The sequence below is a fragment of the Bos grunniens genome, chromosome 2, assembly GCF_055505025.1.
Source record: "Bos grunniens cultivar Pamir isolate PY7600 chromosome 2, Bosgru_T2T1.0, whole genome shotgun sequence".
Classification (NCBI taxonomy): Eukaryota; Metazoa; Chordata; class Mammalia; order Artiodactyla; family Bovidae; genus Bos; species Bos grunniens.
In genome coordinates this window covers 82,428,280-82,572,458 of record NC_141166.1, presented here as the reverse complement: position 1 = coordinate 82,572,458, position 144,179 = coordinate 82,428,280, and the positions used below count along the sequence as shown (strand labels likewise).

At 36.4% G+C, this 144,179-nt stretch overlaps 2 long non-coding RNA genes across 3 annotated transcripts; both read left to right on the top strand.

The window, feature by feature from the left end:
• Nucleotides 1-24,112: 24,112 nt before the first annotated feature.
• Nucleotides 24,113-89,767, top strand: LOC147378278 (uncharacterized). 2 transcript variants are annotated; one of them, XR_015149773.1, is made up of 3 exons: nt 24,113-24,227; nt 61,584-61,670; nt 89,364-89,767. It is a non-coding gene; the product is annotated as an uncharacterized LOC147378278 (long non-coding RNA). The 2 variants fall into 2 exon arrangements; XR_015149772.1 differs by lacking the exon at nt 24,113-24,227 and adding an exon at nt 37,260-37,368.
• Nucleotides 89,768-139,167: 49,400 nt separating this feature from the next.
• Nucleotides 139,168-143,427, top strand: LOC147378277 (uncharacterized). Its single transcript, XR_015149771.1, has 2 exons — nt 139,168-139,272; nt 143,081-143,427. It is a non-coding gene; the product is annotated as an uncharacterized LOC147378277 (long non-coding RNA).
• The last annotated feature ends 752 nt before the right edge of the window (nt 143,428-144,179 follow it).

Here is a 144,179-nt window from a genome sequence, read left to right as displayed (position 1 = left end):
GGGCTTTGCAAGAAAGGATTTTGTAGCAGGCTCACCCTTACAAACAACAGAGAAGACTTGCTGCTTGGGTCATATAATACAGCAGAATCAAACTATGGCCATTAGGCCAAACCATGCCAGCTCTCTGTTTTTGTAAATAAAGTATTACTGGAACATATCAGTGCCTGTATGTTTACATATTTTCTACAGCTGCTTTTACCCTGCCCTGGCAGGGTTGAGTACTGGCCATCCTTGCTTTCTATGGTTCTGATGTGCACAGATTTTAACTAAACCAGTTTAGTTAGATAACTCCGATCTTCCAAGAGCATAGTTCAATCTTTAATTACCATGGTACATTAACTTTAATTACATAAATCATAACTTTGCTGGTAGCTTTTTGTGAATCAATATGTAAATAAAAAATGCATACCACAGTTGTCAACCAACCAGCATCAACTCTCAGTCCACACATAGACAGAAAATAGTATGCTGTGTTGCCTGCCTGTTTCCTAAGGATAAATTCAAGTGATAGTTTACAAAATGGATGTTTGAAAGGGAGGCTTGTTGCATGTATGGCTAACTCTTGGAGATATTTTATGACTTTGAAAGAGCAGGGATGAATTGTTGGAAGCTGATACAAACTGACAAAAGCTCAGTTTTCATTCCAATACCCAAAAAAGGCAATGCCAAAGAATGCTCAAACTACCGCACAATTGCACTCATCTCACACGCTAGTAAAGTAATGCTCAAAATTCTCTAAGCCAGGCTTCATCAATATGTGAACTGTGAACTTCCAGATGTTCAAGCTGGTTTTAGGAAAGGCAAAGGAATCAGAGATCAAATTACCAACATCTGTTGGATCATCAATAAAGCAAGAGAGTTCCAGAAAAACATTTATTTCTGCTTATTGACTATGCCAAAGCCTTTGACTGTGTGGATCACAATAAACTGTGGAAAATTCTGAAAGAGATGGGAATACCAGACCACCTGACCTGCCTTTTGAGAAATTTGTATGCAGGTCAGGAAGCAACAGTTAGAACTGGACATAGAACAACAGACTGGTTCCAAACAGGAAAAGGAGTACATCAAGACTGTATATTGTCACCCTGCTTATTTAACTTATATGCAGAGTACATCATGAGAAATGCTGGGCTGGAGGAAGCACAAGCTGGAATCAAGATTGCTGGGAGAAATATTAACCTCAGATATGCAGATGACACTACCCTTATGGCAGAAAGTGAAGAAGAACTAAAGAGCCTCTTGATAAAAGATAAAGAGGAGAGTGAAAAGGTTGGCTTAAAGCTCAACAGAAAACAAAGATCATGGCATCCAGTCCCATCACTTCATGGCAAATAGTTGGGGAAACAGTGGCTGACTTTATTTTTTGGGGCTTCAAGATCACTGTGGATGGTGATTGCAGCCATGAAATTAAAAGATGCTTACTCCTTGGAAGGAAAGCTATGACCAGCCTAGATAGCATATTTAAAAGCAGAGACATTACTTTGTCCACAAAGGTCCATCTAGTCAAGGCTATGGTTTTTCCAGTGGTTATGTATGGATGTGAGAGTTGGACTAGAAAGAAGGCTGAGCACAAAGAATTGATGCTTTTGAACTGTGGTGTTAGAGAAGACTCTTGAGAGTCCCTTGGACTGCAAGGAGATCCAACCAGTCCATCCTAAAGGAGATCAGTCTTGGGTGTTCATTGGAAGGACTGATGTTGAAGCTGCAACTCCAATACTTTGTCCACCTGATGCAAAGAGCTGACTCATTTGAAAAGACCCTGATGCTGGGAAAGATTGAGGGCAGGAGGAAAAGGGGACGACATAGGATGAGATCATTGGATGGCATCACTGACCTAATGGGCATGAGTTTGGGTGGGCTCCGGCAGTTGGTGATGGACAGGGAGGCCTGACATGCTGGGGTTCATGGCATCACAAAGAGTCAGACACGACTGAATGACTCAACTGATACAAACTTAGAAGCATACCTGTGGTGGATTCATGTTGATATATGGCAAAACCAATACAATATTGTAAAGTTAAAAAATAAAATAAAATAAATAAATAAAAAAGAAAGAAGCATGGCAGTTCACCATGGCACAGAAAAGCTGTCTACTCTTTACAGTTAGTTATACAGAAACAAGAAGAAAGCAAGCATTGCTCAAACTACTCCCCAAAATTTAAATCAATCTTTAATTTTCAAATAACTATAAATGCAGAGAGATCCCAGGCGCCCTTTCCCCAAAGGTAACATCTTCTTAAACTACAATACACTATCATGATCAAGGTGCTTTTTTGAAAGAAGAAATAGAGCATTTTACAAGATCCACTGGAGGAGGGCATGGCAACCCACTTCAGTATTCTTTCTTGGAGAATCCCATGGACAGAGGATCCTGGCAGACTACAGTCCATAAAATCCCAAAGAGTTAGACACGACTGAAGCAACTTAGCAGTAACAGCAGAACATTTTAATTCTCAATGATTTCAATGCTTGAAATCACAGGGTACTAAAATAAATATTAGTTTCACTATTTTTTCATTTTTCTATACACTTAAATTTTACTATTTATTGTTTTGACAAAAAAAAAAAAAAAAAACTTTAGAGGCTACAAAACAATCACAATTTTACCCATTAATTACTAAGATTTCTTTGCATCATTTCAGCTTGCATGGTCACTTTTTCTGGTCTTTTTCTACCTATTGTGCCAAATGAGGACTCCCTGTAGTCGTGACAGACTGTATGTCCCACAAAGCTTTAAGGATTTACTATTTGGTTCTGCAGAGGAACAAAATCTTTAATGCTAGTCTACAATATTAGTTGGTTCTTTATATACTATTAAAGAGTTACATGTAGCAGGTATATTGTGTTATAGAATCTTAACTATTTTTATTTTTATTTATTTTTTAATTTTTTTTTCTAATTTTATTTTATTTTTAAACTTTACATAATTGTATTAGTTTTGCCAAATATCAAAATGAATCCGCCACAGGTATACATGTGTTCCCCATCCCAAACCCTCCTCCCTCCTCCCTCCCCATACCATCCCTCTGGGCCGTCCCAGTGCACCAGCCCCAAGCATCCAGCATTGTGCATCAAACCTGGACTGGCAACTCGTTTCCTACATGATATTTTACATGTTTCATTGCCATTCTCCCAAATCTTCCCACCCTCTCCCTCTCCCACAGAGTCCATAAGACTGTTCTATACATCAGTGTCTCTTTTGCTGTCTTAACTATTTTTAATAGGACAACTTAACAGAATTGTTGAGAAAGTCACATCTTGAATATAGATAAGCAACTATTTGAAGTTAAAGGTATTTCAAGATGTAAAACTTCCCACCTTAGAGAATATTATAGCACTCATTAAATTAGGGTGGATTATATTAATATTAAGTGGTTGAATGAGTTTCATATCTCCCCATCTTACACATCTCAGTCAGAATATGTCTGGAATGATTTTGCTGTTGCTCTTCCCTTCATGTATTTATAAAAAAGAAAGTAAGTGATAAGAAGCACTGCACGGTTCTGAGATTTCAGGACAGCTCTTTTAAACTTACCTTTTTATGAATCTGTCTAGTTTAATAAAAGCAACTACATTTTACTTATACAAATGTTCTGAGATGAAGAGCTTTATGTTTTCTCTTTTTTGCTTACACATTTTGAACAAAGAAGTTCATTTCATGTGCTTAAATTAAGACATAGTGAGCAAATTTAAAATAAAAGAAAATTCGCAGAGCAGAATTTTTTGTTATTGATTTTCTGTATTTCAGGATAATTAGCTATATATGGATTTATAGTATTGGTTTGGAATTTTAAAGAATATCAGAAGTGACAATATTAAGTAGTTTTACTAATTTTAAAAATGAAAGCTATAGAGTTGTGGAAGGACAGAGAGAGTTGTGTTCTGTCTGTGTCACCACCTGTGTGTTCCTTTCTGTCCGTGATAACGTATTGTCATGAGAAGAATCTTGGTGTTGAGAAAAGCATGGGATAAAAAGTAATCACCCTAAAAAAGTGTTTTTCAGGCAATTATTCTTGAACAATATGAATACTGAAAATGATGAAGACAAAGGGGAGAGATTCTACCAATATACATTTCATACCCATAAAAGCCCTGCTGAGACTTTTTACTTTCATTTATTTTCACCTTGCTGTGTGACTTTGGGCAATGTACTTAACATCTTTAATCAGCAGTTTCTCATCTGTAAAATGGAGGTAATAATGGTATTTACCTCAAATGTTATCTCGAGAATTTAAAGAAATATTGCTTGTGAAATGCGTAATATGAGGCTTGGCAAAAAATGTGCCCTGATATTTATTATAGTCTACGAATGAGCTCTGAGTTCAGCCAGCAGTCACTTAAAAGAGAAAAGAAAGACTAAATATAATATGATGCTATAAGTATTGAAGAAGCCATTTGATGTACTAAGCAGGAAGAAATCACTCTACCTATTGACCATAATCTGCTTTCTGAGGCAGCCAGGTGAATAACTCTTAACTTGTTCTTTTTTGTCAGATTGGTGCCTGCATATCCTGATAATGCAAAAATATCAGAGGCAGAGTAATAGCAGAAAATTGTAAATTGGGAAGCCAGCAAGAAGAAGCGCAAACACAGATGCAAGCCAAGGGCTATACAGCAGCTTTTGAAGCACGGAGTCTAGCAAAGGAGAACGTGAAGGAAAAAAGTTCTTCTTTCCATGATCATCAGTCCTTGGAAATAGGAGATTTTTCTTCATTCTCACAGTTGCATTGTTAGACCAGGAATGTGCGATTAGCAGTTGCTTCCCTCAATGTGCTCTTCAGCTTAAACACTAAATGTAGAAGGTTGAAAAGTAAACAGTAAAAATTAGCCACTCAAGCTCTGAGAATAATTAATTAGCCTAAAATGAGAGAAAATGTAGATAGTGTTAAAAAAGATTCTGCTATATATTTTGCCTCAATCTAGAAGTATATTATTTTGAATAATATTTTGTTAAAAAGTTTAAAAAGTAGGAATTGTCTATTTTTTAAATATTTTGGATTAAGTCTCTATATTATCAAATAAGAGATGAAAGATGAGATGATGATATAATTGAACATAGAGTAAAATCTGATAGAGGAAATGTGAGCTGGATGAAATAAAGTTATTTAAAGAAAAAAAAATCACAGAGAAGAATTACTATTTACAATATAGTTAGGAAGGAAGAAATCAAAACTCTAAATATAAGATAATGTGAAGAAAAAATTTGCCATGCTCCTCCTCCATAAAGTTAAGTACCAGGATAAAGACATTTCAATGATCAGAAAGTAAAAGGACTTCTATAAATCAATATGAAAAATACAGACATCACAGAATTTATATAGGAAAAATAATTGAACATGCAATTTACCAAAAAGATACACATATGACAAGGTACTCAATATCATCTTTCATCTTTTCTTAATTGTAGTGTAATTGTAGTGTAATTGTAGCAAAATTTGAAATTCCGTATGTGAATTGCATTATAATTCTAAAGAACTACATTTGATGAAAATATTTAATGTGATTATGGATATGGTTTGTTTTAGTCTACTATTCTCTTCCTCCTCCCATTATCTGCATTTTCGATATCTGTTTCATATACATTGTAAACACTATAATACTTTGCTATTATTTTTTTAATAGATTTTCTACTTGTGTCTTTTTTTAAAATCACTCATCCCTCTTACCAGGTTTGTGTTTTCCCTTCTTTTCTCATTATCATATAACACAAATTATCTTTCTGGATCTCTGTTTGAGCAATAAAATTTTAATTAGAACTTACAACTTAAAAAATTACTTCACCCATGTAATTTTGAATCTGTTTGTATTGATCAAATTTTACCCTAGTTATGGGTCACATTTCCCCATTTCCTTTTCCTGTGTGTGTGCTCAGTCACTTCATTCCTATCCAGCTCTTTGAGACCCCATGGACTATAGCCTGACAGGCTCCTCTGTCCGTGGGATTGTCCAGCCAAGAATACTAGAGTGGGTTGCTATACCCTCCCCAAAGGAATCTTTCTGACCCAGGAGTGAACCCTTGTCTCCTGTACCTCCTGGATTGCAGGTGGATTCTTTACCCATTGAGCTACCTGGAAAGCCCCTTCCTTTTCTTAATATGAGTGGAAATTTTGATACTGGACAGTAAGACTCATTTTGGATTCTTGGTAGTAGATTATATTTATTTAAATTGCATTTGACGTTGTTTTGCAATATAGTTAAGCTACTTGCCTGAGAAGGCAATGGCACCCCACTCCAGCACTCTTGCCTGGAAAATCCCATGGATGGAGGAGCCTGGTAGGCTGCAGTCCATGGGCTCGCTAAGAGTCGAATACGACTGAGTGACTTCAGTTTCACTTTTCACTTTCATGCATTGGAGAAGGAAATGGCAACCCACTCCAGTGTTCTTGCCTGGAGAATCCCAGGGTCGGGGGACCCTGGTGGGCTGCCGTCTGTGGGGTTGCACAGAGTCGGACACAACTGAAGTGACTTAGCATAAGCTACTTGTACTTTGTTTAATACTTTTGGGGTTTGTGTTTAAGCTTTGTTAGGTCAGTGCAGAGTAGTCTTTAATCTAGGGCTAATTGAGCTCTATTACTGAGATAATATTTTTGGAGAGCTCTATTAGATACCTTATTTTTGAAGATTTTTCCATTTTGACTAGTGGTAATATGAATTAATAATCCCAGCCATGTTCAATTTTGAACTTGTTCAGTTTTCTCTTTTCTGGTAGATCTTTCCCAAACATTGTGTGTTTTTCTTTAACAAATACTTTCGTTAGTACTCAGCTTGAGAATTGAAGGAGTCCTCTTCAAATCTCATTACATTTTCCTGTTCAACAACCTGTCTCCATTATTGTGCGAAAGATTATAGCCACTTGTGGCCTCCATAACCTTTGATCTGTCTTCATGTTAGTGACCACCATATTCTTTGTAGGTTTTCTCTTCCTACACTACAGTCCTGAAATTGCCTCTAGGAACAAAGCCAGGGCAGCCAGAGGGTCACTTCCTCTATTTCTCTTCACTGAAGTACCACTATCCTGCACCATCAGTTGTTTGCTGTCTGAACAATATTTCTAATATCTTATCCACATTTTCTGTTGTTTGAGCCAGGGATATAAATTAGTATATTTCACTCAGACCTTAAATGAAAATTAATAATTAATGTTTGATTGACTTGTTTCTATATTCAGCAGACTGATAGTAGAGTAATACTAATAGTATTCCGATACTGTTTGTAAGAGGTTCAGAAATTCTTATTGACACAGACAATGTAGAAAAATTGTGCCCCAGAAAACTTTGTAGACATTAAGTAGAGACCATGAAAAAAAAAGCTGAACAATAGGTTGTTAAATATTTAAATATTTGCATGGATAATTTATCAGCTTATTGCTTGGGAAAATTTTGGATTTGATATTAAGAAGTACTTTTGGATAGTAGAGTTTAAGAAATAACTCAAGTTACTGAAGTTAGTTATTCTAATATATATATATATATATGTGCATATATATATATATTTATTTACCTCAGAAATCATTAAACTAAGGAAGAAACTTACTTCTATAAATGCTTTAAATAAAGTTTCCTAAAATAACAGGACTGAATAGGATAGCTGAATTTTTTGCAGTTCTGTATTTTTGTAATGTGCTTCTCTCTCACTCATCAAAGAATGTTTAATCAGCTATTTTCTTTTTTCATTGATGAGCCCTCACTGTACCTGGCTCACTAAATAATCCATATACACTTTAAGGATGACCAGTCATGCTTCTTCTCCAGGATTCCCTGTTCATCATGATTTTCTTAATGAAAAATCTATATTTATCAAGGTATACAATGTGATATAAAATTGTAGTGGAAATGAATTTATTGCTTTATTGAAACTTGCTTTTCTCTTTACCCACATTCAATAATGGGTCAACAGAAAAGCAAGTTTCAATAATGTTAATAAGTACTGTTTTGCATCTTTTTCACCTTTTTAAACAGTATACTATTTGATATTTATATCAGAGTTACCCATTTTTGGATGTTTGTATACATTCTCACAAGCAGTATATAGGGTTCTTGATTCCATTCCAGATGGCTCAGATGGCAGAAATTTGATTTCTGAAGGAATGTCAAATTGCTGTCTAGGTGAATGCCTATGAACTATATGCAATGTTATTTTTTTTGTCAGGGGAACTAAGGATGATATTAGACGTTATATTCATTAGTTCATGTGCTCAAAAATATTTATTGAGTTCTTACTATGCTTCAGAGACTATACATCTGAGTACATAATGATAAATATAAATGTCAGTTACAAATATTGTGGCATGGTTAACACTGACACCCTTTTTTCTTGCATTTCATTTTCTGTAATGAGTCCACTACATTATGTGTCATCTACACTTGGACATCACCAGATGGTCAATACTAAAATCAGATTAATTATATTCTTTGCAGCCAAAAATGGAGAAGCTCTATACAGTAAGCAAAAAAAGACCGGGAGCTGACTGTGGCTCAGATCATGAATCCATTGCCAAATTCAGACTTCAGTTGAAGAAAGTAGGGAAAACCACTAGACCACTCAAGTATGACCTAAATCAAATCCCTTACAATTATGCAATGGAAGTGACAAATAGATTCAAGGGATTAAATCTGATGGACAGAGTGCCTGAAGAACTTTGGGTGGAGGTCTGTGACATTGTATAGGAGGCAGGGATCAAGATCATCCCCAAGAAAAAGAAATGCAAAAAGGCAAAATGATTGTCTGAGGAGGCCTCACAAATAGCTGAGCAAAGAAGAGAAGCAAAAAGCAAAGGAGAAAAGGAAAGATATACCCATATGAATGAAGAGTTCCAAAGAATAGCAAGGAGAGATAAGAAAGCCTTCCTAAGAGATCAATGCAAAGAAATAGAGGAAAACAATAGAATGGAGAAGACTAGAGATCTCTGATGTTGAAGTTGAAGCTCCAATATTTTGGCCACCTGATACTAAGAACTTACTCATTGGAAAAGACCCTGATGATGGGAAAGATTGAAGGCAGGAGGAGAAGTGGAAGACAGAGGATGGAGGGCATCACTGACTTAATGGACATGAGTCTGAGCAAGCTCTGGGAGTTGGTGATGGACAGGGAAGCCTGGTGTGCTGCAATCCATGGAGTCACAAAGAGTCATACATGACTGAGCAACTGAACTGAACTGACATTATGTTTAATAGGTAGTAGTCAAATTGAAAGTTTAATCAGGAACTCTTTATCACTCTGATTTAACCCTATTTACTCCCCTAATTCCAAGCATAAATCACCAAACTGCTTGAAGTGCAGTCTTGGATAGTTGTGAAAAATAAATTTAAATAGTAATAGATTGTAGTTTTCTCAGTATGGTTTTAAAAAATTAGCAAGATTTACCTGACTGCAGCAGAAATGAAGCCCCACTTTAATTTTCATAAATTTCTAGCTTGACATTGGCTCTTTGGATAGTATTCAAATCCTCACATCACTACAAGAGTAATATTAATGAATGACAGTGTCTTTTATACCTGGAGTAAAGGGAAAGAATTGGGAGAAGCTTCCTTCAGCAAACCCCCTTCTACAGATGTGATCTGGTTTATGGTGGCAACTTCGCACTGAACGTTTTTATCATCAAGCCCAGAAAAAAAAAAAAAAACTTGATAGAGCATTTCTGCAAGTACTTTCAGAGGATTATTTATGGCTCTGCAAGGATGCCAGATTGTCTCATTTTAAGACAATTAAAACAGGAATTTAGGCAGCCGTTATTTGCATCTTTAGGAGAAAACCCATTAGCACAAGGCCAGGGGATCACTGGGGCCCAGAGAAGCTACCTTGAATAATAATCTTGGACCCCAGTAAACCCAAGCTAGCTGAGCCAGTGACGCCTGTTAGAGCAGTCTGCATGTAGATGGGCACAGAAACAGAAGCTGAGAGTATTTTAGGATGATAAGTAATATATTTTTTATGAGGCAGACTGAAATGAGACTCCAGAGAGAATGACAGAAAAGACTGATCAGAGAGTAAAACTGGTGAAAGAAGATTGGAGAGCAGGATTCATTGCAGGACATATAAATCATGTGGTAGCTTGTGCATGGAGGCAGGCTAAACTCCAGAAATCCACATTTTGCTAGAGGTCAGATTAATGAATTATCAATGTGAATACTTAAATTCTTTAATATTTTACCACATATAGGAGAAGGCCAGTTGTTGACTAGAAAGAAAGTATCATCTGTGTCAGGAGGTTCAGCATTACAGTAAGAAATATCTGCACACTGATTTTGGTATAAAACAGAAAGATTTTTTCAAAAATGCATTTTAAAAAAATTAGCAACTGGCAATTAACATACGCAGTGACTCACTGTCATGGTTACTGTTGACACTGATATTCTTGCTTATTGAAATAAATATTTAGCTAACGTTAGATGAAATAGGACAAATGTATTTTAATAGTCAAGGGCGAGGAGTTCTATTAGGAATAAATACGGTAAAGGAAGGAAGGTGAATAGACCATTTTTCTTCTTAAAAAAAAAATATGTCTCCTGTTCTTGGCCTAGTTTTCTTCTATGAAGTTCCTCAAATGAACAATTCCAAAGTCTATTATATTCAGGTACTGTGGTGCTGGAAGTACAGACATATTAAAAAGTTGATCTTTTCCTCAAAAAGCTCATAAATGAGGAAACAGAAAAACAGTGTGAGTTGTGCATTATAAGCTCATGTATGTCTTAGGTTTTTCTGCCAGTAATGGAGATGTGAACAATGAGGTGATAACATCTCATTTCCTTCTCAATGAGTTAGAATACTTCTCTGAATAATCAGAGTGCTAGAAAATTTTATTCATTCAATCCCTCTAACCTGAATATAAATGCAGTAAAATGAAGCCTAACATACTAATGCTGCTTATTTCTAAGAACATTGGGGTAAAAGTGATAACTAACTAAGCTACTTATTTTAAAGACTGTAAATACTTTTAATTAGGTCAGTTTTCATTCTAGGTCCAAAGGACGATGACAAAGATGTTCAAACTGCTGTACAATTGCACTTATTTTACATGCTAGCAAGGTAATGCTCAAAATCCTTTAGTACTTGAACTGAGAACTTTCAGTTGTACAGCTAGATTTAGAAAAGGTAGAGAAACCAGAGACCAAATTGCCAAGATCTGTTGTATCATAGAAAAAGCAAGAGAATTCCAGAAAAACATCTACTTCTGTTTCATTGGCTGCTACGCTAAAGCCTTTGACTCTGGATCACAACAAACCGGGAAAAGTCTTAAAGAGATTGTATTACCAGACTACCTTACCTACCTCCTGAGAAACCTATATGCAGGTCAATAAACAATTGTTAGAACTGAATATGGAAAAATGGACTGGTTCAAAATTGAGAAAGTAGTATGTCAAGACTGTATATTGTCCCCCTGCTCGTTAAACTTATATCCAGAGTACATCACATGAAGTGTCATGCTGAATGACTCACAAGCTGGAATCAAGATTGCCAGGAGAAATATCAACAAACTCAGATATGCAGATGATACCACCCTAATGGCAGATAGTGAAGAGGAGGTGAAGAACCTCTTGATGAAGGTGAAAGAGGAGAGTAAAAAAGCTGGCTTAAAACTCAGCATCCAGAAAACTATCCTGGCATCTGTTCCCATCACTTCATGGCAAATCAGTTCAGTTCAGTCACTCAGTCGGGTCTGACTCTTTGTGACCCCATGAACCACAGCACGCCAGGCCTCCCTGTCCATTACCAATTCCCAGAGTTTACCCAAACTCATGTCCATTGAGTCAATGATGCCATCCAACCATCTTATCCTGTGTCGTCCCCTTCTCCTCCTGCTTTCAATCTATCCCAGCATCAGGGTCTTTTCAAATAAGTCAGCTCTTTGCATCAGGTGGCCAAAGTACTGGAGTTTCAGATGGGGAAAAAATGGAAACAGTGACAGTCTTTATTTTCTTGGGCTCCAAAGTCACTGTGGATGGTGACTGTAGCCACAAAACTAAAAGACACTCCTTGAAAGAAAACTATGACAAATCTAGGATGTATGAAAGCCACTCAGTCGTGTCTGACTCTTTCAGATCAGATCAGATCAGTTGCTCAGTCGTGTCTCACTTTTTGCGACCCCATGAATCGCAGCACGCCAGGCCTCCCTGTCCATCACCAACTCTCGGAGTTCACTCAGATTCACATCCATCGAGTCAGTGATGCCATCCAGCCATCTCATTCTCTGTCGTCCCCTTCTCCTCTTGCCCCCAATCCCTCCCAGCATCAGAGTCTTTTCCAATGAGTCAGCTCTTCTCATGAGGTGGCCAAAGTATGCAGTTTCAGCTTCAGCATCATTCCTTCCAAAGAAATCCCAGGGCTGATCTCCTTCAGAATGGACTGGTTGGATCTCCTTGCAGTCCAAGGGACTCTCAAGAGTCTTCTCCAACACCACAGTTCAAAAGCATCAATTCTTCGGCACTCAGCCTTCTTCACAGTCCAACTCTCACATCCATATATGACCACAGGAAAAACCATAGCCTTGACTAAGCTAACCTTTGTTGGCAAAGTAATGTCTCTGCTTTTGAATATGCTATCTAGGTTGGTCATAACTTTCCTTCCAAGGAGTAAGCGTCTTTTAATTTCATGGCTGCAGTCACCATCTGCAGTGATTTTGGAGCCCAGAAAAATAAAGTCTGACACTGTTTCCACTGTTTCCCCATCTATTTCCCATGAAGTGATGGGACTGGATGCCATGATCTTCGTTTTCTGAATGTTGAGCTTTAAGCCAACTTTTTCACTCTCCACTTTCACTTTCATCAAGAGGATTTTTAGTTCCTCTTCACTTTCTGCCATAAGGGTGGTGTCATCTGCATATCTGTATTCTCCAGGCCTGAATACTGGAGTGCATAGCTTTTCCCTTCTCCAGGGGATCTTCCCAACCCAGGGATCGAACCCAGGTCTCCAGCATTGCAAGCATATTCTTTACTATCTGAACCACAAGGGAAGCCTTGACAAACCTAGACAGCATATTAAAAAGCAGAGACACTACTTTGCCAACAAAGGTCCATATAGACAAAGTTATGGCTTTTCTAGTAGTCACATGGATGTGAGAGTTGGAACATAGAGAAGGCTGAGCACCAAAGAATTGACACTTTTGAACTGTGATGTTGGAGCTGACTCTTGACAGTGCTTGGACAGCAGGGAGATCAAGCCAGTCAAGCCTAAAGGAAATCGATCCTAAATATTCATCGGAAGGACTTATGCTTCAGCTGAAGCTCCAATATTTAGGCCACCTAAGAGAAGAGCCAACTCACTGGAAAAGACCTGGATGCTGGAAAAGATTGAAGGCAGGAGGAGAAGGAGAAGACAGAGTATAAGATTTTTGGATGATGGCATCATTGACTAAATGGACATGAATGTGAACAAACTTCAGGAAATGGTAGACAGGGAAATCTGGCATGCTACAGTCCATGGGGTCACAAAGAGTCAGATAAACTTACTGACTGTACAACAACAACTAAATCTCATCTGCTGTAACAGGTTCTGTTCATGCTGTTCAAACTTTTTTTTTTTTTTTTTTGCTTAAGGCAAAACCACCTACCCAACAAAAACAGAATACTTAATTGGAGTTGTAACTTTGACTCAGACAGGATTCTCTGAACAGTTTTTATGGTTTTATAAAGTAGTGACTGAATGTATATAATAGTGATTTTTTGCATTTTGAGACAATGTAATACAAGCTATGTTTATATATATATATATATATATATATATATATATATATACACACATTTGTATGCGCAATATATATACATACTATTTGTAAATATGTATGCTTTTTTTTATTCTTTCTCCTCATTCATCAAAATATAAAGGAGGAAGAGGGCTCCTCAAGGAAATGGTAGAAAATTGAAGAAAGAAAAGATGGAAAGATCGGAGATAACTGAATTATTATGTAGAAACCTACCAGTAAATATCAGTTAGATTGTAACTTGGATGAAATATAAAAATTTGTTGCATGATACCTAGCCTAACAAATACAATCTTCTCATATCTTGATCAATATAAGTGGTTTTCCCTTCTAATGTTCTGCATCACTAATTATATTAAGCTCATTAAGATTCTTAAAAAAAGATTTCCATATTAATGTCCCTTTAATAATTTTTTCTAATATTTATATTTTTACTGCTATTCTGTGCTTAGTCTCTCAGTTATGTCTGACTCTGCAACCCCATGTACTACAGCCCTCCAGGCTCTTCTGTCCATGGGGATTCTCCCGGCAGGAATACTGGAGTAGGTTGCCATGCCCTCCTCCAGGGGATCTTCCCGACCCAGAAACCAAATCCACATCTCCTGCATTGCTAGTGGATTTTTTTACCATCTGAGGCACTAGGGAAGCCCAAGAATACTGGAGTTGGTAACCTAACCCTTCTTCAAGGGAACTTCAAACCACAGGAATCACACCAGGGTCTCTTGCATACCAGGTGAATTCTTTACCAACTGAGCTACCAGGGAAGGCTGTCTTTATTGCTAGTAGTTCTGTAATTTTTAGTTATTCTTCTTAAAAACAAATTTTTCTGAGCCTGTGAGGCTTTGTCTTTTCCATATGAATTCAGACCTATTTTCATTAATAAACTGTTTGCAATTATTTCTGCTATATGTATTGTTTTTTAATGTTTTAAGTTTTCTCATTATTCTCTCCATTTCTGCCTTTGTTTCTAATTTTTCAGTTTCATTCTTGGTCTCATAATGGTTTGTAAGATATATATTGATATCTTTTAATTATTAGCTTTAAATTTTTTAATCTACATAATAAAGCTAAAATGAACAAAATGAAAACAATCTTCTTTTTCCACTCTTCTCTTCCCTCTCCCAAAGCATCATCTTCTATTTAATAAATTACTCTGGTATTTGAATTATAAGATTGTATATATTTTTAAGCAGATCAACCTTACTCATATCTCATGCATTTTGTCTGTTTCTTTGAGTTACATTGTTTGTTTTTTATTTTCTCTTTTGAGTATGTTCTCTTATAATTTCTACAGATTAGGTACTTTAAAAGAACAAAATATGAGCTCTTACATGTCCTCTCCCTTAAATGATCATTTAAGATTTTATGTTCAAAAACAGTAGTTCCTCAGAATTCTGAAGAAATATATTTACAGTCTTGCAGGAAATACTGCCAAAAAGAAGTCTGTTTTCAATATCATTTAATTCTTATAGTGTGTCTACATCTTAAAGTGTTTCTTTGTTTGTTTAATTTTAGAAGCTTGGAAATGTTACCACAATGATGATGTATCTAGTGTTACATAACTGTATATCTGTATGTTTAAAATTCCTGCCACTCAATACATGGCAAACCTTTTCAATTTAATAATCCAATTATTCTTCAGTTCTCGGTAATTTTTAATTCTTCATTAAAAAAATGAAAATTCCTTTTATCTTCAGATCTGTAACATATTTTAAAAACAAATCTTAGGACTGTTAATTTCCCCTTGTTGTTTTATTTATTCATTTATAATTATGTGTGGGGATCTTTCTCCATTCATAAGTTTAGCTCACTACTATAGTCAATTATGATATTAAGCACAGATTTTCAGAGTTTTTTGTTGTTGTTGTTGTTGATAGAAGTTTAAATTTGTATATTCACTGCTTCTGATACAGCTTTGGCAGTTATCACAGTATAAGATATTACTCTTTTTGTCCTGTTAGAGTGAATCTATTTCCTCAAATGTTAGTTTTTCCATTATTTTTCAATTCTTTTCTGTTTGTTTTATATTGTTTTTCCTGAAAGAGTTCAGAAGTCTTGGTGGTGTGATTTGGTTGTGTTTGTGGTATCCATAAACAAGTGATTGTAAAATATGGGACTTTTCCATCTCACAGAATTATTATATGAAAGAAAAGAGTAAACATTTTTAAGTGGTGCAATTGAAATAAACACAAGGCATAATGGTAAGGAGAAATACACTACTATCTTTAGCTTTTGTGATATTTTGTGCTAACAACTGCACATTAAATGACCTTCCTATTTGAGCATTCTTTGGCATTGCCTTTCTTTGGGATTGGAATAAAAACTGACCTCTTCCAGTCCTGTGGCCACTGCTGAGTTTTCCAAATTTGCTGGCATATTGAGTGCAGCACTTTCACAGCATCATCTTTCAGAATCTGAAATAGCTCAACTGGAATTCCATCACCTTCACTAGCTTTGTTCGTAGTGATGCTTTCTAAGGCCCACTTGACTCCACATTCCAGGATGTCTGGCTCTAGGTCAGTGATCACACCATCGTGATTATCTGGGTCGTGAAGATCTTTTTTGTACATTTCTTCTGTGTATTCTTGCCACCTTTTCTTGATATCTTCTGCTTCTCTTAGGTCCATTTATGTCCTTTATCGAGCCCATCTTTGCATGAAATGTCCCCTTGGTATCTCTAATTTTCTTGAAGAGATCTCTAGTCTTTCCCATTCTGTTGTTTTCCTCTATTTCTTTGCGTTGATTGCTGAAGAAGGCTTTCTTATCTCTTCTTGCTATTCTTTGGAACTCTGCACTCAGATGCTTATATCTTTCCTTTTCTCCTTTGCTTTTTGCTTCTCTTCTTTTCACAGCTATTTGAAAGGCATCCCCAGACTGGAAAAGGTCAGTTTTCATTCTGATCCCAAAGAAAGGGAATGCCAAAGAATGCTCAAACTACTGCACAATTGCACTAATCGGAGAAGGCAATGGCACCCCACTCCAGTACTCTTGCCTGGAAAATCCCATGGATGGAGGAGCCTGGTAGGCTGCAGTCTATGGGGTCCCTAGGAGTCGGACACAACTGAGCGACTTCACTTTCACTTTTCATGCATTGGAGAAGGAAATGGCAACCCACTCCAGTGTTCTTGCCTGGAGAATCCCACAGACAGAGGAGCCTTGTGGGCTGCCGTCTATGGGGTCACACAGAGTCAGACATGACTGAAGCGACTTAGCAGCAGCAGCAGCACATGCTACTAAAGTAATGCTCAAAATTCTCCAAGCCAGGCTTCAGCAATACGTGAACTGTGAACTTCCTGATGTTCAAGCTGGTTTTAGAAAAGCAGAGGAACCAGAGATCAAATTGCCAACATCCACTGGATCATCGAAAAATCACGAGAGTTCCAGAAAAACATCTATTTCTGCTTTATTGACTGTGCCAAAGCCTTTGACTGTGTGGATCACAATAAACAGTGGAAAATTCTGAAAGAGATGGGAATACCAGACCACCTGACCTGCATCTTGAGAAATCTGTATGCAGGTCAGGAAGAAACACTTAGAACTGGACATGGAACAACAGACTGGTTCCAAATAGGAAAAGGAGTATGTCAAGGCTGTTTATTGTCTCTCTGCTTATTTAACTTATATGCAGAGTACATCATGAGAAATGCTGGACTGGAAGAAACACAAGCTGGAATCAAGATTGTCAGGAGAAATATCAATAACCTCAGATATGCAGATGACACCACCCTTATGGCAGAAAGTGAAGAGGAACTCAAAAGCTTCTTGATGAAAGTGAAAGAGGAGAGTGAAAAAGTTGGCTTAAAGCTCAACATTCAGAAAACAAAGATCATGGCATCTGGTCCCATCACTTCATGGGAAATAGATGGGGAAACAGTGGAAACAGTGTCAGACTTTATTTTTCTGGGCTCCAAAATCACTGTAGATGGTGACTGCAGCCTTGAAATTAAAAAACTCTTACTCCTTAGAAGGAAAGTTATGTCCAACCTAGATAGCATATTCAAAAGCAGAGATATTACTTTGCCAACAAAAGTTCGTCTAGTCAAGGCTATGGTTTTTCCTGTGGTCATGTATGGATGTGAGAGTTGGACTGTGAAGAAGGCTGAGTGCCGAAGAATTGATGCTTTTGAACTGTGGTGTTGGAGAAGACTCTTGAGAGTCCCTTGGACTGCAAGGAGATCCAACCAGTCCATTCTGAAGGAAATCAGCCCTGGGATTTCTTTGGAAGGAGTGATGCTGAAGCTGAAACTCCAGTACTTTGGCCACCTCATGCGAAGAGCTGACTCATTGGAAAAGACTCTGATACTGGGAGGGATTGGGGGAAGGAGGAGAAGGGGATGACAGAGGATGAGATGGCTGGATGGCATCACTGACTCGATGGACGTGAGTCTGAGTGAACTCTGGGAGTTGGTGATGGACAGGGAGGCCTGGCGTGCTGTAATTCACGGGGTCGCAAAGAGTCGGACACGACTGAGAGACTGAACTAAACTGAACTGATGTTATTTTGAATTCCATTTCTCAAATGTCAGGTAATTCCTTGAATGTTCATTTTTTTTTTAATATCTATAATGCTTAAGTTGTGACTGAAAACTCAGTAGTATTAAAAAAAGGAAAAAAATTGTATTCCTGAAAATGACTTTTATCTACACAAATATAGAATCCAAGCAGTCTGAACAAGAAATCCAGCTTATTGTTCCATTTTTTTCTCTGATGTTTTTATCATTAAGTCTATTTACTTTAGAAGTGGATTTTCATCTTTAAACTATGCTGAGATAAATATCATATGTTTCTAATACTTTTGAGGAGTCAAAACAAAGTTTCATATTTGAGGAGAAAACCACCATTATGATCTTACAGTCACTGTTCAATAGCTATTTTAAACAAAAAACAGGCATACATTTACCCAAAAAGATCTATTTAGCATTGCCTTGATCAATAATTACAAGAATGTCACACTTGACTGTCTCAATGTGCATGCAGGCATGGGAACCGTGAACTTCCATATATTCAAGCTGGATTTGGAAAAGGCAGAGGAATCAGAGATCAAATTGACAACATCTGTTCGATCATTGAAAAAGCAAGACACTTCCAGAAAAATATCTACTTCTGCTTTATTGACTAGCCAAAGCCTTTGATTGTTCAGTTCAGCTCAGTTCAGTGGCTCAGTCATGTCCGACTCTTTGCGACCCCATGATTCACAGCACGCCAGGCCTCCCTGTCCATCACCAACTCCCGGAATTCACCCAGACTCACGTGCATCGAGTCAGTGATGCCATCCAGCCATCTCATCCTCTGTCATCCCCTTCTCCTCCTGCTGTCAATACCTCCCAGCATCAGAGTCTTTTCCAATGAGTCAGCTCTTCGCATGAGGTGGCCAAAGTACTGGAGTTTCAGCTTCAGCATCATTCCCTCCAAAGAAATCCCAGGGCTGATTTCCTTCAGAATGGACTGGTTGGATCTCCTTGCAGTCCAAGGGACTCTCAAGAGTCTTCTCCAACACCACAGTTCAAAAGCATCAATTCTTCGGCACTCAGCCTTCTTCACAGTCCAACTCTCACATCCATACATGACCACAGGAAAAACCATAGCCTTGACTAGACGAACTTTTGTTGGCAAAGTAATATCTCTGCTTTTGAATATGCTATCTAGGTTGGACATAACTTTCCTTCTAAGGAGTAAGAGTTTTTTAATTTCAAGGCTGCAATCACCATCTCCAGTGATTTTGGAGACCAAAAATATAAAGTCTGACACTGTTTCCACTGTTTCCCCATCTATTTCCCATGAAGTGATGGGACCAGATGCCATGATCTTCATTTTCTGAATGTTGAGCTTTAAGTCAACTTTTTCACTCTCCACTTTCATTTTCATCAAGAGGCTTTTGAGTTCCTCTTCACTTTCTGCCATAAGGGAGGTGTCATCTGCATATCTGAGGTTATTGATATTTCTACTGGCAATCTTGATTCCAGCTTGTGTTTCTTCCAGTCCAGCATTTCTCATGATGTACAGGGTGACAATATACAGCCTTGACATACTCCTTTTCCTATTTGGAACCAGTCTATTGTTCCATGTCCAGTTCTAAGTGTTTCTTCCTAACCTGCATTCACATTTCTCAAGAGGCAGATCAGGTGGTCTGGTATTCCCATCTCTTTCAGAACTTTCCACAGTTTATTGTGATCCACACAGTCAAGGGCTTTGGCATAGTCAATAAAGCAGAAATAGATGTTTTTCTGGAACTCTCTTGCTTTTTCCATGATCCAGCGGATATTGGCAATTTGATCTCTGGTTCCTCTGCTTTTTTTAAAGCCAACTTGAACATCAGGAAGTTCATGGTTCACATATTGCTGAAGCCTGGCTTGGAGAATTTTGAGCATTACTTTACTAGCATGTGAGATGAGTGCAATTGTGCAGTAGTTTGAGCATTCTTTGGCATTGCCTTTCTTTGGGATTGGAATGAAAACTGACCTTTTCCAGTCCTGTGGCCACTGCTGAGTTTTCCAAATTTGCTGGCATATTGAGTGCAGCACTTTCACAGCATCATCTTTTAGGATTTGAAATAGCTCAACTGGAATTCCATCACTTCCACTAGCTTTGTTCGCAGTGATGCTTTCTAAGGCCCACTTGACTTCACAGTCCAGGATGTCTGGCTCTAGGTCAGTGATTATCATGATTATCTGGGTTGTGAAGATCTTTTTTGTACAGTTCTTCTGTGTATTCTTGCCATCTCTTCTTAATATCTTCTGCTCTGTTAGGTCCATACCATTTCTGTCCTTTATCGAGCCCATCTTTGCATGAAATGTTCCCTTGGTATCTAATTTTCTTGAGGAGATCTCTTGACTTTCCCAGTCTGTTGTTTTCCTCTATTTCTTTGTGTTCATTGCTGAAGAAGGCTTTCTTATCTCTTCTTAACTGTGGATCACAACAAATGGTAGAAACTTCTTAAAGAGATTGGAATACCAGGCCACCTACCTGCCTCCTGAGACATCTGTATGCAGGTCAGGAAGCAACAGTTAGAAATGGACATGGAACAACAGACTGATTCCAAATTGGGAAAGGGGTATGTCAAGGCTGTATATTGTTACCTTGTTTATTTCAACTATATGCAGAGTACATCGTGTGAAATGCTGGGTTGGATAAAGCACAAGCTGGAATCAAGATTGCCAGTAGAAATATTCATAATCTCAGATATGCAGTTGATACCACCCTTATGGCAGAAATTGAAGAGAAGGTATAGAACCTCTTGATGAAGATGAAAGAGGAGAGTGTAAAAGCTGGCATACAACTCAGGATTCTGAAAACTATGATGATGTCTGTTCCCATCACTTCATGGCAAATAGATGGGGAAACAATGAAAACAATTAGAGACTTTATTTTCTTGGGCTCCAAACTCACTGCAGATAGTGACTATAGCCATGAATTTAAAAGAAGCTTGCTCCTTGGAAGAAAAGCTATGATCAACATAGACAGCATATTAAAAATCAGAGACAAACTTTGCCAACAAAGGTCCATCTAATCAAAGCTATGGTTTTTCTAGTAGTCATGTATGGATGTGAGAATTGGACTATAAAGAAAGCAGAGTGCTGAAGAACTGATGCTTTTGAACTGTGGTGTTGGAGAATACTCTTGAGAGTTGCTTGGACTGCAAGGAGATCCAACCTGTCCATCCTAAAGGAAGTCAGTCCTGAATATTCATTGGAAGAACTGATGCTGAAGTTGAACCTCCAATACTTTGGCCACCTGATGTGAAGAACTGACTCATTTGAAAAAACTCTGATGCTGGGAAAGACTGAAGGCAGGAGGAGAAGGGTATGCAGAGGATGAGATGGTTGGATGGCATCACTGACTCAATGGACATGAGTTTGAGCAAGCTTTGGGAGTTCGTGATGGACAGGGAAGCCTGGTGTGCTGCAATCCATGGGGCCACAAAGAATTGGACATGACTGACCAACTGAACTGAAACTGAAACACAACATTCATACATAGCATTTAACTTCACAAGTGAAAAGTTACAAACCAAAGTTTAGAATATATTATATCACCTAAAATGGAAACTAAATGCGACCATATTGGCTGTTACCATACTATTGTAAATGTATTTTGTCCCAAGAACACATTTATTAATTAAAATATACACCATTTTTCCTGATATACACAGTTTAAAAGGAAGATTTGTTAATATGTTAACTATATGATAACTCCTTTATGATGTAAATATATCATGGAAACATTTGGGAGGAAAAGCAGTCAAAACTGGGAAGGTCACATTAAGCTTTGGAGGGAAACAAAATTTGAATTTATTTTTAGACTATCAGTATGAGATATACATAAAATGAGATGGCATAAGAGAAACTGATTTTTTAAAAATCCCTATGGGTCACTTAACCTATGTTTCACAATTACCCATGTCTTCCTCAGTTCAGTTTAGTTGCTCAGTCGTGTCTGACTCTTTGCAACCCCATGAATCACAGCAGAGCAGGCCTCCCTGTCCATCACCAACTCCCAGAGTTCACTCAGGCTCACGTCCATCGAGTCAGTGATGCCATCCAGCCATTTCATCCTCTGTTGTCCCCTTCTCTTCCTGCCCCCAATCCATCCCAGCATCAGAGTCTTTTCCAATGAGTCAATTCTTCGCATGCGATGGCCAAAGTATTGAGTTTCAGCCTCAGCATTAGTCCTTCCATGAACACCCAGGACTTATCTCCTTTAGGATGGACTGGTTGTATCTCCTAGCAGTCCAAGGGACTCTCAGGAGTCTTTTCCAACACCATAGTTCAAAAGTATCAATTCTTCGGCACTCAGCATTCTTCAAAGTCCAACTCTCACATCAATACATGACCACAGGAAAAACCATAGCCTTGACTAGGTGGACCTTTATTGGCAAAGTAATATCTCTGCTTTTCAATATGCTCTTTAGGTTTGTCATAACTTTCCTTCCAAGCAGTAAGCGTCTTTTAATTTCGTGGCTGCAATCACCATCTGCAGTGATTTTGGAGCCCCCTAAAATAAAGTCTGACACTGTTTCCACTGTTTCCCCGGCTATCTGCCATGAAGTGATGGGACCAGATGCCATGATCTTCGTTTTCTGAATGTTGAGCTTTAAGCCAACTTTTTCACTCTCCTCTTTCACTTTCATCAAGAGGCTTTTGAGTTCCTCTTCACTTTCTGCCATAAGGGTGGTGTCATCTGCATATCTGAGGTTATTGATATTTCTCCCGGCAATCTTGATTCCAGTTTGTGCTTCTTCCACCCAGTGTTTCTCAGTCTGTACTCTGCATATACATTCAATAAGCAGGGTGACAGTATACAGCCTTGACGTACTCCTTCTCCTATTTGGAACCAGTTTGTTGTTCCATGTCCATTTTTAACTGTTGCTTCATGACCTGCATACAGGTTTCTCAAGAGGCAGGTCAGGTGGTCTGGTATTCCCATCTCTTTCAGAATTTCCCACAGTTTATTGTGATCCACACAATCAAAGGCTTTGTCATTGTCAATAAAGCAGGAATAGATGTTTTTCTGAAACTCTCTTGCTTTTTTGATGGTCCAGGGGATGCTGGCAATTTGATCTCTGGTTCCTCTGCCTTTCCTAAAACCAGCTTGAACATCTGGAAGTTCACGGTTCATGTATTGCTGAATACTGTCTTGGAGAATTTTGTGCATTACTTTAGTAGCGTATGAGATGAGTGCAACTGTGTGGCAGTTTGAGCATTCTTTGGCATTGCCTTTCTTTTGGATTGGAATGAAAACTTACCTTTTCCAGTCCTGTGGTCACTGCTGAGTTTTCCAAATTTGCTGGCGTATTGAATGCAGCACTTTCACAGCATAATCTACGTTTTGACTTGTTTCATAATCAGGCTGTGTCTGAGTAGCGAGGCCTGTGTGCTTATGACTCAAGAGAACTCTAAGAGGTTTTATAGTTGCCATTGATGTCACATAAAATAGAAAAGATTAGAGTCTGGGTTCTAATAGTGACATTTATCATTTATTATTTGTGTAAATTTAGAAAACTTTTAAGCATAGGGGCTTACTTTCTTCAACTGTAATGTCATCAGATTGTTATGACAATCAAGTGGAATATTGAAAGTGATATATGTAATCTTTCCCTTTTGTTCTTAAAAATAATATATGGAATGAGGACTAGGTTTTTCAGGAGGTTCCCCCTCCAGCCAGTAGCTGCTTATTTATAGACGTGTTAGCAAAATGCAAAGTGTTGCATCAGAGAAGCAGAGGATGTAATGGGTACATAGAATCTGGTTACAAAGAAATAGTATCTGGGCTGGATTGCTACATCATCCAGTAAGGTAATTCCTCCTTAATTGATTCCAGACTTCTGTGGGTCTCACACTCCTGACTGAGGGATAAGAAAGTGCTTTAGAGCCAGGAGAGCCACTCAGTATAAATAAAGAACACCTGCCTCATTCCCCCACTCCACCTCCCCACTCCTCCCACTCCAAATTGTTTTCATGACTGATGATGCCTCTGTGGTTTTTGATCCTCTTCATTTAAAAAATTCTCAACGTTTTATCCCTCCTTGTTGCAGGTAGGAAAAGATAAATTTTTGTTTAAATATCATCTTAAGTAAATTAGTGTGTATAGGCATGATTTGTGTAATTACAGCAGTTAGTAATTAGTATAAATGGAGATCATATCACCACTAGCAAACATAATTAAAGCTCATAATAAGTCTAAAAAAAACTATATATTTTGAAACAAAAAGTTAATTAGATGAATTTCAGAATCATACTTTGGAACAAACTTACACCAACCATATTGTACTTTACATTTAGGTAAAAGTTGTTATAGCATAAGAATTTTTCTTAGGAACTTTTTGTTCATTTTAAATAATATTTTTAAATCAAGGAAAATAAAATGCCAAAAACATGAACTTTGCTTATTTTCCTCCTATTTCCATATATCACTTAAACATTGTCTTTTTAAGGGAAGTTTTGTTTATAGTTTCACCGTTTTAATGCCCTAATAGAAATGGCTTTTTTATGTGTTTATCATATATTATCTTATATTGCTATTAAAAATATGAATGCCAAATTGTTCCACCTATTACAAGTTTTTCTAAGTATAGGAGCCTTACACATTTTTATATTCTTCAGGCTCACAGCCCCAAATATGATAACTTTCAAATATCTATTAGTTATGTTACTAAAAACAGTTCTGTGTGAGGCCAAACAATACTGAAACATTGGAGTCTGGAGTAGAGAAAGTTTTATTGTAGGCCCAAGGATGGAGAGGGTTCACTCATGGGCTTAAAAACCCTTAACTTGAAGACTTTCAGCAAAGCCCTTTTATAGGAAAGATTAGGGGAAGGGGGTGGGGGAAGTTAGTTCTTTCAAACTTCTTAGTGACAGATCCTTTGTTCTTGCAGCTGTCGCTATAGGTTAGGTCAGAGGTCATGGTGTTCTAGTAAACCTCCATCAAAACAAATGTTATTCTTATTATGCAACTTTTTTTTTTTAATCTAAAGATCCAATATTCTTAAATGTCATAGATTGAGAGTTAAATACAGCAAGGGAAGGGGAGACATTAAATTCTGTCTCCATGGGTCTTTGTGGCTTTTAACACTTAAATCCTGTAGCTAAGTGATATTGCTTCTCATTTTACTTGTTCAAGTTCCAGGGGTTGATTTTCAACCCTGTAAGCTTAGGCCCTGGCTGAGAGAGGGTTCCTGTGCAGGATGGTCGCCTTGCCTGGGAACACTCATTCAACAGCCAGTCTGGGTCCTCTGGCCAGTGCTCAGGCCCTGCTGAAGAGGCAGATTTCAGCTGGCCACACCCTCTGGGTCAGGGCCCTAGGCCACTGTGCCCAACCGTTGTCACTGAAGAAGCAAAGTGCCCAGGACTCAGCCGGCCCTCAAGATCCTCAGCCCCCTCCCCCATACCCCAACAGGGGCCAGGTCCCACTGAAAGCAACCCAGGGTGATTGCCTCAGTGAACTCGGTGGTGCTGAGCCTTGGTGGCGGGGGAGCACTGACGCCTGCGCACTGACTCCTGCTCGCTGAAACAGCTGCAGGCCTCTTCTGCCCCATTCCAGTTGCTGAGTCATTAATTTAAAGGTCAGTAAAATGTTTATGCTAGTAATAATTAAGTTTAATTTGTCTCAGTAGAGACAATTGACATAATCAAAGAATAATAACATTTAGCATTTTAGAGTTTAGAAAAATATTTTCCTTTACATTAGCTCTTTGGGTCTTATATCAATCTACTGAGGTAATTATTTATAGTTGAGAGCAAAATAAAAAAAGTAAGAGACGGTGCAAAGTCATAGCCTGTCAGTTGGAATGAGACCAGTAGATGCCTAAATTAAACCCGGAAACTTTGGCTGTTAAATATCTAAAAAACTGGAACCCATTTTATTGCAGATTAGCTGTATTATCTGAAAATAAATAAAACTGTTATTTTTAAGAAAGTAAGTCTAACTAGTGTTCGGGTAACAGATGCATCTTTGAAATAGCTTATCTAAAACAAACATACATATTTGATTCTCTGTATCCACTATGTTCTATAAAGTTGCTCCAAACACTGAATCATTGCTCCTAGAAAAACACAGGGTTAGATTCCTGCAAGCCTTGACCATATTTTTGCACATCTGACAGAATGTGGTCCACTGGAGAAGGGAATGGCAAACCACTTTAGTATTTTTGCCTTGAGAACCCCATGCACAGTATGAAAAGGCAAAATGATAGGATACTGAAAGAGGAACTCCCTAGGTCAGTAGGTGCCCAATATGCTACTTGAGATTACTGGAGAAATAACTCCAGAAAGAATGAAGGGATGGAGCCAAAGCAAAAAGAATACCCAGCTGTGGATGTGACTGGTGATAGAAGCAAGGTCTGAGGCTGTAAAGAGGAATATTGCATAGGAACCTGGAATGTCAGGTCCATGAATCAAGGCAAATTGGAAGTGGTCAAACAAGAGATGGCAAGAGTGAATGTCGACATTCTAGGAATCAGCGAACTGAAATGGACTGGAATGAGTGAATTTAACTCAGATGACCATTATATCTACTACTGTGGGCAGGAATCCCTCAGAAGAAATGGAGTGGCCATCATGGTCAACAAAAGAGTCCAAAATGCAGTACTTGGATGCAATCTCAAAAATGACAGAATGATCTCTGTTCGTTTCCAAGGCAAACCATTCAATATCACAGTAATCCAAGTCTATACCCCAACCAGTAATGCTGAAGAAGCTGAAGTTGAACGGTTCTATGAAGACCTACAAGACCTTTTAGAACTAACACCCCAAAAAGATGTCCTTTTCATGATAGGGGATTGGAATGCAAAAGTAGGAAGTCAAGAAACACCTGGAGTAACAGGCAAATTTGGCCTTGGAATACAGAATGAAGCAGGGCAAAGACTAATAGAGTTTTGCCAAGAAAATGCACTGGTCATAACAAACACCCTCTTCCAACAACACAAGAGAAGACTCTATACATGGACATCACCACATGGTCAACACTGAAATCAGATTGATTATATTATTTGCAGCCAAAGATGGAGAAGCTGTATACAGTCAGCAAAAAAAAGACCAGGAGCTGACTGTGGCTCAGACCATGAACTCCTTATTGCCAAATTCAGACTTAAATTGAAGAAAGTAGGGAAAACCACTAGACCATTCAGGTATGACCTAAATCAAATCCCTTATGATTATTTAGTGGAAGTGAGAAATAGATTTAAGGGCCTAGATCTGATAGACAGAGTGCCTGATGAACTATGGAATGAGGTTTGTGACACTGTACAGGAGACAGGGATCAAGACCATTCCCATGGAAAAGAAATGCAAAAAAGCAAAATGGCTGTCTGGGGAGGCCTTACAAATAGCTGTGAAAAGAAGAGAAGTGAAAAGCAAAGGAGAAAAGGAAAGATATAAACATCTGAATGCAGAGTTCCAAAGAATAGCAAGAAGAGATAAGAAAGCCTTCTTCAGCAATTAATGCAAAGAAATAGAGGAAAACAAGAGAATGGGAAAGACTAGGGATCTCTTCAAGAAAATCAGAGATACCAAAGGAATATTTCATGCAAAGATGGACTTGATAAAGGACAGAAATGGTATGGACCTAATAGAAGCACAAGATGTTAAGAAGAGATGGCAAGAATACACAGAAGCACTGTACAAAAAAGATCTTCACGACCCAGATAATCATGATGGTGTGATCACTGACCCAGAGCCAGACATCCAGGAATGTGAAGTCAAGTGGGCCTTAGAAAGCATCACTACCAGCAAAGCTAGTGGAGGTGATGGAATTCCAGTGGAGCTATTCCAGATCCTGAAAGATGATGCTGTGAAACTGCTGCACTCAATATGCCAGCAAATTTGGAAAACTCAGCAGTGGCCACAGGACTGGAAAAGGTCAGTTTTCATCCCAATCCCAAAGAAAGGCAATGCCAAAGAATGCTCAAACTACTGCACAATTGCACTCATCTCACACGCTAGTAAAGTAATGCTCAAAATTCTCCAAGCCAGGCTTCAGCAATATGTGAACTGTGAACTTCCTGATGTTCAAGCTGGTTTTAGAAAAGGCAGAGGAACCGGAGATCAAATTGCCAACATCCGCTGGATCATGGAAAAAGCAAGAGAGTTTCAGAAAAACATCTACCTCTGCTTTATTGACTATGCCAAAGCCTTTGACTGTGTGGATCACAATAAACTGTGGAAAATTCTGAAAGAGATGGGAATACCAGACCACCGGATCTGCCTCTTGAGAAATTTGTCCACAGGTCAGGAAGCAACAGTTACAACTGGACATGGAACAACAGACTGGTTCCAAATAGGAAAAGGAGTATGTCAAGGCTGTATATTGTCACCCTGTTTACTTAACTTATACGCAGAGTACATCATGAGAAACGCTGAACTGGAAGAAACAGAAGCTGGAATCAAGATTGCCAGGAGAAATATCAATAACCTCAGATATGCAGATGACATCACCCTTATGGCAGAAAGTGAAGAGGAACTAAAAAGCCTCTTGATGAAAGTGAAAGTGGAGAGTGAAAAAGTTGGCTTAAAGCTCAACATTCAGAAAACGAAGATCATGGCATCTGGTTCCATCACTTCATGGGAAATAGATGGGGAAACAGTGGAAACAGTGTCAGACACTATTTTTCTGGGCTCCAAAATCACTACAGATGGTGACTGCAGCCATGAAATTAGAAGACACTTACTCCTTGGAAGGAAAGTTATGACCAACCTAGATAGCATATTCAAAAGCAGAGACATTACTTTGCCAACAAAAGTTCGTCTAGTCAAGGCTATGGTTTTTCCTGTGGTCATGTATGGATGTGAGAGTTGGACTGTGAAGAAGGCTGAGTGCCGAAGAATTGATGCTTTTGAACTGTGGTGTTGGAGAAGACTCTTGAGAGTCCCTTGGACTGCAAGGAGATCCAAACAGTCCATTCTGAAGGAGATCAGCCCTGGGATTTCTTTGGAAGGAATGATACTAAAGCTGAAACTCCAGTACTTTGGCCACCTCATGAGGAGCGTTGATTCATTGGAAAAGACTCTGATGCTGGGCGGGATTGGGGGCAAGAGGAGAAGGGGACGCCAGAGGATGAGATGGATGGATGGCATCACTGACTCGATGGATGTAAGTCTGAGTGAACTCCCGGAGTTGGTGATGGACAGGGAGGCCTGGCATGCTGCGATTCATGGGATTGCAAAGAGTCGGACACAACTGAGCGACTGATCTGATCTTATCTGATCTGAACCTTGTTTTATGAATTTTGTTTATGGATAACTTATATAGATATAAAATAAGTAGTTCATAAACAATTTATTCATTGACATTAAACTCGCTGTCAACTTCACTATAATACATTCCAGAACTAAGTTTCTCTAAAACATGTACTGTCTCAGTAAAGCACATCTTTGGTAATTGAGAACACATACAACACATAAACACTGCTTGGGTGCCATTTTAAACAACAACATCACCAACCGAAATATAAAAAATATGAAAAACATGACATTAAATAGCCCACAAAACATATGCTTGCTTATGTATAAGAGCCAAAACAACCTTCTCCCTGTTCTACCTATGATGGGAAACAATTATTTCACAATGCTTTTTTTTTTTTTTTAATATGGCACACCTATTTTCTTCCAGGATCTGTTTTGGTTTTTGTTTTCTGAGTAACTCATATTTCTTACCTCTTTGTACAGTTGAATGCTTTTAAATTGTTGCAAAAGTAGAATGGGTATTGATTTTGAGGTTATAAATGCATTTTAATCAGTAGGCAAATTTGCAAATACAGAATTCATCAATGAGAAGCAACTGTATCAAATTCCCAAACAATAAATATTGTGCTATATATTAAAGATATGAAGATGAGTAACAATTATTACTGACTTTGAAAGCTTTGACATCTGCCTGGCAAGAGGGGATATCAACAGATAATCATACTTTATTGTCATTATGGCCTTATTACTAGAAAATCAGGAAGGAGGAAACAACTCACTTTTTAGTTAGCATGTAATTATGTGTTTTAATCCTATCTTTCAGTATTATACATCAGGAACAATATGGTCATTTCCTACCACAGCTTTTTTTTTTTTTACCATTTTCCATTTATGAACTGTTTCCTCCTTGTTGATATGGAAAATGTCTCAAAAAGCATTGCCTCTGCATTCCTCTATCTTTTTAGGAGTCAGCGAGGCAAATTAAGGCTTCATGGAAATTTGAACTTAGAAAAGTGAAACATTCCTTACATCTCTGTATTACTTACCACCACTATTACTGTTTCCCACTGAATTATTTCTATAAAATTTATTAGAAAAAAATCACCAATGCATTCGTTCTCCATGGAAGGCAGTCATACATGACCAGGATACTATTATTTCTCATTTCTTCCTGGTCTTATCAAATTAAGGTCTATCTGTTTCCTAAAACTCCTCATCTAACTTAACTTTGAATTCTATTTCTTAGAGTAACATAGTGCCATTTTTTAAAGTATATTTTGATTTGAGATCTAGCCCATTTAAGTATCAATACATTTTCTACTTGTATACTGAGGAATTTGTAATCCTGATTTTATCTTCCAGTTCTCTGGTCTAAGGTTGCACCCTGAAAAATAAAGTGCAGCTATTTTGCAATGCTACTGTTTTTTTTTTTGGTATGGCACATCTATTTTCCTCCAGTCTCTATTTTGGGTTTTGTTTGTTCTTTTTTGTTTCTTTCTCTGAGAATTGTTTTTCCCTTCAACTCATCCTTTATCTTCTCTACTACATCTACAACAAAAATAACACCCAAAGCCCTCATAACAATTTAAGACTCTATTGTTTATATAAATCAGACACCTTCCCAATAATCTTCAACATAACTCAGCCTTTTATTGGGAATCTCTCATTTAATCAATCTTGTCCTTAACATCAGTGTTTTAGATCGTAAACCATCTTTAAACTCATGAGTGTGATGGGGAATTCACTTTTAAGTTCCTGCATGTTGGTTTGCTGTCTCAAAGTGCCATTGCTTCCTGTTAATTAAGTTAAAACTTCACAGTAAACCAGTGACCACTTTTTATCTGTCCCAATTTTAAATTGCCTCTCATATTATTATTGTGTAGATTTCTGTCTTATAAAAATATACCCATTTTTCTATATCAGCATTGAAATTAGCTCTTTATTTCCACTGCTCTAACATAAAACCTCTGAGTTTACATTCTCTGAATTTGACTTTCAACAATTATTCAAAAAACTACTTCAGTGAACTTCAAATATATATTTACTTTCCATTCTCAAATGGTCACACCATCTTCAAAAGAACCTGCTCTATTACTTTTAAAGACTGTCATGTACCTAGAGAACTTAGATGTTCTACCTAAGAGCATGGTCATTTGATCATGTTTACATGTTGAAATGGGATCTATTCTGGTCTTATAATTGATATTTACTTAAATTTTCCATTTATTTTGATCTCTTATGATCAACCCATTGCATAGAAAGAGATAATACACTTTGGTGAGTTCTGTTTTATTAAACCTTGCAGATTATTTGCCAGACCTCACTGGTAATTTAGAAAATTGTAAACTGTTCTATGGTATGTAGGCAGCAAAAATATATTAATATTTTAAAGCTTCATGTTATTAGCATGAATAGAAGCTTTTGAAATATTATCTTGTTAATCAGTTGATCTTTCAATAACTAGATCTTTCAACTCTAAATTTACTGGAAATGCTATTTTTAAGGTACTATAAAGTAAAATTCACTAAATAAGAAAAATATCATTTGAAAACAGTAGATTTTTTTCTTATATTGAATTCATTTCTCTTACTATTCTTGGTAACTAATTTATTGCTGCTATCATTTAAAACTTTGATCTTCTAATTTTTAATGATTTAGAATTGAGATAATTAGAAAGTGCATTATAATGACTAATTAGAATATGAACAGCACTATGCCTCAAACACAAATAATGAGTGGGAAATCTGTTGAACTGTTTTTAATGTTTTAAATTATATTGCCATTTGAGAAATGTAATTATCATTTTCAATAGCAGTTTTGTTCCTACAAAGAAGTTTTAAAACAAGATTGCAGCTTGAGACCTCCAAATTTGTTCAAATATGTTAAAATCTCACTTATGTCCTTTTAATTTTGATATATATAAAGTGTGAATTTGAAACTGAGATTTTTGCCTATTTATAAAAAAGAACATGTGGAGGTTACATTAAAATATGTATCACATCTCCTTTTTGAAATGTATTAGACAGCAAGCTAATTTATTATGTTTGGTTGGCATTGGTAGGGCTACTCAGTGAATATTCTGAAAGATACTTAAGTAAATCAAAGTTCTGATTCTTTACTTACCTTCTTACTGAATGACTTTAGACTAAGGTATTTATGGCAGTCATAATATATATTTAAATACTAAGAAATTTAGAAAGATTTTTGGATGAATCATTGGTTGTTAATAAGGATGGTTTGGGTATTGCAGGCTTGTTGTGATCATTTTGCCACTAATTCCATCTTAAAGTTTTTTAATTAGTCATTTTTTTCTATTAGTTTTTGTGGGCAAGAACAAACTCCTTGGAAGAGCTAATTCTATAAATTGTTCAAGTACCTCAGTTATTTCTAATTTAGGATTGTTCAACCATCCAACTTTCTCATTTATTATCTTTAGCTTTCTAATTTCAGTCAAAGTCATAAAATAGAACCCAAATTATCTGTTCTAGAAAAAAGAGAGACTCCAAACTCCAGATAGTTTGATCTACATTGGAAAAAAAAAATACACTGTTTATAAAATCCCTATAGCACATTGCAACTAATCCATGAGAACATTTACTAAAGCACATGTTTAAAAAAAAGGTATGTGTAAAGATAATTTTCAAATAAGCTTTAATTATACAGAATGAAGTGACTTTAGTTTGTCCAATAGGAATTTCAGCATTGAGATTATTTCCTGAATTGACCAGATAACTCGATTTTTATATCCCACTTCACTTGGTAGTGGCCACATCCTGAGTTATGTGAACATGAGGAATGTTCCTCAATCTAAAAACAGTGAATAACAGAATATATATTCTAGGGAAAACTGAGGAAGAAATGATGGCATCAGTACCTGCTTCAGTATTTTACCAAATAATAGCTGAAGGAATGTTTTAAAAGATACCAAATCAGAGATTTTCTATGCTAAGATGGTAGATCAATGAGATTTTCTATGACATAAACATATTAAAGAGCTGTAACAAGGCTCATTGGAGGTTACTATATCTTCATGGAAACCATTTTCTTGGATTTGCCCTCTGAGTTATGAGGAATTCAATGTATGCATACTTAATGTGAAAGTCTGAAGTCATGGCATGTCAGAGAGAATCTGTGTTTCATAGGTTATCTATCTATGCAGGCTCATTGTTGTAATGCACACAAGAAATCAGGTTGGTAAAGCTGGCACATAGATTATCTCACATCCAACACCATCCCTGGAAAGTATAGATCTAAAAAGTAGTAAAAGGTCAGAGCAGTGCTGGAAAACATGGAGGGATCCACAGAGGAAATATAAATATCTAAAGAATTCCTAAATAAAGTTAATATTACTATTTATTACAAAAATAAAAACTATATAAATTGATAAGAAAAAAAAAATCTGTGTAGCATAATAACCATAGAAAAAATTGAAAATATATATTAGTCCCTAAAGGTTATGTGGCTGAGTATTCCAAATCTTGAAGAAATAGAAAATTCCCCTTGTTATATAATCTCTTCCAGAAAAATAAGGGAAGTCGCTTTATTATAGGGCATGTACAACTTCAGATTTATAAGTCAAAGCCCAGTCACTATCACTCTCTATATATTTTCACCATCAATAAATATGAATTCTAATTTCATACTTACTCAACAACATTTGGTGTTATTATTCTTATTTGTTTTTTAGAGATGAAAATGTCATATCCTATTACTTTAATTTATATTTTCTTAATCACCAGATTATCTGTTAAAATGTTTATTAGTAATTACTTTTATAAACAGGGATCATCTTAAATACAACAATATATACAATATAATTAGTGGAACATACATTATGTTTGTTGAGTAGGTACTAATACATGTATAGAAATGATTCTCAATAAATTCTGCATCATGACTATCTCCTGGGAGGGCTCAAGCTAGAGTGAATTTTTCCTAGAATTGAGTAGATTAGATTTCTGTTCACAAATATTTAATCCCTTCTCCCCTTGACATCCATAAAAAGAGTACACTTAGCTATTCTATTGATTTTGGGCTGGGCAGTGTGATTTGTTTAGGGCACTAGAATATGGATGGAAGTTAAAGTATACTAACCCTTAAAGAAACCCCATATTTCCACTCACCTCTCTGGTGAAAGCTTCTATTTCTTCATGAAAAGTAATTATTTTAAGTAACTGCTGGTGGAATAGGGCTAAACTCAACAGGAGCCTTAGTAGAGCCAAGTCTTAGATACATGAGCAAGAAATCCATTTTTATGTAATAGTACTACAAATCAATAGGAAAAAAATGACAAAAGATATGAACAAATATATCACAGAAGACAACAAATAAATGAACACCATAAGAAAGATGCTCAACTTTACCAGGAAAATGCAGAAAAGAATCAGAGAAAGTATCATTAACATGTCAAGCAAACCAGCATTTTTCTCTTACCAGGTTGGTAGAATTGATAGTTTGATCAGATATAGTGTTAATGTGGATATGTAAGTTGAGTATAATATGTCTTTGCTGAAAATAATTAACTTTAGCTTTTTTGGAACACAACTTGACAGTATCTTTTAACAGAAAAAAATGCAAATACCTAAAGCCCCAGAATTCCCACTAGGGAAATTAGAGATCTCTCTTAGAGAAACCTTGTTCACATATATAGAGTCATGCAAAAACTATATTTACTGTAGCAGTATTGGTGAGAACCTAAAAACACTTTTCCTGTTCCATTACTGGATAATACTGAAAATAGGCAACTTGGGTACTTTTTCTGGGAAGATAAAATTAAGAACAAACTATAATAGATTATTTATCAATAATAACAAAGTTCTTATCAAAACTAGCTTCCAGACCCTCATCTCTCAATCAAAAGGTATATAATACATAGTGGTAAATTCTGTTAACTCCAACTCAGTTTCTTACTGTGTAAGACTTCCTTTAAAAATCACTCTGACCAGGACTTAAAATCCAAATTCTCCTTTCTGGGAGATTCCAAAATTCTATCAACTGGATATTCTCTCTTACCATAGTCAATCTAATCAACTTATCATTGCTTGGTTAAAGATTTTCCAGGAGATCTTTAGAGAGTTGAGATTCAAGATTAGAAATAGCAGTATCTATATCTATATAATGGAGAAGAGCCAGATTTCCTGGTTGAACTGATACAGCGAATTCTTGTTAAAAGTAAATGAGTAAATTTATTTAAACCAGTTTGGATAAGGACACAGATTTTAAGGTTTCAAGAAGTGTTAGACCTAAACAGTAATAAGTAAGTAAATGTCCTAAATCTCTATCAACAGAAGAATAATTAAAAAGACCTACAATTCATTTGTATTGTGTACAGTTAAATAGAAAGTTAATAGAAGAAAAGTGAATTATGATATGAAATGTACCACGTTCAGTTTAGTTCAGTTCAGCTGTTCAGTCGTGTCCAACTCTTTGCGACCCCATGAACCGTAGCACGCCAGGCCTCCCTGTCCATCACCAACTCCCAGAGTCTACCCAAACCCATGTCCATTGTGTCGGTGATGCCATCCAACCATCTCATCCTCTGTCGTCCCCTTTTCTTCCTTCCTTCAATCTTTCCCAGCATCAGGGTCTTTTCCAAAGAGTCAGCTCTTCACATCAGGTGGCCAAAGTATTGAAGTTTCAGCTTCAACATCAGTTCTTCCAATGAACACTTAGGACTGATCTCCTTTAGGATGGACTGGTTGGATCTCCTTGCTGTCCAAGGGACTCTCAAGAGTCTTCTTCAACACACAGTTCAAAAGCATCAATTCTTCTGCGCTCAGCTTTCTTTATAGTCCAACTCTCACATCCATACATAACAACTGGAAAAACCATAGCCTTGAACTTGTATTTAAGTAAAAATAAACTATAGGTATGTAATGTATGCTCAAGTAATACATGAAAATTTTCTGTAAGTATCACATCAAACCCAGAACAGTGTTCATTTCTGAGGGAAAGGAATGGATGAGATTGAATTTTACTGAAAGGAGGTGTATTTTTTTTTGAAAGAACATATTTATGCATTAGTTGATTTTTCTTACAAAGGACATATTTTCATTGTTTTTATTTCACATGGTAGTGTTGAAAAACAGTTCATATAGTATGTGGAACTCTAAAATGTTCATAAAATGCATGCCTTTTTCATCTAAAACTTCCAAATAATTTACAAGTGAACATACAGAGTACTTTCAAGTACTTCTTTATTTATGATTTTCAAATAGTCACTTCAGGAAAGAGACTCAACAGCTGTTTTACTGAAGCATTAAGAAAATCTAAGTCATGAAGTGAGCAGTAATTCCTTAACCAATGAAAATGTCAGGAGGCATTTAGATAGGCAAAATATCATTCTTCCTGGATGGTTAGATTGTGTGTTGCTTCATTTAATTTTTGGCAAATTGATCCATTTTGCTTTCATGAATACATTTCTAGAAATCATAGGATGTTTTACATTGGTTCAGAAGGAAATATTTTCCTCAATAAAATCAAGCAGCATAATTTTTCTGGTCTTTAATCAGGACAAGGAGGAAAGAAATTTCAGTCGTTAAGCTTTAAGGTTTGAAATAGAATTCTCCCTTAATACAATGTTTATCAGTATCAATCAAATATAGTCTAACAAGATGTTATGTATAACAGTATCCTCAAAGGCAGTTAATGTATTTCAGTGCACTTTTTTTTTTTTTAAAGAATAATCTGTTACTTTAGACTTTATAGATCTCATTCAGATCTTTGATGTGTACCATTGAAACACATTTAAAAAGACAAATGAGTTTAAGGGAAAAATACTGATCCGGAAACACAAAGTACAAAATTAAAGTGTGTTAATCACTAGCTCTAATATATGATTTATATTTTTTCCTGCTTTACTGCTGCTGCTGCTGCTAAATCGCTTCAGTCGTGTCTGACTCTGTGTGACCCCATAGATGGCAGCCCACCAGGCTCCCCCGTCCCTGGGATTCTCCAGGCAAGAACACTGGAGTGGGTTGCCATTTCCTGCCTTACTAAGGTATAAACGACACAAATTTATATTAGTTTAAGGTGTACAACATGATGATCTAGTATGTGTATATATTGTGAAATAAAGTGCAATAAGTTCAGTTAACATTTTATCACGTCATTAGGAACTTTTTTTTTTTTTTGGTGATGAAAATTCTTAAGATCCACTTTCAAATATGCAACACAGTATTGGTAGCAATAGTCCGCATGCTGTACATTACATTTCCAAGACTTATCTTATGGCTAGAAATTTGTACATTTTGACTGCCTTCATCCATTTCTTTCCTCCCACCACTCCCAACTCTGACAATAACAAGTACGTTTTCTACGAGTTCAGATTCTCCATATAAGGGTGATCATACAGTATTTATCTCTTTCTAAGTAAGTATTGCTTACTTCACGTATCGTAATGCCCTAGAGGTTCATCTATATTATTAAAAATGGCAAGATTTCCTTATTTTTATAAATTAATACAATTCAATTATATATGTATAGTTATAGATACAGATATATCATATTTTTAATCCAGCTATCTATTGACTGATACATAGGTTGTTTGCCTATCTTGGCTATTGTAAATTTAATGCTGTAGTGAAGATGTGGGTGTTCATGTATCTCTTCAAGATTATGATTTTTTTCCTTAGATATATACTCAGAAATGGGCTTCCTGAATTGCATGGTAGCTCTATTTTTAATTTTTTTAGGAAACTCCATACTTTTTTACTGAGTGGCTGTACCAATTTACATTTCCATTAACAGTGCACAAGAGTTTTCTTTTCTTCACATTCTTACTCACACTTGCCATCTCTTATCTTTTAGATAATAGCCATTATAACAGGTGTGAGGTGATAGCTCATTGTGATTTTAATTTTCATTTCCCTTTTGATTAATAATATCAATCTCTTTTTCATGTATATGCTGTTTCTCATTTGTATGTCTTCTTTGGAAAATGTTTATCCAGATTTTCTACCTATATTTAAATTGGATTTTGTTGTTATTGATTTGTGTACACTTTTTATGTGTTTTGGATGTTAGTCCCATATAAGATAAATGATTTGCAAATGTTTTTTCCTAGTCTATGTTTCCTTATCAAATTGTTGATGGATTTCTGTGCTTTAGTTTGATAATAGTCCCACTTGTTTATTTTTGCCTTTGCTTATGGTATCAAATCTATCATTGAAAAGCCTATGCCATGGAGTTCTTTTTTTTTAATGTTTTATTGTTTCTAGGCATTTTATGCTTTAGGTCTTATTTTCAAGTATTTAATTTATTTTGAGTGGATTTTTGTGCATGGTGTAAGATAGTGGTCTAATTTCATTGGTTTCATGTCGGTGTGCAAATTGCCATACACCATTTATTAAAGAGACTGACATCCCTCATATATTCCTGGGTTATTTGAGATAAATTATCTGACCATACATGCATGGGTTTATTTTTGGGCTCTCTATTCTGTTTCATTGGGATATATGTCTATGTTTATGCCAATGGCATACTGTTTTGATTATTGTAGCATCGTAGTATTGTTTGAAATCAGAAAGTTTGATGCTTTCAGTTTTGTTCTTCCTTCTCAAGATTACTTTGACTATTTGAGATTTTTTTGTGGCTCTATACAAATTTTAGAATTGTTTATACAATTTCATTGAAATTTGATAGGGATTGTATTGAAAGTGCAGTTTGCTCTGGATATTATGGAGATTTTAATGATATTATTTTTGCCAGTTTATGAACAAAGAATATGTTTTGATTTATTTGTGTTTTCAGTTTTTATGTCAATTGACATGAAAATGTGACAATTTTAATGTCATATATCTTTAGTGTACAGATCTTTAACATCCTTGGTTAAATTTTTTCCAAGATATTTTTATCTTTTTGATGCATTTATAAATGGGATTTATAAATGCATTTCTTAAATTGTTCTTTCTGCTATTTCATTATTAATGTATAAAAATGAGATTTTTTTAATGTTGATTTTGTATTATGCAATTTTACAGTATTAATTTATTAGTTCTAACAGTTTTGAGAGGAGTTTTAAGGCCTTATCTTTGTAGTGTAATGTCACCTCCAAATAGAAATAGTTTTATTTGTTCCTTTCCAATTCAAATGCCTTTATTTCCTTTCCTTACTTAGTTGTCCTGAGTAGGATTTCCAGTGGTATATTGAATACAATTGGCAAGAGTGGGCATTTTTGTCTTGTTATTGATCTTAGAGGTAAAGCTTTCTGCTTTTCACTGTTGAATATAAAGTTAGCTGTGGATATGTTATATATAACCCTGATCATATTGAGGTAATTTCTCTTTTTGACCAGGTTGTTGAAACTTTTTATCACAAGTAGATGATGAATTTTGTCAAGAACTTTTCCTCCATCATATGATTTTTATCCTTTATTTTGTTAATGTGGTATAGTTCATTGATTTGTACTGTTAAACCGTCTCTGAATCCCTGTAACAAATCTCACTTGATGTGCTGTATGATCCTTTTAATCTATAGTTGAATTCAGTTTGTTCATACTTACGTGAGACTTTTGCATCTGTGTTCATCAGAGATTGTTGTTGTTCAGTCACTAAGTCATGTCTGACTCTTTGCGACCCCATGGACTGCAGCACACCAGGCTTCCCTGTCCTTCACCATCTCCCGGAGTTTGCTCAAATTCATGTCCATTGAATCAGTGATGCCATCCAACCATCACATCCTCTGTTCTCCCCTTCTCTGCCTGCATTCAGTCTTTCCAAGCATCAAGGTACATGGTACAGATACCTTCTTTATGGTCCAACTCTCACATCCATAGATGACTACTGGAAAAACCATAGCTTTGACTATGTAGACCTTTGTAGAGAAAGTAATATCTCTGCTTTTTAATACACTGTATAGGTTTATCATAGCTTTTCTTCCAAGGAGCAAGCATCTTTTAATTTCATGGCTGCAGTTACCATCTGCAGTGATTTTAGAGCACAAGAAAATAAAATCTGTCACTGTTTCCATTTTTTACCCATTCATTTGCCATGACGTGATGGGACCGGATACTATGATCTTAGTTTTTTGAATGTTGAGATTTAATGTTGAATATCATCAGGGATATTGGCTTGTACTTTTCTTTTTACTATATTTTTTCTTATCAGGTTTTGGTCTCAGGATAATGTAGTCTTGTAAAGTGAGTTTAATGTTCCTTCCTTTTTATTTATTGTTTTTTGGAGGAGTTTGAGATGATCTCATATTAATTTTTGTAAAATTTTTACTCAGCCATTTATTTTTAAAATTTTTATTGAAATATAGATGATTTACAAGTTTTTTTGAGGTTCAGGTGTACTGTAAATTGAATCAGTTTTTTATATATATATATATATAATACTCTTTTTTTAGATTCTTTTTTCATATAGGCCATTACATAGTATTAAGCATAGTTCCCTGTGTGATATATTATTAGTTATATTATAATATATAGTATGTTATATATATTATATAGTATTATATTATAACTAACTATTATTATTTATTTATTTTCTATACAGCAGTGTCAATCCCAGTTCATCCCTTATCCCTCTTCCCCTTTGGTAACCATGTTTGTCTTCTACTTCCATGACTATTTTTATTTTGTTAATAAGTTTATTTGTCCCATTTTTATAGACTTTTCAAAAAAGGTGTCATATGATATTTTTTCTTTCTCTGGCTTACATTACTCACTTTGACAGTCTCTAGGTCCATCCAAGTTGCTGCAAATGGCATTATTTCATTTTTTCTTGCAAAGTAATATTCCATCGTATTTATGTACCACATTTTATTTTTCCATCTCTATGTTGGTGGACATTTAATTTGCTTTCCTATCTTTGCTATTGCACATAGTGCTTCTGTGAACATCTTGGCTATTTGTATTTTACTGAATTGATTTTCTCCAGATATATGCCCAGGAGTGGAATTTGTGGGTCATACGTTAGGTTGCTAAGAGTCGGACATGACTGAGTGACTTCACTTTCACTTTTTACTTTCATGCATTGGAGAAGGAAATGGCAACCCACTCCAGTGTTCTTGCCTGGAGAATCACTGGAGGAGAATTCCACCAGGGGAAGCCTGGTAGGCTTCAGTCTAAGGGGTCACATAGAGTCAGATGTGACTGAAGCTATTTAGCAGCAGCAGCAGCACGTTATGTCTATATTTAATTTTTTCAGGAACCTTCATACTGTTATGCATAATGGTTGCATCAGTTTGTATCCCCACCATCCGTGTATGAGGGTTCCCTTTTCTCCATACCCTCTTCAATATTTATTGCTTGTATATTTTTTGATGATGGCCATTTTGACTGGTGTTAGGTGATACCTTGTACTTTTGATGTGTACTTCTGTAATAATTAGTGATGGTAAACGTCTTTTTTTTTTTTTGACCATCTGTATGTCTTATTTGGAGAAATGTCTGTTTAGATCTTCTGCCTATTTTTTAATTGGGTTGTTTGTTCTCTTGATATTGAGCTGAATGAGCATTTTGTACATTTTTGGAGATTAGTCCCTTCTCAGTCACTTTGTTTGCAAATACTTGCTCCCATTCTGTAGGTTGTCTTTTTATTTTGTTTACAGTTTCCTTTGCTGTGCAAACATTTTTAAGCTTAATTTGGTCCTGTGTTTATATTTTTTTTCATTACTCTAAGAAATGGATCCGACAATATCTTGCTGCAGTTTATATCACAGAGTATTCTGTCTATGTTTTTCTCTAAGAGTTTTAGAGTATTCAGACATATATTTAACTTGAATCCATTTTGAGTTTATTTTGTGTAATATGTTAGAGGATGTTGTAATTTCATCCTTTTACATGCAGCTGTCCAATTTTCACAGCACCACTTATTGAAAAGTCATTTTTATATTCTTGCCATTTATATTCTGTTCATATATATTCATGCCTGCTTTGTTAGAAAACAGTTGATCATAGGTGCATGAATTTATCTCTGGACTTCTATCATGTACTGTTGATGCATATTTCTGTTTTTGTACCACTACCAAACTATTTTGGTTACTTGTAGCTTTGTAGTATAGTCTGAAGTCAGGGAACCTGATTCCTCAAGCTGTTTTTCAGATGTTTGATAGAATTTATAAGCAATGTTATCTAGTCCTGGTCTCCTCTTTGTTGGAGTTATTTTATTACTGATTCAGTTTCCTTAGTAGTAACTAATCTGTTCAGAATTTATATTTCTTTCTGATTCATACTTGATAGATTGTATGTTTCTATGAGTTTGCCTGGTTCTTCCCATTTGTCCAATTTGTTGGCATATAGTTGTTTATATTTGCATTTTATGGTCCTTTTATTTATGTGCTATCAGTTCTGATGACTCCTCTTTCCTTTCTAGTTTTGTTTGAATATGCTTTCTTTTTTTCTTAGTAAGCCTAGGTAATGTTTTTTGTTAATTTTGTTAATGTTATATAAACATATCTGTTTCATTAATCATTCTTTTTTTTTTCTTTCTATTTAATTTCCTCTCATGTTTTGTATTTATAGGTATGGTTTTATTGATGCCATTTTGTTCATTATTTTATGGATGTTTTTTAATTATGATTTTTATTTCTCTTTTTCTCTCTTCCTTTGTGATTTGATACTTTCCTGTAGTGGTGTGCTTGAACTTCTTTCTGGGGATATTTTTGTGTGTATTTGCTCTATATTTTCACTGTTTGATTATCATGAAGTTTACACAAAATGTATTTATGATAGTTTATTTTCAGTTGATAACTTCAAATGCCTAATGAATCCCTATATTTTTTTTCTCACATTTTTTTTTGTTTATGATGTCACATTTTACCTTGTCTATCTACTAACAAAATTTTTAGGGATATTATTTTTTAAATTATTTGTAACTTTTTTCTTAACCTTCATATTTTTAGAAATGTGACAATTTTATCCACCATCATTACATTAGAGTATTCTATACTTATCTGTATATTTGCCTTTACCAGTGATATTGATACTTTCACATATTTCTCTCACATATTTTTCTGTTACTAATTAGAATCCTTTTGTTGCAGCTTGAGGAAATCCAGTTAACCTATTTTGTAAGGCAAGTCTAGTGGTGATGAACTCATTCAGCTTTTTCTTGAATGGAAAACTCTATCTCTCCTTCAATTCTGAATGATAATTTTGCTGAGTCCAGTATTCTTAGATGTCAGGACTTTTTCTTTCTTTCTTTCTTTTTTTTTTTTTACTTTCAGATTTTTAAATATGTTATGTCATTTCTTTCAGGCCTTCAAAATTTCTGCTTGAAAATCTGTCAATAGCTATATGCATACTAAGTTGCTTCAGTCATGTCTGACTCTGTACAATGCTATGGACTGTAGCCCGTCAGGCTCCTATCTGTGGGATTTCCCAGGCAAGAATACTGGAGTGAGTTGCTATTTCCTCCTCCAGGGGATCTTTCCAATCCAAGGATTGAACCGGTGTCTCCTAAGTCTACTGCACTGGCAGGTGGGTTCTTTACCTAGCCCCACCTTGGAAGCCCTACTGATAGTAATAGATGTTCCTTTTTGTGTAACTTTTCTCTCTTAATTTGCTGGGGTCTCACTGTGACTTAGCAGCAGCAGCAGCACTGAGTTCTTACTTTGAATTCTCTGAACTTCCAGATCTACATAGCTGTTTTTTGTTTGTTTTTCCAATGTTAGGATTGGAATGCTAACATTATTTATGCAATGCTCAGCCATTATTTATTAAAACAAACTTTTCATACCTTTCTTTTTATTTGTCCTTCTTCTAGGAATGCAATAGTGCAATTTTCATTTTTCAATTCTGTCTTATAAATCTGTTAAGCTGTTTTCTGTTTTCACTCTTTTTTATTGTTTTAGTCATTCTTAATGGATGGGTTTCACTACCTTGTTTTCAATTTGCTGATTTTTTTCTTCTGCCAAAGTTATGTCTACTGAATACCTCTGTTGCATGGGTTTGTTTGTTTTTTTATTAAATTTTTATTAAATTATTAAATTAAATTAAATTTTATTAAATTAAATTTTTTATTAAATTATTATATTTTTCAACTTTGTGATTTTTGCTTTGTGGTGTTCTCATTTAGTCTGACTCTTTGTGACCCATGGACTGTGGCAAGCTGTGCTACTCTGTCCTCCACTGTCTCCTAGAATTTGCTCAGATTCATGGCCATTGCATCAGTGATGCTATCTAACCAACGAATCCTCTGCTTGCCCCCTTTTAATTTTCTCTTCAGCATTTCCCAGCATCAGAGTCTTTTAATATGAGTTGGTTTTTCATATCAAAGGGACAAAGTATTGGAGTTTCAGATTAAGCATCAGTCTTTTCAATGAATATTCAGGGTTGATTGCCTTTAGGATTTTTTTTTCTTTTTGATCTCCTTGTAAGGGACTCTTATGACGGACTCTCAAGAATTTTCTCCAGCAACACAATTTGAAAGCATCAATACTTTGGTGCTCAGCCTTCTTTTATGGCCCACATCTCACACCCACACATGACTACTGGAAAAACCATGGTTTTGACCATAAGGACCATTGTCAGAAAAGTGATGTTTTTTGCTTTTTATAAACTGTGTCATAGTTTTCATTCCAAGGAGCAGGCATCTTTTAATTTCATGACTGCAGTCCCTGTCCCCAGTAAGTTTGGAGCTCAGAAAATAAAATCTGTCACTTCTTCCAATTTTTCCCCTTCTATTTTCCATGAAGTAATGGGTCTGGATGCCATAATCTTAGTTTTTTGAATGTTTAGTTTCAAGCCAGCTCTTTCAGTCTACACGTTCACTCTCATCAAGAGGCTCTTTAACTCCTCTTTACTTTATGCCATTAGAGTGATATCAACTGCATAACTGAGCTTGTTGATATTTCTCCCAGCAGTCTTGAATTCAGCTTGTAATATATTCAGCTGGCATTTCGTGTGATATATGCTGCATATAAGTTAAATAAGCAGATTGATGATATACAACACTGACATACTCCTCTCCCAATTTTGAACCAATTGTTCCATGTTTGGTTCTAACTGTTGCTTCTTGAACCACACCCAGGTTTCTTAGGAGACAAGTAAGGGGATCTGGTACTCCCATCTCTTTAAGAATTTTACACAGTTTGTTGTGATCCGCACAGTCAAAAAGCATAGTTAATGAAACAGAAGTAGATGTTTTTCTGGAATTCTGGTGCTTTCTTCATGATCCCATGAATGTTGGCAATTTGATCTCTGGTTCTTCTGTCTTTTCTAAACCTGGCTTGTACATTTGGAAGTTCTCAGTTCATGTACTACTAAAGCCTAGCCTGAAGGATTTTGTGTATAACCTTAATAGCATGGAAAATGAGCGAAATTGTATGGTAGTATGAACATTATTTGACATTGGCCTTCTTTGGGATTGGAATGAAAACTGAAATTTTCCAGTCCTGTGGTCACTGCTGAGTTTTCCAGATTTGCTGGCTTTTTGAATGAAGCGCATTAATAGCATCATATTTTCAGATTTTATAAAGCTCAGCTTGTATTCCTTCACCTTTGCTAGCTTTGTTCATAGTGAAAGTGAAAGTGAAGTCGCTCAGTCATGTCCGACTCTTTGCGACCCCATGGGCTGTAGCCTACCAGGCTCCTCTGTCCATGGGATTTTCCAGGCAATAGTACTGGAGTGGATTGCCATTTCCTTCTCCAGGTGATCTTCCCAACCCAGGGATTGAACCTGGGTCTCCCACATTGTAGACAGACGCTTTACTGTCTGAGCCACCAGGGAAGTCCTAGTAGTAGTGCTTTCTAAGGTCCACTTGACTTCACACTCCAGCTACACATAAGTGACCACACCATCATGGTTATCTGGGTCATTAGACCTTTTTTGTATAGTTCTTCTGTGTATTTTTGTCACCTCTTCTTAATATCTTCTGCTTCTGTTAGGTCCTTACTGTTTCTGTCCTTTATGGTGCCCATCCTTATATGAAATATTTCCTTAATCTCTCCAATATCCTTGAATAGATCTCTAGTTTTTCCAATCCTATTGTTTTCCTCTGTTTCTTTACATTGTTCACTTAAAGAAGGCCTTCTATCTCTCCTTGATATTTTCTAAACTTCTGCATTCTGTTGGGAACATCTTTAATCCCTTTCTCCCTTGCATTTTGCCTTTCTTCTTTCTCCAGCTATTTGTAAAGATTCCTCAGACAACTACCTTGCCCTCTTGTATTTCTTTTTCTTCAGGATGGTTTAAATCTTTGTTTCTTGTACCATGTTATGAACCTCCAGCCATAGTTCATCATGCATTCTGTCTGACAGATCTAATCCCTTGAATCTATTAATCACTTCCACTGTGTAATCATATTTGATTTAGGTCATACCTACATGGTCTAGAGCTTTTCCATACTTTCTTCAATTTAAGCATGAATTTTGAAATAACAGTCTCTTAATCTGAGCCACAGTCAGCTTCAGGTCTTGTTTTTGCTGACTGTATAGAGCTTCTCTGTCTTTGGCTGCTAAGAACATTATCAGTCTTGACAATTGACCATATGGTGATGTCCATTTGTAAAGTCATAACTGGGATTGATGGAAAAGGATATGTGCTATGACCAATGATTTCTCTTGAGAAAACTCTGTTAGCCTTGGCCCTGCTTCATTTTGTATTCCAAGGCCAAGTTGCCTGTTATTCCAGGGATTACTTGACTTCTTACTATTGAATTCTAATACACCCATCTGAATGCAGAGATCCAAAGAATAGCAAGAAGAGATAAGAAAGCCTTCCTCAGTAATCCATGCAAAGTAATAGTGGAAAAACATGTAATGGAAAGACTAGAGATAGGTTCAAGAAAATTAAATATACAAAGGGAACATCATGCAAAGATGTTCCCTTTGTATAATAAAAGACAGATAATAATGGACCTAACAAAAGCAGAAGATATTAAGAAGAGGTAGCAAGAATACATAGAACTATACAGGAAAAATCTTAATCTAGGTAGCCATAATGGTGTGATCACTCACCTAGAGTCATACATCCTGGAATGCGAAGTCAAGTGGGCCTTAGGAAGCATCACTACGAACAAAGCTAGTAGAGGTGATAGAATTCTAGTTGAGCTATTACAAATCCCTAAAAGATGATGCTATGAAAGTGCTGCACTCATTATGCCAGAAAATTTGGAAAACTCAGCAGTGGCCACAGGACTGAAAAGATCAGTTTACATTCCAATCCTAACACATGTATACCTGTGGCGGATTCATTTTGATATTTGGCAAAACTAATACAATTATGTAAAGTTTAAAAATAAAATAAAATCGGAGAAAAAACCAAAAAAAAAAAAAAAGAAAGCAATGCCAAAGAATGTTGAAACTACTGCACATTTGCACTCATCTCAGATGCTAGCAAAGTAATGCTCAAAATTCTCCAAGCCAGGCTTCAACAATACATGAACCAAGAACTTCCAGATATTCAAGCTGGATTTAGAAAAGGCAGAGGAACCAGAGATCAAATTGCCAAAATCTGTTGGATCATAGAAAAAGCAAGAGAGTTCCAGAAAAACATGTACTGCTTTATTGGCTACACCAAGGCCTTTCACTGCGTGGAACAGAAAAAAATGGAAAATTCTGAAAGAGATGGGAATACCAGACCACCTTACCTACCTCCTGAGAAATCTGTATGCAGGTCAAGAAGCAGCAGTTAGAACTGCACATGAAACAATAGACTGGTTCCAAATTGGGAAAGGAGTATATCAAGGCTGTATATTGTCACCCAGCTTATTTAGCTTATATGCAGAGTACATCATGTGAAATGCAGGGCTCGATGAAGCATAAGCTTGAAGCAAGATTGCCAGGAGAAATATCAGTAACCTCATATATGCAAATGACACCACCCTTATTGCAGAAAGCAAAGAGGAACTGAGGAGCCTCTTGAAGAAAGTGAAAGAGGAAAGTGAAAGAGCTGGCTTAAAACGCGACATTCAAAAGATGAGGATCATGGTATCCAGTACCATCACGAATGGCAAATAGATGGGGAAACAATGGAAACAGTGAGAGACTTTATTTTCTTGGTCTCCAAAATCACTGCAGATGGTGACTGCAGCCATTAAATTAAAAGATTGCTCCTTGGGAGAAAAGCTATGACCAACCTATACAGCATATAAAAAAGCAGAGACAGTACTTTGCCAACAAAGTTCTGTCTAGTCAAAACTATGATTTTCCCTATAATAATTGTGTATGTGAGAGTTGGACCATAAAGAAGCTGAGCTGTCAAGAATGGATGCTTTTGAACTGTGGTGTTGGAGAAGACTCTTGAGAGTCCCTTGGACAGCAAGGAGATGAAAGCAGTCAATCCTAAAGGAAATCAGTCCTGAATATTTTTTGGAAGGACTGATGCTGAAGCTGAAGCTCCAATACTTAGGCAACCTGATGTGAAGAACCGACTCATTGGTAAAGACCCTTATACTGAAAAAGACTGAAGGTAGGAAGAGAAGGGGACAACAGAGGATGAGACAGTTACATGACATCACTGACTTGGTGGACATGAGTCTGAATATGTTCTGGGAGCTGATGATGGACAAGAAAGCCTGGCATACTGCAGTCCATGAGGTCACAAGGAGTCAGATACGACTCAGCAACTGAACTGAACTGACTGATGATTAAAATGACATTTTTTATGTTGATGTTAGTTCTAGAAGTTGTTGTTGATTTTCACAGAGCCAGTCAACTTCAGCTTCTTTGGCATCAGTGGTTGGGTCATAGAGATGAATTATTGTGATGTTGAATTATTTTCCTTGGAAATGAACTCATATCATTCTGTCACTTTTCAGGTTCCACTCAGGTAGGATATTGGACACCTTCTGACCTTGGGAATTCACCCTTGGTGTCATATATTTTTGCATTTTCACATGGGGTTCTCCTGGCAAAAATACTACAGTGGGTTATAATTTCTTCCTCCAGTGGACCAGGTTTTGTCAAAACTCTTCACTATGACCCATCTATCTTGCATGTTCCTTCACAGCATGGCTTATATCTTCATGGAGTTATGAAACCCCTTCATCATAACAAGGCTATAATCCATGAAGGGATAAATAGTTTTAGGAAGCACTTACACTTTTTAAAACAAATTTCAATAAATCTTATATTGTAAAACCAAGTAGAAATGACAAAAACAGAGTTGTAACAAATGTATGAGATAGAGAAATAAAGTAAAACATGTGAAATATGCAATCAGTACTGTAGGATACAATCTTGAGTAGTTTTCCCAACAGTCAGAAGAGGTCAAGATGTTAAGAAAAGGAAAAGATGAACATTTTGTAAAAAGTACACATATTAATTTGTAATGTATAAGTAATATACTTAAAATTTGTGTGTGTTTGTGTGTGTGTCTATATATATATAACATAATATGACAATGGGATAGAAATAATATATATATAATTATGTATGTATGTATATACACGTTTTTAATATGTGTGTATATGTATGATCATCAGTTCAGTTCATTCCCTGAGTCATGTCCAACTCATTGTGACCCCATGAACCACAGCATGCCAGGCCTCCCTATCCATCACCAACTCCCAAGTCCACCCAAACCCATGTCCACTGAGTCAGTGATGCCATCCAACCTCTCATCTTCTGTCATCCACTTCTTCTCCTGCCATCAATCTTTCCCAGCATCAGGGTCTTTTCAAATGAGTCAGCTCTCTGCATCAGGTGGCCAAAGTATTGGACTTTCAGCTTCAACATCAGTCCCTCCAATGAACACCCAGGACTGATCTTCTTTAGGATGGGTTTGACCTCCTTGCTCTCCGAGGGACTCGCAAGAGTCTTCTCCAACACCACAGTTCAAAAGCATCAATTTTTCGGCACTCAGCTTTCTTCACAGTCCAACTCTCACATCCATACATGACCACTAGAAAAACCATAGCCTCGACTAGACGGACCTTTATTGGCAAAGTAATGTCTCTGCTTTTTAATATGCTGTCTATGTGGGTTATAACTTTCCTTCCAAGGAGTAAGCGTCTTTTAATTTCATGGCTGCAGTCACCATCTGCAGTGATTTTGGAGCCCAGAAAAATAGTCAGCCACTGTTTCCACTGTTTCCCTATTTGCCCTGAAGTGATGGGACCAGATGCCATGATTTTAGTTTTCTGAATGTTGAGCTTTAAGCCAACTTTTTCACTCTCCTCTTTCACTTTCATCAAGAGGCTTTTTAGTTCCTCTTCACTTTCTGCCATAAGGGTGGTGTCATCTGCATATCTGATGTTGTTGATATTTTCCCTGCAATCTGGATTCCAGCTTGCGCTTCCTCCAGCCCAGCATTTCTCATGATGTACTCTGCATATATGTTAAATAAGCAGGGTGACAATAAACAGCCTTGATATACTCCTTTTCCTATTTGGAACCAGTCTGTTGTTCCACACCAGTATAACTGTTGTTTCCTGACCTGCATACAGGTTTCTCAAGAGGCAGGTCAGGTGGTGTGGAATTCCCATCTCTTTCAGAATTTTCCACAGTTCATTGTGAATCACACAGTCAAAGGCTTTGGCATAGTCAATAAAGCAGAAATAGGTGCTTTTTTGGAACTCTCTTGCTTTTTCCATGATCCAGCGGATGTTGGCAATTTGATCTCTGGTTCCTCTGACTTTTCTAAATCCAGCTTGAACATCTGGAAGTTCACAGTTCACGTACTGCTGAAGCCTGGCTTGGAGAATTTTGAGTATTACTTTACTAGCGTGTGAGATGAGTGCAATTGTGCAGTAGTTTGAGCATTCTTTCCATTGCCTTTCTTTGGGATTGGAATGAAAACTGACCTTTTCCAGTCCTGTGGCCACTGCTGAGTTTTCCAAATTTGCTGGCTTATTGAGTGCAGCACTTTCACAGCATCATCTTTCAGGGTTTGAAATAGCCCAACTGGAATTCCATCACCTCCACTAGCTTTCTTCATAGTGATGCTTCCTAAGGCCCACTTGACTTCACATTCCAGGATGTCTGTCTCTAGGTGAGTCATCACACCATCGTGATTATCTGGGTCATGAAGATCTTTTTTGTACAGTTCTTCTTTGTATTCTTGACATCCCTTCTTAATATCTTCTGCTTCTGTTAGGTCCATATCATTTCTGTCCTTTATCAAGCCCATCTTTGCATGAAATGTTCCCTTGGTATTTCTAATTTTCTTGAAGTGATCTCTAGTCTTTCCCATTCTGTTGTTTTCCTCTATTTCTTTGCATTGATTGATGAGGAAGGCTTTTTTTATCTCTCCTTGCTACTCTTTGGAACTCTGCTCCAAATGGGTATATCTTTCCTTTTCTCCTTTGCTTTTCACTTCTCTTCTTTTCACAGCTATTGGTAAGGCCTCCTCAAACAGCCCTTTTTTTTTTTTTTTTTTTTTGCATTTCTTTTTCTTGGGGATGGTCTTGATTCCTGTCTCCTGTATGATGTCATGAACTTCCATCCATAGTTCATCAGGTACTCTGTCTATCAGATCTAGGCCCTTAAATCTATTTCTCACTTCCACTGTTTAGTCATCAGGGAGTTGACTTATGTCATACTTTAATGGTTTAGTGGTTTTCCCGACTTTCTTCAATTTAAGTCTGAATTTGGCAGTAAGGATCTCATTATCTGAGCCACAGTCTACTCCCGGTCTTACGTTTGCTGACTTAGATATTCTCCATCTTTGGCTGCAAAGAATATTATCAATCTGATTTTGGTGTTGACTTCTGGTGATGTCCATGTGTAAAGTCTTCATGTATGACCATAGGCTTGAGGTAATAATTGAGTTGGGATAGGACACCTTTTTGGTATTGTTTAGTCACTAAGTCATGTCATTTGACCCTTTGTAACCCCATATTCTGTAGCCCAATAGACTTCTCTGTCCATGGGATTTTCCAGACAAGAATACTGGACTGGGTTGCCATTTCCTTCTCCTGGGGTCTTGCTGACCCAGGATCAAATCAGTGTCTTCTGCATTGGCAGATGTATTCTTTACCTGTGACCCACCTGTGAAGCCAACAGGACAACTTACCTCAGCTGAAAAATAAATTGAATCCATAGCTTTCTTAGGTAAGCTGCGAGAATACCTAGAAAACCTGGTGAAACTTAAATACATGGATTAAGATACATTCAGGCAGGAAAAATAAAGTTTACATACAAAGGAATAATGCCGGCCTGATCTCAAGTTCTTTCTTTTCATTTCAAAAGACATTGATATCAGAAGAGTTTTGAGAGGAAATATTACCACCCACAACTCTATAACTCTGTTATTTTGAAGGAAAAAAAAGAAAAGAAAATTCTCAAATACACATGGCTCAACAGTATAATTTTTACAAACTTACAAGGGGGAAAAAAACTTCATAGACATAGTCTTATTTGAAATATGAAGCTGTTGTTTGAAAGCAACATCAAAGTGAAGATATTAATATTTTAGTCATGATAAGAAAAGTTATAATCAGCGTGAAATCAGTTAAACATTGACTTAAGATAATTAATGTTTAAACAGACTGAACACAAATGTCAATAATTTTTGGACAAAGTGATACACAGTTTAAAAGTAAAGTAACTGAAATAAAAATATGACATTGTAATAAAAATGGAAAATAATTATAGGTGAAAGGTAAATAAATGTGTGAAAAGGGTCAACATATAATTATCAGTTTAACAGAGACACCAAGAGAAATGTAGGCTCAACTTTGATATTTCAAAATGTTAATCTCCAGTAGAATTGCAGAGGATTTTTTCTTTCTTTCTGCTACAGCTATCAAATAAGTAAAGAAAGAACACACAATAAATCATATCCTACTATCTAAAGAGAAAAAATAATAAACACTTAAAATTTTAAACAATATTATAAGATTTAAAATAAAATATTATATTATATATATATAATATATATAAATTTAAGAATGAAAATATACTGAGTTTCCATAATGAAAAACAAAAAAGTGATTCTCTTTTTTGTCAGCAAATAAAATTCAGTCTCATTGTGATACATGTTCCTGGGATTTGGGGTTATTTGCATTTAGTAAAATTAAGGAAATTTTACTATATATACAAAGTAGAAGATTTAACAAGAAGCTCACAAATCAGTGGGCTTCCCTTGTGGCTCAGCTGGTAAAGAATGTGCCTGCAATGTGGGAGACCTGGGTTTGATCCCTGAATTAGGAAGATCCCCTGGAGAAGGGAAAGGGTACCCACCCCAGTGTTCTGGCCTGGAGAATTCCATGGACTGTATAGTCAATGGAGTCACAAAGAGTTGGACACGACTGAGTGACTTTCACTTTACTTCACAACCTAGTAATCAAATGTCTTTTGTCACCAACTAGATATGTACAATAGGCAAGTTAAAATACTTCTCGTGTTATTGTTTGTTTGTAATATGAAAATAATAATAAGATCTACTTCATAAGATGTTCCAAGGAGCTCAGAGCACAATTTGTTTTTTAGGAAGTGCTCCATTAATACTGTTATGTAAAGACATTCAGGAGGAGAAAAACTTGTAAGTGGGTAGTACTCTCAGATGTAAAAACCTCACAACTATACTTGAGCTGGCGCTGGCTGTGTGTACAATGTTTGATGGCAGGTAAAGACACTTTGTCCTAGGTGTTATAGGTCCAGATGCCCACTTGAGAGACATTGAAGTCTCTAATATGATTTTCTGAAATCTATTGAAATGGATATGGTGGCTCAGAAGGTAAAGAATCTGCCTGCAATACAGGAGACCCAGGTTCAATCCCTGGGATCATGAAGATCTCCTGGAGAAAAAGGGAATGGCAACCCCTCCAGTATTCTTGCCTGGAGAATTCTACGGACAGAGGAGCCTGGTGGGCTACAGTCAATGGGTTCACAAAAAAATCAGACATGACTGAGTGACTTAACACACTTTCACACCTGAAATAGTGTCAAAATTCAGGGGACCAGAAAGGAAAGATTTGGAATTGGAAAGCTCCATTTAGCATAATTAAATTTTGACTATACCTCTATATCAGTTTGTTCCACTGACAGATTTTTAGAGTAGAAGCAGTCAACTTTCAAGAATAAAAACATAGATGTTCAATTGACTGATGAGAAATCTCAGTTTTTTCCTAAAAGAGAACATAAAATAACTATCACATTTTAACACAAAAATAATTTTGTTCTCTTTAAGAGAATGTAAAAATGTGCTGCATGATGTCTTGGGTGCTAAAATATACTGTTTGCCAGTATAACTGCATCCTCCATCTGAATGGGTAGGTGAGAGATAAATGAAAGTGACAAGTGGAGTAAATGCGGTCACGCAGCCCATTTAGCTTCCACTTTGAATATGGATTGAACATTCTCAGTGAAATGGATTCCACTCTTGAAAGTAGGTTAGAGCAAAGATGAAAAAGAGAAAGTAATAAACTGGTTATATTTGTGATATGGCCCTTTGTGCTGAAAAAAAGAAAGGGGAAATATTTAAAATATATAAACAATGATGCTAAAGAATTGTGAATGAGTGTCAACAGAATAAAGTGCAAACTCAGAAAGTTGACACCCCAAAGTTTTATGATTTATTGAAATTAAATATAGAGCCGAAACATACTCCTCATGCATACTGATAGGAAAGGGAAACCAGATAAATTTGGAAAAGAAAAACATACTGAGCTCTTTTAAAGTGGTATATTACCACTGGTTCAGACATAGACAAATATTGTTTTGAATATTAATTGTGGGTAATGAATATCATTCTGTGCAGAGTCCTGCAGACATTTTTCTAGAACAGCAAGACAAACTCAAGCAAGCTTTAGTTAACATGACTGAAACTGCAGGTACAGAGTTATGTGTCTTATACAGAAGGTGCAGTGTTATGTACCTGACACTTCAAGTACACGATTATGTGCTTGACACTAAAGGTACAGGGTTCAACACAGTCGATACAGACTTCTGCTGCAGTTGATTAACTTTCATATTTTAACATTTAAAAAGAAGATGACAGTGGCTAAAATGTAAGGTCCTAATTCTTCCTGCTCATATTAATTCTCTGGTGAAGAGAATGTTTCACCAAGAGAAGATTCAGAATGCAGAGAAGCAAAGGGTATGAGAAAGGTCTTGAGAAAATAGAAGATTAAAAGGAGGGAAGAAGTGTACACAATTTGTATGTTGATAGTAACCAGAGGCTTCCTAGATGGCCCAGTGGTAAAGAATCAGCCTGCCAATGCAAAAGAGTCCAGGTTCGATGCTTGGGTCAGAAAGATCCCCTGGAGAGGGAAATGCAACCCACTCTAGTATTCTTGTCTGGAAAATCCCATGGACAGGGAAACCTGACGGACTACAGTCTATGGGGTTGCAAAAGAGCTGGACACCATTTAGGATTAAACAACAACACAAGCAATTAGAAAAGAATGATGTGAGGAAGTGGAACTTAAAATCTATCTAAGAGGAGATAGGGAATCGCATTAAGAGCAGGAGATTATATATGTCTTCTTAAACCCTTGCTAAAGTTTTGGTTTGAGGAAAAGGCATGATCTTAAGAAAAGGATTGCAGGGATTGTGTGGGAGACAGGATAAAGCAATTCATTTCTGAATGTGTCAGAATATAAGACTTTCGGCCTACATATATTTAAGTGGGAAAAGAAGGATATGCTAATTACAATTTGTGAATAAGCGCTCTGAATAGCATATATACAGAATAAAATGTCTAGAGGCAGATGTTCCAGAAATAATTAATTAAATAGTAAAACAAAACAAAAAGTTAAAAAAAGCAAAGAGAAACTTTCGTGGTCCAGTTTTCAGGTTTAGTATTGATATTCAATTTCTGTAGAAACTGTTGGAATTCTGTACAATTTCTGTTGGATTGGCTCACAGGAGTTGGATTGTAAATATGTATAATATGTAAATAACTTTAAGATACGTAAATAATTTAAAAAGAAGGGTAATAGATATGAAAATGCTCCACAATGAAAATCATTATAGACACTGGGAATGTTGAATGGAGTACCCAAAGAACATTTCCAATTCTTATCTCATTTCTCCTTAAATGTATCTAATTTCTTACATAGGGACACATATAAAATATAGTCCCTTCCTTATTGAATGAATATATTTTCTTTCAACTTACCTTCTTTCGAGTCATTGCCTCTAGGACTTCTGTATAGTGAAGATTCATTTGGCCGCTTTTCTACATTTATGTTTATTGTTTTTGTCATGCATTTTAAGCCCAACAATTCTAAAAGGCAGGAAATGTAGCTACTTACATTGCCCGGTCTGGAAAATATAAACATTATATGATAATGATAACCAGAGATTAATTCACTAGGCAGCATTTTAAACAATTGCATTTTGAAAATAAATTCAATTTCTTATATACAGCTTATATCTTCTAATAAAATTTACAGTAAAACTGGAGATCTCTTTAATATATAGTCAACTCTCAATATATAGGCACATCTTATTTGCAAAAACTGAATGTTCTTCCAAAAGCATCACTTTCATCATATTTCAAGGACCTTCAATGGTTTCTAGTTACATACTAAGTATGAATTCAGAATTCACAGCTTTAAAAAATCCCACCCAATATCACCATAGTGTAACCAACCATAAAACTCTCTTTTGCTTTTGCTTTGATTAAATTTTGCCATGACTACTCATCACAATTTTTTTTTCAATCAGTTTCATGTTTTTCTTCATTGTTGCATGTTGATGTTTAATATCATGACTTTATTTTGTGAAAAACACATTTCCTATAATAGCACCTTAATGCAGTGTTTCATTATGTCAGTAATAATCAATTTTTTTCAACAGAATGAATATTGATTTAATTTTTTGTATTTTGTAATAATTTACATGATAATTATAATTATCAAGATGATTTTAAGTGTACTTCATAACTAAAGTTCAAAGGAAGAATGAGAAAAAGGGAATATTCTGAAGGAAACCGAACTAAGCATGATAAACTAATCATCTAATTTTGTCCATTTTGCTTCTGAAGACTCTCTTTTCTCCTAATTTTTCTATATCCACTCCCAGTTCTCAGTCTAGAACATCATATCTTATCTGGATTTATAAGGAAAGGGTTAATAAGAATTCCTTGCTATCTAATTTTCCAATTTTATTGTTGGTTTTTCTGCAACTTTAAAAAAAAAATTTTTCAAGAAAAAACAATGTTTCTAAAATTTAATCTGTTTCTGTTATCCTTCTACTTTAAACAGTCTCCGATGAAGGCAATGGCAACCCACTCCAGTACTCTTGCCTAGAAAATCCCATGGACAGAGGAGCCTGGTGGGCTGCAGTCCATGGGGTCGCTAAGAGTCGGACATGACTGAGCGACTTCACTTTACTTTTCACTTTCATGCATTGGAGAAGGAAATGGCAACCCACTCCAGTGTTCTTGCCTGGAGAATCTCAGGGACGGGGAAGCCTGGTGGGCTGCCGTCTATGGGGTCGCACAGAGTCGGACACGACTGAAGTGACTTAGCAGCAGCAATGGCTCTAGCCTATCTTCAAGATAAATTCTGACTTCTCACTAGCGCACCCGAAGTCCTTCACTGCCTGGTTCGCCACCAGTCACTGCTCTGTTTCTTCTGTGAACATCCTGTCCTAATCTCTTGAATCTGTTGGCAAGTGGCTCAGTCAACCATGTTTTCTGTCATCTGTTTTATTTGGAAGGAATGCTCACGAGGACAAAAAAAAAATGTTATGTGATTCTGATACGCTGTAGTTTAACCTTGTACTTCTTCTGTGACTTCCAAATAACTTTGAGAAGGCATGATGGAAAATTGTTAGATAGATATGAGATAGCACTTTAAAAATTATATGGAACTAAGTAATTAGTGTAACCTTAGTCTAGTTGTTTCTATAGACAGAATTATTATTTTGAACCTGAGCTCTTCCTAGTGGCACTAGGCTTAGTCTCCATATTCTAACTTTACAAAGTTATGGTAGGAGCACTACATGAGATTTACTTTCTAACAGTGTTTTTATATTATTTGGGGGGGGGGGTTTCATTGAGATATAATTGACGTATAGCACTGTATGTGTTTCAGGTAAAGATTTGACTTAGATTTATTGTGAATTGGTTACCACAATAAACTTAGTTAACAACCATCATTTTATATAGATATAATAAATAAAAGTGGGAGGGTAAAAGAAAAACAGTTCATGGTAATAACTCATGATTGATTCCTTTAACAACTTTCATATACAGCAGTGGTAATTACGGTCATTATATTGTACATTATACCCCTAGTATTTATTTAGCAACTTTTTAAGTGTACAATGCAGCATTGTTAACTATATGTATAGTGTTAGCAAATTTTTAGAACTCATTCATCTTGCATATCAGAAATTTTATACCCATCTAATAGCATCTTCTCATTTTCTTCTCTGCCTCAGCCCCTGGCAACCACCATTCTACTCTATTTTTCTGTAAGTTTGATTATTTGAAATACCTCATATAAATAAAATCATACTGTATTTGTTCTTCTGTGACTGGCTTATTTGACTTCGTATAATGTCCTCAAGTTTCATTCATGGTGTCAGGTATATCAGCCTTTCCTTCTTTTTTAAAACTAAATAATGTTCAATCATATGTCTGTACCATATTTTATCTGTTCATCTGTTGATAGAAATTTAGACTTATTCCACATCTTGGCTGTTTTGAAGAATGCTGCAATGAACTTGGAGATGCAGATAGCTTTTTGATATTCTGTTTTCATTTTCTTTGGACATATCCACAGAAGAGAGATTGCTGGATCATGTGATAATTCTTTATAATTTTTGAGGAACCTTCACATTGCTTTCTATAGCAGCTGCAAAATTTTACATTACCACCAACAGTGTACAAGGCTTCCAGTTTTTCTCTATCCTAACTTGTTTTGTTTTCTTTTTGTTTTAATTTTTTTTTTCACAATAACTATCCTAACATATGTGAGGTGGTCTTACTGTGATTTTAATTTGCATTTCCTTAATAATTAATGGTGTTGAGCACCTTTTCATATGCCTATTGGTAGTTGTATGTCTTGAAGAAATATCTATTCAAGCCCCTTGCTCATTTTTTAATGGTTACTTGTTGATTTTATTTGTCTAGTTGATTTTTAGGTTTTTGTTTGTGTGTTTGTGTGTGTATGTTTTTGCTGTTGAGTTTAGGATTACTTTATATATTTTGTATATTAAAATCCTGTTAGATATATGAGTTATAAATATTTTTTCCCACTCTCTAGGTTATTTTTCACACTGTAGATTATCTTTTTCTCTGCAGAGCTTTTGCTCCCTGTAATTTTGGTGTCATATCCATGACATCACTACTAAGACCTATGTTATGAAGATTTCCTCTTATTTCCCTCTAGAAGTTTTGCAATTTTAGTCCTTATTTTTTTTTAACTATTTTTGATGTTTTGTGTAATATATAATATGGGTTCAGTTTCATTATTTTGCATGTGGATATCCAGTTTTCTCAAGACCATTGCTGAAGAGACAATCTTTACCCTATTGTATAGTCTTGGCTCCCTTGTCAAAGTTCAGTTGACTGTTTATGCATGGAATTATTTCTAGCCTCTCTATTCTGTTCCACTGGCCCATGTGTCTATCTTTATGCCTGTATCAAATTTAGGCAGAATCCTTTTTAAAACAAATGTGTTTTTGCATCACTAGACCTGTATGAGAGTAATTTCTTAAAATCTGATATTAGTATTTTGCTTTATCCATAATTTGCACCAAGCTAGCCCTTTTAAGTAATATAATCACAGAGTAGGGGAGTTACAAGGTACTTGATCAGTGCTGCTCAACTAACTGGTGATAAAGCAGGAATAAGAACCTTGGTCAAATGAGATATTGCCCAGTGTTCTTATACCATATGACCAACCCCTTTTTCATATATTGATGAAAAACTTACTGTAGTTTTAACATATTAATTTTTTTTCATTTTCCTAGACCTAATTTTCATAATTAGTGAATAAAAATTAAAACAGCAGATGGAACAGAGAAAGGAGACAGTCTGCTTCAGCAGCATTCCTTGGATAGCTGGACATGCAGATTGTGGAAACTGGAAAACAGTAATCAAATTGCTGATGATAAAGTCACCAATCAGTCATAATCAAATAACTGTCAAACCTCAACATTGTTCATATTTCACATGGACCTCGTCCTTTTCTAATTTGTAAATGAAATACAAAAGGCAAAAATTTGAGTAGAACATACTGTAAGACAAAGGTTTAAAAATTCACCTTTATACTCGTATTTCCCTGTGTCTTCAAATCTCTTGTCCATACAATTCATATCATTCTTGCTTAATATGAAAATAAGTAAAATATGTATATTTCTTAAAAGCTAAGATCTTTATTATTTACTGATAGTTTTTATATTAAAAACAATACAAATAAAATTCTAAGTAATGTATTTTAGTGTACTATATGATTCACACATGGCTATGGTAAAGGGGGAAATTATTTTAGCTAAAGAAGGCTATTGCAGATTTGCAGAGTGTAGAGAAGAATAAAAAGTAACAAGGCACAATCAGTCATCTGATCCTAAGACTTATTCCTTATTCTTTGAAACTATACTTAATAAATATTTTCAATCATTTATTTGACATTTAAAATTTTTATTTAAGAAATATAAAATGCTTATTGGACACACTAGGCATGGTATTCTTCTAGATTCACAAAACCCAACCAAGAAAAGAAAAAATCTGAAATAAAGTAATATGCATGGTTTAAGATGAATTGCTAAACATAATTCATATTTCTATTGTTAAACTAAGTGACCATGTAGCCATGGACATGTAAGAACATGGCACCACTCTGAGGAAAGTGGTGAAAGTTGATGAAAATGACAGGAATGGCATATTTGCGAAGAGGCATACTAGCCTGAGAAATATGGAAACAAGGAAGACAAGAAATCAACAGATATGCACATAATGAAGCTTACTGACTAGATAGACATCATAAAAGGACAAAGAGACAACAGAATAAATGTCTTCCTTACACTGGATATTAAGAATGATAATGATAGTAATAATTAAAACAACTACTATATATTAGGAACTTACTTTATTTAAACTTCACAATAACTTGATGAGTTGGTGTTTATCCCTCAACTTTATGGATGAAGAAATGTATATTTTTTTGTGGTCAAGCCACATGTCTAAAATTGTGAAGCAAATCAAAGAACTCAGACCTATCTCAAAATCTTTGCTTTTAATCCATAATACGTCCTGCTAATACTGTTGACATTGCTACTGCAGAAACAGGTTAAGTTTGTGGTGATAAATAATGATGGATCAGATATTCTGGATAGGTTAATATTAGTATGGGATAAAAGGTGAAAGATACGAATCAGAAAGGAATTCTTAAGCAGTCTTCTTTGTAAATTTTAATGTTTTTACAGTTGAACAGAAGGTGTGTTATCTTCTGAAAAAAAGCACCCAAGCAAGAAAGGGGGAAGAAAGAAAAGTGATCCTTGCCTTCCTGTCTGGTGAGATTATCTTGAATGTGTATCTTTAATGCTATTGGATTCCTTTTTCAATAGCCTGTCTTCCTTGAGCAGCTCTTTTGCCTTTCCTCTTAGCAATAACTTCTTTATTAGCTTTCTCTGTAATGTAAGGACTGTGATAAATAATTTAAATATAGTGTACCATATTAAACACAAACAACTCTATTTTTATACAGAATACAAAATAAAAGCTTTCCCTTGGATAATTGAATATTTTTATTCAATTACCTGACTTAGCTGTCTAACCACTTTGTAGAGAAATTCTTCTGTAATACACATGGCATAGATGCCCTCAAAGTGGCTAATGGATAAATCAGTGATTAAATAAATGTAATTTAAAAAGGAGATACTTGCCTTGTTATATTCTCAGGGTACACTAAAGATAATGCATGCTTTCCTTGATTAATCAAAGTCTCTATATTTCAAAACAATTACTAGTTAATTGTAAACACTGTCTTATTTTACTGCAAGTTAAATATGAGCCAATAAGAATTATGATTGTCAATAAATGGGTATTACAATCTTAGGATGAATTAATAGAAGCATAGTGTAACCGAAGAGAGGAGGGGATAATTCCTTTTTTTTTCTTTTTTTGCTCTACCAATCAAATAATATGTAAAAGGGTACATAATATGTGGGCTAAAACTTGATCATAATAAGAATTATCTATCATGTTAAAAATAGAAAAGATACAGGCAAAAAAATGAAAAAGGGAAATTTCTTATTGTAACAAGATTATAAAAAATACTGGGTAATATTTGCAACAGACATCTTAAGCAAAATTTACCCTTTCTGAGTCTCACATCAGTAAAAGGGATAAGGATTAAGAATGAAGTAAATGTTAGGGCTATCTAAAACACACTTTATAAATAGGAAAAATACTTTTTATATTGATTTTCAAGTGGAGAAATCACAGTATCAGAGCTTTGCATTTGGAATAGCACATTTGTTTATAGCTGCTTCTTCTCCAGTACTCTTGCCTGGAAAATCCCATGGACGGAAGGGCCTGGTAGGCTGCAATCCATGGGGTTGCTAGGAGTTGGTCACGACTGAGCGACTTCACTTTCACTTTTCAGTTTCATTCATTGGAAAAGGAAATGGCAACCACTCCAGTGTTCTTGCCTGGAGAATCCCAGGGACGGGGGAGCCTGGTGGGCTGCCGTCTATGGGGTCGCACAGAGTTGGATACAACTGAAGCAACTTAGCAGCAGCAGCTTCATTTAAAGAAGGGACTTTTACAATTTGAGGACTTGAAAACATGACAATGTGGGTCTTCAAAATCTTTTCATTCAAGGGTATGTTTGAAGGATTATGGGCCCTGTCATGAGGAGAGGAGATGAAAGGCAGAGGTGCTATCATTCCTGTTTCATTGTGAAATGGAAAAGATACTAATAGTCTAAGCTGTCAATTCTTAGAAAGCATAAATTATTATTAATTTTAACATTTCTATTCTTCACCAAATTTAAATATTAGTCACTTAATAATCACTGGACAGATGGAGAGAAGTATGTGTTTAGAGCAAATGGATTCTAAGTGAAAACTGAGTATCTGAAGAACTGTATCTGTGAAGGGTAGAAATTTTAATTTGTGAACAACTTTTGGTTGAACTGGAAAAGTATTTAAGGCTGGTTCTTAGCTACTTCTTGATGGCAAAATAACTGTGGTCATTTAATTCTGGACAGGATTATGCTGCTGCTAATGTGCGACCCCATAGACGGCAGCCCACCAGGCTCCCCTGTCCCTGGGATTCTCCAGGCAAGAACACTGGAATGGGTTGCCATTTCCTTCTCCTATGCATGAAAGTGAAAAGTGAAAGTGAAGTCGCTCAGTCGTGTCTGACTCTTAGTGACCCCATTGACTGCAGCTTACTAGGCTCCTCTGCCCATGGGATTTTCCAGGCAAGAGTACTGGAGTGGGGTGCCATTGCCTTCTCCAGACAGGATTATAACTATACCTAAAATAATTTGCAGAGTAACAGAGTTGTTTAGTTTTGTTTCAGAAGAAAAAGATTATGTTGCTGAAGTTTACATAGATAATTAAAGTTATAAAAATTTCTGAAATCTGAATCAGCTTCATAGTATGTGAAAAAGATGTCACCAGAGTTTTCATAAATGTTGAGTCTTATTCATTTATTTACCCAGTTAACAAAGTTCTTATAAACCTACCAAATGCTAGGCTCTATTCATATAAAATATAATATAAAAAACTATCTTCCAAGTATTAACATTTAATTTATAACCTAAGGAGGATGAACCAAACCTTGCTAGGACAGGGGAGCCTTGGTGCACCTGGTGACTCCCCAGAGGAGACAACATATAAGCTAAATCCTTCACCACTAGAAGCTGGTGTGCACCAGATGGATAATTTAAGAATGGGAAGTCCTGCCAGGAGCTGGGGTGAGGAGTAATTGCTCTTTCATTTTGGTAGAAATGGCATGAAATTTGGCAGTGGATAAGAACTTCACTTTTCTGGAACACAAAGCAAATGGAGCAGAGGAAAACAAGAGTGTGCAAATATACTAGGAGCTAAATGAACAGATTGCGAAAGGGTTTGGATGTCACGTGCAGGAGTTTTACTTTGTGCAGGGAATGATTTTTTTTGTTTTTTCATGAGAGTGACATGGTCAGATTTCTATTTCAGAAAGACTACCCAGCACAATGTAGTGTCTGGATCACAAGAAGGCAGAGAGTCTTGTTAGCGGGCTCTTACACCAGTCCAGAGGGGGAACTGTGAGGGCTGAAGCAAGGTAGGATAGACATGCTAAACTGCTGTTGCGGTTCTTAATAGAAAGAGGTTAGGGAAGATATGAAAATTTTGTACTGTGTCCCTTCTAAAATATGGAAATTGGCATTCACTCTTGAGAATAATTAATACATAGTCTTTCATATTAATTGGGATCATGTGGAAGCCAGATTCTTTTAGTATGTCTGATAGCTACACATGTAATATTGGGTTCCAGGTACATCTCTATTTTACAAAAGAATGAACAGCATCAGATATTTAAGTTTTCTAAAGGTGATGTGCCCAATACTTTTATTACGGGGGAGGGGGGACCTAATTATGTTAATCAAAACATATACAGCTTCTCTCTTCAGTCAGCACCTACACAAGGTAATAATATATCTTTGTCTCTTACCATCTTTTTTCTCATTCAGTTGGGTTCTTTTGTTTCTGCCAGTTCCAGGTGCTCATTCTGTGTTGCTCATGATTATTCCTTTTTCTCTTAAAGTGTATCCAAAGTTTCTGAACATTCTTCTTTAAGGTTTTTGTAACTTGTAACCTTCCCTATTACCTACCCAATATTTTAGTTTTCATGATTTTCAGTAATTCAGACTGATTCCTCCTTTGCATATCTGACTTTACAATGGCAGAGTAAGAATTCTTATCTAAGAATGTGTTTCCTTGGTTCAGTCAACTAGTATTTGTGCTGTCCCTATTCCTGGTATAATATCATTTTTGAAATTTGGCATTTGTGAACTCATAAAACTTATCAGGTACAGGAGAGTCTCTGAATTTATTATATGTTCTTTAAAACTGCTATCATGAAATTTAGTTCTACTAGATTCAGTGCTACTGATTATCCATTTCTTTATAAGTTTATTATATTTAAGTTTATTAGTGGACATTCGAGATATCCTGATATAAGAGGACATGAAGAAATACCTGTTTTTTATACCAAATGAGTGGGGAATTACAAAAGTATATAAAAATACATTAGTTACACATTGCTTACTGTGAAAAAGTCAGTACATTCTAACAAATGCCCATGGTAGGTGATAGGCATTTATAAATTCTAAGATTCTACAGAGATGGTCCATAAATTCCTCCAAATTTTACAGAATTTTCTAAGAATTCTCCAAATTTTCTAAGACTTCTCTGAATTTTCTAAGAATTCTCTCTTTGCTAAATATCCATTCTCCAAAATGACAGTGACTCTACACCCTTTGGCATGAAAATGTGGTTTTAAATACATGATGTCATCTTTGATTACTTTCTCATTATTTAACATAAATATGGTGATGGACCAGCTACATGGAAAGCTCTTCAAGAAAAGAGAACATGCAATTTATTCTTAAAGATTAAAGAATAGTCTTTAGTTTTTACTGTCTTTGATACAATGAAGAAGTAAAATGATACAGTGTAGTGAATTACACAATCAAAATTGAAAATAGTAGACAAAAAGGAAGAGAAGCGTGTCAACAGAAAAAGAGGATGTGGTTAGGGAAATAGCAGATAATGTATATTCTCTGAGGTTCTAGTTCCAAGATATTATAAGCTACTCATCATGGAAAAGTTTTCTGGAAAATTTTGTTTCTTCTTTAAAAAAGTATTTAAAATGCTTAAATGACAGGTATTTCATTGTTTAGGCTCAGATATTACCATATAAATCTAAAATAAATATTTTGAAAATTAATTGCTTCATTTGTAAATATTTTGATAGATATTATAATCCAAATAGCTCTTATCTGTATGTAAAGAGATCAATTTGGAATTATTTTATTTGTTTTCCCAGTTATTTAAATGTTATTTAAATGTGGTCTAAGTAACTTAAGTAAGTAACAAGGTAAGAGGTATATGATTTTTTTTTTTTGGCAGGTATTTTCTACAACTAGATCTTTTCTGAAATATATATTTTATTCCATTGTCTTATTTTTCAATCTTTGTAATTTTTCCACATTGCTTAAATTATTGTATCATTCAAATACCTAGACAGACAAGCCACTACTTATTAAGTATTTTTTGAAAAGATTCTTGTTATTATTAATATTTATTCTCCAAACTGATCATTGGTGTCATTTTTCAAAGTTGTTTTTCACCAACCCCTCAACCCCCAAATGCTTTTGGGGTTTGACTTGGCCTACAATAACTACTAGTGCATTTTTAAACCTAATTTCCTACATTATGTAAGTGATTTCAAAATAAGTATATTTTAAAAAATTTTCAGTTATCAGTTGTGATTGTAGTGTCTATATATTTCATAAGATAAATGTTTTCTATTCTGAATCAGTGAATATGTGAGAATGTCTCTCAACTGGTAACTCCCCAAACTTGAAATCTTTACTAGCCAATAAATACAGCTTTTAAACTAAGCTGGGAACATTTATATATATATATATATATATTTCTTTGGGACTTTTCAGTATGTGTCATAGTGTATATTTTTACAGCATTCTTGAGGTTTTCTGAATCAATCTTATTCACGTTACCTAGCAACAGACTCAGTTCTCCTCTAAAAGAACACTTTGAGGATAGGTGGGAGGGGATTTGCTTTTGGATGGCAAGCAAATCTGGGGTGGGTATTTTGCTGCAAGTTTTTTTCAATGTGTAGATATTCACTTATTTAAAAAGAAAGTCTCAGACTGAGACCTGTGCTATACTTGATCATTTGTTTTGAAGAAAGACTTGAGATTTTTTGTTTCTTTTTAATTTCAAAGCAAAGCTTTTCAATGTGAAGGCATGATTCACCACAAAATATTATCAAGACATTATTTATATTTCCATTTAAAATAAGTAATCAGTAAATTAGTCTTGGTATTTGGAAGTTTGTCAGAAATGCATCATATCATAACCAGAGATTTTAAACATGAGCACTTTTACTAATATACATACAGATGTGGATATAGTTAATAAAACATCAATAAATTCAAACTGAGACAATCTTACTATAGTTAAGATGACAAATTTCAGAATCAAACCACCTGGCGTTCAGTTGTAATTCTGCTATTTACATGCATGTAGCTTTGACCACTTACCTAAATCTGTAATTCTTAATTCTCTTCTCTTTAAAATTGGATGATGACAGCATCTACTGAGTTCAGTTATTAGAGTAATAAATGACAGAGTTTATGTAAAGCACTTTGAACAAAGCCTTATACAGAAAAAAAGCTCAAAAATAGTTGTGAACAAAGTGAAATAAAGTATTTTTAATAAAATTAAAAATTAACACAGAAGGCATAAATTTGAGTGTTAAGTATTCTATATTAAAATTCAATTAGGGTCAAAATAGTTTTCATGGAAAATGTCCACAGAATGTTGCATCATTCACCAAAACTGTTTTCTACAATAGCAAAAATAACAGAAAACATACCATAACTTACAGAAAAAATATCCATTTGCAGCTTAAATTTCTACAAGCATTTTAAAAACATGTAGTACTTGTTCACCTGATTAAAGAAAAAAGTGTGTGTGTTTTTTTTTTCTTTATGCTTTAACTTAATTTCTTAGAGTGGTTGTTCTTATGTGGTGAGTTGAAGGAGTTTTGAAAGTTAAGGGTAGAAGCACAAATATTTAAGACAAATAAAAAATTTGCAGGTAATTGCAGACTTTATTAAAGCCTTAATTAAAGAGCACTAGGAAAGTGAATTAGCACATCTGAGATTTTAATCAAACTGCTATTTCAACCAATTTATTAATTGACTGCAGGATTAGGCTGTAATTGTGCACTGTTAAGATGTATGTTCATGATTTGAAAACCCCATGGTTATATCTTACTATTCTTATCTCAGGAACAACCAAATTGAAATGTGTGTTTAAAATTAGTCTTCAAGGTTTACAGGGATAATTATAGATCTTACAATGAGCATTGATCATGTTATGCCTACAATAGCTAAGCCTAAAAAATGATATAATTTGAAATTCAGCAGACGGTGAGTAGCTTGATGCTTATGGAAATTTTGGTTCATCTAAAGACAGAAACCATATTCTTGATGTGAAATATAGTTCAGGCAAGAGTTATAGCAGATGACTTGTAGAAGACAGTGCTTATGGTTAACAATATGGTATTATATACTTCAAAATGTGTTAGGAGAGAAGATTTCATATTAATTTTTCTTACCAGAAAATAAATAATGAAGGGACACAAGGAAACCTCTGAAAATGATGGATTGTGGCTTTGGTATTGTATTAGGTATATTTGTATGTCCAAACTCAAAAATTGTATATAGTTTTGCATATTAAAAATACTACAATAGAGCTTAAAAATTGAAAGAAATGAATTACTTCATTCTTGGCAGGAATACCAAAAAGAGAAAATTATTAGTTAGATACAAATAAAATTTGTCTTCAAAATCTTTAAAGATAACTGTAGAAAAATCCCAAAGAATTTTCAAAATACATAGAATAAACCTAAAATTCCAATCTAAACATTAAATTTAGGGCCTTCTTTTATTCTTTAGGGACTGCTAAAAGAAATACTATAGATTGGGTGATTTAGAAATAATAAACACTTATTCCTCACAATTCTTTTGGCTGAGAAGTCCAAGATCATCATTGGCAGAGACAGTATCTACTGAAAGCTCCTTCCTATCCATGCTTCATTCCTTTGGCCATAGCCTCAACTGGTAGAAGGGATGAAGAATTTTGCTGACGACTCTGCCCTTAAGACCTAATCACTTTCAAAAGCACCACCTTCAAACACCATCACAATGCATATTAGGTTTCAGGGTATGAATTTGTAGTGGGTCCCAAACATTCAACCTACAGATGACCTATTTTACTCTGAAGTTGTAAATCAGTAGATTATTCTGTATTTTTGGACACACACCATCAGAGAAAGAAACAAGTCACATAGTCTTCTAAATAGAAATATAATAAGGCTTCAGAGTGAAGTGGATTTTCCTCTTCTGTATAGAAGATGGGCACACTGAATTTCCTTCTAAATTCTCATTCTCCCAGATGATTTTAGATATTAGCTTATATTCTTTATAAGGTATTTTTAAATATTTATTTCAATTAGTTAGTTAATTTACTTGGCTTTGCCAGGTCTACTTTGTGGCATGCAAAGAAATTGTGGCTTACAGACTCTTACTGAGGTATGTGGATTCTAGTTCCCCAACCAGGAATTGAACCCAGACCCCCTAAATTAGGAGCACAGAGTCTTAGCCACTAGACAACCAGAGAAGTCCTGACAGTAGTTTATACTCTTATCCCACTAGATAATCAAGAAAAAAAATACTCCTTTACATTAAATATTATTTTTTGAATTCATGACATGTGTTAAAGTGTTTTGAAAACACAGCAAATGACAATTATGCATTTTCTAGTTTCTCCTTTCTCTCAACTTTAGCAACAAGAATAGCATCAGCCCAGGAGTTTTCAGGCTGTTAGTGAGATTAACCAGTTGGAGCTTGTTCTAAGTAAAAACAGATTTGCCTTGCTTTTTTTTTTTTTCATTTGGGGGTGAATAAAGATGGAGGCTTTGAAATTGAAGAATGTATTAATCCTGGCTTTTTATTTTTGATATTTCTGAAAGTGTGATATCTGGAGCCTTTCTGATCCTAGAGAGACTGCTCCTCCCAGGGCTAGCCAGTTCTTAAAGACAATAAAAATGTTCCTACAAATGCGCCTTTCATATACAAACCAGCCAAACCAGAGCCCATGCTCCATCCACCTCTTGTATCAGCCTCTCACAGCACTCTTATAGTCCAAGCCTCTTGGACTATTATTCCTCTGCCTTTAATCATGTGGGACGAGGCATGAGACAATCAGAAAGCTGCTGCAACCTGGAACCCACTGAAATGATCCAGAATAGCCAGTCCTAAACCTGCTTACTCTGCTTTTGCCCATTCCTTTTCAGAGAAACCACCAGGGAATGCTTTGTCCCTGCCTTCTTCCTGTCCCCTGTTCCCTCTGCCTCCTTACTGAACTTGTTGCTTCCCCAGATGGCCCCTGCATTATATGGCATACCTCCACCTCTTGGACACTGTGAGCAAAAAAAAACTGTCTCCTCCTCTGTTGGCCCCACCATAACTGAGTAATAGTAAAATCTAAAAGCAAAAACAGTGAATACAGAACAGCTTTATTATTAAGAAAACAGATATAGCTTCCCACTTCTAGGCATGATCTGATTTTCTAGCCATGTCTAATAGTAGAGCAAATAATGTTGCTTTAAGTAGATGTTTTTATGGTTTCTTTCTTTGTATAAACCAATCAAGCAGCCAGAACCCCTGCTGCCAATAGATTTTTGTTCATGTTTGCAACAACAGCTCATGCTGCACTTGGCTAGAAGCAACATGATAAAAATACTACCTGAACATTCCACGATAAGCACCTTTTTCAAGGTATTAACTTAAGAATTAAAGGTTCTTTCATTTTCATCCCTAAGGAAAAATAACTGATAAGCATAGGACCAGTGAGCAATGTTTTCTATGTAAGGATGTTTAATTCAGCATTTTTGCTGTAATAATTTTGTTGTTGTGCTCTGTCACATGACTCTGACTCTTTACAATCCCATTTACTGCAGACCACCAGGCTCCTCTGTCGATGAGATTTTCCAGGCCAGAATACTGGAATGGGTTGCTATGTCCTACTCCAAGGGATCTTCCCAAGCCAGGGATTGAACCCACATCTCCTGCATATCCCCCATTGGCAGGCAGATATTTTACCACTATGCCACCTGGAAAGCCTGTAAAAATTAATATATGTGAAAACAACTCATAGAATTCCTATTTGTCATAATTATCTGACGTTAAAGTGTAGCTTATGTTTCAATTTCACGTTATTATTCTAAAAATCACCCTCTTTTTCAAGTCCACAACCTTTCCATTTTTAAAGTGGTACTGAATCCAACCATACTCAAGCAGATTTCTAAAAGAATATAGAAACAAAAAATTAGTTTCTCACTTCTCAATGTGCCTACACACAGGCCAACATGACAAAATATATAATAAATCTTAGTAGACACCATGGATTAGGTTATTTTTTTTGTTATGGTTTCAGTAAGTTTAAATTCAAGACCTGAATGATACTGGACATTTGCTGGCATTAATGGATATAAAAGCTTCCTATGGATCATTTTAAGTACTCTTATAGACACCACTTCTTTTCATTATTAACTAATCTGTGTATGGCCATCAGTTTCTACATAATTAGTTAAATAAAGAAAGCCTCAAGTGGTTGAGCAAATTAATATTATTGACTTCTCCAAAAAAAGATTGATATGTCTATGAGTTCAGAAATGTTTAAAATATAATATATTATGAAAATAATTGCTCATCATCAGTACTTTGGATAAATAGGACAATAATCATCAATCATCCACCTATTGATGGTGGTCTGTAAAGTGTTCCTTCACTTTGGCCAGATTCATCAGAATAATTAACTGATTTTTAAACAGTCTAAATTCAACTTCCTCAGTTTCTCTTGTTCTGATTCTCCCCTTTCTAAAAAAAGATCAGGCTGGTTTCATGGTCCTCTGAACCGCTGCAATTGCTTTCAAGCTAAGTCATTTTATCTGTATTCTCAACCCATAATAAATTTGTTCTTCAGAGTTCTGCCAGAGAAGTAGGGCTAATATGTAGTGAGGAGCAGGTTTTTCCCATGCTTAATGTTCTTCAGTTATTGCTATTACTTATAGTGTATTGTAACAACTTCTTAATATGGCATAAATGGCCCCTTAAAATCTACTGCTTTCCCATATTTTATACAGTATGATTCAATGACAATTGACTATTACAAACTCACAAACTCATGTGTATCCATGATCACGTGCATCTCTTCCACACATAGTTTTCTTCTCTTCAGATGCCTTTTTACTAACTTATTATTGACTCACAAACACTCCCATGGAATTTTTCATGACTTTTCTAGAAAATTTGGTAATTTTAAATGGTAGATTTTAGAAAATCACAAGAAGTTTGATGCATCCACCGATTATGTCCCTACGTTTGAATCTGGGTTGTGACTTGTACACTGAACGGAAGACAGTGGAAATTATAGCCTGTGACTCCTAAGGCTAGGTCCTAAAAAGTCATGCAGCTTCTTCCTGCATCTCTTGAACTCTTGTTCTCCAGACAGTCTCAGATCCCATCCACCTTGTAATGAGAAGCTCATTATTTCTATATGGAAATGAACAGAAATGACATATATAAATGCCAAGAGTAAGTGTTCCAGTCAAAAGTTTGAACTAAGCCCTGGCTTTGAGTTATGCCAGGTATCAGTCGGGAGCAAAGACACCTCCCAAATGATTCCAGCCTCAAAGTTTCCAGTTACCCTCGGGTATCAGGACTTCTTTGAACAGAGACACGTCTCCCTGCCTGTGCCCTGTCTGAATTCCTGACTGATGAAGAGCAAAATACTATGGTTGTTGTTTAGAACACTAATTTGGGGGTGGTATTTAATAAGTAGCAGCAGATAACTAGAAGAAAAAGCTTATTAAATCATGAAGGAAAATTAAGCAAGGGGGGAAAAAACAAAACAGTTGTAAGAAATCAATCCGTAATAGACCAGACAAGGAAAACAATGTGGTTACTGAGTCTACAAGAATGGTAGGAAAAACAGGGAAGAAAAGAGTTGGCAGGAGTTGGCAGGTAGGTCTCTTGGGATCTATAGATGACTGTCAGAAGATATTCAGGACAAATGTTGAGTGCAAGAGTAGGAAAATTATGCAACAGCAGTACTTATTGAGTGCCTGTGTCTCTGGGTGCTTACTTAGTTGCTTCAGTCATGTCCATCTCTTTGCAAACCTATGGACTGTAGCATGTAAGGCTTCTTTGTCCATGAGACTCTCCAGGTAAGAATACTAGAGTGGGTTGCCGTGCCCTTCTCCAGAGTATCTCCCTGACTTGGGGATCAAACTGACAACTCCTGCATCTTCTGCATTGCAGGCAGATTCTTTACCCACTGAGGCACCTGGGCAGCCCTATTGAGTGCCTAATGTGTTCCAGAGACAAGTTACTCCCCGCCCCACACACACACTCACATATATATCAGCTTTTGCCACCCACCTTAATATTGTTTATTGTCATGTTCTAATACTTCCTTTACAGTTCTTTGCACACTTGGAAAATCTTTTTAAAAGAAAACTTTTCTAATATCTTATTATTGCTATTTGAGATATTGTTGCATTTGATTTATCTTAAATTACAGTTAATGATGTCTGATTCATCATCTACTTTTTGCTCCTTCCTCATAGACAAAATTAAATGTAACTGCTGATGGTTTACAAAGAATATTTGAGAAATGTCGCAAAATCTTGCAGTCAACCATCTGTTCAAGGAAATGTTTCTTTTCAAAGAAAATATAAAACTTATCAACAATTGAGACTCTTGATTTCTTACCAGTGGAGACTGAGAAGTGTCCAGCAAGATACAGCCACTTGCTCTTCTAATGAATTCATGGCATCAGTGAATAAGGCATGGCTATGCGTGCATGCTTAGTCGTGTCCGACTCTGCGACCATATGGACAGTGGCCCGCCAGGCTCCTCTGTCCATGGCATTTCCAAGGCAAGAATTCTGTAGTGGGTTGCCACATCCTCCTTCCAGGGTATCTTCCCCAAACAGGAATCTAACCCACACCTCCTGTGTCCCCTGCCTCAGCAGGCAGATTCTTTACCACTGAGCCACCCGGGAAGACCTAAAGCATGGCTGCTAGGAACGCTTTAAAATATCTTCTAAAGAGTCAACTCATTTTCCACTTTCACTTGTACATGTTTTAATACAGCTATGATTGTGGACTTGCTTGTCTACCTGATAATACAAAGGAACAATTAAATCTTCCAAGTCTTTATTGCCATGTTGTCTTCTTGTAATGGATGGTAATTTCATAATTGTCAGTTACCACAGGTAAACATTTTGCAGATATTTGGATGAAAAAGTGGATATATTGAGCATCCTCTTCAATCCAACAGGTATGTTAGGAAACAATGCAGGCTTTTGAAAACATAAAATGAAAAAATATAGAGACTGCATAAATAATAAGGCAGATACTTTATGCCCTTTCCCTTTTGCCTTCTTTTCTCGATCTACTAGCGTCTCTTCTAATGTGTAAAATTCAAATTCCTTCCATTGGTGGGCACTGTGTCCATCTTTGTCTCTTTTCCTTCTATTCTCTTTGAGTAATATCCTCATATTTTTCTCATTTCTGGCAACCTCACTATAAGTAGGGGCCACTATTTTCTTTTACTTGACATTTGAATTATAAAAATAATTTGAGGATATATTCTTAGACTTCCCTCCTTAAACTGTTCTTTTGAAAATGTCTACCCTTTCCCACAGTTTACTTCATTTTTATCGTTATACTAATTCTGAAACAGTTAATATAGTGGTCCCAAACTTACATCTAGCAGTCTGTATACCGGTGTGGCTTAGAGTCAGGTTTCGTTTAAGCCCCACAGTTACTTAGGGCTTCCCAGGTGTCTCAGTGGTAAAGACTCTGCCTGCCAACGCAGGAGACATGGGTTCAATTCCTAGGGTGGGACAATCCCCTGGAGAAAGAAATGGCAACCCACTCCAGTACTCTTGCCTGGAATATCCTATGAACCGAGGCGCTTGATGAGATACAGTCCATGGGACCACAATCAATTGGACACAACTGAGCAACTGAGAACACATGCACAGTTATAAATTATATTGAGTGCTCTCCTTATTGGTAATTTTAAAAAGGGAAGCCATCTATGAATTTCTGTGTTAAATTAGAAAAGCAGGGTCTACAATTGCAAGGGCACCAACTATTGAAGTTGAGTGTCAACTAATTCCTTCAGAAAGACACATATTTTTTCATGGTGCTGTGTTCCCCATGGCTTTATTGTTTTGAACATAGCCTATTACTTCAGTAGTCCCTGTATGCCTTTGAGTTTGCAAACCCTCTTCTAGTCCATATCTTGAGAGCAAAAGATTTAAACCTTAATTTTCAGCTGCCAGTTGAACAACTTCATTCCAAAGTTGTCATTTGTCCTCATACATAAAGATTTCCTTGCTTGGTCTGGTAAAAAAATTCTCTTAGATACCAAGGTTGGAAGCTATCTACTTTTTTTTTTTTTGTCTCATTTCTTTTTCCTATTCTTTTGGCATTGGTTAATGATGAGGACAGATCTTATGGATTCAACTTCTATATTTTCTGTTAGCTCCTCCTTACCTTTTACCTGGAAACATTAGAGATTCTAAGTGATCTCCCCCACAAGAATTAATCCTATGTGTCTTTAGTAGATTAATCATCCAAATGTATAACCTTAATCATATTACTACCTGGCTCAGAAAAGTTTCAGCAAATTTCTGTTGTCTGCAGATTAAAAAGAAATTTGTTAACTTACCATTCTAGGCCATTCCAAACAGGAACCAACCAATGCATTCTCTAGAGTATTTTAGAATAGGTATGATCTTAATGATTTTCTAATTCAATTTCTTCTGTGTGTCACTGAGAAGACTAGGTCTACAAGGGCTAGGTGACTCATCCATAATTCAATGGATAGTTGGTAGAGTGAAGATCAAAACTTAGCCCCCCAGATTAAGTTTTCAGGGCTACTTCCGCATTCATCAAGCAACTAGCAACCAACTTCTGCATTTATCAACCAAGAACTAGGTTATTGGCCTTTATCCCATTCATCACTACCAATACCTGAACCTATGCTGCCAAGGCTATTTCAAAGATACCTCCCTCCTTAAAGGTTTTGGTCATCTCTCCCATTTGTTCATAGAGTGAGATATATCTTAAAGTACATTATAAATTTTAGTTTTGTTAAGGCATTCACCACATTCTCTGTTACATTTCACCAGCCTACTTATACCTATCTACTTTCTTACAAACACATTGAAGAAGGGATTGTACTCTTGTAGCAACTGGCACAGTGTCTTGAATGTAATGATTTAAATCACCGTTGAGTCCCCAGCCCAGCCTCCTTTCTCCTTCCCAAGCGTACCCTCCACTAAGGATGTCTGTTATTATCTGCTGACTAGAAATTCCTCCCTCTGGCTCAGAATGATTCTCTTCCAAATCTTTGCCGTGTGTTTGTTTCTTCCACATTTTCAAATGCTAAAGTTTATTCTATTGTTTTTAATATTTAACTGATTTCAATTCCTCCCTTTGGCCTTTAAAAATCTAGATCAGGAACATTAACTACTTATGTTTTCAGTACCATTAGTGATTTGTAGCGGTATATAAAACATCATCACATATCTAAAAGGGTATGGCTAGTATAAATTGTGATCAAGAATTGTTCAGCCACAGTCCCAAGTCTCTGAAAGTCTACCAGGCTTGTGTTTGTGGAAAATTCATACTAATCCTCTGGCACCTGATATTAAATCCTAAGGAATAAGCAATTTAATAGTTGCTTAGTTTAATATCTATTGCTAAGTAATTTTAATTCATCAAACTGTTCATTCCAGTTATAGCTCTATGCTGTGTTGTGAAATTTAATCATATATTAATTTGAAGTCAGGTCATAACACTTCTAGTTATCTCCTCATAATTAAACTCTCACTTCAAAAATAATTTTTTTAAAAAAGAATATACTTATATCTACAATTGCCTGTCTGTTCCTACTTTGTTTTGCTGAAAAATATAATAATTAATGCTGAATACAATAATAATCTGTCATATTTTTAGATATACAGTTGAGGGTATTTTATATTTTTATTTGGGTTGACTGAAGTTGATAAAAATCAAATTTTAAAACTTTAACCTATGTTATCTTCCTGATATATGCATATACAAAGCCTTATTTGATCATTATATTTAAAATAAACGTTGTCACAATTACCCATTCACTTAAGATTTAAAAATATTTCATAAATGAAGATAAATATAAAATATTCAAATTATTGCTTATTTTCTTCATGACTTTTCTATCATTTTTCTTTTTTGCATTGCCTACCAGTGTCAGGCCTTTTAAAAATAATCTTTTATATTCAATAAGCCTGATATCACTGCCTCTCAAATTTCTTATAAGTGCATTAAAGGCAGGGATGGAATTCTGCTAGAAATGAGCACAATGCCTTGAACCTAGCCAATGCTTGAGGAATATTTTTTAATTATTTTTGAACCCCAAGCCCTCCTCTTCCTTTATTTCCATTTCATCTGTAGTGTTCTACTACTGCCTGGTACTGAGAAATAAGCTACTTCCCAGAGAAACACATATGTAGTCAGAGCTTTTAATCATGAATAACAAGAGTAAATATATAATTTTAGTCCTCAGAAATACTGTAACTGCTATATATGAGCTTAATCAAAATGTGTTAGATCACAGACTTTAGTATTCTCTGTGACATTAATTGAATAGACATTCATAATATGCTTCAGTTCAGTTCAGTTCAGTCGCTCAGTCGTGTTCTACTCTTTGCAACCCCATGAATCACAGCACACCAGGCCTCCCTGTACATCACCAACTCCCAGAGTTCACTCAGACTCATGTCCATTGAGTCAGTGATGCCATCCAGCCATCTCTTCCTCTGTCATCCCCTTCTCCTCCTGCCCCCAATCCCTCCCAGCATCAGGGTCTTTTCCAATGAGTCAACTCTTTGCATGAGGTGCTTACATGATACCAATAAATATAGGCCTAAGGGAGCCAAAGATGGGTAAAACATGCTCTTAATCTTGAGGAACTTACAATACACAGGAAAAAAGAAACATATATGATAAGAGTGATGTGTATATCATGCCATGGCAACACAGTGGCGGGACCCAGCTGAATAAGCCTAAAGACGTAAGAGAATATCACAGTGAGAGGATAACATTTGAGATAAGTTCAGGAAGCGTGAGTAGCCATTCATGCTACATACAGGAAACATCTTTTACAGAAGAATTATGAGACACAACAACAAAAGTGGTATAAGAGAGCAAAAGAATGTCATGGCTTCACTTTCAAGGACCACAACTGAAAGTTAAATGGAATTATGGTTTGGGGGCGTGACAGGTCATGAGAGTGTAAAGTACTTTGAAACAAAACATTTTACTATCACACTGGCAATGAAGATCTATTGAACATTTTGAACATGGATAATCATAAGATACAATGTATTCTCTAGAGGCAACATAGAACTTAAAGTGAAAGGCATGGTAGTTAAAAGAATGTTAAAGATGAGAACTTGAACAAGGGAAGATTTGTAATATTTGGTTCATTTATTTTAGATTAGAAATAACAAAAATAGACATATATGAAAAGATTAAAAGAAAAAATACTCTATTCTTTTTATACCAAACAATGACTCTGTTCACCTACATATAAAAACTTTTTCCATTTAGTCACTAATATTTTCGGTAAGTAGTACACATCCAATAGGCATATGCTGGTAAGTGAATAATGAGTCTGAGTGATAAGTAAATGAGTTAAGTGTTACTATAGGGAATACATTTACACCTACCTCCATATGGAGATATTTGTTTTGATGCTTCCCATTACACTAAGAGGCATACTGAAGTACAGCCCATCTAATGCTTCTCATCTCTAACTGGTTAGGTTGTAATGTACAACATCCCCCTTTCTCTTTGTTATTATAGTAAGAATGGATAGTATGGTTTCTTGATTCTATAACTCTTATTCCCTGGGATGATCTGTTATTTATGTTCTTCAATCTATTGTTATGATGCTAGAGAAGTTTGAGTCTCATTTGGAGTAAAGCCATCATATTGACCACTTAATGTAGGTACCCAAAATAGTTGAGTGTCTTACTGTATATAGGAAACTATCTGTTTTGCACCGTTTTCCATCCCAAGCCAGTAGTGACTCTAGATAGCAAATAAAACTATCACTGACTTGCTAGACAAAATGACATCAATAATAAATATGAGAATGTTTCACATTTTAACCATGTCCATGAGATAGTTGTAAAAAAGTCAGTGTTAGTTTTTTAATGTCCATTGTGTCTCAGAAAAAGGATGTATTAGGCTTTTAATTTTCAATATTTAGGTAGTCAATAAACAAAAGTACTTCTTATAGGCACATATAAATAATAGAAGGCATTTTCCTTTAAGTTAAAGTTTAGCTACATATCTCAACTTAAAATACAGTTGTATACCTGAATTACTTATTACATATGGTAAATGTTTATTATTAAACACTACTTGTTTGATATTAAATAATACACACACACACACAAGAAAGTGAAAGTGTTAGTTGCTCAATTGTGTCTGACTCTTCGTGACCCTATGAAACTCTTGTTGCCTGCCAGGCTTCTGTGTCCATGGAGTTCTTTAGACAAGAATACTGGAGTGGATAGCCTTCCCTTCTCTGGGGATCTCCTGCATTGCAGGCAGATTCTTTACCATCTGAGAGGGAAGCCCATATGTATATGGGTTTATATGTGTGTGTGTATACACACATACATACAGAAATGTTTATTCTGAGCTCTCTGGAGATTGACCTTAGTTAGAGACAGCTGCCTTGCCCAAGTCACTTTCCCTTCTCAGGGACAGCTTAAATCTAATGACTACTTAATATGTATTCAACCCCCTCTATTCAACATGGTAAACCACTGAAGAACTTTTCAAACTTCAAGGCTCCCTGTGGGATTAACTAAGAACTATGTCTCCCATTACATTGCCACAAACTCCTTCAATTATCCATTACTGCTTCCATCCTTTTCCTCATCAAAATGTTTGATCTTAATACCTTATCAGTGTTCAGTAACTAAGTCATGTCTGACTCTATGTGACTCCATGGACTGCAGCACACTAGGCTTCCCTGTCCTTCACTATCTAGCAGAATTTATTCAAACTCATTTCCATTGAGTTGGTGATACCCTCCAACCATCTCTGTCACCCCCTTCTCCTCTTGCCATCAATCTTTCCTAGCATCAGGATGTTTTGCAATGAGTTGGTTCTTCCCATCAAGTGGCCAAAGTACTGAAGAAGAAACTTCAGCTCAGTCCTTACAATGACTATTCAGGGTTGATTCCTTTAAGATTGACTGGTCTGATCTCCTTGCAGTCAAAGGGACTGGCAAGAGTCCTCCAGCATCACTGTTCAAAAGTATCAATTCCTTGGTGCTCCACCTTCTTTATGGTCCAACTCTCACCTGCGCACATGACTACTGGAAAAACCATAGCTTTGACTATATAAACCTTTGTCAGTAAAGTAATGGCTCTGTTTTTAATATGCTGTCTGGGTTTGTCATAGCTTTTCTTGCAAGGAGCAAGTGTCTTTTAATTTCAAGGCTGTAGTCAACATTTACCATGATGTTGGACCCCAAGAAAATAAAGTCTGTAACTGTTTCCATTGCTTTCCCATCTATTTGCCATGAAGTGATGGGACTGGATGCCATAACCTTAGTGTTTTGAATGATGAGTTGTAAATCAGCTTTTCCACTCTCCTCCTTCACCTTCATCAAGAGACTCTTTAGTTCTTCTTCGCTATTTGAAGTTAGAAGGTACTGTCTACATATCTGAGGTTGTTGATATTTCTCCCAGAAATCTTGATTCCAGCTTGTGTTTCATCCAGCCCAACATTTTGCATCATGTACTTTGCATATAAGTTAAATAATCAGGGTGACAATATACAACCTTGACTTACTCCTTTCCCAATTTGCAACCAGTCCGTTCTATGTCCAGTTTTAGCTGTTGCTTCTTGACCTGCATACAGGTTTCTCAGGAGGTAGGTAAGGTGGTTTGATATTCTCAGCTCTTTAAGATTTTTCCATAGTTTTTTTGTGCTCCACACAGAGGATTTAGCATAGTCAATGAAACAGACTTTTTTTTAAATTATCTGCTTTTTTTATGATCCAATGGATGTTAGCAATTTGATCTCTGTTTCCTCTGCCTTTTCTAAATTCAGCTTGTACATCTGAAAATTCTTAGTTCATATACTGTTGAAGCCTAGCTTGCAAGATTTTGAGCATTACCTTGCTAACATGTGAAATAATCACAACTGAAAAGTAGTTTGAACATTCGCCACTGGTTTTCTTTGGTATTGAAATAAAAACTGAACTTTTCCAGTTCTGTGGCCATTGCTGAGTTTTCCAAATATGCTGACATATTGACTGCAGCACTTAAACAGCATCATGTTTTAGGATTTGAAATAGCTCAGCTGGAATTTCATTACCTCCACTTGCTTTGTTCATAATAGTGTTTCCTAAGCCCACTTGACTTCACACTCCAGAATGTCTGGCTCTAGGTGATTGAATATACCATCGTTGTTATCCAGGTCATTAAGACACTTTTTGTACAGTTCTTCTGTGTACTCTTGCTACCTCTTCTTAAACTCTTGTTTTTCTGTTAGGCCCATGTTCTTTCTGTCCTTTATTATGTTCACTTTTGCATGGTATTTTCCTTTTGTTTCTCTGATTTTCTTGAAGAGATCCCTAGTCTTTAACATTCTGTTGTTTCTTCTCTTTCTTTGCATTGTTCACTTAAGAAGAATTTCTTATCTCTCCTTGCTTTTCTCTGGAACTCTGCATTTAATTGGGTATATCTTTCCCTTTCGCCTTTGCCTTTCACTTCTTTTCTCAGCTATTTGTAAGGCCCCTTCAGACAACCACTTTGCCTTCTTGCATTTCCTTTCCTTGTGGATGGTTTTGGTCACTGCTTCCTGTATATGTTATCAACCTCCATCTATAGTTCTTCAGGTACTCTGTCAATCAGATCTAATCCCTTGAATCTATTTGTTACCTCCACTGTATAATCATCAGGGATTAATTAAGGCCATACCTGAATGGTCCAGTGATTTTCCCTACTTTCTTCAATTTAAGTCTGAATAGTTTATAGTTGATCTATTATACTGATGAAGATGCAAATGATTCACTTTCAGTTCATATAATAGCATAAAGTTGGGGATTAACTGAGTCTAGTATGATGAACAAACCTTAGTACAATGAGAACCTTGGTTTATCATCTATTATTGTAAATAACTGAAATAAATTTTTATTGTTGTTGTTCAGTTGCTCAGTCATATGTGACTCTGCAACCCCATGGACTGCAGCACGCCAGGCTTCCCTGTCCTTAGCCATCTCTAGAGCTTGCTCAAACTCATGTCCATGGAGTCAGTGATGCCATCCAACCATCTCATCCTCTGTCGTCCTCTTCTCCTACTGCCTTCAGTCTTTCTAAGCATCGGGGTATTTTCCAATGAGTCAGCTCTTTGTTGCAGGTGGCCAAATTATTGGAGCTTCAGTTTCTGCATCAGTCCTCCCAGTGAATATTCAAGGTTTATTTCCTTTATGGTTGACTGGTTTGATCTCCTTGCTGTCCAAGGGACTCTCAAGAGTTTTTTCCTAAAATAAATCTGAAATAAATTTTAGGATTTACTATGTATATTTTTAAAATGTGATGATATGAGGATATAGAATAGATACTTCATTCATTAAAATCTTTATCAGTATCTGTCATTTTTCAATGTGTTGTTAGATGCTGAGATTAAAAGAATCAATAACAGTGCCCCTCCCCCCTTTTTTTGGAAAGATATGCCATCTGTAAGAGCTAGATGATTTAGAGGAACCTTTAAATAATGACCTGAATATCAGATAATTTATAACAGTTATTCTCCAAATGTGGTCCCTAGAAAGCAGTATCAGCATTTACCTATTAACTTGTTGCCATTGCAGATTCTCAGACCCCATCCCAAACCAACTGAATCTGAAACTCTAGGGTAGATCCCAGAAATCTCTATTGACCAAGATGTGAAACGATTCTAGTGCTCATTACTATTTGGGAACCAATCCTTCAAAAAATTACAACAAAGGAAGTTTTGAGAGTGGTAACTAAGTTACGATTTTTCTTTGTGAAGGGAAAAACTAATTTGAACTAGATGCATGTTTATCACTGAAGTATATAGCAGTTTCTTAAATGAAATTGGAGGGAAAAAAATATCTAATTAAAATACCACATCCTTTAAAATAATTTTGCAAAATCCTAATAAATATAAATACAGAAAGCAAATGAAAAGAAAATTAACCCAAAACAACAAAAAGCTCTCCTTCCTTTGCTGATTTCTTAAGAGTTTTCTTTTTTTTTTTTTCCAAATGGGAAGACTCTCTCCACATGACACTCTTAGCCTGTTACACTGGGAGGGATTCTTTTAAATCCTATTATTATGAGGGTATTTAGACTGATTTTATAAGGCGTGGATTCTTTGATCACAGTTATACTGTCTGGAATTCACCTTAATCCATCTCTATCACTATTAGGAAATAATAACTTTTGTTTTATAGATGAACAAAAATGAAGTGGAAACAACAGTCTTCCAAATATATTTTATGACTTTTATCATTGCGGACATTTGATTGAAATGATTGTGGAAAATCCACAATCTTATTACATTAATGATTTTTGTAGATATTTCCTTTTATTAAATATAGTGTGGTGTGGTATTTGCAGTTATAAGGAACCCAGTTTAGCATAGATTATAGAGTATCTGAAATGTTCTGCATGCTTCCGTATTTATTCTAGATTCTATTACAGTTAAATTGGGGCTATGAATTAGTAGTTTGTAGACAATGGCTTGTTAGAAGTTAGTGAAGTATATCACTTCCGGTCTCAGTTACTTGAGAACAATGAGTCTTCCACAGTCTCTGTTCCTTTGCCACTACTCTTTAATGTTCCATAATGGCAGCATCAAAATACAGAAGACACCTGAATTCTTGAGTTACCAGATGGACATTTAATCTAGGTTGTTACCTAATCCATATAATAATTGAGAAACACAGCTTTGATACATTAAGATACTGAGATTTATAATCTTGATGTAGCATAGCCTAACTTCCTAATTATTCTGATTATCTTTAGTAGCCTTTTTCCTAATAATCACTAATAGGAAATAGAGCTTGCTCTTACTTGCAACCCTTCTATGGAGGCTTTTTGTTTGTTTTAACTTTTTGAATAGATAACACATTCATATGGTTCATAAACTAAAAACAGATTTTCCTTAAAAGTCTGATAGCTTCGGTTGTATTAAACATGACTGCGCTCCCTGCTGCACATGTGGTAGTGTTTACCGTAAGATAACATTATGGGTCTTGTACTGGGGAAACAAACTCATGGTGGAAACTTTAGGTTGTCCAAATGTCACAGAGAAGACTTTTCCAGTCTCCTACATGCATATCAGGAGCTACCTAGAACAGACACAGATAAACATTTATTAACTGTTTTTACCATGGAGTATGCTATGGAATTCTGTTGTTTTCCTCTATTTCTTTGCATTGATTGCTGAGGAAGGCTTTCTTATCTCTTCTTGCTATTCTTTGGAACTCTGCATTCAGATGCTTATATTTTTCCTTTTCTCCTTTGCTTTTCGCTTCTCTTCTTTTCACAGCTATTTGTATTCCCACAGAATGGGAAAGACTAGAGATCTCTTCAAGAAAATCAGAGATATCAAAGGAACATTTCATGCAAAGATGGGCTCGATAAAGGACAGAAATGGTATGGACCTAACAGAAGCAGAAGATACCAAGAAAAGTGGCAAGAATACACAGAAGAACTGTACAAAAAAGATCTTCATGACCTAGATAATCATGATGGTGTGATCACTCACCTAGAGCCAGACATCCTGGAATGTGAAGTCAAGTGGGCCTTAGAAAGCATCACTACGAACACAGCTAGTGGAGGTGATCGAATTCCAGTGGAGCTATTTCAAATCCTGAAAGATGATGCTGTGAAAGTGCTGCACTCAATATGCCAGCAAATTTGGAAAACTCAGCAGTGGCCACAGGACTGGAAAAGGTCAGTTTTCATTCCAATCCCAAAGAAAGGCAATGCCAAAGAATGCTCAAACTACCGCACAATTGCACTCATCTCACACACTAGTAAAGTAATGCTCAAAATTCTCCAAGCCAGGCTTCAGCAATATGTGAACCGTGAACTTCCTGATGTTCAAGCTGGTTTTAGAAAAGGCAGAGGAACCAGAGATCAAATTGCCAACATCTGCTGGATCATGGAAAAAGCAAGAGAGTTCCAGAAAAACATCTATTTCTGCTTTATTGACTATGCCAAAGCCTTTGACTGTGTGGATCACAATAAACTGTGGAAAATTCTGAAAGAGATGGGAATACCAGACCACCAGATCTGCCTCTTGAGAAATCTGTAGGCAGGTCAGGAAGCAACAGTTAGAACTGGACATGGAACAACAGACTGGTTCCAAATAGGAAAAGGAGTATGTCAAGGCTGTATATTGTCACCCTGCTTATTTAACTTCTATGCAGAGTACATCATGAGAAACGTTGGACTGGAAGAAACACAAGCTGGAATCAAGATTGCTGGGAGAAATATCAATAACCTCAGATATGCAGATGACACCACCCTTATGGCAGAAAGTGAAGAGGAATTGAAAAGCCTCTTGATGAAAGTGAAAGTAGAGAATGAAAAAGTTGGCTTAAAGCTCAACATTCAGAAAATGAAGATCATGGCATCCGGTCCCATCACTTCATGGGAAATAGATGGGGAAACAGTGGAAATAGTGTCAGATTTTATTTTTGGGGGCTCCAAAATCACTGCAGATGGTGACTGCAGCCATGAAATTAAAAGATGCCTACTCCTTGGAAGGAAAGTTATGACAAACCTAGATAGCATATTCAAAAGCAGAGACATTACTTTGCCAACAAAGGTCCATCTAGTCAAGGCTATGGTTTTTCCTGTGGTCATGTATGGATGTGAGAGTTGGACTGTGAAGAAGACTGAGCGCCAAAGAATTGATGTTTTTGAACTGTGGTGTTGGAGAAGACTCTTGAGAGTCCCTTGGATTGCAAGGAGATCCAACCAGTCCATTCTGAAGGAGATCAGCCCTGGGATTTCTTTGGAAGGAATGATGCTAAAGCTGAAACTCCAGTACTTTGGCCACCTCATGCAAAGAGTTAACTCATTGGAAAAGACCCTGATGCTGGGAGGGATTGGGGGCAGGAGGAGAAGGGGATGATAGAGGATGAGATGGCTGGATGGCATCACTGACTTGATGGACGTGAGTCTGAGTGAACTCTGGGAGTTGGTGATGGACAGGGAGGCCTGGCGTGCTGTGATTCATGGGGTCGCAGAGTCGGACACGACTGAGCGACTGAACTGAACTGAACTGATGCTATGGAATAAACTGTATTCTGTCAACATTTCTACATTAAAGCTCTAATCCTCAGCATGACTGGATTTGGACACAGGGTCTTTATGGAGGTAAGAAAGGTTAAGTCATGAGGGTAAGGCCTTAATCCCATAAAACTGAAGTCCTTATAAGAAGAGGAGATAGCAGAGAGTTTTCTGTCTGAATATGAACAGAGGAGTTCGGATAGCCACTTTCTTATAAAGATCTGCTTTAGGTCATTTACTGTGTCCATTTCTGTTTTTCAATATGTTGGCTTGAAGGTGATGAGGTGTGATAACAGCTCATTTATAGTTTTTTTTTCACAGATTATTTTAATAATTTTGAGGCAATTTTAGAAGCATTGTTAGAAATAGATACTAACTTAGAATCTTTGTATTCCCAGTACCTGACACAAAGCTCTGATTGTGCAACAGATTTCTGATGTTATTTGAGAATACATGAGGCACTCTGAGACATTTTTGTGGTCCCAGTACAATCAGTATATTTTTCTCCTGAAATGATCCATCCTGAAAACATTATTTGGAGACTTCAAGGCGTCCACACACCTTTCCATACTTAAGAAAGTTCTGTGTATGGTTTGTTTTTATTGAAATAAATCTTGGATTTACAGATGCAGTGTGATAAAGATATTATGATTGCTATTCATTAATTAAAAACTATTGAATGCCTATAATGTGTCCTAGGAATATAATGGTAAAAGAAATGAGCAAAAACTCTGTATCTTGGATCTCACATTTTGGTTCAGAGAAATCTACAGCAAAAAAAAAAAAAAAAAAAAAAATCAAGTGGTAGTAAGTACTATAAGTAAAATGACATACCATCCCTTCCATAAAAGCAGACTGCCACCTGTCATTACTTAAAGACAAAATGTCAAAATATCATAAATCATTAATACTTGGCAGAATAAACACAATGACCAATTTTAGTTATGTGGTTTGTTTTTATTGAAATAAAACAAATTATCAACAATCCTTTTAAAAGACACTTTTTGAAGTGAGATTAACTTTTAAGTACATTACTCAATGTACCTGCTACTGCTGAGTTTATGAGGTCACATCTGCTCTATCTGAGGCTCATGAATTTTCCTTTCTTTAGCTAAAGATCCTTAACTAAGTCCCTTCCTTAGCTAAGGACTCTCCATCCTGGCATATCGCAAGTCAATTCTTGGATGCTTCCTTTGATCATCTTCATTTTAGAGAAAGGAAAAACAAAAGCTTCCCACCTCTTTCTGAGTGTTTCTCTCTTTCTTACCATCTATGAATTTTTAATAAAATGAAAATTTTGCTTATGAATTTGAAATCTGTGTGTGCATCCATGGGAAAGGGATGGGGGTTCTAACGCAAGTGAAATTGACATAGCAAAGCAATGCCTTCATGTAATTATCTTTTCTGGTGAGATAATTCAACTGACTAGTTGTGGGAACAGTTTGAAATACTTAGGTGGTCTTTTTTTTTTGGCCACTCCCCTCTTATCCATTTAAAGGTCTACATACTAATACAATTATGTAAAGTTTAAAAATAAAATAAAATTAATTAAAAAATAAATAAATAAATAAAGGTCTACATAACTAAACTGTTCCAGACATGTAAATACATGATTTGATCAACATGGGGAGATATACCAGAGAAGACCGTCCATTCACACTTGCAGCAGAGGGCCAAAATATAAGATGTAAAAGGACTAAATAAACACAATAGAGCTTGCCTTTTTCTTTCTTGCCTTCTATCTTTTGACCCTTTCCCACTTGGCCCCCATATACTCAATTTCTTTTCCTTTCTGCTCTCTTTCTGCCTTATCTTGGGAACCATGAGCTGCTTATACACTGTGAGGCTTCCAAAAGTAATTCTTGGAAAAACTGTTCTGATGCTTATCATAACCCCGAGCAAAAGACATGACCCGCAACTATGAGTTTTGCTTAAAGTCAAAAATCACTACCTAAATCAAAACAATGAAGGCAGCTACTCAGGTCTCCCCTATGCTGTCAAAACTCTGACTGCTTCAATTAGGAAGCTATACATCTTCAGATGCTCTGTTTCACAAAAGCTGAAGAAATCCTTTAACCTCTATTTAAGTCACTTAAATTTCTTCTGAAAATTCAAGATCAGAGAGTTTAGGACATAGACACTAAAATTTTCACTGGGGCTTGAGAGCAGATGATAGGTGAAGAATAAACTTTAGCACTGAATGACATTATGCAATAGTATAACATATATTCTTATTCTTTAAAAATTGCCTAGATTTGCTTGAGGTAAAAGCAAAGTGTAAAGACATATTTCTAACATTCATATAGACTTATTTGTGGAATTGTCATTCATGATTGGAGCATGAACCCTCTATTGATTTATGCATGTCTTTATAGTAGGTATTATGGTAATTGATTCCTCAAAGATGTAACCTGTTGATAAACATAGCACCAGCAGTCCAAGATAATGCATCATGTTATGAAATACAAGCATATCTTCATTTTCAAAAAGCAATGTGATCACTGAAATGATGATCCCAGAAGAATTTTTAATGCTTCTAAATCCGATGTTATAGAACATTATTTTCCAACAGTCAGTGTAACAAATCAGCTATATTTTCCTTTTGTGGAACCAAAATTTGACAGATAGGATACATATCTAAAATATTTACTAAGTTAAATTTATCATTAAAATAGTTATATCAAAACTTGTAAATATCTTCATTTTGGTTATGATTCTCTTAGGAACAATGCTGGAATGTCCAGGCTAATACTCCTCTGTGTGTATTTATATGTGGGTATTCATGCATTTGTCCTAGATATTGAATTTATGCCTTAAGTTTATCTCTGACTCAGTTTATACAGTTTTGAATTTGTAAACAGTCCATAAGAACAGAACAAGCAGTGATACTCAATGTAATCCTAAAGGAAGGGCCAGTAACATGTCATTTAGAACTACAAATGTGGTTTTTGTATTTTCTTTTTTATATAGAAAGATATATGGAAGGGAAGAAAAAGGATAGAAGTGAAAGAAGGAAATAAGGCATGAAAAAAGGAAAGAAGAAATAAATAAAAAGGGAAAACTCCAGAAGAGAGAAGCATCTAAATAAAACTCTCCAGACCCCATTATGCACTTCAGGTGGGCTGTATATTTTATGACTTAAAATCCTAATGGTAATGGGACACTGCAAAGCTACAAGAGTAGATTACTAGAGTTTTATAGCAGTGTGATTTATTTTATTTGGCCATTTTGTGATGTCTGCAGAGTTTTTAAATTAGTAGGATTAGGCATGTACTCTGCTTAGTAGGATGCAAGCAACCTAGCAAATACACATACAGCACACTTAGGGCTTCGCTTATAACTTAGTCAGTAAAGAATCTGCCTACCATATAGGAGACCCAGGTTCGATTTCTGGGTTGAGAAGATCCCCTGAAGAAAGAAATGGCAGCCCACTTCAGTATTCTTGCCTGGAAAATCCCATGGACAGAGAAGCCTGGCAGGCTACAGTCCATTGGGTCGCAAGAGTTGGACATGACCTAACGATTAAACCACCACCACAGAACACTTAAGATTCAGCACTCAAGTAGGATCTATAGCCAGTGGCTATCAGACATCCATTGATTTTTTAAATTAGTGCAATTTGAAAATTCCTGGAATCATAAAAACTAGTGTCTTTTGAAAGAATTACATAAAAAAAAAGAAAGAATTACATAATAAGTAAGAAAAAGACTGTCCAGGGACTAAATTGGAACAAACTGAAGATATTAACTCAGCAAAAATGGAGTCTGTGCTCAAACTCAAGCTATGCTGATTTAAGAGAAAGGGGCTAAAAAAAAAAAAAAAATAGAGTAGATGGAAAGACATTTATAATTGTTTCTTTGAAAACTATTGTGAAATTGTTTATCATAATAGTGAAATGCTTACAAAAGTATTTCCAAATTGCCTTAATATTAAAAAAATGTAGGAGAGTTTCATGCAAAATGAATGAGATGAAGCTGTTCTAGCTTGACTCAGAGTTGGACTCTCGGTGTGAAGTATTGCAAAAGAAAGCTAAATATATTCAGGATAGAGGAAAGAAATCAGCAGCCTGTATTATTTCTTTTGGGAAAGTGGATGATGGAGATAGAATGACCATATGGGAGCCAAATCTCTGTAAAGGGACATTTATCAGTGGAACAGAAGGACTTTAGCTCTGCAATCTGGTGGCTATGTTTGTAGAAAAAGTACCATTTAAAATCTTTTCTATTTCATGAATCTTTTTTTACATAAGAAAACTCTGGTTGGAAATGTTACTATAAGGATTTGTTGCATCCTATGTGTATTACATTCATCCATACTGTGAACTTGCTTGGTTAGATGTCAGTAGGTTATCCTTGAAAGAGAGAACATGTCAGGAGAGCAAAATATTTTACCGCAGTACTGTTCCTCTTCTTGTCCATATTGCACATGCTAAATTACCCCTACTTCCTCTTCTCACAGTGCCCCACAGTGGCTTCTTTCCTCCTCTTCCCTTCCCCCCACCATATGGTCCTATCATTGCTTGCAAATGTTTTCAATATGTTCCTACTCATCTTCTAAAGTGAAAGATGGTTCCTCTTGGTTCAGTTTTACCCACTATATTCTAGGAATGCAAGCTAAACTTAATAACTGATTCCCACGTAAGGAAACCAGGCAGGGAAAAATTAAATATGCAAACATTTTGTGGGAAAATTTAAGTTAAACTTACAGGATCTGTGGAAAAGTTAAGATTTAAAAATGTGTCTTTTGCTTATACATCTATGGTAATCAAGACAGTATTGGGTTGATGAGGTATGGATACATGGATCAAGGCAATCGAAGCCAGAAACAGATTCCCATAATTAACTGATTCTTTTAAACAAAGGTCAAAGGCAATTCAATAAAAAAATGACTAGTCTTTTCAATAAACAGTGCTCCAACAATGAGATGTTCATATACAAAATAAAGAATCAAACAAACCTGGGATCTTAGGTCACCTTCATTATTTCCTTCCTCTATAAATTTTTGCATATGAGGTTCCTAGTAACACATGAACCTATTGATACAGATCAGGGAACCCTTGATTATGTGTTTCTAGATCTATCCTACATTGTTCTGTCTATTTATTTCTATCTTGTCTATGAAAGTCTTTAACAATGGTTTACAGCCCAACTGAGATTAAGGCTTAAAATCAATCATAATGGGCTTGCCCTGTTTTGAATTGGCACTAACTTTTTTAGACAGTTTATCTTTGTGAATCTCTTGTCCCCCAGAACTAGAAGAGAGTGGGTTAGGAAGAGGAGTGTAGGAAGAGTGTATGGAGGGGCATTTACGTAACAAAAGAGCAAGAGTAGGATGAAAGCTGTCTTGTTCAGGTAACTGTGGAAGGCCTGAGAGAATGATCTTAACATTTTCCCAGATTCTACTTATTTTAAGGGAAATGTTAAGGATGCAGTGTTATAAAATTATAGAATTTAGAAGCTCCCTCATACTAATCAAAAAGTGGAGATCAATAGGTGTTTGGAATTTTGTTCCCTTTTTAAGACATCTCTCAAATGAACAGTTTTATTTATGTTTCCTAAATCCTCCTGTAATTTAAAATTATCTCTGGTTAAATTTTGCCACTTAGAAATTTACGAATTAGATTTAAGATGTGAAATACATATTTTCTAAAATGCTAGCATCTGGCTTGGAGGAGACATACACTTAAATTATGAAAGAATAAGAATGGTTGATTATATATGTTGTTGGCATACTTCATGGCTTAGGCTCCCATGCTATCGGTTGGCTGCCTGGAATTGAAGATCCAACAAATTCAATGGAAATTTTGATAGTGGGATCTACTACTAAGTCACACTCTCAGAGAATAACCAAATAAACAAATAAATACAATAAGAAAATTCTCATGCATTTTAAATAGAATACTTAAGCCAAAGTTTGTCCTGTAAGAACTGCCTGCTGCAACAAACCATTACATTGAAAGCGTATTAGAAGTTTCTCAGGATGAGGCAGTCAGTGGGTAATATTTATAAAATTTTGAGGTGTGGGCAAGAATGCGTAACTAAGATGGAGAAAATCTGTGATACAACTGTTTAGCATTTGAATACACAGCATCAAGAGGCTTGAAGTAAGACCTAATAAATACACTGGTGTTTCAAAAGTGAGTTGTTTGGCCAGATGAGCCATATGTTGTCCCAATGTTGTTGTAGTTCAGTCGCTAAGTCATGTCTGAATCTTCGAGACCCCTTGGACTGTAGCCCAAACCAGGTTTCCCTGTCATTCACTATCTCCCAGAGTTTGCTCAAATTTATGTCCATTGAGTCAGTGATGTCATCCAAACATCTCATCCTCTGTCACCCTCTTCTCCTTTTGCCTTCAATCTTTCCCAGAATTAGAGTCTTTCCCAGTAAGTCAGCTTTTCGTATCAGGTGGCCAAAATATTGGAACTTCAGCTTCAGCATCAGTCCTTCCAATGAAAATTCAGGACTGATTTCCTTTAGGATCGACTGGTTTGATCTCCTTGCAGTCCAAGGGACTCTCAAGAGATTTCTCCAGCACCACAGTTTGAAAGCATTAATTCTTCAGTGCTCAACCTTCTTTATTGTCCATCTCTCACATCCGTACACGACTACTGGAAAAATCATAGCTTTGGCTATCCAGCTTTGGATGACTTTGCTTTTTAATATGCTGCTAGGTTTATCATAGCTTTCCTTCCAAGGAGCAAGTGTCTTTTAATTGCATGGCTGCAGTTTGCAGTGATTTGGGGGCCCAAAAAATAAAATCTGTCACTGCTTCCACATTTTCACATTCTGTGGACCTGATGTCATGATCTTAGTTTTCAGAATGTTGAGTTTTAAGCCAGCTTTTTCCCTCTCCTCTTTCACCTTCATCAAGAAGCTCTTTAGTTCCTCTCCACCTTCTTCCATTAGAGTGGCATCATCGACATATCCGAGGTTGTTGATATTTTTCCTGGCAAGCTTGAGTCCAGCTCAAGAGGACTGGAGGACTTCAGCTTGAGTCCTCTCCAGTCATGCAGTCATCCAGTCTGGCATTTCACATGATGTACTCTGCATATAAGTTAAATAAAAAGGGTGACAATATTCAGGCTTGTCATACTCCTTTCCAAGTTTTGAACCAGTCAGTTTTTCCATGTAAGGTTATAACTGTTGCTCCTTGATCTGCATACAGGTTTCTCAGGAGGCAGGTAAGGTGGTCTGTTATTCCCATTTCTTTAAGAATGTTCCACAGTTTGTTGTTATCCACACTGTCAAACGATTTCATGTAGTCAGTGAAGCAGAAGTAGTTTTGTTTGTTTTTTGTTTTTCTGGAATTCCCTTGCTTTCTCTACGATTCAACAAACTTTAACAATTTGATCCCTGGTTCCTCTGCCTTTTCTAAATTCAGCTTGTATATCTGAAAGTTCTCAGTTCACATACTGCTAAAGCCTAGATTGAAGGATTTTTGAGCCCATGAAATTTGGGCAATTGTATGGTAGTTAGAACCTTCTTTAGCATTGCCTGTATTTAGGATTGGAATGAAAACTGACGTTTTCCAGTCCTGTGGCCACTGCTAAGTTTTCTGAATTTGCTGGTGTATTGAGTACAGCCCTTTAGCAGCAGCATCTTTTAGGATTTTAAACAGCTCAGCTGGAATTCTATCCTCTCCTCTAGTTTTGTTGGTAGTAATGCTTCCTAAGGCCCACTTGACTTCTCAATCCAGGATATCTGGCTCTAGGTGAGTGATACACAATCATGGCTATCCAGGTCACTGAGACCTTTCTTGTATAGTTCTTCAGTATTTTCTTGCCACCTCTTCTTAATCTCTTCTTCTGTTAGATCATTATAGTTTCTGTCCTTTATCATGCCCATCCTTGCACGAAAATTTGTTTGAGAAGGCTTTACACATAGGTGAGGAAAGAAGAGAAGCAAAACCCAAGGGAGAAAGGGAAAGATATACCCAACTGAATGTAGAGTTCTAGAGAAGAACTAGGAGAGATATGAAGGCCTTCTTAAATCAACAGTTGTCCTAATTGGAGAGATTTTTGCCAGAAGTAAACTGTTTGTCCAGATAAATTGGTTTACAGTAATTTCCCAAAATAAACGGTTAAGCCATGTCAACACAGATGGTCTGAATTTTAGGTCCTGATAGTTACATTTTGGTGACTATTATAAAGGTATCTTTAGTGTCATATTTAAGAGAACAAAAGCCAAAAAACAAAAGAAAACAACATACTTTGATGTCCAATTCACATTCCAGTTTGTCTGCTTTCTGTTTGACCACCAAGGTCATTGCTATATTAAGGCCATGTGTATAATATTTATTATAACTTGCACATTTTATAAAAGTCTGTGTTAACTTAATCATGCATGTATAGAATCTAAACCAATAACTGTCATATAGAAGTTGCACACCTAAAGCAGTTCCTCCTCAGGAAGATTAAGATCAGTAGGGGAAAATATTAATATTTTAGTCCCTTGAATGTAGGAGATAACATCATACGTTTTCCTTTATGTTCCCAAGGAAGACTTCTTTACATGTACGTTTGTACATTTGTGTTAATTAAATTGTGTTGATTATTGCCATGTGAGAAAGTTTATTAGCTACAAAAACTTAGAATACATTTATGACAGTTTATCAAGTTAAATTTTATTTTTGTGTTGTCTATTATACAACTTATGTTATGAATTTATAGTTTGCTGAGTTTAAGGAATGATTATTCAGTTGTTCAGTTATTAACTTGGGTATGGATATACAATATTGCATTTATCTATCACATGTTGATGGACATTTTGGTTGTTTCAGGTTTTGGCTGTTAGAAATAATGCTGCTATAAATTTACACACAAAAATATTTCTTTGGATATGTGTTTATTTCCTGGTAATTAAATGTTTGTATCATATGCTAAGGATATATTCTTTATTTGTAAAAGTGGCCAAGCTGTTTTCCAAAGTGACTGTATAATTTATATGTGTGTACTCCTACCAGCAGTGTATGAAGGCTCGAGTTCCTCCAAATTTTTGACGATATTTGGATATTGCCTGTTTCTAATTCTAAATAGTGAGTCTATAGTAGCATTTCTCTGTGCTTTTAATTTGCATACTCTTCATTACCGATTTTGCTGAACATCTTTTCATAAACTTACTTACTACATTCATAACCTTTTTTGTGTAGTGTCTTAACTCTTATTCAGGTGTGTAAGTGTTTAATATTCTGGATACAAAGCTTTGTTTAACTTTGGTATCCAATTAATTTTACCCAATCTGTGATTTGTCTATTTATTTTCTTAAATGTTTGTTTTGAAAAACAAAAATTGTAAATTAACTGTGTCTAATTTGAATATTTTTTCCTGTGGTTCAAATCTTTTGTATTCTAAGAAATCTTTTTAGAATACTCAATTCATATGTTTTCTTCAGTTTCCTGTGGAGGTTAAATATTTTAACTCTGAGATTAGGTCTGTGATCCATTTTCAGATAAATTTTGTTTATAGTGAAATGTCTTTTAGTTTCAGTTTTTAAGGACAGCTTTATTAAATAAAAATTATTGATTTATAGAATTTTATGTAATTCCAAAGCCGTTTGGCTTGTTAAAAAGTAAAAAGTCTTATTCCTTGTATATAATATATCATACTTTTCTGTCTGATTTTAAGAGTTTTCATTTTGACTTTACTCTTAATAATTTAAATGTGTCTAGAAACTTTTCTTTTTATGTTTATCCTCCTGGAGTTTATTAAGCTTTTTTGAATCTATAAATTTTCAAAACAAATTTGGGGAGTTTTTAGACATTATTTCTTCAAAAAAGTCTTGTCATTTTACCTAGTTGTCTCTTTCTGTGACCCAAAATTACACATATGTTAGAATGCTGGTATTTTCCAAATAATCTGTGAATCTTTTCTTTTGTCATCTTTGTCTGTGTTCTCCAGATTGGATAGTTTTTGTTGGTTTATCATCACATACATTGATCCATTTTGTGTGATTTTTTTTAGCTATCCTGGTTAAGTTACCCAGTAATATGAATTTCCTAGGGTTGCTATAATAAGTTATTAAAAACTAGATTGGATGGCTTAAAACAACAGAAATTAATTCTTTCACAGTTCCAGAGGTCCAAAGTATTTTTTTTTTCTTTTGTTGCCTCTTCCAGCTCTTGTTGACATTCCTTAGCTTGTAGATGCTTTGCCCCAATCTCTGCCTCCATATTCACATATCATATTTATTTGTATGTGTCTTAAAAATCTCTCTACTTGTCTGGTATAATGATGCATGTGATTGTATTTAGGGGCCACCTAAATAGTCCAGGATAATATCCTTCTCTTAAGAATCTTAACTTTATCACATCTTTTACTGCATAAGGTAATATACAGTGATTAGGAGGTCATGTGTGAACAAAACATGTTTGGAACAATTCTTAAATTGGGACATTATGACAATAGGGGCTTCCTAGGTGGTACAGTGGTAAGGAATCTTCCTTCTAAAGCAGGAGATTCATGATATGAGGGCTTGATCCCTGGGACAGGAAGATCCCATAGAGTATGAAATGGCAACCAAATCCAGTATTCTTGCCTGGGAAATTCCATGGCTCCAGTCCATAGAGTCACAAAGAGTCAGACCCAACTAAGCAGACATGTATGTCATGCATGTCAGTGCAACAATACTACAGAATATGTGTGCACATGTGTGTGTGTAAGACCATAACCTTTAAAATTTAGTAATTTTTAAATCATCACACTAGGATATCTTGAATAATAGGAAATGGAAACCCATTTATATCATATCCAGGGAACATTGAAACATTTAACTCTACACAAAAATGTTATGAAACACAAATTGATGTCCATTGAGCACTTTGGATATTTCTACATATAATTGATCGATTGATAAATTTCACACTTTGGAGTTACAATGAAAAAAATTTTGATATACTCAATTACTGACAAGCAAGTAATCTTTATAGAGAGTACCATAATGCAATAAAATCAAAAGGTCTTAATTTTTGGAAAGTATTACAATTACATAGGGTATATTCTGCATAAGATGCAGTTTGCTTTGAAAGGTATATAAATAAAACCTATCTTTTTAATTTCAAAATTGACTCTCTTGGTGTTTCTGCAATAGTTTCTTACTTACTGAGACAAACTTAAACTTATAAAATTTTACATAGGAAAATTCAGAAAATTTCAGATGGAAACTATTTTCTAAATTAATAAAGAAATTATTAATTGTATTAATTCAGTATATAATTAACATTTTATAAGTATACTAATAATTTATAATTTAAAAATCCCAATCTGAATATTACCATCAGTTTCATAAAATATGTACTTACTTTCAAAAAATAGTGTAAGCTATTAAAACAGAATCAAGAGAACCTTATGATTGTTATGTAGTATCTCCAATTTTAGATTTTTCTTGATGATAGTTATCATTTGAAATAACTTTAAGTCCAGTGAATATCAAAATCTAAACAACCAAAAATTTTAGAAGGTTTCAGTACCTATATTTGATTTTTCCAGCTTTTAAGAAAATTTCAAAATTACAGAAAAGATTTGAAAGAATATTTCATTAGATACTCAAATGTTATTTACTTAAATCTAGCATCTCTTGATATTAATTTAATATTTCTCACTTTCTGTCAGTTTGAACCATTGAAATTAAGTTGAAGTTATTGAAGTTACTATGTTCATTGGATATCATGGAAAATGTCTGCTAAGAAAAGGACAGTCTTCTGCAAAATCTCAATATTATCACATCCAAGTACTTGAACACTTTTCCTGACCTAAGGATCGAACCTTTGTATATCCCACATGGCAAGCAAATTCTTTACTGTCTGAACCACCAGGGAAGCCCCTGTTACCAATATAGAGCTTATATTCACATTTTGGTAAATATTTCAATGATTCCTTTGTAAGCCACTAGTTCCTTTGCACCTTCAGCACCTCTCCATAGAAATCAAACAAGAATTATACTTTATGATTATTTTGTTTCCTTTGATCTACACCAGTACCCCAATTAGTTTTGCCTTTCATATTTTCAACACTTTTGAGAGTTTAATTCAATTGTGTTTAGTATATCACAGTCTAGGTTTTGTTGCTTCCCTATGACTACTGCAAGCTATACATTTTTAGCAAGGTGCTACGTAGGTAATGATACATACTTCTCATTTAATCACATCAGAAGTCAAATGATATCAGTGTGTTTCATTATTAATGAAGCTAAATATGATTATTTGACTAAGGTGGTATATATCATGTCTGCATTTCAGAAGTAGCTGTTTCTTCTCAATAAATGATACACATACTGATATTTTGAAATCTTGCAGATAACCTGTTTCACAACTGCCGTTATCCAATGATTTTGTATCCATTGATGATCTTTGCCTGAATCAATTATTCTATTAAGATTTTCAAATGAGTTATTTTTTTAATTATATCAGTCTTTTTTCTTTCCTCTATTTCTTCTTCCCTCCTTCCCTCATCACTCTCTTGCTTTGAAATATTATACATCCATACATTGTCATTTTTATTTCTTTTTATGATTTTACATAGGGGGCCCTTCAATCTAGATCTAAATGTGTTTATTCTTCTTGGTATATTCTGCTTCTAGTCCCTCTCAGTGGACATAGATAGAAAGCATATATACAATTATGTGTGTATGTGTGTGTACTTACATGATACTACATTTGTTGTAGTATATGTTGTTATATGTTAAATACACTTTTCATTTACAATATATTTGTATATGAATACATGGCTTTGTTGAGTATGTCTAATTCCTTCTAAAAGGAATTCCTTGAATTTAATCATCATAGAATAAAATATAAAATTTTCTCAGACACTTTGCAATAGAGCATTCTGATACTTTTTCATATCTGATAGGCAAGAAATAATATTTAGCATAATTTTTATTTTTATTTCTTACTATGAATAAAGTTGAGTATTTTTCACAGGTTTAAGAGCCACTTGAGCACATATTTTTCTAAAATATTTGTAAATGGCTTTTTTCATTTTTCTCTCATATGTTTGAAGGAAAGAAAAGTGAAAGTCGCTCACGCCTGTCTGACTCTTTGCAACCCCATAGACTATATACTCCATAGAATTCTCCAGGCCAGAGTGGGCAGCCTTTCCCTTCTCCAAGGGTTCTTCCCAACCCAGGGATTGAACACAGGTCTTCCACATTGAGGGCAATTCTTCAGCTAAGCCACAAGGGGACCTCAAGAATACTGGAGTGGGTAGCCTATCCCTTTGCCAGGGGATCTTTCCAACCCAGGACCTGAACCTGGGTTTCCTACATTGTAGGCAGATTCTTTACCAACTGAGCCATCAGGGAAGCCCATATGTTTAGTCCTCTGCAATGTTTGTGTGAGTTCTTTACAATTTAAGATTAGTCTTTTATATATAATACAAGTATTTTCTTCTGATTTTTTTTTGCCTTTTGATTTTGTCATTTGCCTTTTGATTTCAGTTTTTTGGTTATCACTGTAAATGTAACCAGATAAATCTGTTCTTTCTTTTACTATAGCTGCATTTTAAATCACAAGTAGAAAGGTTTTTCCCTGCTTTCTGAAATTCTTTTTAAAAATTTGACATCCAGATCTCTGATCCCTTTGTAGCATTGTGGTTGAGTGATTTGGATATAGGTGCCCACTTATGTTTTCCCAAATTTCTGTCCATTTGTCTCAACCCTTTCTTCTTAGTGTTTTCTCCCTCTCATTAATGTGAGCTGATCATCTTCATATTACTAAAAATTTATTATATATTGGAATCTATTTTTGAACTTTCTTAAAGCATTTTCCAGTAATCTATTTGTGGTCAGTTTCATACTACTTTGTTTCTTGAGGCTATGAAGTATGTTTTATATCTTATAGACCTTGTTTCCTCTCACTGATAGGAAAAGGCTCTAAATTGGATATCCATGAGAGGAAACAAGGCCTACAAGATATAAAACATATTTCATAGCCTCTGATATCCAATTTAGAGCCTTCCTAGCTTTTCTTGGTAGAAGGCAATGACAACCCACTCCAGTACTCTTGCCTGGAAAATCCCACAGATGGAGGAACTTGGTGGGCTTCAGTCCATGGGGTCGCGAAGAGTTGGACACAACTGAGCAACTTCACATTCACTTTTCACTTTCATGTATTGGAGAAGGAAACGACAACCCACTCCAGTGTTCTTGCCTGGAGAATCCCAGGGACGGTGGAGCCTGGTGGGCTGCCATCTATGGGGTCGCACAGAGTTGGACATGACTAAAGCGACTTAGCAGTAGCAGCAGCAGCAGCTTTTCTTGAATGTTTGTTTCACATATACTTTAATGTAACTCATATCCTGAAAGTAATCATTTTATTGGATCTTTACATTAACTTTGGATGAATCTTTTAAATTTTTTTTATAATTTTATGATGTTCTGTCATATATAAGTACATGAAACATTATTTAACCATACTTTTGTGGGATTTCTTTTTAGTGGTTTCAAAAAGTTCCTGTTTTGGGGTTCTCAAATATGTTATTAAGTTTATTTACAAGTGTTTAGTATTTATTTTATTTCCACTGTATCTTCTAACTGGCCAAATTTGTATATATGAAAGCTACTGAGTTTTATGTGTTATTTTAGATTCTTTAACTACTTGGATCCTTCAACATTATTTGATCATTGTGTTAGTTTTGTCATTAAATTTCTGAGGTTATCTAGATAAACTGTCAAATCACCTGCAGATGAAAATAATTTTCATTCAACTTATTTGCCTCTAATTGTTACCTCTTTTCTGGTTGCATTGGATAATATATTCAGTAAAATTTTGAATTACAGTGGAGCTAGTGGAGCATTTTTATAATGACAAGAACTGATACTTTTATCTAGTAAAGTATGACTTTTTTTAGTAAAATTTTTGGCTAAGGGATATGTATGTGTAAAATTCTGTATTATTATTTTTAATTAAAGTTGATATATTTTAATCAAAAAATTACAGCACAAGTACTTATAGAGATATTCCCCCCTTCTACATACTTTTTAAATATAATTTATGTTTTCAAATGTTTTAAGACTCACATAAATTTTTAAAAAGAATGCAGAGAGTTTCTGTATGTACTTCACTCCTTTTTCCAGTGATATTATCTTACATAACCCTAGTACACTCTCAAAACTAAGGAATTAACATCAATAAACTATTAGTAATTCAAATACAGGTGGCATTTGTACTTCACCGGCTTATACACACACTTTTTATTTGGAGGGTGTTGCATATTTTATAAAAACTTATTCTATCTATAAATTTGAGTACCCATTGCCGCATTTGGCTTATAGAATTGTTCTGGCATCAAATAGAAATTTCCTTGTGTTACCCCTTGAAGGTTATATCTTTCCTTTAATTTTAACCCCTGCAACAGTTGTTCTCATTAATAAAATCTAAAAAAAAAGAAAAGAAAAAAAAATGAAATGTCATCCTTTGAGATTGACTTTTATTTTTTTCACTCACTACATTCCCCTGTGATATATTCAACTTTTTGCATACATCAATAGTCATTCCTTTTTATTGCTAAATGACATTCATGATATTCATATTTTAATGTTTAATCATTAACCTATTGAAGGACATTTGGATTGTTTGAAACTAATACAAGTTATACGCACACCCATGTATAGATTTATTTTGTGAAGCTAGTTTTTAATTTCTCTAGGACAAACACCCAACAGTATGGGTGTTCACACTTCCTGGATCATCATCAACTGTGAAACTTCCATATTGTTATCCAGAGTGGCTGTAGCATTTTACAACCCCCATAAGCAAAATATGATATCTATGTAGTTGCTCCATATCCTCAATAGTATATTGCATAATTAGCCATTCAAATAGATGTGTAATTATACCCGTAAAATTCTACTCATAGTTCTCTGATGGTTAATGGCATCAAACTTTTTTTTTTTCCTTTTCTGTATTTGCCTTCCACATAACCTACACCTTCTTCTTGGTGTAGGGTCTATCTTACTATTGAATTCAGGGGAATTATTTGTATATTCTGGATACAAGGCTTTGTCTTGAAACATATGAAATTTGAAGTTATTTTCTTACAGTCTGGGGTTGTATTTTCATTCTCTTAATAGAGTTCTTTGCAGAGCAATAGTTTTAAAAGTCGATGATGTACAATCTGGGCTTCCCCAGTGGCTCAGCAGTAAAGAATCCACCTGCAATTCAGGAGCTGCAGGAGACTTGGGTTTGATCCCCAGATCAGGAAGATCCCCTGGAGGAGGGCATGGCAACCTACTCCAATATTCTTGCCTGGAGAATCCCATAGACACAGGAGCCTCAAGGGCTATAGTCAATGGAATTGCAAAGAGGCAGACATGACTGAAGTGACTGAACACACACACATATGTAATGTACAAACTATTATTACCTTTTTGTTAATGGATCATGCCTTTTTAGTCATGTCTGAGAACTCTTTGCCTATCATAGATCATGAAGATTTTCACTTGTTTTATAAGAGTTTTCTACCTTTATTTATAAATTCAGTTCAGTTCAGTTCAGTCTCTCAGTCGTGTCCGACTCTTTGCTACCCCATGAATCTCAGCACGCCAGGCCTCCCTGTATATCACCAACTCCCGGAGTTCACTCAGACTCACGTCCATCGAGTCAGTGATGCCATCCAGCCATCTCATCCTCTGTCATCCCCTTCTCCTCCTGCCCCCAACCCCTCCCAGCATCAGAGTCTTTTCCAATGAGTCAACTCTTCGCATGAGGTGGCCAAAGTACTGGAGTTTCAGCTTTAGCATCGTTCCTTCCAAAGAAATCCCAGGGCTGATCTCCTTCAGAATGGACTGGTTGGATCTCCTTGCAGTCCAAGGGACTCAAGTGTCTTCTCCAACACCACAGTTCAAAAGCATCAATTCTTCGGCGCTTAGCCTTCTTCACAGTCCAACTCTCACATCCATACATGACCACAGGAAAAACCATAGCCTTAACTAGACGGACCTTTGTTGGCAAAGTAATGTCTCTGCTTTTCAATATGCTATCTAGGTTGGTCATAACTTTTCTTCCAAGGAGTAAGCATCTTTTAATCTGTCATTTTATTGAGTTAATTATGTGTAATGTAAGATGTCAAGGTCATTATTCATTCTTTTTCACTTGAATGTACAATTTTCTCAAAAAACTTGTTGAAAACACTATCCTTCCACTATGTGTTGACTAGTCCAATTATCAAAACCAGGAACTATAACATTGATAAAATACTAGTAAATGATTTGTACATCTTATTCTAGTTGTGCTTTAAAAATATCTTTCTAATAAAAAAAGATGAAGAAGGAAGAGGTAAAGGGAAAGAAAGAGAAGGAGTAGGACATTAATGGGGGAGGGGAATGGCAAAGAGGAAAAGTAATGGTGAGGAAAAAGAAAATTTGAAAAATCCCTGTGCAAGATCACACATTGTGTGTTTCCTTAGTTTCTTTGTGCTTTCTAAATTTCTTTTTTTTTTTTTTCCTCTAATTTTATTTTATTTTTAAACTTTACATAATTGTATTAGTTTTGCCAAATATCAAAATGAATCCGCCACAGGTATACATGTGTTCCCCATCCCGAACCCTCCTCCCTCCTCCCTCCCCATACCATCCCTCTGGGCCGTCCCAGTGCACCAGCACCAAGCATCCAGCATCATGCATCGAACCTGGACTGGCAACTCGTTTCCTACATGATATTTTACATGTTTCATTGCCATTCTCCCAAATCTTCCCACCCTCTCCCTCTCCCACAGAGTCCATAAGACTGTTCTATACATCAGTGTCTCTTTTGCTGTCTCGTACACCGGGTTATTGTTACCATCTTTCTAAATTCCATATATATGTGTTAGTATACTGTATTTATGTTTTTCCTTCTGGCTTACTTCACTCTGTATAATAGGCTCCAGTTTCATCCACCTCATTAGAACTGATTCAAATGTATTCTTTTTAATGGCTGAGTAATACTCCATTGTGTATATGTACCACAGCTTTCTTATCCATTCATCTAAATTTCTTTCATCTGGAACATTTCCTGAATTTTTGTTTTTCTTGATAAAGATGTATTTTTAAACTGTCAGCCAATGTTTTGCTATTCCTCAGTTAGGTTTGCTCAGTGCTTCCTCATGGTTAGATACCTACATTTTTAGTTGAAATACCATAACTATGATATTTTACCTTATTTTTCCCTTATTTTTGTAAGAAGGCACATTACATTTTTTAGCTGATTATTAGTAATATGAAATTTATTCATTTGTTTAAAGTTGTGTCTTTCAGGTTTCTCTGTTCTACAGTTTATTTTTTCCTATGATTAATTTACAAAGTTCATGAGACAATATATTGGGACTATATGCATATATATATATATAGTATATATACATCTCTATATGTAGATATACATATATACACACATATGTATCTCATAAAATTTTCACTCTCTAATTTAATATTTATAGGTTTTTAATATGTGAATTAAGCACATATATATTTTATATTTAGTTTTTATTCATCATGCTCATCTTTATTTGTGTCTGATTATGCAAATCTATGGACTGTAGCCTGCCAGGCTCCTCCATCCATGGAATTTTTCAGGCAAAAATACTGGAGTGGGTTGCCAGCCATTTCCTCCTCCAGGGAATATTCCCCACCCATAGATGGAACACATGTCTCTTGCATCTCTTGCCTTGAAGTGGGATCCTTTACCACTTTTTAAAATATTTCTATTGTTTATTGTGTTTATATCTGTGTGTGATTTCCCTTGCATTTTGGTTTAAAATTTATTTTAGTATTTTCAAAGGTTTGTATCTCTGTTTGGGTAGTTACCATTGTAATGCATTTTATGATGACATTAGTTCCTTTCAGTTCAGTTCAGTTCAGTCACCCAGTCATGTCCATCTCTTTGCCACCGCATGAATTGCAGCACGCCAGGCCTCCCTGTCCATCACCAACTCCCGGAGTTCACTCAGACTCATGTCCATCGATTCGGGAATGCCATCCAGCCATCTCATCCTCTGTCATCCCTTTCTCCTCCTGCCCCCAATCCCTCCCAGCATCAGAGTCTTTTCCAATGAGTCAACTCTTCGCATGAGGTGGCCAAAGTACTGGAGTTTCAGCTTCAGCATCATTCCTTCCAAAGAACACCCAGGATTGATCTCCTTCAGAATGGACTGGTTGGAACTCCTTGCCGTCCAAGTGACTCTCAAGAGTCTTCTCCAACACCACAGTTCAAAAGCATCAATTCTTTGGCGCTCAGCTTTCTTCACAGTCCAACTCTCACATCCATACATGACCACAGGAAAAACCATAGCCTTTACTAGATGGACCTTTGTTGGCAAAGTAATGTCTCTGCATTCCTTCTAGAATATTTTTAATTTCAGTAATTGTGTTGTTTGTCTCTATGCTTATTCTTTAATTCTTCTAGGTCTTTGTTAATTGATTGTTGCATTTTCTACATTTTGTTTTCAAGATTTTTGATCATCTTTACTATCATTATTCTGAGTTCTTTTTCAGGTATTTTTCCTATTTCTTCTTCATTTATTTGGACTTCTGTATTTCTAGTTTGTTCCTTCATTTGTGCAGTATTTCTCTGCCTTTTCTTTTTTTAAAAGTCATTGTGTTTGAGGTCTCCGTTTCCCCAGCTTCAAGGAAAGTTGAAGTCTTTCATTGAAGAAGATTGAATTCTTTCTTTCTTTTGGTTTCTTTCCTCCTAAGATTGGTCCAGTGGCTTGTGTGAGCTTCATATAGGGTGAGATTTGTGCTGAGTTTTTGTTTGTTTGTTTGTTTTCCTGATAGGCAAGGCTGAGTGAGATTGTACTCCCATCTGCTGATGACTGGGTTTGTATTTTTGTTTTGTTTGTTGTTCAAATGAGGCATCCTGCATGGGTGCTACTGGTGGTTGGATGATGCAGAGTCTTGTATTCAAGTGGTTCCCTTTGTGTGAGTTCTCAACATTTGATACCTCCAGGGTTAGTTCTCTGGTATTCTAGGGTCTTGGAATGAGTGTTCCCACTCCAAAGGCTGAGGGTTTGATCTCTGGTGAGGAATGAAGATTCCACAAGTGGTTTGTTATGGCCTTAAGGAGAGTAAAACAAATATCCAAAAATGAGAAACCAAAGATGAAACCCAGACAAATGGCTGTTACAAAATCAGGCAAATGATAATTAAAATAATGGAATATATACATATACATATACACCTGTGAGCAAAGTGAAAACAATCCAACAAAAATAAAGTACAGTAGATTGATCTGGCAATTAAAGGAAATCTAAAATTGTATTTACCAGTTAAGAACAAGAGTAATTAAGCACAAGCTGGAAAACAAAACTAAAGCAAAGTGCCAAGTGGGGAATAAAGCAAAGACAATAAAACTAACAAATATGTTGAGAGGAAAGAAAATAAAGAAAAAAAGAAAGAATAGATATGCAAAGTTAAATTGAGGTAGATGAAGATTTGTATACATTAAATATTAACTGCAAGGGGAATAGAACAGTAGGAAAGGCAAACAAAGGTATAAATGTAGAAACATGTAATAGGTTTAAGAAAATTAAAAGTTGAAATTATAAAAAAAGAGAAAAGAGAAAAAACAGAAGAAGAAAGAAAAGCGGGGGGCAAGGTCACAGAACTGCAAAAGCCCAATGTAGAGGCAGAGGTTTATAGCAATAGAAAGTTTGACTGAATATACACATATACATTTACACCCATAAGCAAAATCAGTAGAGTCCAACAAAAATTAAATACAATAGATTGACCTGGCGAACAAAGGAAACCAAAAAGTATATCTACCAGAACAAAACTAATTAAAAAGCACTAACTGGAAAACAAAACTAAAGCAAGGTGCCAATTGGGGAATATAACAGTGAAAATAAAACTAACAAATACATTGAGAGGAAAGGAGAGAAAGAAAAGAAAGAAAGAATAGATATACAAAATTAAATAGAGGAAGATAAAGAAGATTTATATACATTAAATATTAGCTGAAAGGGGAAAAGAACAGTAGGAAAAGCAAACAAAGGAATAGATGTGGAAAAAATAATAATAGGTTTAAAAAATTAAAAATTAAAATTAAAAAGAAGAGAAAAGAAAAGAGAGGAAAACTTCACAGAACTGCAAAAGCCCAACTTAGAGGCAGAGGTTTATGACAACAATAAAAAAATGTGACTGAGAAAAAAGGAACAAACAAACAAAAAGCTCAAAAGCTTATTTGGATTTCTTAGTGCCAATAAAATCAACAACTACAACAGAGAGGGAATAAAGGGGGAATAAAAAAGAAAAAGAAATCCAAAAGAATCTATAGAACAAGTAAAAAAAAAATAAGAATAATAAATGTTTTTCTTCAGTCACTGCTGTCAGAGTCCTTTCCTGAGCTGGGAAATCACAGTCCACCTTACCTCCCTAGGATGCCCTCCAACAATTGATCTCTGGCCCTGCTATGGAGGTTGTTCAGATTCTAATCTGGTGCTACTCCTGTGTGTTCTTGCCTCCAATTCCTATAGCTATCGGAGCTAGTGTGTTTTCTTTTGTAGGAGCTCTCAGTGGCCTTTTATATATTCCATAGACACAGAGTCTGCTTAGTTGATCATGTGGATTTAATCTTCAGCTTGTACAGCTGGTGGGAAGGTTTTGAGTCTTCTCCCTTAGCCACACTGCCCCTGGGTTTCAATTGTGGTTTTATTACCACCTCTACATTTGGGTCAGCAACTGGGGTTTGGCTCCTGCGGCTGCCCAGTAGGGCTTAGGTTTGCCCCTGTGAGGGACAGGTGTGGAAGTGATGCAGCTGACTTAGTCGAAGGGGCTCTGGCAGCTCCAGGTATTCAGGGGGTTTGGTAACTAGGGTAGTAGGAAATATAGTGCCCCAGAAGGGAATGGCAACCAGTATTGGCCAATACGCTCCAGTATTCTTTCCTAGAGAACCCCATCTCTGACAGAGAAGCCTGGCAGGCCACAGTCTACAGGGTCACAAAGCAGGACCTAAGACTTTTTTTTTTTTTTGCTTGTGGCAGCTCTGCCCCAGTGAGAGTTGAGCGTGGGGGTGGTGCAGCTGCTTGGCTTGTGGGTACCCTGGCTGCGACAAGTGTTCAGGGACACAGACTACCTCCATGGCAGGATTTATGGCCCTATCAGAGTCTTTTTTGGAGTCTCTTGTAGCTGGCAATCAGGTCTCTTTGGCCAGTCTTCTCCATAGCTCTGCCTGTTCAGGTACTTAGAGGGATCCCTTGCCTGGGTCCTTCTCTGTTGTTCAGCATGTCAGGCACATAGAGGGGCCCCCCTGAACTGGGGTCCTAGTCTGTAGATTGGCACATCAGGCACTTAAGGGGCACCCTGGGTGGGGTCCTACTCTGTAGTTCAACACATCGGGTGTTTGATGGGCCAGCCTCTCTATTGTTCAGCTGCCAATGCTGGCATGTGGAGAGAGAGGCTATGGTGATGGCTCCACCCCCTATGCGTAACTCAGCAGTATCACCTTGTTTCCATGGCTGCCTGGCTTTCCTCCACCTGCCTGGCATTTCCCACCATCATCTCCTCTCTCACATCACCTTGATCCATCTCTCCACAGTCAACAATAGCCCTCGCCCTAAGATTGCTCCAGAATAAAACTGCAGCTCCCAGCTGCTGCCCCTTCAAGGAGACTCGCATTACTGCCCAGCATATGTATGGCTCCAGCAAGGACTGTCTGATTTTCATTCCATTTAAGCTACCACAGAGCAGCTGTTTCATTCTCAGCCTTAAATGTTTCTTCTCTGACTCAGACAATTGCCCCCTGTGGGGATCAGACCCCTGCTTCTGTTCCCCCACCCACCGAGGGCAGGTCAACTCCTACTAACACTCCTGTTTTTCCCCCTAGTTCCTTTATGCTACTGAGTTTTGCATGGTTCTATACAATCTTTTTTTTTTTTTTTGAAAAAGCAAGAGAGTTCCAGAAAAACATCTATTTCTGCTTTATTGACTATGCCAAAGCCTTTGACTGTATGGATCACAATAAACTGTGGAAAATTCTGAAAGAGATGGGAATACCAGACAACCTGGCCTGCCTTTTGAGAAATTTGTATGCAGGTCAGGAAGCAACAGTTAGAACTGGACATAGAAAAACAGACTGGTTCCAAATAGGAAAAGGAGTACATCAAGACTGTATATTGTCACCCTGCTTATTTAACTTATATGCAGAGTACATCATGAGAAACGCTGAGCTGGAAGAAGCACAAGCTGGAATCAAGGTTGCCAGGAGAAATATCAATAACTTCAGATATGCAGATGACACCACCCTTATGGCAGAAAGTGAAGAGGAACTAAAGAGCCTCCTGATGAAAGTGAAAGAGGAGAGTGAAAAAGTTGGCTTCAAGCTCAACATTCAGAAAACGAAGATCATGGCATCTGGTCCCATCACTTCATGGGAAATAGATGGGGAAACGGTGGAAACAGTGTCAGACTTTATTTTGGGGGGCTCCAAAATCACTGCAGATGATGACTGCAGCCTTGAAATTAAAAGACACTTACTCCTTGAAAGAAAAGTTATGACCAACCTAGATAGCATATTGAAAAGCAGAGACTTTACTTTGCCAACTAAGGTCAAGGCTATGGTTTTTCCAGTGGTCATGTATGGATGTGAGAGTTGGATTGTGAAGATGGCTGAGTGCCAAAGAATTGATGCTTTTGAACTGTGGTGTTGGAGAAGACTCTTGAGAGTCCCTTGGACTGCAAGGAGATCCAACGAGTCCATTCTGAAGGAGATCAGCCCTGGGATTTCTTTGGAAGGAATGATGCTGAAGCTGAAACTCCAGTACTTTGGCCACCTCATGCAAAGAGTTGTCTCATTGGAAAAGACTCTGATGCTGGGAGGGATTTGAGAGAGTCATTTCCTAGGCAGGTTGATAAGGAGTCTAGGGGTCCCCAAGGAGAGAGGGGTCTGGAATTCTCAAGGAGGAAGAAAAGACAAACTTTTTTTCCTTCTCTACATTCCTTAGGGTTATATAACAATAATGTATCCTGCCTGAAGACAGTCTTTGGATTAAACCTTCTGTTATCTTAAAAGACAGTATGGTACTATCAAGACAGTATGGTACTGGCACAAAGACAGAAATATTGATCAATGGAATAAAATAGAAAGCCCAGAGGTAAATCCACGCACATATGGACACCTTATCTTTGACAAAGGAGGCAAGAATATACAATGGATTAAAGACAATCTCTTTAACAAGTGGTGCTGGGAAAACTGGTCAACCACTTGTAAAAGAATGAAACTAGAACACTTTCTAACACCATACACAAAAATAAACTCAAAATGTATTAAAGATCTAAATGTAAGACCAGAAACTATAAAACTCCTAGAGGAGAACATAGGCAAAACACTCTCCGACATACATCACAGCAGGATCCTCTATGACCCACCTCCCAGAATATTGGAAATAAAAGCAAAAATAAAAAAATGGGATCTAATTAAACTTAAAAGTTTCTGCACAACAAAGGAAACTATTAGCAAGGTGAAAAGGCAGCCTTCAGAATGGGAGAAAATAATAGCAAATGAAGCAACAGACAAACAACTAATCTCAAAAATATACAAGCAACTCCTACAGCTCAACTCCAGAAAAATAAATGACCCAATCAAAAACTGGGCCAAAGAACTAAATAGACATTTCTCCGAAGAAGACATACAGATGGCTAACAAACACATGAAAAGATGCTCAACATCACTCATTATCAGAGAAATGCAAATCAAAACCACTATGAGGTACCATTTCACGCCAGTCAGAATGGCTGCGATCCAAAAGTCTACAAGCAATAAATGCTGGAGAGGGTGTGGAGAAAAGGGAACCCTCTTACACTGTTGGTGGGAATGCAAACTAGTACAGCCACTATGGAGAACAGTGTGGAGATTCCTTAAAAAACTGGAAATAGAACTGCCTTATGATCCAGCAATTCCACTGCTGGGTATACACACTGAGGAAACCAGAAGGGAAAGAGACACGTGTACCCCAATGTTCATCGCAGCACTGTTTATAATAGCCAGGACATGGAAGCAACCTAGATGTCCATCAGCAGATGAATGGATAAGAAAGCAGTGGTACATATACACAATGGAGTATTACTCAGCCATTAAAAAGAATACATTTGAATCAGTTCTAATGAGGTGGATGAAACTGGAACCTATTATACAGAGTGAAGTAAGCCAGAAGGAAAAACACCAATACAGTATACTAACGCATATATAGGAATTTAGAAAGATGGTAACAATAACCCTGTGTACGAGACAGCAAAAGAGAAACTGATGTATAGATCAGTCTTATGGACTCTGTGGGAGAGGGAGAGGGTGGGAAGATCTGGGAGAATGGCACTGAAACATGTATAATATCATGTATGAAATGAATCGCCAGTCCAGGTTCGATGCACGATACTGGATGCTTGGGGCTGGTGCACTGGGATGACCCAGAGGGAGGGTATGGGGAGGGAGGAGGGAGGAGGGTTCAGGATGGGGAACACAGGTATACCTGTGGCAGATTCATTTTGATATTTGGCAAAACTAATACAATATTGTAAAGTTTAAAAATTAAATAAAATTTTAAAAAAAATGTAAATTATGGGAGTAGACCTGGTCTTTACAAGGATATATCTTGCCTGAGGACTGTGTTATCTTAAAATGTAAATTATGGGAGTAGGTCTGATGAGGTCTTTACAACCTCCAGACATTCTTTGGATTATATAACCTTATTGTTAACACTAGCAAGTGGGTACTCTTTCTGCCCTCTTCTCATGCCTATGTCAGAAGCTTTCTCTATCTCCTTTATACTTTAATAAAACTTTATTACACAAAAGCTCTGAGCGATCAAGCCTCGTCTCTGGCCCCGGATTGAATTCTTCTCCTCCGGGGGCCAAGAATCCCGGTGTCTTCTTGTGATTCAACAACAACCTTTCAGATTGGAGGCAGGAGAAGAAGGGGACTACAGAGGATGAGATGGCTGGATGGCATCGCTGACTCAATGGCTGTGAGTCTCAGTGAACTCCGGGAGTTGGTGATGGACAGGGAGGCCTGGCGTGCTGCAATTCAGGGGTGGCAAAGAGTCGGACACGACTGAGTGACTGAACTGAATTGAACTGATACAATCTTTTCCACTGTCCAGGTCCTCCTGTCTACTCGCAGCTGGTGTTCTGCATGCACTTCTGTGTCTGAAGGTGTATTCATGATGTATCCATGGAGAAAGATGTACTCCACATCCACCTACTCCTCTGCCATCTTGTTCTCTCCCATATATATTTAAATTGTTTTACTATTATTTATTTATTATAAATAATGTTGAAAAGGTTATATATTTGTTTGTCTCAAGACAAATTTTTGTAGCATTTAAAAATAGGATGCATATTAAAATTCTAGGGTTTTATTAGATTGGACAATTAATGGCAAAAATTTGGACTTCTACATGTTTGTCTCTAATACTGGAGCTCTCCAGATAATAGAGTTTTTTGTTTTTGTTTTTTAGAAAAAGAAATATACACTCATTTTAAAAAGATTCCTTTATATAAAATGTAAAAGTTCTTAGGAACAAGAAATTTTTCTTATATAATATTAGTGGAAAAGAGAGTGTTTTAAGTCAGTTTTCAGTGTCTTCACTTATATAATGTTAGAAAAGTCACAGGTTAACATTTCACTTTTTGGATAGGATTTAAGCTCAACTGAAGCAGAGACAATAAGAGATGAGAAATGTAAGGATGATCTGGCTCATCACCAAGACATGGTATAGCCTCATAGCTCAGTTGGTAAAGAATCCTCCTGCAATGCAGGAGACCCTTGTTCAATTCCTGGGTCAGGAAGATCCACTAGAGAAGGGATAGGCTACCCACTCCAGTATCCCACTCCAGTATACTTTACTTGGTCTTCCCTTCTGGCTCAGCTGGTAAAGAATCTGCCTGCAATGCGGGAGACCTGAGTTTGATCCCTGGGTTGGGAATATCCCCTGGAGAAAGGAAAGGCTACCCACTCCAGTATTCTGGCCTGGAGAATTCCATGGACCATATAGTCCATGGGGTCGCAAAGACTCGGACATGATTGAGTGACTTTCACTTTCACTTATATAAGGAATGGCATTGACTTATAGCAATGAAGTGACAGCTTATTCTATAAATATTCTATAAATACCTGTAACATCAATAGCCTACCAAGATGAATTACGTAGTAGAAAGTATATTTAGTTAAAAGAACGGTAGAGGCTCAAGTTGTGATTTTTGATTCTGCATTTAACAGGTAAAAGAGAATGGATCACTTATCTTCTCTGAATCTTTGTTCTCCTATTTTTCCAATGAGCATGATGTGCTGTTGGAAAGACAAAATCAAATAACATATGTATAAATAATATAAATTCAGATTGTTATTTTAACTTCTTGGCAGATTGATTATATTTTGTTCATCTTTATTAATACAAGATTTATAATATGACCTTGTAAACAGGAGTTGATCCATAAAGGTTTGTTAATTGAATAAAATATTCTAATTTAAGGAAAACATTTTTTATTAGTTATGGAATGATGGTGCTGAACTCCATCCAGATTATGGCACGACACATCTGTAGAACATTTAGGAGACTATTTTTTTTTTTTTAATGAGGATTTGTAATAAACTCACATTCCTCCTCTTCCCACATGGAAGCACTTTAGTGCTATCTCTAGCAAGTCATGCTTTGCCATGAATCATATACTGTCTTGATTTCTTCATTTGTTTAGTTAATTAGTACTTCACCTACCTAACTGTTGAGAGGGTCAAAATAATACAAGTGAAAACCCATTGTAAAATATGTATTCAAATTAACCAAGGAATTGAGTTCAAGCCAATGAAAGCTTTAGTCTAACTTCCTTTAGTAGATGAAAGTATTTACACACAATTAAAACAATAGTAGTTGTGTAAGACTCAATTTCCTCCTTTTTCTGTAATATTTTTTAAAACTCTCAACTGATTGGGAAAAAAAAAAGATTTCAACTTTCATGTCCTCCTCATGAGATAGAAAGATTCATAACTATAGTAATATGAAAGAATACCTTTCAAATCTGGTTAGAAAGGCTCACTTCTTTCTTTGCTGTGATAGCCTGTATCTCTTAAATGACTACTGAGATTTTGTTTGCCTTTGTTATATTCATCTTGTCAACTTCATTTCATTTTCAGTTATCCAAATATAATATCATACACTTCCTATAAAAGCCAGGAGATAAACCATCTAAGTCATCCACTCCCATGGTAAGTTTTTAAAAATATCTAACCCACTTAAAAGTTCCTCTGATAATATAATAGTGGCCATTCTATGAAATGTTAGTTTCCAAGTTGCCTCAGTGCATAGAACGAATGTGCAGCCTCTGTCTTCCTAAGTGAGAGATGATCTCATTCAGTTTTAATAGCATACTTAGGAGATTATTTGATAAATGCATTTTATATTTTTATTACCTTCAGAGAGAGTCATTGACAATAAGAGGCACTTAATGCTGGAATGTATAAGCAGATATGAATAACACATATATCAACCTGGTAGTTACATACAGTGCAACTCCAGAGTGTGTATGGAGAAAAAAAAAAAAAAAAGAAGGTATTATTTCTCAAACACAGTGGTCTTTTGCTATTATGTGCAAGCTATGTCGTTGTTGTTCAGTTACCCAGTTGTGTCCGACTGTTTGTAATAGCATGGATTGCAAAACACCAGGGCTGCAGTCATCATTCACAGTGAATGTGGAGCCAAAAAAAGTAAAATCTGTCACTGCTTCCACTTTTTTCCCCATCTATTCGCCATGAAGTGATGGGACTGGATGCCACGATCTTAGATTTTTGAATGTTGAGTTTTAAGCCAGCTTTTACACTCTCCTTTTTCACCCTCATCAAGAAGCTCCTTCAGATCAGATCAGATCAGTCGCTCAGTCATGTCTGACTCTTTGTGACCCCATGAATTGCAGCACGCCAGGCCTCCCTGTCCAACAACAACTCCCGGAATTCACTCAGACTCATGTCCATCGAGTCAGTGATGCCAGCCAGGCATCTCATCCTCTGTCGTCCCCTCTCCTCTTGCCCTCAATCCCTCCCAACATCAGAATCTTTTCCAATGAGTCAACTCTTCGCATGAGGTGGCCAAAGTACTGGAGTTTCAGCGTTAGCATCATTCCTTCCAAAGAAATCCCAGGGCTGATCTCCTTCAGAATGGACTGGTTGGATCTCCTTGCAGTCCAAGAGACCCTCAAGAGTCTTCTCCAACACCACAGTTCAAAAGCATCAATTCTTCGGCACTCAGCCTTCTTCACAGTCCAACTCTCACATCCATACATGACCACAGGAAAAACCATAACCTTGACTAGACGGACCTTTGTTGGCAAAATAATGTCTCTGCTTTTGAATATGCTATCTAGGTTGCTCATAACTTTCCTTCCAAGGAGTAAGCGTCTTTTAATTTCGTGGCTGCAGTGATTTTGGAGCCCAGAAAAATAAAGTCTGACACTGTTTCCACCGTTTCCCCATCTATTTCCCATGAAGTGATGGGACCAGATGCCATGACCTTCGTTTTCTGAATGTTGAGCTTTAAGCCAACTTTTTCACTCTCCACTTTCACTTTCATCAAGAGGCTTTTGAGTTCCTCTTCACTTTCTGCCATAAGGGTGGTGTCATCTGCATATCTGAGGTTATTGATATTTCTCCCGGATCTTGATTCCAGCTTGTGTTTCTTCCAGTCCAACGTTTCTCATGATGTCCTCTGCATATAAGTTAAATAAACAGGGTGACAATATACAGCCTTGAGGTACTCCTTTTCCTATTTGGAACCAGTCTGTTGTTCCATGTCCAGTTCGAACTGTTGCTTCCTGACCTGTATACAAATTTCTCAAGAGGAAGGTCAGGTGGTCTGGTATTCCCATCTCTGTCAGAATTTCCCACAGTTTATTGTGATCCACACAGTCAAAGGATTTGGCATAGTCAAGAAAGCAGAAATAGATGTTTTTCTGCAACTCTCTTGCTTTTTCCATGATCCAGTGGATGTTGGCAATTTGATCTCTGGTTCCTCTGCCTTTTCTAAAACCAGCTTGAACATCAGGAAGTCCACAGTTCACGTATTGCTGAAGCCTGGCTTGGAGAATTTTGAGCATTACTTTACTAGCGTGTGAAATGAGTGCAATTGTGTGGTAGTTTGAGCATTCTTTGGCATTGCCTTTCTTTGGGATTCGAATAAAAACTGACCTTTTATAGTCCTGTGGCCACTGCTGAGTTTTCCCAATTTGCTGGCATATTGAGTGCAGCACTTTCACAGCATCATCTTTCAGGATTTGAAATAGCTCAACTGAAATTCCATCACCTCCACTAGCTTTGTTCGTAGTGATGCTTTCTAAGGCCCACTTGCCTTCACATTCCAGGATGTCTGGCTCTAGGTCAGTGATCACACCATCGTGATTATCTGGGTCGTGAAGATCTTTTTTGTACAGTTCTTCTGTGTATTCTTGCCACCTCTTCTTAATATCTTCTGCTTCTTTTAGGTCCATACCATTTCTGTCCTTTATCGAGCCCATCTTTGCATGAAATGTTCCTTTGGTATCTCTGATTTTCTTGAAGGGATCACTAGTCTTTCCCATTCTGTTGTTTTCCTCTATTTCTTTGCATTGATTGCTGAAAAAGGCTTTCTTATCTCTTCTTGCTATTCTTTGGAACTTTGCATTCAGATGTTTATATCTTTCCTTTTCTCCTTTGCTTTTTGCTTCTCTTTTTTTCACAGCTATTTGTAAGGCTTCCCCAGACAGCCATTTTGCTTTTTTACATTTCTTTTCCATGGGGGTGGTCTTAATCCCTGTCTCCTGTACAATGTCATGAACCTCATTCCATAGTTCATCAGGCACTCTATATTAGATCTAGGCCCTTAAATCTATTTCTCCCCATTCTACTGTATAATCATAAGGGATTTGATTTAGGTCATACCTGAATGGTCTAGTGGTTTTCCCTACTTTCTTCAATTTAAGTCTGAATTTGGCAATAAGGAGTTCATCGTCTGAGCCACAGTCAGCTCCTGATCTTGTTTTTGCTGACTGTATACAGCTTCTCCATCTTTGGCTGCAAAGAATATAATCAATCTGATTTCGGTGTTGACCATCTGGTGATGTCCATGTATAGTGTCTTCTCTTGTGTTGTTGGAAGAGGCTGTTTGTTATGACCAGTGCATTTTCTTGGCAAAACTCTGTTAGTCTTTGCCCTGCTTCATTCCGTATTCCAAGGCCAAATTTGCCTGTTACTCCAGGTGTTTCTTGATTTCCTACTTTTGCATTCCAGTCCCCTAGAATGAAAAGGACATCTTTTTTGGGTGTTAGTTCTAAAAGGTCTTGTAGGTCTTCATAGAACCGTTCAACTTCAGCTTCTTCAGCGTTACTGGTTGGGGCATAGACTTGGATTACTGTGATAGTGAATGGTTTGCCTTGGAAACGAACAGAGATCATTCTGTCATTTTTGAGATTGCATCCAAGTACTGCATTTTGGACTCTTTTGTTGACCATGATGGCTACTCCATTTCTTCTGAGGGATTCCTGCCCACAGTAGTAGATATAATGGTTGCCTGAGTTAAATTCACCCATTCCAGTCCATTTCAGTTCACTGATTCCTAGAACATCGACATTCACTCTTGCCATCTCTTGTTTGACTACTTCCAATTTGCCTTGATTCATGGACCTGACATTCCAGGTTCCTATGCAATATTGCTCTTTACAGCCTCAGACCTTGCTTCTATCACCAGTCACATCCACAACTGGGTATTCTTTTTCTTTGGCTCCATCCCTTCATTCTTTCTGGAGTTATTTCTCCACTGATCTACAGTAGCATATTGGGCACCTCCTGACCTGAGGAGTTTCTCTTTCAGTATCCTATCATTTTGCCTTTTCATACTGTTCATGGGGTTCTCAAGGCAAGAATACTAAAGTGGTTTGCCATTCCCTTCTTCAGTGGATCACATTCTGTCAGATCTCTCCATCATGACCTGCTCATCTTGGGTTGCCCCACGGGCATGGCTTAGTTTCATTGAGTTAGACAGGGCTGTCGTCCTAGTGTGATTAGACTGAGTAGTTTTCTGTGATTATGGTTTCAGTGTGTTTGCCCTCTGATGCCCTCTTGCAACACTTACCATCTTATCTGGGTTTCTCTTACCTTCGGCATGGGGTATATATTCACAGCTGCTCCAGCAAAGCACAGCCATTGCTCCTTACCTTGGACGAGGGGTATCTCCTCACCACTGCCCTTCCTGACCTTCAACGTGGGATAGCTCCTCTAGGCCCTCCTGCGCCTGCGCAGCCATGGCTCCTTTGATGTGAACTAAGAAGCTCCTTAGTTCCTCTTCATTTTCTGCCATTAGAGTGATATCATCTGCTTACTGAGGTAGTTGATATTTCTCCATGCAATCTTGATTCCATGTTGTGATTCATTCAGCCCAGTATTTCGCCTAATGTACTCTGCATTTAAGTTGAATAAGCATGGTGAAAATTTGTAGCCTTTGCATATTCCTTTTCCAATTTTGAAGCAGTCCATTGTTCCATGTGTGGTTTTAAGTGTTGCTTCTTGTCGTGCATACAGATTTCTCAGGAGGTAGGTGAGGTGGTCTGATATTCCCATCTATTCAAGAATTTTCCATGTATGGTTGTGATCCACACAGAAAAAGGATTTAGCATCTTCAATGAAGCAGAAGTAGATTTTTTTTTATTCCATTGCTTTTTCTATGAAGCAATGATGTTGGCAATTTGATCTGTGATTCTTCTGCCTTTTATAAATCCAGCTAGTACATCTGGAAGTTTTTGGTTCATGTACTGCTGAAGCCTAGCTTGAAGGATGTTGAACATTAGCTTACTACCATGTGAAATTAGCACAACTGTTCAGAAAACAAAGATCATGGAATCTGGTCCCATCACATCATGGGAAATAGATGGGGAAACAGTGGAAACAGTGTCAGACTTTATTTTTGGGGGCTCCAAAATCACTGCAGATGGTGACTGCAGCCATGAAATTGAAACATGCATACTCCTTGGAAGAAAAGTTATGACCAACCTAGATAGCATATTCAAAAGCAGAGACATTATTTTGCCAACAAAGGTCCATCTAGTCAAGGCTATGGTTTTTCCAGGTGTCATGTATGGATGTGAGAGTTGGACTGTGAAGAGAGCTGAGTGCCGAAGAATTGATGCTTTTGAACTGTGGTGTTGGAGAAGACTCTTGAGAGTCCCTTGGACTGCAAGGAGATCCAACCAGTCCATTCTGAAGGAGATCAGCCCTGGGATTTCTTTGGAAGGGATGATGCTAAAGCTGAAACTCCAGTACTCTGGCCACCTGATGCGAAGAGTTGACTCATTGGAAAAGACTCTGATGCTGGGAGGGATTGGGGGCAGGAGGAGAAGGGGATGACAGAGGATGAGATGGCTGGATGGCATCACTGACTCGATGGACGTGAGTCTGAGTGAACTCCAGGAGTTGGTGATGGACAGGAAGGCCTGGCGTGCTGCAATTCATGGGGTCGCAGAGTTGGACATGACTGAGCGACTGAACTGAACTGATGGTAGTTTAGAAGACTCTTGAGAGTCCCTTGGACTGCAAGGAGATCCAACCAGTCCATTCTAAAGGATATCAGTCCTGGGTGTTCTTTGGAAGGGATGATGCTAAAGCTGAAACTCCAGGACTTTGGCCACCTCATGAGAAGTGTTGACTCATTGGAAAAGACTCTGATGCTGGGAGGGATTGGGGGCAGGAGGAGAAGGGGACGACAGAGGATGAGATGGCTCGATGGCATCCCCGACTCGATGGTCGTGAGTTTGAGTGAACTCCGGGAGTTGGTGATGGACAGGGAGGCCTGGCGTGCTGCATTTCATCGGGTCACAAAGTGTTGGACACGACTAAGTGACTGAACTGAACTGAACTGAACTGTATGGTAGTTTGAACATACTTTGACATTGCCTTTCTTTGCAATTGGAATGAAAAATAAGTTTTTCTAGTCGTGTGGCCACTGTTGAGTTTTCCAAATTTATTGACATATTGAGTGCAGCACTTTAACAGCATCATCTTTGTGGATTTGACTTTGTTCATAGTAATCTTTCCTAAGCCCCACTTGACTTCACACTCAAGGATTCCTGGCCCTGGGTGAGTGACGACACCTTAGTAATTATCCTGGTCATTAAGACCTTTTTTGAACAGTTCTTCTGTGTATTACTGCCACCTCTTCTTAATCTCTTGTTTTTCTGTTAGGTCCAGACTCTTTCTGTCCTTTATTATGCCCATATTTGTATGAAATGTTCCCTTGGTATCTCCAATTTTCTTAAAGTGACTTCTAGTCTTTCCCATTCTGTAGTTTTCCTCTATTTCTTTGTATTGTTACCTTAAGATGGCTTTCTTATCTTTCCTTGCTGTTCCTGGAATGCTGCGTTCAGTTGGATATAACTTTCCCTTTCTGCTTTGCCTTTTACTTCTCTTCTTTTCTCAGCTATTTGTAAGGCCTCCTCAGACAATGACTTTGCCTTCTTGTTTTTCTTTTTCTTGGATATGGTTTTGGTCACCACCTCATGTCCAGTGCTACAAACCTCCATCCATAGTTCATCTGGCACTCTGTCTACCAAATCTAATCTCTTGAATCTATTCATCACCACCATAGTATAATAATAAGAAACCGAATTTAGGTCATACCAGAATTGCCTAATGGTTATCCCTACTTTCTTCAATTTAAGCCTGCATTTTGCAATAAAGAGCTCATGGACCGAGACTCAAGTCAGCTCCAGGTACCGTTTTTGGTGACTCTATAGAACTTCTTCATCTTTGGCCACAAAGAATATAATCAACCTGATTTGGTGTTGACCATCTTGAGATGCCCATGTATTGAGTCATCTCTCGTGTTGTTGACACAGCATATTTGCTATGACCAGTGTGTTCTCTTGGCAAAACTCTGTTAGCCTTTGGTCTGCTTTACTTTGTACTCTAAGGCCAAACTTGCCTGTTACTCTAGGTGTTTCTTGACTTCACACCTTTGTATTAGAATCCTCTATGTCTTATTTTGGTGTTAGTACTAGAATTCTTGTAGGTCTTTATAGAACCATTCAACTTCAGCTTCTTTAACATTAGCGGTTGAGGCGTAGACTTGGATTACTGTGATGTTGAATGATTTGTCTTGGAAACAAACAGATCATTCTGTTATTTTTGAGATTGCACCCAATTAATGCATTTCGGACTCTTGTTGACTGTGTGGGCTACTGCATTCCATCTAAGGGATTCTTGCCCACAGTAGTAGATTTGATGGCCATCTGAATTAAATTCTCCCATTCCCGCTCATTTTAGTTGATTGATTCCTAAAATGTTTATGTTCACTCTTGCTATCTCCTGCTTAACAATGTCAAATTCAGCTTGATTCATGGAATTAAAATTCTAGGTTCCTATGCAATATTGTTCTTTACCGCACTGGACTTTACTTTCACCACCAAACACACCAATAACTGAGCATAATTTCTGCTTTGGCCCTGCCTCTTCATTCTTTCTGGAGCAATGTCTCCTCTCTTCTCCTGTAGCATATGGGACACATAGTGACCTGGGGCCCTTTCTTCTGGTGTCATACCTTTTTGCCTTTTCAGACTGTGCATGGCATTCATGAGGTGAGAATACTGAAGTAGTTTGCCATTTACTTCTCAGTGGACCACATTTTGTCAGAACTCTCCACCATGACCTGTGCATCTTGGTTGGCCCTGAATGGCATGGCTCATGGTTTCACTGACTTGTGATCTATGTGATCATTTTTGTAAGCTTTCTTGAACTGTGGTGTTTGTTCTGGAGGCTGCAGAAATTTAATTCTTGCTTCTTCTGTCTGCCCTCTGATGGATGAGGATGAGAGGCCTTGTGAAAGCTTCCTGATGGGAGGGATTGGCTGTGGGTAAAACTAGGTCTTACTCTGGTGGGCAGGGCAATGGTCAATAAATCTTTAATCATGTAGAATTAAGGTTAACCCTACCGAAATAAATGAAGATGAACACCTGACATCATACCCTTTGAGTGTTGTGTACTGAGTTGCTCAGTCATGTCCAGCTGTTTGTGATTCCATGGACTATAGCCCTTTAGGCTCCTCTGTCCATGAAATTTTCCAGGCAGAAATACTGGAGTTGGTTCTTTCCTACTCCAGGAGATCTTCCTGACCCAGAGATCTGACCCTCATCTCTTGCGTCACCAGTATTGACAGGAGGATTCTTTACCACTGCTTGACCTGGGAGGCCCAGAGATTTGTGGAAGCTGGCATGTATTATGAAACATTTACTCCTACTAAGTACCCCTTTAATAAAAGGAAAAAAAATACCTAGAGATGTGCAGGTGGTTTAGGCTATAGCAGTATAAACAGATACTTTTCTAGCTCTGTTTCAAATAAACACAAAATATACTAAAAACTTTGGTGCTAGTGGTAAAGACCTTGCCTGCCAATGCGGAAACATAAGAGATGCAGGTTCCATCCCTGGGTCAGGAAAATCCCCTGGAGAATGAAATGGCAACCCACTCCAGTATTCATGCCTGGAGAATCCCATGGACAGATGAGCCTGGTGGGCTATAGTCCATAGCATCACAAACAGTTGGACACAACTGAAGTGACTTAGCATGCATGCATACTAAAAACATTAGTTATATATGTCATATCTGACATATCATTTATGAAAATACTGGTATTTTTGAAAAATAGAACTCTATAAAATTTAAACCATAGGAAACTAATGTATTAATCCCCAAAAGCATTAAACACATTATTTACTGTGTTTTTGTTTGTCCTCTTAGAATTTATAAAAAATAAATTCAGGGATATTTTAAAAATCTATTATCTAAACTTATAGAAACTTCCATTATTATGCATAAACTGAGATATTAAAAATCATTCTTCTGAAAACTTATTTTTATTTGGATAACAATCATTGTAGCAATGCTAGAGATGATAATTGCAATGGATTCAAGAAAGCAGTTATATATTACCAGGTGTATCTCTTGATCCTACTCTTTTCTACCCCTTTCTCTACCGTCCCCTCCCCAGTTTAAAGACAGACTGGAAAGGGAATAGTGGTTTCTGTGTCCTTAAAGACCACAAGCATGACCAGAACTGTGAAATGAAGGCAGAAGGGAGCAATCTTCAGTCCTTGCTGGTGGAGGGTGGGACAAGGATGGATTATGAACTGACTGGTTTCAGGATTTTCACAAAAGCTGTTGGAGACCTTTTGTTGATCATTGCTACAGGGTCACTGACTATGTGGGGCTGTGCTGTAGAAAGCAAGATGCAGTAAGAAAAAGCCAGAAAAGTGAAGAATGACTGTTAATTAGACAGTGGCGAATGAACTGAGCAGTGAAAACATGGGACTGCCATACCTTGAGGAGAAATTTGGCAGATGTAATAGCTTGCACATTAGCGACAGCAAAGGATGTCTGCAAAGGATGGTTTTCTAAAGGTTGAGACTTTATTCTTGCTTCAGAGTTCCTTACATAGCAAGATGGTTTAACATTCACCTATCACTGTCACAAAATATAACAAGGGTTTTGTGATTTTCTACAGAACTTTATGGGTGTTTGCAAAGCGTTTATGCAGCTCTTAAAGGTAAATGTGTTCCACCAGACTTACATAAATACTATTAAGAGGAGTACAGCTTTTCAACCATTTTTCTCTTGTCAGTGTCTTTGTTTCAAATATTATTTCTGAAATGTAAATGAAACTTCCTTGTTCTCTTACTGTGGCATAGACTCAAATCTAATGTTGAAACAAAAAATAGAATCTTTGTGCCATTCAGTTGAGGTCCCTTTTCTGAGATCATATAATAAAAATCTTGTGTGTGCTAAAAATTTGACATGGAAGCCTGAGAGATATAAGGAATAATGCAAACTTATTTAATGCATGCAATCCCCAGGCATTTTTAATAGGATTTTTAGTCATAACATTTTACATAACCACAGAGAAACAGTACTGTTTCAATTCTAGTCTTTTACCACCAGCAGGAAACTAGAAAATAGTGTTTCCTGCGCTAAAGAAAAATTTGCTGGTGATTATAATTTTTATAGTTGAACTCCTTATAGATGATTCTTTGGCTTGTAAAGAAAGTGGCAGTAACCATATCATACTTTAACAGAAGTGGAAGAAAATAGATCTATTAGCATTGCATTGCTTTGTGTCCAGAAAGATACTTCTCAGTCTACATAGATTTTGTGTACAAAGATCATTTCTATATACTTGGCAATAATTTCAGTGGCTCTATAATTTACAAGTCTTCAAAAATATGAGACTGATACTGTTCCATGAATACAACAATACAACTGCTCTGGAGGAAACCCTTCCCTTCTCCCTGCTCCAAATTTAAATGAATGGCCAACTTTTAAATGCATGAAACTTAATTATAAAGTTTAATGCTAAGAGGAATACAATTTTTCTAATGAAGTTTGGGTGTCCACAAAGAACAATGAATTGCTTTCTTGGAAAATTCAGCTGTCTAAGAATCTCTAAATATTTTTGTAGAAAATAGAAACTGAGAATCTATAAAATCTAATTTATATTTGTGCCTTGCAAGAAATATAGAAAAATTATATTATTTGAAAACCCTATCTTCAACTGGAATGGAATTCAGATTAAATTTGGGAATTATGATTGGTATTAGAAATTTTAAATTCTTTTGATTAAGGAAAATCTATTTTATCAGAAATGCATATGTAAATTTTTAACAAGGATACACTCAGCACTTTATGCTAATTCTAATAAGAGCATTATTAACCATTATTATAAAATATTGAAGGCTTGTGATGCTCCATATACTGTAAGAGGTATTTACATATATCTCACTTATACACAAACCGATTTTATGAAGTAGGTACTTTTATCCTCAAATTACACATAAAGTGACAAGTCTAAAGTCACCTGTAGCTAGTAAGTAGTAAAGTTGAAATTCAAATACCAGTCATTCTAATTCCATAGATTCTGCTCTGGGCAGTTGTTTTGATTATATAATTCTCATAACACACTGCCACAAAGTGGCATAGTGGTGTAAAATAACAGTAATCACTTATTAATATTATTCATGGTCCTGGGGGTTGACCAGGCAAAAGTAAATGGTTCTCTGTGGATCTCTCCTATGACCGCACTCACAACACTGGGTAAAGGATTATTAATAAAGGGTTTCTCACTTACAGACCAAACAACTTACACACACCAAACACTTACACAACAAACATGTTGTTTAGAACATGGACAACATGTTTCATCAAGACCTCTCCTGGTAACTTGGGCTATTTCAGAGTATGGATGCAGAGATCTAAAGGTGCGTATGTCAAAAATAGAATCTGATGGAAGCTTTATCATCTTTCTAAACTAATACAGCATCACTTCTCAGCATTCTATAAGTCACAAGTTACTCAATAAACCAAACATATTTTCAAAAGGAGAATAAAGATGATTCATTTCTCAATAGGTTCAGTGTCAAAGACTTTTATCAACATTTTATTAATATGTATTTTTTAATCATGGTAAGCAAATTGCCAACACCTGCTGGATCATCAAAAAAGCAAGAGAGTTCCAGAAAAACATCTATTTCTGCTTTATTGACTATGCCAAAGCCTTTGACTGTGTGGATCACAATAAACTGTGGAAAATTCTGAAAGAGATGGGAATACCAGACTACCTGACCTGCCTCTTGAGAAACCTATATGCAGGTCAGGAAGCAACAGTTAGAACTGGACACAGAACAACAGACTGGTTCCAAGTAGGAAAAGGAGTATGTCAAGGCTGTATATTGTCACCCTGCTTATTTAACTTATATGCAGAGTATATCATGAGAAATGCCGGGCTGGAAGAAGCACAAACTGGAATCATGATTGCTGGGAGAAATATCAATAACCTCAGATATGCAGATGACACCACCTTTATGGCAGAAAGTGAAGAGGAACTAAAGAGCCTCTTGATGAAAGTGAAAGTGGAGAGTGAAAAAGTTGGCTTAAAGCTCAACATTCAGAAAACAAAGATCATGGCATCTGGTCCCATCACTTCATGGCAAATAGATGGGGAAACAGTGGAAACAGTGTCAGACTTTATTTTTGGGGGCTTCAAAATCACTGCAGATGGTGATTGCGGCCATGAAATTAAAAGACATTTACTTCTTGGAAGGAAGGTTATGAGCAACCTAGATAGCATATTGAAAAGCAGAGACATTACTTTGCCAACAAAGGTCTGTCTAGTCAAGGCTATGGTTTTTCCAGTAGTCATGTATGGATGTGAGAGTTGGACTGTGAAGAAAGCTGAGTGCCGAAGAATTGATGCTTTTGAACTGTGGTGTTGGAGAAGACTCTTGAGAGTCCCTTGGACTGCAAGGAGATCCAACCAGTCCATTCTTAAGGAGATCAGTCCTGGGTGTTCTTTGGAAGGAGTGATGCTAAAGCTGAAACTCCAGTACTTTGGCCTCCTCATGCAGACTGACTCATTGGAAAAGACTCTGATGCTAGGAGGGATTGGGGGCAGGAGGAGAAGGGGACGACAGAGGATGAGATGGCTGGATGGCATCCCCGACTCGATGGAGGTGAATTTGAGTGAACTCCGGGAGTTGGTGATGGACAAGGAGGCCTGGCGTGCTGCAATTCATGGGGTTGCAAAGAGTTGGACACGACTGAGCGACTGAACTGAACTGAAATGAACTGAATGAAAGCATATCTAACATAAAATTTGCCATCCTAGGCCTATGTGTATGATTCAGGGGTATTAACTACTTTCACATTTTTTTCAACCATCAGTCTGCATAACTCTTTTTATCTTGTAAAATATAAATTCTTTGCCATTAAAAATAACTTTTTATTCCCCATTCATCCAGGCTCCTGGAAACTACATCCTACATTTTATCTCTATGAATTTGACTGCTCTAGATAGATTCTACACCTTCAGCTATTGTAAATAATTTTACTACAAATGAGAATATATAAATATTTCTTCAAGTAGTGGAATTGCTAGATCATGTTAATTATTTTTTTATAAAACTGCTATACTGTTTTACTGAGCAGCTGTCTAAATTTAAATTTGTTCCAAGAGTACATAAGTGCTCCAATTTCTCCACATCTTCACCAACATCTGTTATTCCTGTTTTATTTAGAGTCACACATGGACACCACCAGATGGTCAACACCGAAATCAGATTGATTATATTCTTTGCAGCCAAAGATAGAGAAACTCTATACAATCAGCAAAAAACAAGGCCACGAGCTGACTGTGGCTCAGATCATGAACTCCTTATTGCCAAATTCAGACTGAAATTGAAGAAAGTGGGGAAAACCACTAGACCATTCAGGTATGACCTAAATCAAATCCCTTATGATTATACGGTGGAGGTGAGAAATAGATTTAAGGGACTAGATCTGATAGACAGAGTGTCTGATGAACTATGGACAGAGGTTCATGACATTGTACAAGAGACAGGGATCAAGACCATCCCCATGGAAAAGACATTCAAAAAAGCAAAATGGCTGTCTGAGGAGGCCTTACAAATAGCTGTGAAAAGAATAGAAGCAAAAAGCAAAGGAGAAAAGGAAAGATATAAGCATCTGAATGCAGACTTACAAAGAATAGCAAAGAGAGAAGAAAACCTTCCTCAGGGATCAATGCAAAAAAATAGAGGAAAACAACAGAATGGGAAAGACTAGAGATCTCTTCAAGAAAATTAGAGATACCAAGGGAACATTTCATGCAAAGATGGGCTCGATAAAGGACAGAAATTGTATGGACCTAACAGAAGCAGAAGATATTAAGAAGAGATGGCAAGAATACACAGAAGAACTGTACAAAAAAAAGCTTCATGACCCAGGTAATCATGATGGTGTGATCACTGACCTAGAGCCAGACATCCTGGAATGTGAAGTCAAGTGGGCCTTAGAAAGCATCACTATGAACAAAGCTAGTGGAGGTGATCGAATTCCAGTGGAGCTATTTCAAATCCTGAAAGATGATGCTGTGAAAGTGCTGCACTCAATATGCCAGCAAATTTGGAAAACTCAGCAGTGGCCACAGGACTGGAAAAGGTCAGTTTTCATCCCAATCCCAAAGAAAGGCAATGTCAAAGAATGCTCAAACTACCGCACAATTGCACTCATCTCACAGGCTAGTAAAGTAATACTCAAAATTCTCCAAGCTAGGCTTCAGCAGTATGTGAACGGTGAACTTCCAGGTGTTCAAGCTGTTTTTAGAAAAGGCAGAGGAACCAGAGATCAAATTGCCAACATCCACTGGATCATGGAAAAAGCAAGAGAGTTCCATAAAAACATCTGTTTCTGCTTTCTTGTCTATGCCAAAGCCTTTGACTGTGTGGATCACAATAAACTCTGGGAAATTCTGAAAGAGATGGGAATACCAGACTACCTGACCTGCCTCTCGAGAAACCTATATACAGGTCAGGAAGCAACAGTTAGAACTGGACATGGAACAACAGACAGGTTCCATATAGGAAAAGGAGTATGTCAAGGCTGTATATTGTCATCCTACTTATTTAACTTATATGCAGAGTACATCATGAGAAATCCTGGACTGGAAGAACACAAGCTGGAATCAAGATCCGGGAGAAATATCAATAAGCTCAGATATGCAGATGACACCACCTTTATGGCAGAAAGTGAAGAGGAACTAAAAAGCCTCTGGATGAAATTGAAAAAGGAGAGTGAAAAAGTTGACTTAAAGCTCAACATTCAGAAAACGAAGATCTTGGCATTTGGTCCCATCACTTTATTGGAAATGAATGGGGAAACAATACAAACAGTGTCTGACTTTATATTTTGGGCTCCAAAATCACTGCAGATGGTGATTGAAGCTGTGAAACTAAAAGACGCTTACTCCTTGGAAGGAAAGCTATGACCAACCTAGATATACTAGACAGTATATTGAAAAGCAGAGACTTTGCCAACAATTGTCCGTCTAGTCAAGGATATGGTTTTCCCAGTGGTCATGTATGGATGTGAGTTGGACTGTGAAGAAAGCTGAGCGCTGAAGAATTGATGCTTTTGAACTGTGGTGTTGGAGAAGACTCTTGAGAGTCCCTTGGACTGCAAGGAGATCCAACCAGTCCATCCTAAAGGAGATCAGTCCTGGGTGTTTATTGGAAGGACTGATGCTGAAGCTGAAACTCCAGTACTTTGGCCACCTCATGCAAAGAGTTGACTCACTGGAAAAGACCCTGATGCTGGGAGAATTGGAGGCAGGAGGAGAAGGGGATGACAGAGGATGAGATGGCTCGATGGCATCACTGACTCAATGGACATGAGTCTGAGTGAACTCCGGGAGTTGGTGATGGACAGGGAGGCTTGGCGTGCTGTGAATCTGGGGTTGCAAAGAGTCGGACACGACTGAGTGACTGAACCGAACTGAACTGAACTGAGTGGATATAAAGTAGTATTTCACTGTAGTTTTTAATTTGCATTTTCTTAACAATTAGTGATTTTGAGGATCTTTTTACTACAGCTTTGTAATACATTTTAAAGAAATTTTAGAAGTTTTTATTTATTTATTTTTTAATTTCTGGAAGACATGTCATTGGAGTTTTGATAGGAATTGCATTGAGTTTGTAGATTCAGTTAGGTTGTTTGTTCTATTTTTGCAATTTAAATGGGATTATTTTCTTCCTTTTTCACATTGTTTATTTGTTAATTTATGGAGGCTTCCCTGGTAGCTCAGTCAGTAAAGTGTCTGCCTGCAACATGGGAGATCCGGGTTCATTCCCTGGGTTGGGAAGATCCCATGGAGAAGGAAATGGCAACCCACACCAGTACTCTTGCCTGTACAATTCCATGGATGGAGGAACCTGGTAGGCTACGGTCCATGGGATCACAAAGAGTCGGACACGACTGAGCTACTTCACTTTAGTGTATGGAAGTAACTGACTTTTGTTTGTTGATTTTTGTACTCTGCTACTGCTGTATTCATTAATTAATTCTAATAGGTTTTTTGTGTGGTCATTAAGGTTTTCCACATATAAAACCATGTCATATGTAAAGAGGGATCATTTTATTTCTTCCTTTACAATTTGGATGCCTGCTATTTCATTTTCTTGTCTCATTATTCAGGCTAGGACTTGCAGTACTGTGTTAAATAGAACTAGTGAAAGTTAGCATGCTGACTTGTTCTTGATCTAAGAGGAAAGCTTTCAAGATTTCACCATTAAGTGTAATGCTAGCTTTTGTGAACATATTTGAAATTACCATAGTAATTTTTAATAATTTTGTTTAATTAATGTCATTTTCATAATCAGAATTTTATTGCATTTATAGTTGAGTCATACGGAATCTCTAAATATAACTTTTGTCTAGTTATGCAAGAATGAAAAGATAAAGAAAACAGTCAAAGTAATCCAGGGCTAATGACAACAGTGCTAGCTGGTTTATCTGGAACGGAAATCTGAAACTAAAATTAATGTTATTATATCCAAGACATGTTTGTTTATTTGGAAGTATTTTTAGTTTTCCAAAGATTTAAGTTACTACCTTTATAAAATAAAGTAAATTGTTAAGCTAAGTTTATTAACCTTTAACATGTGAAATATAATTTAAATATGTCAATGGTATAATTTCAAATAAGTGAACAAAGGATAATTTAATAAATAGTGTTGGGGAAATTAGATACTAATTTTTAAAATTTAACTTTAAACTTTAACTTACACTATCTCCAAATCCATTTTAGAGGGATTAAGAAATTAGGCAGAACAATGAAGCTGTTGAAGTACAAAATGAATAAACAAGATAGCTTTTATAATATTGGGTTACAGAATGACATAATGGCAAAGATTGGCATACATGACAAGATGAAAGTTAAAACTTCTGAATAAAAATTACAAAGGCAAAATCCTTATTTATGACAAAGTTATTAAGTAATGAATAAGGAGATAAAGAAACTGTATCAAAAGATCTCAAAAACATTTCCCCACAGAAGTCTCAAATAATACAAGCAGACAATCCAGAAAAAAAGAAAGAAAAACAAATGACCAATGAACGTTTTAAATCGTTTGAACTGGCTACAAATAAAAGAAAGCCATATTTCCCTCCTGGAAGAAGAAAGATGAAAAAACTGGGTAATATCTCATATCTGAAGTGTGATAGTTATTTGCCATTTGCTTCCAAGTGCATTCCTTCTCTTTCTCCTCTTCATTCTTCATTGGAAGGGGACTGACTCCAAACACTCATGTCAGTTGCTTTCTAGCTAAATTTGCCAAAGGAATGAACTGGTAGGAGAATCAAGTTATTTTTTCCCTCTGTCTCCTTAGAGCAGTGCTTCACTGAGTGACACTGCCTACTTGGCTGTGCATAATTCCAGCTCATGATTCCAGCTTCCTAGTTCAGATAATCTCTCTTCCATCTATCATGTTCCCACCAGGTCATACCCAGTGGGCAACATGGCATCAACAGTACAACTGGTTGAAGAAAATTGGGAATAATCTGTGTAAAGAAAATTTAAAAAGCAGATTATAACTAAAAGTCAGCCAGAGGAACCAGAGATCAAATTGCCAACATCTGCTGGATCACCAAAAAAGCAATAGAGTTCCAGAAAAATGTCTGCTTCTGCTTTATTGACTATGCCAAAGGCTTTAACTGTGTGGATCACAACAAACTATGGAAAATTCTTAAAGAGATGGGAATGCCAGACCACCTGACCTGCCTTCTGAGAAATCTGTATGCAGGTCAAGAAGCAAAAGTTAGAACTGGACATGGAAAAAAAGACTGGTTCCAAATTGGGAAAGGAGTAAGTCAGGGCTGTATATTGTCACCCTACTTCTTTAACTTATATGCAGAGTACATCAGGAGAAATGCTGGACTGGATGAAGAAGCTGGAATCAAGATTGCTGGGAGAAATATAAAAAAACAGTACCATCACTGAGTGGCAAATAGATGGGCAAACAATGGAAACAATGACAGAGTTTCTTTTCTTGGGTTCCAAAATCACTGCAGATGGTGACTGCAGTCATGAAATTAAAAGACGCTTGCTCCTTGGAAGAAAAACTATGACTAATCTAAACAGCAGATTAAAAAGCAGAGACATTACTTTGCCAGCAAAGGCCTGTCTAGTCAAAGCTATTGCTTTGCCAGTAATAATTGTGGAAGTGAGAGTTAGACCATAAAGAAAGCTGATCTCTGAAGAATTGATCCTTTAGAACTGTGGTGTTGGAGAAGAATCTTGAGAGTCCCTTTGACAGCAAGGAGATCAAACCAGTCAATCCTAAAGGAAATCAGTCCTGAATATTCATTGGTAGGACTGATGCTGAAGCTGAAGCTCCAACACTTTGGCCACCTGATGTGAAAAACTGACTCACTGGAAAAGATCCTGATACTGGGAAAGACTGAAGGCAGGAGGAGAAGGGGACAACAGAGGATGAAATGTGTGGGTGGCATCACCGACTTGACGGACATGAGTTTGAGCAAGTTCTGGGAGTTGGTTATGGACATGGAAGCCTGGTATGATGCAGTCCATGGGGTCACAAGAGTCAGACACAACAGAGCAACTAAACTGAACTGAAAAGTCAGCCTATGTTTTCTATAACCGTAAGCTAGCAATTCTAAACAATGTCAGTGACTTTTTTTTTTTTTTTTTTTGTCAGTGACATTAAAGAAACACTCCTCCCACTATGACCACCATTCTAAATGTTTTCCTCTGCAACTCTTCATGTGGGATGGGCATGCTGCCAGTCCAGTCTGAGGAGTGGTAGTAATAACTTCTTGCTGTTTTTCATCTCAAGATTACCTAACCAGGCCATTTGGTTTCTCAGCTCTTATATTATCTGTCACAAATTTCCTGTTCAGAATTGAGAGGTTTCAGTTTCCATGTTGAACTCTGATGAATATAATCAAGTATGTGTAGAATTTGGTACTCTTATTCATGGTGAATGTTAGCAAAATAAATATAAACTGTGAGATAAAAATTTAGTCACATTTCTCCATTTTAAATTTACTTATTATGAGATGAAAGTAAGAATCGGAGGGATTTATGTTTTCTAGTTTAAAAATTTTTTATAGTCTATTAGCTTTTTCTATTACTTTTATAATGTACTTCTAATTTGAACTGAAAAAAAAATGCCCCATACTTCAAGCATGTACTGCATTCTGTCAGTTAGAAAGAGTAAATGTGCACCCCTGATTGTCAGAGTGTACCTACAGAAGAGAATTTTTTTTAATAGTCTTTAAAAATCTTAGTTAATGACAAACATGACTAGAATAAATCACAGAGACTTAAAGGGAGGAAATTGATCAATGGGGAAGGATGGAACTGCTGTTAGTATGCAATTAATTTCCAAGCAAAAGACTGAATGTACTAGGAAATTATAGTATTAAAAAATGTGTTGTGAAGAAACAGAAAACAGTAAGTATAGCTCATAAAGGGGAAATATCCTGGTTTTCTCAAAAGAATACAAGGTAAGCAGGCTTTCAGGGATTACTTTTACCAGTGTGCAGGAAGCCAGTGAAGCGAGTCACATGCGTTATTGTAAAGCTCTGACGGATAATGTATCATCATACAAAGCATGCAGTGCTCAGTGGTGTAAAACACCACTTCTCAGACTATGTGACTCAGGCACTTGGGGAATTCAGTTATTTCAAGGATTCTGTACAGGCAGCACATTTTGGTTCCAGTGTTATTGAGTGGTACATCTGGCACACTACTATGAGACACAGCATATGAATGAACTTGGAATCAGCCACATCTGACTTTGAATCCATTCCCTCCTCTAGGAGTGAGGCACTGAACATATTACTCAAGTTGCCCTAACTTACATCTTTTCATCTACAAAATGCAGGTAACAACCTTTACATTATAAACTTGTTTTATGAAGTCAGTAAGCATATCTTATAATTGCTCAATACCATTTATTATTTAAAACTCCATATATTGATGAATGAAATGAAAATTAATTAGTGCATTCTTATACTGAACATTGTTTTTTTGTCATTTTGAAATCTTCTATAGTCAATTGTTATTGAAAATATGACTACTATGGTATCAGTTCAGTTCACTCTCTCAGTCATGTGCTCTTTGCAACACCATGGACTGCAGCACTCCAGACCTCTCTGTCCATCACCAACTTCTAGAGTCTACCCAAACTCATGTCCATTAAGTCAGTGATGCCATCCAACCATCTCATCCTCTGTCATCCCCTTCTCCTCCTGCCTTCAGTCTTTCCCAGGATCAGGGTCTTTTCCAGTGAGTCAGTTCTTCCCATCAAGTGGCCAAAGTATAGGAGTTTCAGCTTCAACATCAGTCCTTCCAATGAACACCCAGGACTGGTCTCCTTTAGAATGGACTGTTGGTCTCCTTGCATTCCAAGGGACTCTCAAGAGTCTTCTCCAACACCACAGTTCAAAAGCATCAGTTCTTCACCGCTCAGCTTTCTTTATAGTCCAACTCTCACATCCATAGATGAGTACTGGAAAAAACATAGCCTTGACTAGATGGACCTTTGTTGGCAAGGTAATGTCTCTGCTTTTTAACATGCCATCTAGGTTGGTCATAACTTTCCTTCCAAGGAGTAAGTGTCTTTTTAGTTCATGGCTGTGGTCTCCAACTGCAGTGACTTTGGAGCCCCCCAAAATAAAGTTTGTCACTGTTTCCCCATCTATTTGCCATGAATTGATGGGGAACCAGATGCCATGATCTTAGTTTTCTGAATGTTGAGCTTTAAGCCAGCTTTTCCACTCTCCTCTTTCACTTTCATCAAGAGGCTCTTCAGTTCTTCATTTTCTGCCATAAGGGTGGTATCATCTGCATATCTGAGGTTATTGATATTTCTCCCAGCAATCTTGATTCCAGCTTGTGTTTCATCCAGCCCAGTGTTTCTCATGATGTACTCTGCATATAAGTTAAATAAGCACAGTGACAATATATAGCCTTAATGTATTCCTTTTCCTATTTGGAGCCAGACAGTTGTTCCATGTCCAGTTCTAACTGTTGCTTCCTGACCTGCATACAGATTGCTCAGGGGGCATGTCAGGTGGTCTGATATTCCCATCTCTTTCAGAATTTTCCACAGTTTGTTGTGACCCACACAGTCAAAGGCTTTGGCATAGTCAATAAAGCAGAAATAGATGTTTTTCTGGATACTCTTCCTTTTTCGACGATCCAGCAGATGTTGGCAATTTGATCTCTGGTTCCTCTGCCTTTTCTAAATCCAGCTTGAACATCTGGAAGTTAACGGTTCATGTATTGTTAAAGCCTGACATAGAGATTTTGAGCATTACTTTGCTAGCATGTGAAATGAGTGCAATTGTGCTGCAGTTTGAACATTCTTTATCATTGCCTTTCTTTGGGATTGGAATGAAAACTGAGCTTTTCCAGTCCTGTGGCCACTGCTGAGTTTTCCAAATTTTCTGGCATATTGAGTGCAGCACTTTCACAGCATCATCTTTTAGGATTTGAAATAGCTCAACTGGAATTCCATCACCTCCTCTAGCTTTGTTCATGGTATTGTATTGGGCTCCACAAAATGGTTTTTACAGCTCATACAGGTTGTTATCAACTAAATATAAATATTATGAATATGTGAAGTTGTGTCACTAAAGTTTTACTCAGGAGATCCCCATATTACAATAAATAAAATCATCATTTTAAATGAAATCAATTTAATCAAAGATACATTCCCAAAAAATAACAGTTTGGAGATATTAAAATGTCAACAATCTGGCTAAAACATAATATGTGAGATTCTTATCCATAATCTATAATATAAAAATGATTAGTTTCATAAGATGTTATATATTTAATAATATTATTCTGTGTTGCTTAGTCAAGTCCATCTCTTTGCAACCCCATGGACTATAGCAACCAGGCTCCTCTGTCCATGGATTCTCTAGGCAAGAATACTGGAGTGGGTTGCCATTCCCTTCATCTAGGGATCTTCCTGACCCAAGGATCAAACTTGGGTCTCCAGCATTGCAGAAAAATTATTTACTGTCTCAGCCACCAGGGAAGCCCAATTTTAATAATAAATAAAACACAAAATACTATGTGTCAGGTACTATTCTAAGCCTCTCACATAAATTAACTCCTTTCATCTTACCAATTCACTATGAGATAAATAGTATTTTCTTTTTAATTTTAAAATTCTTTATTGTTATCTTTTTATAGGTGAGGAAAAATTAGTAGAGTGTGGGGTATTTTAAGTCAAGAATATACAAGGCATAAGTACTTGTTAGTTGAAGTGTTAGTTTCTGAGTAGACTGATGTAACATAGTACACAAAGAAAAGCTCTAAGACACTGTGACTGTATTTCCATTGTCCTAGTGTTCTATCACTGGAGAAGGCAATGGCACCCCACTCCAGTACTCTTGCCTGGAAAATCCCATGGACGGAGGAGCCTGGTGGGCTGCAGTCCATGGGGTCGCTAAGAGTCAGGCACGACTGAGCGACTCCACTTCCACTTTTCACTTTCATGCATTGGAGGAGGAAATGGCAACCCACTCCAGTGTTCTTGCCTGGAGAATCCCAGGGACGGGGGAGCCTGGTGGGCTGCCGTCTATGGGGTCGCACAGAGTCGGACACGACTGAAGCGACTTAGCAGCAGCGGTATTCTATCACTAGTATTTTGAGTTTAAAATCATGTTAAAACTCTATGACCGTGTGTTCTGTGCCTGTGTATTTTTTTAATTCTTTTTATCAGAGTGAGGAAGTTCTTACTAATTACTACATTTCTGAGATATTTTAATGTATCTTTCTGAAGATTTTTATTGCGTCTATTAAATTGGCTTGCAGACTTTTATCTTTATTCTATTATTATGATAAATTAGAGATTCATTTTCAAATTGGCCTAATATTTGCATTCCTGGGATAGATCCCACTTGTTCATTATCTGTCTTTAAATATACATATATATTGCTGTATTTGCTTTCCTAATATCTTTTGTGGGTACTTGTGCCTAGGTTTATTAGGGGTATAGATGATCTGCAGGTTTATTTACTTGTAAATTTTTTGCTTTTGGCAATTTTGTTCTTATAAAACTCATTGGAAAATATTACTCTGCCTTTCTAGTCTCTGGAAGAGTTTGGGTAAAACACTTTTTGTCTGTATGGTATTATTTCTTCCTTAAGTATTTGATAGAATTTGCCATCATCTGATTGAATCATCTGAGTTTAGAGAGATTTTTTTCTGTTTAGAAGGCTAATGTGTGTTTCGATTTGTTTTGTGGAAAAGTTTTGTAGCTTTGAACTAAATTTCATTAGTAGATGTAAAGATAGCTATCCAGTTTATCTATTACTACTTTAGTGATTCTTGAAACTGTGTCTTTGAAGAAATTTTCCCTGTCATATGAATTGCTAATTCATTGGTATAAAGTTGTTCATAATATTCTTTTATGTCCCTTCAGGATCTTTATTAGTCTATAGGAACTTTAGTAACAATCCTGTTTTGTTCCTGATATTGGTGATTTGTCTTCTCTGATTTTCATTGATTGGTCCAGCTAGTTCTTTGTCAAATTCATTGATTATTTTCAAAGAACCAGCTTTTAAACAGTTGCTTTTCTTTATTGCTCTTCTTCTAGTTGGTTTCTTCTACTCTTATTTTTTTTTTTTTTATTTCTTGCCTTGGAGTTACTTTGCTCTTCTTCTAGATTCCTGAGGTAAAATATTAGGTTGTTATTTTTTCTTAAAGAAAAACACCGATTTAAAGGTAAAATATCCATGTTAAGTGCTATTTTACTTGTACCCCATAAACTCTGATGTATAATTAACCCTTGAACAACACAGGTTGGAATTGTGCAGTTCCACTTAAAGATGTTTTTCAGTTTTTTACGATTGTACTGATATACTACATGAGCTGAGGTTGGTTGAATCTGCATGCAGATGAGGAACTGTGGATAAGGAGGAACTGAGTATAGGAAGGACTAGTTATAAATTGGAGAAGGCAATGGCACCCCACTCCAGTACTCCTGCCTGGAAAATCCCATGGACAGAGGAGCCTGGTAGGCTGCAGTCCATGGGGTCGCTAGGAGTCGGACACAACTGAGCGACTTCATTTTCACTTTTCACTTTCATGCATTGGAGGAGGAAATGGCAACCCACTCCAGTGTTCTTGCCTGGAGAATCCCAGGGACGGGGGAGCCTGGTGGGCTGCCGTCTATGGGGTCGCACAGAGTCAGACACAACTGAAGCGACTTAGCAGCAGCAGCAGCAGTTATAAATTATATACAGATTTGTGACTACATGGAGATTTGGCATCCCCAACCCCTGTTTTGCTTATCATAGGTTTTGAAATGTATTCTACTTTTTTATGTGATGTGTTCTGTGTCCAATAGATTATTTAGCATTGTATGGTTTAATTTCCAAATATTTTGTGGTTTCCTAAACACCATGTTACATATTCCTAATATAATGCCACGTGATCCAAGAACATATTTGGTATGACTTCAATCTTTTAAAAATAACTGAAATTTGTATGGAACAGCCTGTGGTCTGTCTTGGTGAGTATATATATATGTGTGCACTTGTGAAGAAATGTGTATCCTATAATTTTGCATACGATATTTTATAAATATCAGTTAGCTCCAGTATTTATTAAGAATGATGTTCAAATGCTTTTGTCTTCTAATTAATTTTTGATTAATTGTTCTATCAGTTGCTGAGAGATGGACATCAAAATCTCCTGTGATTTAGTAGTTATTTACTTCTTGCTTTAATTTTGTCAAATTTGATTCATGAATTTGAGGCTATTTTATAGGAAATATAGACATTTATAATTATGTCTTCCTGATGAATTGACACCCTTTGTGATTCTGAAATGTTCTTCTTTATCTTTGATAATGTTTTTTGTCTTGTATATTTTATCTTAAAGTATATTTTATCTTCAGTATTCCGTGGTAGCTTAGCTGGTAAAGAATCTGTCTGCAATGCAGGAGACCTGGATTCAATCCCTGGGTTGGGAAGATCCCCTAGAAGAGGACATGACAACCCACTCTAGTATTCTTGCCTGGAGAATCCCCATGGACAGAAGAACCTGGTGAGCTACAGTCCATGCTGTCACAGAGAGTCGGACATGACTAAGCACAGCATGGCATATTTTATCTTATATTGTTAGTCACTCCAGGCTTCTTATGTTTACTATTTGCACTTTGAACCTATTTGTTTAACTCTATTTAAAGTGTGTCTTATATACACAACAGATAGATAGGTTTTATATTTATTCCATTCTCATAATCTGACTTTCAATTGGAGTGTTTAATTCATTAACATTTAACATAATTATTGTTATAGTTCAAGTCTAGAAATTTAATTATTTATTTTCTATTTGGTCTCTTTGCTTTTTATTCCTCTATTTTCTCCTTAATCTTTCTGAATTTTCCTTTTTAAAACTTTTCACATCTTAAGTATTCCTTTTGACACTTTTAACTAATTATTATAAAACTAACAACACCTGTGTTTATTTTTCACAGCTTACGTAGGATGGTTTATCACTTAAATGTAGAATTATCTCAACATAGGCCCCTTTTGCCCTCCTTGACACTCTGTATCTTGTTGTTTTCACATGTATTATACCTTCATACATAAGCAACTCCAAATGATAGTGATAAAACTTCTAGTTCCTGCAAATAAGTTCAGTTCAGTCGCTCAGTCATGTCCAACTCATTGAGACCCCATGGACTGCAACACACAGGCTTCCCCATCCATCACCAACTCCCGGAGCTTGCTCAAACTCATGTTTATGGAGTCAGTGATGACTTCCAACCATCTCATCCTCTCTCATCCCCTTCTCCTCCCACCTTCAATCTCCCCCAGCATCAGGGTCTTTTTCCAGTAAATCAGTTCTTCATATCAGGTGGTCAAAGGATTGGAGTTTCAGCTTCAGTATCAGTCCTTCCAATGAATATTCAGGACAGATTTCCTTTAGGATTGACTCGTTTGATCTCTTTGGTGTCCAAGGGACTCTCAAGAATCTTCTCCAACATTGCAGTTAAAAAGCATCAGTTCTTTGGTCCTCAGCTTTCTTTATAGTTGAACTCTCACATCTATACATGACTATTCGAAAAATCATAGCTTTGACTAGGTGGACTTTTTGTAATATCTCTGCTTTTTAATATGCTGTCTAGGTTGGTCATAACTTTTCTTTCAAGGAGCAAAAGTGTCTTTAATTTCATGGCTGCAGTCACCATCGGCAGTGATTTTGGAGCCAAAGAAAATAAAGTCTGTCACTGTTTTCATTGTTTCCCCTTCTATTTGCCATGAAGTGATGGGACTGGATGCCATGATCTTCGTTTTTTGAATGCTGAGTTTTAAGTCAACGTTTTCACTCTCCTCTTTCACCTTCAAGAGGCTTTTTAGTTCTTCTTCTCTTTCTGCCATAAGGGTGGTGTTATCTGAGTATCTGAGGTTGTTGATATTTCTCCTGTTATTCTTGATTCCAGCTTGTGCTTCATCCAGCCCGGCATTTAGCACGGTGTACTCTGCATATAGTTAAATAAGCAGGGTAAAAATATACAGCCTTGACATACTCCTTTCCCAATTTGGAACCAGCCCATTGTTCCATGTCCAGTTCTAACTGTTACTTCTTGACCTGCACATAGATTTCTCAGGAGGCACGATAGGTGGTCTTGTATTCCCTTCTCTTGAAGAATTTTCCAGTTTTTGTTGTGATACACACAGTCAAAGGCTTTGGCGTAGTCAGTAAAGCAGAAGTAGGTGTTTTTCTGGAACTCTATTGGCATCACCATGTTTTTCATGCATTTTTGCAAAAATATACCTTTTATGCAAATATATGTGTTTAAATAAATTGGGAGAAAATATAGCTTTATTTACCCACATGTTTATTATTTCTAATTCTCTTTATTCTCTCTTGAGTATTCAAGTGTCCTCTGCTATCATTTTCCTTCAACCTACAGAATTTATTTTACACTGTATTTCTGTATCAGTCTGATGGTTGCAAACTCCCTTAATTTTTCATTTACATGAAAAATACCTATAAACCTTAATTCTTGGGGGATATTTTCACTGAACACAGAATTCTTTGTTAATGTTTGTTTTTTGTTTGTCTTGTTTTGCTTTCAGTCCTTTCAAAGGTTTTCTGTTATCTTCTATACTTCATGTTTTTGTTTAGAAGTCTATAATGGTTTAGATTGTATTTTCCCTATGCTTAATATATAATTTTTTTCTATTGTCATTTTTATTTTTTGCAAAATTTTATTTTCATATTAATCTTTAGTATTTGACTCTTATATGCCTAGATGTGAATTTTTTCAAGTGTATCTAATTTAGATTTTAATAGGTTTCTTGCACTAATAGGCTAAGTTTCTTAAGTCTGTGAATTTATATGTTTCATCACATTTGCATACTTTCCTGCCTCTGTTTATTCAAATATGTTGTTATCTCTAGTCGATCTCTCATCCCCTTTAGAGAAAGGAGAACTTTTTTGATCAACCTTCCTTAGATCTTTAAAACTTAGTACATCTTGCAGTCTCTTATCTCTTCTTCTGAGTGGATAATTTCTATACATATAAATATTTATATTTATATCTATATAATCTGCCTTCAATTTTATTTTTTCTTCTATTTCTTTTATTAATAAGTCAAACTAGTACATTTCTTATTTTAAATGTTGTTATTTTTCAGTTCCAAAATTTTCTTTAGAAATTGCATTTGGTTATTTCTTATATTTTCTACTTCTTTTCTAATATTCCTATCTATTTTTTAATGAACATATTTTACTTTACCTGACCACTAAACATATTTATATCAGCTTCTGATAATTCTACATCCTGGTCATCTCAAGTTTTGAACCAGTTTATTGCCTATTCTTAAAACAGAGTAATACAATCTTGCTTCCTGTATGTTAAGGATGAAAATTTTATCCTGAACATTTTATATATTATGTTACGTAGACCATGAATTCTCATATTTCCCCCCAGAGTATGCATGTTTTTGTTTTATTGGGCAATTCAATTGCCTAGACTCAAACTTTAAAATGACATGCAGTGACTATATGGCAGTTCGCCTCTTGGTTCAGGGCTTTCAGCCTTAGCAGAGAGCTGTTTTCCCCACGCAGATGTGGAATCAGCTATAAATCTGGGCTGATACACATGGACTTTTCCCCTCTTTTTTGGCTCTCTCCTTTCTAGGGTTTTCCTAAATCTCCAGCAGAATTTTATTGCCCTGAATTCCTTCCATTGATTTCTCAAGCAAATAGATTTAGACTCTTTTTCCAGAAATGTGCCCCTCATACTCTGCCATCAAGGTCAAAAATTTATGGCCACCCTCAGGGAAACAAAAATAAAACTGCAAAATTTACTTCAATATTTTTTTGTTACTCCTAATTTTGACTTACTTTCAATATTTGACTACCTTTACTTTAAAACTTTCCAGAGCCCTAGATAGTAGTTTAATATATTTTGTTCAGAGTATATAACCCTCATTTGCATAAGAATGGAACCAGAGTTTATAACTTATACTTGTGGGAAGATCCAGTATTCACTCTGTCCTATTGGTAACAGACTCTCTCTTCTATCTATTTTAACTAAGATTTGTAGTAAGAGAAAGTAGAGATGGTATAAAACCTTGTGCTATTTACTTACCTACTCAGGCTAGATCCTATGATTCCACACTGTTGAGATATCCTCATCATCAATGCAAGTATAGGTGATCACTCAACCAGTAAAAAAGATCAATTTATTCATATGTTAAAGTATAATTTCATTGTTTGTACTGTTTCTCAATTTTCCAGTATTTTATTTTCCCTATTGTGTATCTCTTTGGCATAACCAAACCATTTATCTAGACTTCTGATTTTAACATCATTGCTAAATTCATGTTTACTTTAGCAACTCCAGAATTATACTGGGCTTCCCAGGTGACTCAGTGGTGAAGAATCCACCCACCAGTGCAGAAGATGCAGGTTTGATCCCTGGGTCAGGAAGATCCCCTGGAGAAGGAAATAGCGATGCACTCCAGTATTCTTGCCTGGAAAATCCTGTGGAGAGAGGAATCTGAAGAGCTACAGTTTATGAGGTTGGAAAAGAGTCAGATACGACTTAACAACTAAACTATAACAATGACAGAATTGTATTACAATGTAAAAATAATGCTTGGATAATTTTCTGTTATTTCTTAAGATCAACTTCATAGAGTGATATCTATTTTTAAATTTTCAAACATGGCCCCAGACATTGTAAAAGCTGGTAATAATTGTTTTTTTGTATTAACACAGTTTAAGGGGGAAAAAATCTCTTTTTTGTACTTCAATACATCTAAGACATCATCAGTTGTTGTCGTTGTTTAGTGGCTAAGTTGTATCTGATTCTTTGGGACCCCAAGAACTGTAGCATGCCAGGCTTCCCTGTCCTTCACTATCTTCCAGAATTTGCTCAAACACATGTCCATTGAGTCGGTGATACCATCCAATCACCTCCTTATTCTTTTAAGGAACATCAAGAAAGTAGAAATATAGTTAATTTATATGTAATACAGTGCTTTAAAAAATCACTTGAAATTTGTTTTCAACAACTATTGCTAATTAATTTTTGTTATGTCTTGCCATGGAGTTCTTTTTTAATCATATATTAATCTGCTATATTGCCATACTGTTCTACTCACACGCATTTTTGTTTCCATGCTGAATCACAGTATCAAAATTTTAAGATATTTATTAAGCTGCAATTAAGTGCAACACTTTCAGTATAAATAATGCACATAACTCAATTGATGTGAGGACCATATGAATAACTATGATTAATTTCAGGCTTGCTGAGGCAATAATAGCTACATTGTAACTTTTGCCTGGTAAGACTTCATCAATTTTAAGAATCCTCTTTAATTCAGAAATGTTTATGTTTGAAATATATTTATTAGTATTGTTAAAATGTTATTAAATAGTTATTTATTTTTTAACCAGAAGATAAGCACACAAATTTCTTGCAAAAG